Source organism: Tachypleus tridentatus, chromosome 6, assembly GCF_004210375.1.
Source record: "Tachypleus tridentatus isolate NWPU-2018 chromosome 6, ASM421037v1, whole genome shotgun sequence".
NCBI lineage: Eukaryota > Metazoa > Arthropoda > Merostomata > Xiphosura > Limulidae > Tachypleus > Tachypleus tridentatus.
This window is the reverse complement of record NC_134830.1, coordinates 114,119,917-114,239,936: the sequence shown is the minus strand read 5'-3', so window position 1 is coordinate 114,239,936 and position 120,020 is coordinate 114,119,917. Positions and strand designations below refer to the sequence as shown.

The following is a 120,020-nucleotide window of genomic DNA, read 5'->3' as shown; positions in this document are numbered from 1 at the left end:
TAAACATAAAACTAAACAGTGGACTATCTGTATTGTGCCAACCATGGAAATCAAAACCCAACTCTCATTATTATAAGCAGTTAAACTTACTGCTTAACAACTGGTTCATGAGTACATAAGAGTACGACTTCTATACTTGAGAGTTTTATTTGTTTGTTTCTTTATGAATTTCGCGCAAAGCTACTCGAGGGCTATCTGCGCTAGCCGCCCTTAATTTAGCAGTGTAATACTAGAGGGAAGGCAGCTAGTCATCACCACCCACCGCCAACTCTTGGGCTACTCTTTTACCAACCGATAGGGGGATTGACCATTACTATTTTAACGCCCCCACGGCTGAAAGGGCGAGCATGTTTGGTGCAACATAATTGAGAGACATACACGTCTGTTACTTATGGGCATATTAAATCAGTGTTTTACACGTATCATAAAACAAACTGCAATTGAATTTCATTAAAATCTCAAGTTTGTATGTTTAATAACATAGGTTATTAATATTAAATGACCATACAAACTTTCATGTACGATATTACTGAGTAAAATTTCAAGTTAATATCCTTAAGGTACAAAGTTAAGATAAAACAAAACAACTTAATTTTCACACATTTAGATGTACAAAGTGTCACATGTTTTTTAGGAATGAGCATATATGAAACCATTCTTTCACACACATAATTTACATAACCCTAAAATTATGTGGTAAAATTTCAAATAGATCATTATTTGTACAATATGGTATTTTGTGTACCAAAATGTAGAAAAATAGAAATATTGAGGTTTTCAATTAAATGTGAATTTAAGGATTTGATTGATTTTTATCATTCCAAATGTCTTTCTTTACAGGAAACATTTTTAAAACCTACTACTACCCTCAAAATTCGACAATACTCCTAATACTGAAACGACAGGTCCTGTGTAGGACAAGGACATGGGGGAGTAGCACTGCTGGTTGATCAACATGTGTCCACCCAGTTCTTTTCATTGAATATGCACTTGGAGGCTGTAGCCATACCTATCTCCTTGGGTCGTACCATCACTGTTTGCTCTCTGTACCATACCCCTGGGAAAAAATATCATTCCTCAGACCTTGATGCTTTCATTGAGCAACTGTCAACCCCCTTTTTATACTGAGAGATCTTAATGGGCATAATCCCCTCTTGGGGTGGTTCTTGTATTTATGTGAGGGACATGCTATAGAGCATATGCTCCTGAATCACAATCTGTCTCCCTTCAATACTGGCTCTTACACTTATTTTTATGCACCCAGTCAGTCATTTACTGCTAGAGCTGCTCAGTGCATCCCCCAACCCTTGACATCTTTCCAACAGCATCTCTGTCCTTGGTAAAATTCAGCTTGTTCTATTACACGAATGGCTCAGAAACGTGCTTGGAATAAATTTCGTAGATATGCCATGTTACAAACCGCATTGTAATTCAGTAAGCCCCTGCACAGGCTCGGCGAGTTAAACGTCAAAACTAGAAGGAATCTTGGATTAAATTTGCCTCCAGCATTTCTTCAACCACCAATTAAAATTCATATGGGGCAAGATCTAGAAGGTGAGTGGACGGTATACTTTTGCCCCCTCTCTATCTTAACATTCAATGGCCATGAAGTTGCTGATGCTCAGAGCACTGCAAATACTTTTGGTGAATGTTTCTCTCATATATCTATCTCTTGAAACTCCTCCCCTTCCTTCTTAGCTGTTAAAACACGAGTTGAACATCTGTCTCTTTCCTTTTTGACTGATAATTCCTATGACTACAATCGCCCTCTTACATTGGTAGAACTCAAACTTGTGCTTCATCAATCTGGCAATACATCAGTTGGACCTTATGATATGCATTATGAGATGCTACACCACCTTTCTCCTGCCTCTCTTACTATTCTTCTGGCTATCTTTAATTGGATATTGCAGAAGAATGGTTCCTTGAATCAAACAACCTCCTTTCACCCACTCATTGTGGGTTCCGAAGACAATGCTCCCTGATAGACCACTTAATTTGCCTTGAAATGTCAGTTAGAGAAGCCTTTTTGAAGCAACAACATCTTGTTTCTATTTTTTTATTGAGATAAAGCTTATGATACAACATGGAGATATGGCATTTTGTGAGACTTTCATTCATAACGATTGCATGGCAATTTGTCACTTTCTATTAAGCGTTTTTAATGAACCGCCGATACCAGGTCCGTGTGGGATCAACACTTTCCTGTTTTTTCCCACAGGAACTTGGAGTCCATCAGGGCTGTGTTATGAGTGTAACACTTTTTATTATAAAGATTAATGCCATCAGTGAACAGCTACCCCCTACAATTGCAAATGGTCTTTTCGTTGGTGACTTTGACATCTCATGTCAGTCATCAAACATGAGGTTTACTGAGTGGCAGCTATAAACTGCAATCAGTCATATGCTTAAGTGGATCACGGCAAATGGTTTTCAACTTTCTCTCTCTGAAACTGTTTGTGTACATTTCTGGTGCCAATGGGATATTCATCCAGATCAAGAACTTCATATTGATGATACTGTACCCTCTGTCGTCCCTGAGACAAAGTACTCAGATCCTATATTTGACTGTAAATTAAACTTTATTTCCCATATCAAGCAACTTCGTGTCAAATGTGTAAGAGCACTGAACATCCTCCATGTTCTCTTTTCCACCCCTTGAAAAGTGGATCGATACCTTATGCTTAAAATTTATCGTACCCTTATCCGATCTAAACTTAACTATGGATCTATAGTTTATGGTTTTGCCAGAACCTCAGCACTGAAAATGGTGGATCCTATCCACCATCAGGTGCTTCAGCTTTGCACTGGAGCCTTTCGTACTTCTCCAGTCCAAAGTTTGTATTTTGAGTCTCATGAACCCCATCTGTATATTCGCCATTTGCAACTGTCTCTTATGTATACTTCCAAACTTCGCTCTTTACCACAGCATCCTACTACTTTGGGTTGTGTTTTCCATCGTAATTTTACATATTTTGCGTATTTTTATCGTCATTTCCACATACCATTTTTGTGTGCTACATCTTGTTTGGCACAAATAGCCTCGTAGCTTTGTGTCAATAAACATGAAATACCTACTTACCCAATTCTTCATAAATAATATTTGACTTATTTTATGTAATAAATACATGACAGCATAGTCGTTATAAGAATGCCCTATAACAGTGAATATTCTTTTTTATATTGAAAGAAAATATCACTCACAGTTATCCCATTATAACTTAACTGTGCGATAGTGTCTTTATGTTTGTAATAAGAAATTCTTTCACTTCTTGTAAATACTAAAAGCATTGTCTTAATGTGTTTGTTATGATCATGAGAACTGGCCATTACTTCTTATTAAATAATTTATCAAAGGTTTCTAGTTGGTTTTTTTAAAGTGAACAAATTTTCTGTCAATAAGTGTTATACAAATCAGTACCCAAGTTAGAATACCTTGTGCTCACTTTACAAATCCCTTCCAGTGGCACAACAGTTCATACGTAGACTAACAGTGCTGAATACTGAGTTTCAATACCAATGGTGGGCAGAGTACAGATAGCTCTTTGTGTAACTTCAAACAATCAAACTCTTCATATGATGCATAATTATGGCACATGTGGAATGTTCCAACGTAAGTAGATGATCATTATATTAATCAATGCTGAAATAAAGAAAGTTGAAAATGTCGTACTAAAAATGTTTTAATTTTTAACATATTTCTTTCAAACATTTATCCACAGGTAAAACTTCAGAAATATAATTTCTAATATTTATCATTATAAAATATCTCCACACAAAGTCTCATTTTGGATGTAGAGAATTGTCTCTCATATCTATTTTGATTAATAATTTTGGATTGCACTGAATAGAAAATATAAATACTGTGGTATGAAAGATAATAAATTTATGGAAATTTTGTGATTTTTAATATGTTTCACTTTCTCAGGTTTATGATGTTGTTTGTTGTTTTTGAATTAAGCACAAAGCTACTCAATGGGCAATCTGTGCTCTGCTCAGTATTGAAACCTGGTGTTTAAAGTTGGTAGTCTGCAGACATACCGCTGAGTCACTGGGGTACGAGGTTTACGAACTTATAGATATTAATTTCTATGCACATTTTTTTCAGACAGAATGGTATAAAAGTTGTTCTATTTATTAACAATAAAGAGTTTAAAACTTACCAACATCACCCTAGATAGCAGGTAAATTTTTTTGCAGTGAATAAACAATTCTAAAATCAATGACTGAAAATCCTTGATGTAAAGGAAAAATAACGCAATTTGAAGACAAGGTATAGTAGATGCTAAATCATTTAATGTATTAGTATCCTCTGGAATGTTATGTTGTACAATATACACAGAACTGTAGATTTGTTATTATTGTGATAAAATATTTCCCTCTTCTCATAAGATTAGATTTTCCTATTTTTGCTGCCCTCCATTTTTTATAGTGTAAAAGAAACCTTCCACACTCCACATTTGGAATTAAATATTCCAACATGTCTATCATGCAAATTATCATGCATCATCTCTCCACCAATAGGAGGTCACTACTATCACATAGCACATGTCACTCCCTGAATGAGCCTCTACTGAATCATCACTTCTCGTTTGGCAATATTTGAGTTAATCCATCTTTCATTTTGTCCCTCACTTCTAAAAGTGGTTGAATTTAATTCAATTTATTTCAAGGATATTTTTAACTTTATTTTCAAAAGTGTTTGATTTAACTGTATTCGAATATGGGTTTAGCTTCACTATAGTTTGATTTATCTGTGTTTTTCACGAAACATTTCACTTCTTTGTTTAGTATAAAGCAAAAATTCTGAAGTTAATGTTCCCAATATGGGTACACTTCAAATGTCTAATACCATAATTCTGGTCACAGATGCAAGTGACCTGGTGGAGAATTTATTGGACTTTATTAATAGGGAGATTGAGCATAATATAGAAAAACCTTTGTCTCCTGCTGTTTGTTGCCCCTCTTCCTCCTGTTCGTTTTGAGTATTTTGTGACCTGTTTAATAAAAGCAGATATGAGGAATTCATCTCTATGCATGGGGCCTTGATGTTATTTGCATGTTTTTCTATGATGAAATAGATCTCGTATTTATTTCCACATTCACATGGGATACTATATATGCCCTGTTTTTGTTTTAATGGGGATTGGGTGGGTTAAGTAGTAAGGTGTCAATTTTATGCGAAGGTTTCAATATTTTTTTACATTAGTGCTCAAGTTATTAAATATCTACTAATTGCATTAGCAATTTCTGGCACAATAGGGAATGAAATAAATTTATTATGTTTTCTGTTATCGTTAGGTGAAAGGTTAGAATTAACCTGATATATTTCACTGTTCTGATACAAGCTTTATCTATGGTATCAGGACACCTCTAGATAAATAAGTCTTCCATGTATATGCAAAAACGGTTCGTTTGGGTTGAGAAAATATTTTACATAGAAGAGCGAACAACGTTTCGACCTTCTTCGGTCATCGTCAGGTTCACAAAGCCGTTTTTGCATATATATGTCTCTACAAGTGGGTTTTCTCGACATCACTGAAGTCTTCCATGTGGATCACAGTTGTATGTCACAATTTATGTAGGTGAAGTTGGAAGATATTTTTTTTCTCTGACAAGTGGTGATTAGTTCTTGTGTGCAGCAGCATGATGGTGAAATGCGGTTTCCTGTACACACTGGTAATAACTTTGTTATTTTCTCATTTTACGTTCACATTGTATTTCACGTATAAAAACTATGTTTAGGAGTTCAGTGAAATTGAGTAGTGTCTATTTCTCATTTTACAACTGCGACCAGAGATAAACAGTGACAAAGGATGGCGCCTGTAATTTTAATTATTTTATTTTAACACATAGAAATATCCCATTCATCGAAATGAAGGCCTGCCTAGAAAACTTAGCCAGAAGACTGGTGATCAACTCTACACAAACTGAAAACACCAACAAAACAACGAAAAACAACCACGAGAAAGAAGACAACTTCGACAACAATTCCACCGACAACCAACTACCTGTCTTTCCAGGTAGAACTGAAAACATCTATTTCTCTGAAACTCTTCAAAACAGTATCTTAAACAACTTTTTCAAAGAATTTTTTACATAAAACTATTAACATAATATCACACAATTCTAAAAAATAACATCACACTAAAAAGATATTAATTCTATAAACAACTTAACACAAGACAACAACATCAAAATTCTAAAAGCAGATAAAGACAATGCTGTAGTTAGAATGAACACAAATGAATGCATTCAAAAAATGAACATCCTGTCAGATACAAATTTAAACTACTAAACACTACAACAAAAACACATGAAAACCAGTTAAACAAAATACTTCTACAAATGCAAAAAGAAACCAACTCAATCTCAGAAAACCTTTATTCTTACCTATGAAAGACTGACTCGCACACCACAGATATACGGCACCCCCAAACCTCACAAACCTGATTGTCCACTATGACCCATAATGTCGACCTCGGTAAATATATATAGTGGGCATCTTGTAGATATGTAACATCAGCCAGTTCATTTTTCAAATGTTTTTTTCAACTTTAAATATATTCTTAACTAAATCATAAACCTTAATGGCCAATTTTGATGTAATCTCCATCTTCACAGCAGTCCTAACAACTAAAGCCTGCAAGGTAGCTTTTAGAATTTTAATCCAAGACCCCAACCTATTGATACACATCACAAGCAACCAATTAGCAACCCTTATAGAATTCACAACCACCAAATACTAACTCTTATTTTTGCAGTTTCTAGGGTACGAACTAGTAAAATGCCCAGATCGTATCACAAACAACCAAATTTAAGATAAGGAAAACATGAGCCTTGAAATACGTGATATGAAGAAAGGCCGTTTAACAATTGCTGGTTCTGTAATATTACAAATGTCAGAAGGATAACGCTTTGAAACATTTTAAACATTTTAGATATGAAAACGTTAGGAAACCAGATCTATTCTCTTTCAAGAAAAAGCTACTTACGTTATTGGTAAACATACTAACTAAGGCTTTAGTTTGGATGAGGATAGTATATGTGTCATTATTCAAAAATATTTCAGTGTCATGGTGCAGAGGTCTATCATTGAAATAACAAGCTTAGAATTGATTGGGTCAGGAAATTTGAAATAAAGTGGTAAAGTCAAGTGGGACATCTGTAGGTAGTCCCCACTAGCAAATAGGGTTTATGCATGAAAAATGATGTGGATTATCTCTTTACTAATTTTACCAAGTAAGCTACATTTTTAACTGCGGTAAGAATGGATTTCAAAATGACTTTGGTTTCCATATAATATTACGCAGCAGAGGAATGAATAATATCACAAAACAGTTGCTATATCAAGTAAGACAGTGTACTCTGTTAGAACTTTTTGTTCAGAGATGGCACAGTTACTTCCGTTATATGGTGCATACAAATGAGTACACCTGAAAAAGATCACGATGCTATGACATGTCTGCTTAGACATGTTATAACTGCTCGCCATCTGGGAGGTTGGAAGGGGCTTATTTTCTTGAATGGTTTGGAAATGCTTCGTTCTGGCTGAAACAATATACTTAGGAGAAGTAAGGTTACTAATTTGTGATGGACATATTTGTAACAGATTTATTATTATTTCATTATGTATTTTAATATCTACGTTTGTTTCGGTTCAATATACACTTGGAAATGTATGTGACTTATATTGTTAAATGTGTATTGCAGAAGCCCTGTCTATTCTTTAAATTTATAGACAGTTCTCGAAATAAAATTTCGAGAACTCTCGTCTTAAAGCTTATAAAAGGTAAATAACGCAACACAAAGAGACAGTTTAATATTGTTGTCTTGTTATAGTTGGTATACAATAAGCCTCAGAAGTTATAATGTTGATTGACGCATATTATTTGGAAAAGTGCTGACACTTGACCAGGAAACTTTATAGACTTCAAACATTACAAACAGTTTAATTAATTTAATTAATTAAAACAAATTAATTTTGAATTTTAATATATATACGAGGACATTAGATATCTTCGTCGAAGAAACGTCAGCTTATATACGGCGTAAGGCTAACCATTATTTGAGTGTAAGAGTATCAACTCAGAATTAATTTGCTCATTGTAAACCATCGATGTAATACTTAGTTCCAAACCTAGCACTGTTTGTAAACTTTATATTCAAACCATTATTAGTGAGAACCATTATAATAAATTATAGGCCCGGCATAGCCAAGCGTGTTAAGGCGTGCGACTCGTAATCTGAGGGTCGCGGGTTCGCATCCACGTCATGCTCGCCCTTTCAGCTGTGGGGGCGTAAAAATCTGACGGTCACTCCCACTATTCGTTGGTAAAAGTGTAGCCCAAGAGTTGACGGTGGGTGGTGATGACTAGCTGCCTTCCCTCTAGTCTTACACTGCTAAATTAGGGACGGCGAGCACAGATAGCCCTCGAGTAGCTTTGTGTGAAAGTAAAAAAAACAAACAAACTTATCTATTAATAAAACTTTACTTACACTCTAAACTTTTCCTATGTTTCATTTGTTCCAAGACTTTGTTGGTTACTCTTACACTGCTTTCTGTTAATTAATATAAATGTAATATTTATTGTTGTAATATCTTGTTTAACTTTAAATAGTTGTTTAATGATATTTTTCAAGCTTTATTATTCTTTAGACATTTGGACTAATTTTTAAGTAATGTTATTACTTCACGGTGCCGACTCAGTAAATTGATTACATGTGTGAAGGAAGGTTTAAATTAGAATAATTTTGTTAGACGCTGCTCATAGTATGGTAGGTAAATTCAATTTATTTTTATTTGTTTTACATTGAACTTGAATGTTTTAAATGGAGCATTGGTATCAAGTGCATATTTAACAGTCAGCTAAAGCTCTTTAGGCCCTTTTTTTATCCCGGTCCCTTATTTGCTGTCAATCTTAAAATGTAATTTATAGAAGTTACTGACCAACACTTTTAAGACATAGTTCAAGTGTAAAGAACTACCTGGCTATACCTTATAATATTTAGTATCGGATTTTGTAAATATCCATAAAAATCACACAATACAGCCTAAAGCTCTAAATACTCCTATAACCACACAATAGAACCTAATAAGTATATACAGTCGTAAAATTACACATTAGAGCTCAAATACTGTAAACACCTGTAAAAACAAATCTTAGAATCTAGTAATTGTATACATGCTCGTAAAACCACACATTAGAACCTAAAAGAGGCAAACAGTTGCAAAACTCTACCTCAGAAATTAAAAGCTTTAAATACTTACAAAACCTCACCTTAGAACCTCAAAGCTGTGAATACATTGTACAACAACATTTGGTAAATTAAAAGCTGTAAATAACTTGATTAACATTTTAATCCTGGACGCTGAGGCTAAAAATATTTCCTAAACCATTTTAACTTATGTTTTTTTAAAACTTGTTAATCCATCTGAAACTGTACGTTGTAAATATTTATTACACCGTTTGAGCCTCAGAGTTGTAAATATTTGTTAAATCATTCGAACCTGGTTGATTTAACATTCTTTTATAAGCTGTTTATTGTAGCTACTTGTAATCCAGCAGTTCAAAATAACCCATGTAATGTACTTTCCTGTAATCCGGCAGTTCAGAAGAACCTGGATCCTGTAGCCTGGATTATGCAGTTATACTGTATCCATATAGTATCCTTTTAAAATCTCAAAACTGTTTCTTAATATTCTTGTTATCCAATAATTAAAACTTCTTCATGTATAAGGCGTATTTGTTCGAAGCTAAACAAGGACTATCTAGGCCGGTTATTGATCAAGTACTTTAGAAATGTACTTACGAACAAGTACTATTATTTTATTCATTTTATATGTACAGTCAGTATTTCGCTAAAGGTAATCTCTTCGTGTAGCTTGAACTTCGGTTGTTTTCAGTATTTCTTGTTTTTAATAACAAAACGGAACTCGGTCCGGTATGGCCAGATGTTTGAGGCAATCGACTCAAAATCCGAGGATCGCGAGTTCAAATCCCCCGTCACATAAAACATGCTCGCTTTTTCAGCCGTTGGGGCGTTATAATCTTACGATCAATCTCACTATTCATTGGCCAAAGAATAGCCCAAGAGTTGGCTATGGGTGATGATGACCAGCTGCCTTCCCTCTTGTCTTACACTACTAAATTAGTGACAGCTAACGCGTTGAGCAAAATTCAAACCAAACCAAAACATACCTTGAGCTTATTTTTTGATGTTAAGTGTACTTTCAGCCATAAAATCGCATTTTAGCAGTCGGCATAATATGATATAATGAACCCGGTGGCGTATTTAGGTAGGGATAGAGGGGTGCAGCCCCAATGCCTATGATCATATGATAATTCTATTTTGTGTAAAATTACATGGAATGTAGGGCCCACAAAAATTATTAGCCCCTTGGGCCACACAACGATTCAATCCGCCATTGAATGTACCAAATACTGTACAAATATAATAAATCTCATCACTATATCTCAGGGACATTTTATTTATGTATGCAAATTGAAGAAAAGAGTAAGATGTAAAAGCAAATATCCAATGTAATACGTTTATTTATTTCATGATTGCACAAACGATTAATGAGCATAATTTCATGAGACATATTGCTACAATATGGCTTTGCCTGTGTGTTACACAGTGAAAATCTGTTGCACATTGACATCAACCAATCCATGCTCCATACTCAGTGATGCAATGTTCCATTGTAGTTGCAGTATTTTCTGTTGGTCCATAGTGAGAAGTGCTGCTCAACACAATTTATCTATTTTGTATCACACAATATTTCAAGCGTCTTCAACGCCAAACGATAATTTGTATTAGTTAGAAGTTATTTGTGTCTTTCCTCAAAAAGGAAGCTAATATTGCTTGCAACCCAATCACACCTCTTCTTCTCTCTCGCATTTCTGGAGCCAAAGAGGACAATCCAACTAAACCAACGTAGAGCAAGAACGCTAATGTGCTCGTTACAGACATGTCAAAAGTTCCAAAGACGTGTATGCATCTTCTGTTAGAGGAACAATCACACCCTACATGACTGTCAGATCTTCATTAATAAAACTCCTTCTGAGCAAAGACATTACCTGCCGAAGAATGGGCTTTGCTTTGGCTGCCTCACTCGTGGGCACCTATCCAAGAACTGCACTAACAAGAGCCATTGTTCCAAATGCAAGGGATGGCATCCAACCTGCTTACATGGCGATTACGAAAGTCTGAATGGACAGACCGCATGATCAAATGGAGCCACCCCAATAAACACCACTGCAATGTAAGGTGCTATGACACTGAAAGCGTCAAACGATAATGGTGAGAGAATGACTTCTATGATTTTGCCAGTCTATCTGTCAATGAAGGAGGACCGTGAAAGCAAGGTCATGGTGTACACATTGCTGGACATGCAGAGCAACACAACTTTCATCCTGGCAGTCACAGCTGATAAACTTTTAACTGAACTGGAATCTGCCAGACTCAATCTGTACACTTTGACATCTACTTCCACAGTTAACTGATTAAAGTTCAAAGGACTGAAGATTTGAGGAGTCAGTTCAAGCAAAATAATTAATAATTCAAACATAACATCATCCAGATGAAGTCCAGTTAATTTGCAACATTAGTTCAAAAGAGGAGCAGATTTTGCCTCAAGTAGTTGAGCTCTTGGAATCAGACTTCTCGAAGAACAAGATCAAGCAGGACCACTGCATGTCTCAAGAAGATATCAAGTTCATGACAACAATGGAGACAAACACATACAAAGACAAAGAAAGTATCTACACCGTGACCTTTTCCTTCTAAAATGTACAGTCATACCTATCTGACAACAAACAATTGGCAGAGAAAGAGACTAGAACAATTCAGGCATCGATTCCTGAATAATCACTCCACAGTATTTAGAAGATTACAAGTCTTTTATGTCTGAAATAATAGAGCAAGGGAAGGCAGAAGAAGTGTCATTGTCTATAAATGATCCCCAGACTTCCTGGTACATTCCACACCATGGCATTTATCATCCTCAGAAGCTGGGAAAGATCACAGTTTTCTTCTATTGTAGCGTTCGTTATCAAGGAGACTGCCTGAATGACGAACTTTTCCAAGGTGCAGATGTGATGAATTCCCTGATCAGCGTTCTATGTAGGTTTTGAGAGGAATCTGTAGCTTTTCCGGGGGCATTGGGAAGATGTTTCATTTGTTTCGTGTGTATCCTGAACACAGAGACTATTTGAGTTTTCTCTGGTGAACAAACGGTGATCTGTTAACAGATGATTGCACTTTCAAAATTAAAGTGCACTTGTTCGGTGGCACGTCATTACCAGGTTGTGCAAATTTTGGTTTGAAGAGGATTGCAGCAGATAAACGAGGAACGTTTAGAAGCCTGTGACTTCCTTGAGCGAGAATTCTATTTGTCAATGGCTTGACGATAAGTGGTGTTGAGAAAACTCACTTGTAGAGAAAAATATAAATATTAAAACGGATCGTTTGGTTTGAGAAATTTTTTTACGTATAGGAGCGAACAACGTTTCGACCTTCTTCGGTCATCGTAAAAAATTTTCTCAACCCAAACGAGCCGTTTTTACATACATAATGTCTTGACGAGTTGTAACTTATCTCATGAAGCCATTAAGCTGATAAAAGATGTCCAAGTCTTACGCTTGTCAGGAAATCTTCGACTTCACAAATTCGTTTACAACAGTTGTGAGGTTATGATGACAGTCCCTGAGTCGGAAAAAGCTAAAGAACTGAAGAACCTAGATCTACAGTTTGACCAGCTTCCCATTGAATAAGTGCTTGACACTCAGTGGTGTATCGAATCAGACAAATTCAATTTCTGCCTCTGTCTACCAATATGACCACTATCTCGTAGGGGTGTCCTTTCAACTGTTGCATCACTGTATGATCCACTAATAAGTATTTCTCCCTTTATGTTACTTGGAAAGCAGATCTTGCAGCAGCTCTGCAGAGAAAACGCTGGCTGGGATGAGCCCATGTCATCAGATCTACAATCAAAATGGGAACAATGGCTGGTGGAATTCCCCCAAATTAATGTTTCCAAAGTCTCTTGGGTTGAAGCACCTTGAAAGTCTCAGGCTATTGGCAATGCACATTCATCCATCTAGTAAACAGTAAGGGCAGGTACGCTGTTCTCTGGTACTGGGTAAATCCAGAGTTGCTTCACTGAAGGTTGTAACTCTACCAGGCTTCTCAAATAGACATCCACTTGTTTCAGTGGCCCTTCTTTCCTTTGGGATTCACAGCTGCCTTTGGGCAATGATGTGGACACAACACTGAAAGGAGATTACCTTGAAGTCAGGAAGGTGTTGGCGACCAGTGCAGAGAAAGGTCAAAGTGGATCGTTACTCCTGGTACTACAGCATTTTTCTGATTGGCTCTTGGCGGTCAAGTTTCTTGCTACAATCCAATGGTATATAGCAAAGAAAATGGAGAAAGAAAATATCAGCCTAGTACAAGCGATGAAAACTGCAGAAAACACCATTATTTGCATGCTTCAGAGTACCTTCTTCCATGAGGAAATCTAGGTCATCAGTCAAAAGAAAAGACCAGCTATAGGACCAATGAAGAAACTGGATCCTTTCACGGACCATGACAGGATTCTCAGAGTTAGCAGAAGGTTGCAATAAATCCCGGCAAACTGCGATATGAAACATCCCATCATAATTCCCAGAAAAAATCATTTTGTCAATTTGGTCATCAAGCATTTTCATAAGAAAATAAGTCACCAAGGACGCAGTTTCACGTTACATGAAATCCGGTCACAAGGTTACTGGATCGTTGAAAAAACCAGAGCAGATTCCTCTCACCTCTAGAAATATGTAACATGCAGGATACTAAGAGGCAAGTTACATACCCAAAAGAATGGCTGATCTTCCAAAGGAGCAAACAGAATCTTCACCACCTTTCACTCACATTGACATGAATTGTTTTGGACCCTTTGTGACGAAAACTGGTGGAAAGGAATGCAAGAAATATGGAATTTTCATAACTTCTCTGACATACAGAGCTGCCCATATACAGCTACTTGATGACATGTCAACAGATGCCTTTCTTAATACTCTGCACTTCTTTCTATCCATTGTAGGTCCTGTTCGAACCATTAGGTGTGATCAAGGATCAAATTTCATTGGAGCATCATATGAATTGTGAAAGGCAGCGTCAGAAATAGGGATGTTAATGATTAAGGATTTCCTTGTTGCATCCCAGGCTGAGTTATTCATGAATCCACCCTCTTCAAGCCACACAGGAGGAGTATGTGAGAGACAAATATGCACCGTGAGAAGTATTCTGACGACATTACTGAGACAACACGACTCCAGACTTGACCCCGCCACTCTCAGAACGTTTTTCTATGAGGTAATGACCATTGTCGGCAGTCGGGCTCGGACTCTAGAAAACATCCATGAACGTAGTGCACCAAAATCATTGACATCTAATAATCTTCTCACAATGAAGTCAAAAATTCTGATGCCCCCACTGAGAAATTTGGTCGAGGGGATTTGTATACCACCAAGCAATAGAGGAAAGTACAGTTCCTGGCTAATTGGAGAAGATAGAAGAAAGAATATCTACAAAACCTCCAGCAGAGACAAAAATTAACTAATAAATGCAAGAACTAGGCAAATGGCGATATCGTCCTGTTGAAAGACGATGATTTGGTAAGAAGTCATCACAGACTTGGAAAGGTTGTAGAAGCTATATCTGACAAAGACAATCTGGTTAGAAAGGTAAAGCTCCTCACTTGGGATCCGAGTCTGTTTGGGGAAGGAAAGTGACTATCTCTGCCAACTGTCTTAGAATGCATTATTCACAAACTGGTTGTGCTATTGGAGAGAGAACAGTATTGAATTACTGAATGATTTAATATTGTATATCGATAATGTATGATGAATTGATAATATATTAGACATGTTGGTGAGCATTTGTGATTATCATAGCTCTCAGTATTATGTCTAAATGTTAATCTCAGTATTCTCAGTGATCCTCAGAAAATCAAAGTGATTTTGATGAGGAGTGTAAAGTTTTGATGAAAGTTTTTCTCAGCACTATTTATCTATTTTGTATTACGCAGTGTTTTAAGCGCCTTCAGTGCCAATCGATAACTTGTATTAGTTGAAAGTGACCCGAGCCAAATCATCTTTATGGAAAGAGAATCATGTGCATTTAAAAATAGTACTAGTTGTAACTTCGGATTTATTTCAGATTCCGTTAAATGCAGTTTCATTCGAAAAAATCACAATGTTCTATGGGTTTCTGTTTAATTGATGATATAATCCTTTCAGTGTATTGTAAACCGATCCAAATATTCTACACATAGTGATACAGTGTTGTATAAAGAAGTTGAGCGTCCATACCGAATCAGATCCACGTGAGATTGAGACCGTTACACGAAACATTGTCTTTATCACGAAGTAGACACGAAAAACTTTCAAAATTTGGATTGTCCCTGTTTTTTCTATTAAAACTACAACTGTATTCTCTCCAAAGTCGGTAAGCAACTGTTTAACTTTTGTCAATCATAAACAAAAATATTGATTTTTGTGGGAATTTCCCCGCTTCACCACGTGGGTTTAGATGTAATAATAGAATTTGCCTTTTTGTTCGTAAACGATACTTTTGTGTTCAATGAACTGTAATCTGAGAAAGTATGTGTCGATGCTATTCTGAATTCTTCATAATTGAGATGTTTTTAATTCAATTCTGCATTTTCGTTTATTACATTTTGATACGTTTTATGTGGCCTTTATGTGTTTTATACACGAGCTAAAGGAAGATATGTTGTTTTTGCTAACAAGATCAAGTCGTGTATCATGCTATTAAAACGTTTTGTCGTATTGTATACATTCAATTGTTATTTTTCTTTGTTATAGTTGACGGTCGCTTATTACGTAACACTTGCTATTTAATAAAAAGATCAGTAATACAACACTTCGGTTAATTTATCGGATCAGAATACATCAAACAAGACAGTGGGCATCTAATTACTCATAGATCCGTTGAAACACATACTCAATCTGCTGCTTCTAGGCAACACTTGGCATCATTATGAATTGAATTACTTCCATTATAGAGAAGCACTGAATACATGTTTCATGTCAGGCATCTGAAAGCGAGGTTTCAGGCCCGAAAAAAACTACTTGAAGTGTGGGCTATCTACAACAGAAAAGTGTATGGTATCACCAGTTATAAATGATGCGAGGTTGTTGGGAACTATTTAAGTTGTACGAAACACTTTCAAATTTGTCTGAGTCTGTGGCCATGACTGTATTGAAGAGTTATTCATCTCAGCATCAGAGTAGATCAACTGGAAATAAAAAATTGTCGATATTAGTAGCTCAAACAATATTTGATATTAACATTGACATATTCATATTAAATACAGATGCAGTAAAAATACGATATCTTTAATTTCAGTATGAATTATTTAATTGTGGAAATTTCCATTGTTGCAAATGCAGTTCACGTTTAACACAAATTGCAAACTTCCATCGCAAACATGACAAAAAGATATTTCAGTTTAATTTCTATGTATAAATATTAATCTCGCATAAATACATCATACAACAGAATATCAATTACAGAACTGAATACATAGAAATAGCAGTTTGTATAATCTCTCACAGTGTAATATACCAGACGTTGTATATTAAAAATAATTACGTAATTTAACATAGTTATGGCTAATAATGATTACTTGGTGACGGTAAATATAAATATAATCAATGTATAATTATATTTTAGTATCCATAAGACATATTAAATGAAATATCCTATTTTCTATTAATTGCGGTACTGATTAACATTAACTTCACATTAAGTCTAGCTGCACAGATCAGAACTAAAACAGTAGATTTAATATACCGCTCTTACTAAGTGTATGCAAAATCATAAAAAAACACAAAAATTTATAATGATTAAAATCCATTTATTCACCAGTTGGGCAAGTTTCTTGTTTACTTTATGCCATAATGCAAATAATATTTAAAAAGTTTAGGCCATAAAAAATATTTTTGTTTGTTATTAAATACAAAGCGCAACATCACTATGCCACTGGCGGAAAACAAATATAACATATCATGTGATATTATTTGTTTGATACAAAACAAGTTATCTGTACTCTGCTCATCAAGGGGAAGCAAAACTACATTTGTTTTGCAATATACGGCCTCAGACTTATCACTGAAATGTACAAATTAAATAAATATGTTTCTTTGTTTTGGAGAAAAGCTACATTGGATAATCGGTTGTGTCCACCACAAGGAAACAAAACTTCAGATTTTAATTTTGTAAATCCCTTGAGTTACAGCTATGCAGCTGGGGAGCAATTATATAAAGAAACAACGTTGTGTAATATATGTAAGAATAGTCAGCTAAAAAGTAAAATTAAAAATGGGGCCCCGTGGGCTCTACTCGTTCTATTACCTCTCCATGCAATTTTTCTAGTCCACTTAGCATGCAAGGGCGATGATTTTCTAGCCAGTTTCCAAAGGCAATATGTTAACAACTTATTGGTAACTATTTGTATGATATAGTACGAATAGACGTTTCGCTCTTTAGGTGCTTGAAGTATTTGACGGCTAGAAGTCTCATCATGGAGAATCCACACTATATTGGCAATTTTTTTTCCAAAAATAGATTATTATTCTATGTGTTTTTGTCTAAAGCATGTGTATGGCTTTTGCAACTGACTTTTGTATTGGTTTATTCTAACCTGTTACAAAACTCAGTATTTCGTCTGGAGACAAGTCGTCGCTAGTTGATCCAGATTGATGTAGTTTGCAATGCCACTAAGTGCAAATTATTTATCCACTTTTGAGTTCTAATTCCTCAATATAAATACATATTGATGCTCTGAGTGTATGGATGTAGACATATATTGTACTTGGATTAAAACAAACAACAACATTACAGGTCCTTCCCAAATCAATTAATTTTTGATAGCATAACACTACATACGCATACTAAATGTCCCCCGCTGGTACAGCGGTAAGTCTACAGATTTACCACGTTAAAATCGGGGATTCAATTACTCGCCATGGACTCAGCAGATATCCAGAAGTGGCTGTACTATTAGAAAAAACACACGCGCATTTTAAAATATGTCAAAATGTAATTATGATAGACCCGTTCTAACGTGACTTTATATTGGCTGTGATTATCAAAAGAACTTATGATTTGCATATTCAATTTATCTCAATCGAACACGCTGAGCCCTTTTTATCTTGCCATTGACTTTTACTTCTGAGGTAGATAAAATATAATTTTCTTCATTTGTTCATGACATTTAGATATGTAAATATAAGCTGGTTGCTGCAGTAAATTGTTTTTTGAAATTCGTTTCTCTGAATGTCAGTTAACATATTTCTGTTTTGTATCATTATGTTAATACAATGTTGTCATTCTCGTAACAGAATAACAAAATGTAAAATGTAGATTGCACCTTTCAACGCAAACTCATAAAACTCGTATAAAGTTTATGAAATAAAAGCGCATGCGTAAATATTCAAGTGCCTGGCTATGATTGACACGACTTAATCGATTGATAGAGTAACTACAGAGATAAATTCCTTTTTTGCCTTTATAAAAGTATTGGATTGTTGTCTCCTTTATTAAACCAGCCATGATTTCGTACAAAACACTTTCGCAACTAGTTGCTCCTATTCTCCAATTACTATTTGTGGTAGGTTGTGTGGCTGGATTTATATTTCAGGTTGTCGAGTTTGTTCAATTCTACTATGAATATTCAACAACTGTAGAGATCAAGATCGAACCTGTGAAAGAGATAACTTTCCCAACCGTTGCATTCTGTTCTAATAGTAGGTAAGTACAGACAGAAAAAAATATATATGTAATGAAACATCAAGTTAAAGTGATTGTTGTGATCATGTTAGAATACACATCCGCCACGAACCATATATTTCTAAATTTGTATATAATATTAAGATAATCCCGGTCATTAATATGGCTGTTTTTCAAGTACATTTAATAAATCTAGATTTCTAGAGTTACCCTCAATGAGGAGCAAAGTCCTACAGCTCAAACACTAAAGAGAGGATAAACATGATGTTCCTCATTTGTGTTAACTATTCATTGGTAAATATAGAATACAAGTTACAGATCTATCTCTAGTAATCATAGTTTGATTTTAATGAGTTTCAATTATGTTATTTGTTTTCATGTGTAAATTATAAATCCATATTTTGATTCCACTAAATGTAATTTTTGGAAAGAGTATGGAAACAAAATAGGGATTTGTAACTTGAGTTCATGATATGTGCAGCCTATTACTTGTTTACCATTTCTATTTGCAGGTTTTTAAATTTCTAATTTTTTATTTATCTTATTGTTAATATACATGGTGGCCCGTAAGTCCCTTTACATCAATAAATGTATCATGCATCCAGTGTATCTGTGTGTTGTCCTTCATTCTCGCTGCATAATATTATGCGACGCCATTTGTGAGACATTTTCCTCAACATAGCAGGGGTTATTGTCCCAAACGCCGCGGTAACATCTGCCTTCAACTCATAATTAGTATTACTGAATATGACATAATAACATATGGATTGGTAGGGACTTACGGGCCACCCTGTATATCTCTAGCGCAAGATGTCGCTCTAACTTAAACTACAAACTTCACTCTGCATTTTTCTTTTGCATGTCACAGTTGTTGTTACCTGGAGTTGATATTTTATGATTTATTTTACAATCTTAACTTTTTCATATATCTCTTCCAAGTCAACCAACTGATTTAGCAAGCTCACTCGTAACAACCAAAAACTTTGAGTTAATTAGGTTCTATTATAGTTTTATCTTCGTTTATATTATGTTTTTATCATAGTTTGTATTCTTAGGTTTGTTTCTCATTTATCTTTTTTGTTTTTTACTCTCTCTCCTCAGCTTGATTAACTTTGCGATTTCCGATTGAGGTGGTTCAGTCAGCTCGGGCCCGGCATGTCCAGGTGGTTAGAGCGCTGGACTCGCAATCTGAGGGTTGTAGGTTCAACTGCATGTTACACCAAACATGTTCACCATTTCAACTGTGGGGGCCTTATACTGTGACTGTCAATCCCGCTATTCGTTGGTAAAAGAGTAGCCCAAGAGCTGGCAAAAGGTGGTGAAGACTAGCTGACTTATTTCTTGTCTTACACTGCTAAATTAGGGACAGCTAGCGCAGATAGCCCTTGTGCAGCTTTGCGCGAAATTTAAAAACAAAGAATCAGCTATTTAGAATATTCTTTATTTCATCCATTTCCATGTAATACTTTCCTGTATATTTTAGAATACTGACATTTGCTATGACAGAATGCTCATAATCCCTGGAACCAACCTTTTAAGTTTCAATCGTCGATAGGAATTTATAGAAATCGAACTGGGTCGAAATAAAAAAAAAAGAAAAAAATCCGACGAGCTCAACTGCCTTAGTTGAATTTTGTTTAACTGAGTAGGTCGAAATTTCTATTTAAAATTTCAACTGTACTATTACTTTGCGAAATAATAGGTACAAATTAATAAAAATAACCATGAAACATCACTATTGGCATCTTCCAGAACCATGGCCGTGCCATTAGGTTTAACAGTTAAAGAACTTTACACTTGTCTTGAAAGTACATCAATTGCTGCTTACACTTGACTTATTTGTTGTCACACAATCGAATAAGCATAGCAGAATTTTTGCAGATCTGATTTTAGGCACCACTTTTTGGATTGTGAGTTTATGATTGGTTCAGAAACTAAATAACCATGTGCTGAGTGTTCTAGACAATGGGAATTAGAATACACAAAATTGTCAATTTAAAGAACTAGAAAGTCAGTGTAATACGTTTTTATTAGAGATTAGGCAAGCCTAAATCTGCTTCTCGAGGTATTTTCAAGGCTGAGTGCTGGAGATGTTTTGGATAACTTTATTAAAAGTTTTGATTTGTTTTGAATTTTGTGCAAAGCTACTAGAGCTCTGTCTGCATTAGCCGTTCCTAATTTAGCAGTGTACGACTAGAAGGAAGGCAGCTAGCCATTACCACCCACCGCCAACTCTTGGACTACTCTTACCAATGAATAGTGATATTGACCGTCACTTTATAACAACCCCATGGTTGAAAGGGCAAGCATGTTTGGTGTGACAGAGTTTCAAACCCGTGACCCTCGGATTACAAGTCGAGCACCTTAACCATGCTTTAACGAAGCATGTTGCCATGATTCATTAAAGGAATGCAGAAGTATAAGTGCCAGTATAGGCAGATATTGCAACTAGATTTGCGCTGACGAGGCCGAGTAATATCACCAGTACTTACAGTATGTTTACAGAGTTTACTGTGATGTGTGCTTCAAAAGCGCAAAGCAGTGTGGTGAAGATAGCTTGTTTGTTCGGTTTAAATTTCGCGCAAAGCTGCACGAGGGATTTCTGCGCTAGCCGTCCCTAAATATCAGTATAAGGCAAGAGGAACGCAGCTAGTAATAATCACTCCCGACAACTCTTAGACTACTCTTTTATCAATGAATAGTGTGATTGACCGTATCGTTATAACCCCACCACGGCTGAAAGGGCGAGTATGTTTGGTGTAACGGGGATTCGAGCCCGTAATCCTCGGATAGCGAATCGAGCGCCGTATCCATCTGACCATGACGGGCGGTGATAAAGACAGTGGTCGCAGCAATGTTTCATTTCATCTGAGCGATTTTCAGTGATATTCATTACCAAAACTAGCATCTACTTTAAATGCCCGTTTGAAAAAAAAGTAAAATGTTTTTAACCTAAAGAGCATTTCTAGCGTTCTGAGAATTAATATAAGTATGATTAAACCTGATGTTAAAGTTTAAAAGGTTTTTTACTACTTCTATATAGTATATATTAATACAGACAAATTAAGTTTAACTGAAGCGCATGTTGGTTTACCGGCCCTAACGCAGAATTTTTGAAAGGGGGTCCTAATTTGTCAGATCGAAAGCAAACATATGCAGTGGGAACATGTGACTATTTCAAGCTGAAAAAAAAAAAGCTAATTCTTCATTAGAAGAAGGTAGACTATGTGAAGAACATCAGAAACCATAAACAAATGCGCTGTAACTATATAAAAACATATTACATCAACAAATAGGGAGTTCCACTAAACTATCAAACTATCTCGGACCTCCTTCTTTCGTGCGTAGCCTAATTACTCATGGATACAAAAAACATAATTTAGGCAATTGCTCTGTAACATGTATGCCATATATTTAACAAGTTAGTCATGGTTTAACGTTAGGACTGCAACTGATACTAAATAGGCAAGCCGAAAAATGATAGGCACATGTTTGAATGTTGTATCTTGTTTTAACGGTTTATTAGTGTCAATGTTACTTTAGTTTAATTTGTTGTTTTCAATACGTGCGTGATAAATTATCTTGTATTAATGTGTTTTTCAAATTAGTAGTACCGCACTATTAGGTAAGGTTACAAACATTTATAAACAATCATATAAAAATAAATAAACCTACTATGCAAATTAACTTTGCTGTGTGACACACAAGTTGCTGCTGTACCAATAGTCTGCCTAAATAGACGAAAAATTAACATAAGACTAAAACAATTCAATTTAATTTTCACTTAGAACTTACTTACTTGTCTTATACATCCTCTCCGGAAAAAAAAAAGTTATATATATATATATATTTATATGTGTAGTAATTTCATACTTGTAGATGCTGTAAGGCGAATCTTATCATAGTAGGTGTTGTCTTATGTATGAGTTGAGATCGCAATTTTCAGTAACTGTTTAAAGGTTAAAAGCAACATATAATCCATGGCATTGAGAAATGTAATTAAACTTCTTTTCATTAATGACAACAAAAAACTGTGTTTTTTAATGTGAAGTAAAAAATATTTTCTGAAAACGATCATCATTTTTGTTCGTGAGTAACTGAGAAGTATAACTAGTGTAAGGATTGGATATTTTAACTTCTTACTGATTAACAGTGAAATGAAAACCTTTTGATGTTGCTTGGTATTTGATTATGTTAGTTATTAGTTTCGGATGTGTGAATTTTACCTAGTGCATCTCAATAGTTCCTGAAAACGTAACGACAGCTTGGACTCCAAGTCATGTATAATGCAGAAATAAAACCATCTTTTTCAAATTGGCACGTACACATCTACTTCAGTAACAACCACTCCTCATTTCTTGATGGTTTTATCCCATCATAAGTCTGTTTTAAGGATAATATTTATATTTCTTCATTAGTACTCCTATTGCCTCTCCATTATTGACTGCTTTTTATTCCTGAGAATAGAAATAATTTATTTTTATGCCATATCCTGCTCAGCAAGCAAAGGGTAACATATATGTCGAAAATTCTATGGTAAAAAATTAATTCGGTTGGAGCTATTAGAATTCAGTTAGTTTAATAAGTCATATGAAATTCAGTGCAGTTCTTCGGAACTAGATTTGTGATTAATTCCGAGAATTAAGAGCAAGGACACTGGTCAATATAGTTTTGAAATTATGATTTTTGTGTATTAAAATTATGAAGAAATTCGCTACTCACAATTCAAATACATACTCAAAACAATGTAAAAACTGTTTATCCCTTCTGATCTTTATATTTGATAGTATTATAAATATCTGTTGATACTAAATATTGGTATTTTGAATGATAGGAATGATTAATGCTTGGTAGACTATATAAGGAAACGTTTTGGATCTTGGTAAGGTTAGGATCAGCAGAACATTATACACAAATCTTTTCCTCACTTATAACTCGTTTTAATAAGTGTATGTTGCTTAGAGATGTGCTAGTATTTGAATGTCATTACCAAAAATTTACATTACATGGAAATCATTTATTCATTAAAAGCTCAAAAATATGTTATTTAAAGAAAGTAGAAACACGTATTATTAACAAACAAGAAGGTATTACTGAATTCCGTTTTATTATAAAATGTTTGTTTCTGAAAAATCGTTATTCTTCATTATTTCTCAACAAAATATTTGATTAAAGATATGTTTATTATTTAAAGACTTAACTATTTGTCTTCAAGTTTCATTGGTTAAAAACTGTGATCAAATTGTGTTTCACATTTTTTAGTATTTCTCGTCTTATATGCTTTTCTTGTCTTTTTGTTTATTTATAGAATGAATTTTTCGCACTGGTGTGTAATTAGGCCCAATGACTGCGTTACAAATGTAAGTTTATTCACGATTAACATACTGTTTTATCATTTATATACATAAAAGTTTACTATATTGTTTGTATATTTCTAACCGTAGATAACAACAGTTTCAGTTATGTACAGTTTTCTACGTTAATATATCTCTCTCCCTTAATTCATACTACCTATGTAACACTGCATCTTCTGTGTGTCGAGATATCTCTCATCTGTATCGATACACCAGTATGTGGTTCTTATGTATATCAGCTCGTCTTGTCTATATAAGTAGTTCTTCGTGTTGTATTAATACATGTTTCGTTTTGTAACAGCGTATGATTTGTTTGCTTGTTTAGAATTTCGCGCAAACCAACACGAAGGCTATCTTCGCTAGCCGTCCCTAATTTAGCAGTGTAAGACTAGAGGAAGGCAGCTAGTGATCGTCACCTACCTCCGACTCTCGGCTACTCTTTTAAAAACGAATAGTAGGAGTGACCGTTACAATATATTGCCCTCACAGCTGAAAGAGCGAGCATGATTGGTGTGACAGGGATTCGAATCCGTGACTCTCATACTATCAGTCGAGCGCCCTAATCACCTGGCCTCTCTGGCAGAAGGGTATGATAGCAGATTTCTCGTATATCGCTTCTTTATTAGCAAATATCTGTTCTATGTCGGTACGTTAGTACCTGCCTTTTCAGTGCTCGTACGTCAATACGTTCTTTCTGTACCATCACGTGTCTTCTTTATTTGTGCATTAATACACACACCTTTTATATTGTTGTGTCAACATCACTCCTCTGTATTAGCAAATGCTTCTTCTGTATTATCATATCCAGTACGCATCCCTTTCTACTAATATAGCAGTAAGTCTTTTCTGCAGCAGTACATATTCGTATGAGTATAAACCCTTCCTGTATTGGTGCATCTGCAATATTAGAATACCATCACGCCACTTGCGTAATGGTTCATATTCTTACTGAATCACTAGGTATGTATTCTCTATCGATGCGTATCATTCGCTTTAATACATTGTTGTGTATTAACAGATGGTACTTATCTTCTCTGTTAGTGAAAATGATTTTATAGATAATTACTGAATTCATAGTTATAAGATCTTAAAATGTACACATATGTCTGGTCTACATGACTGTATTATCTCATAATAATGACGTGAAATTAGTGTTAACCGATAATTATATTTTACAAAATTTCTTAGATAAATCCAAAGGTTTCCAAAGATATGGTGCTGTACACCTTGCAATTATTATTTGGAATTATACATGAAAATAAATAATTTAGAATTGTCAATTAGTTTTCGTATTACGTCAGGAGATGTCGAGGTTTTAAGGACTAGGATCCTCTTTCATGGATCTTAATTTAACATCGTAATTTTCAGGAATCCAAGAAAAACTAAATACATTTCTTGCTAAGACGATACACATATACAAAGGAAGTGAAAAACCTCTCGGAAAGCTATTTCAGGGTTGTCTGCCATACTAAAGCCCGGAATACTCTTGTGTTTTGAGCCCTCAACTCGCGAACTGAGTGTCGGAGGCTCCAATTCCTGTTAGCGAACATCCTCGCCCTTTCAGCTGTGGAGCGATAAGTCCCACTATTTGTTGGTAAAACGGTATCCCCACAGTTGGCAGTGAGTGATGCTGACTAACTGTGTTTTCTCTAGACTATCACGACTAAAATACGGACGGCTAGCGCAAATAACCCTCAAATAGTTTTGCTCGAAATTCAAACGAAACCAAACTTTGCTCGCTATCCCTTACAAGCATTCACACTAAGCAGAAGATGTAAAACGTTGTAAGCTGGAAGTTAAATTAGCAGCCATCAAACGACTGAGCTAAAGGCGTTGTCCTCGTTAGAGGGGCAGAGGCTGCAGACTTCAATACACTTCAAGAACAATGGCCAAGGGACGCATTTAAAACAGGAAACATCACAGTACCAATATCGAAATAAACCTAACACTCGATCCTTTGTAATTAAAGTTGTGCACCCTACCATGGAAACAAAACAAATACAACACAAAAACATCACATACACAATTTAAAGCGCAACAAAAACACAAACAAACATGATCAAACTTTGTACACATCAATAACAGAACAACGAACGTATAATATCTGAAGGTATTATATCATGAAATCACAGATTACAATTGAAGAAGCAAAAGTATCCACCTTGGTTGTAATCCAGTTACAACTGTCAACGATATGGATATGTTGCAGCCGCCTGTAAACCTCTCCTCCGGCGTATAGGAGAACACCATAATTCAAAATGACCAGGCCCGGCATGGCCAGGTGGTTAAGACGCTCAAACTGTAAACTGAGAGTCGTAGGTTCGAATTCCTCTTGCACTAAACATGCTCGTTCTTTCAGCTGTGGAGGCGTTATAATGTTTCGGTCAATCCCACTATTCGTTGGTAAAAGAGTAGCCCAAGAGTTGACAGCAGGTGGTTATGACTAGCTGCCTTTTTCTAGTCGTACACTGCTAAATTAGGGACAGCTAGCGCAGATAGCCTTCGTGTAGCTTTGCGCGAAATTCAGAATACAAACAAACGATCAGAATGATCAAAATGCACAGTAATTCACAATGCTGTAAGTGCCAAAAGCAAAACATATAGATAGCTATAAAGAATAATCTACAAAATACACCAAAAGTAACAAATTATAGAAACAAACACATATCACTCAGAAATAAACTCTAATAAAAAGCAGAAAAACACCACTTTTGCAAACACCATTAACAAAGATCACACCTGTACAAACTACAACATGCAGCACAGTCACAACGACAGAAACCAACTTATATTTGAGATGAACAACAAAACAAAAGTGCAGTAACAGGAAACTAACAATCAAATACATTAGTAACTAAAACAAACAATCAAGAAACAAATCCTATCATTCAAGCCACTAGAATACATTCATAGATTTTATAGAACGGAACAGAATCCCCCAAAACAGCAAGACAATTTTACACTCTTGATAGAAATAGCCAAACACTCTTTTATACCTGTAATACCACACATCATTTGTCTATTCATACCATACAAATAAGTAAACAAATATCTAGAGTCACCCCATTCCAGAGCTTAATTTACATCGGCCATAAGATAAGATTCATGGACGTGACCCTGAAAAGAATAAATGTAATCAAACGAAACGAAGAACCGCTACAAACCTCTATTAAAAACAATAGTCAAGTAGGGAGGACGGGATCAGAATTACAGCTCACACTCAAAGGTCTAAACAAGACCAAAATATTGATGATCGATCAATAGCCGTCCATATTTTAAGCAAACTTTTGAACAGAGATTTCGATTCTGTGACCCGAAGATTACTTGTCGAGGATTGTCACCACCAGACCATGCCATGCCATAGTATACAAGCGAGATATTGACCAAACTAATGTTGGTAACATGTGGTTGTAGGTTCAGCATGAATACCAGATTATTAAGTTCCTGTATAAAGTTTAATTAAGGTTATAAATAACTGAAAGAAAGTGAATGCATAGCTGGACATACAATAATTTGGGTGTAGAGTTTTATTGTGTGGAAGAAGTAGCCCTTCTTCATAACTACTTCGTTAAACTTTGTAAGAAAGAATAACTCTCGTTGATTTTAAACTATTAACTGTGATGAAGAATATCAGATACAGCACTCCTCCTCACAAAGGATTAAAACAGTTGTTTGAGCCTCATAACTTGATTAAATATCATTTTGTAATGTGTCCACAGCTAAAATAATGAGCGCCATCATCATGAATTATGCCTCATCCTGTTTGTTCAGCAATTCGACACATTTATATATCTGACCCTATAGATGTGGAGTGCGTTGAATAATTCATAGCTTATGTCAAAGACTAAGACAATACCGTGCGAGTTTCACACAATTTATATACTTGGTAAGCAAAGAGTGACTTCGAATTTATTTGAATGAAGGAACAGTTTGAGAATATTGTTTTACAAACCAAATTTCATATCGTCTTCTGCAATCATTGATAAATCGCCATACTTAATCGATTTCTGCTCACATTTTAAAGTGAGGTATGAGAACAAATCTACATTAGTAAAACGAATAATCAGTAACTACTAAAAGAAAGTTTTAGTAAAGGGCAAAAAAACTTTTTTTACATTTAATAGGGAAAATGTAAACACTATGATATTAGCATAAATAATAGCTGGTCAAAAGTTTAAGACCACGCTGAAACAAAGCGTTAATCGGTAAACAAGTAATGAAATTTAGTCATTTGTGTTCAAGCATTAGCACTGTCAACATCTCCCATTGACATCTCTTGCATTACATTGGGAAAGAATATGGCAAAGTTGAAATGTTGACAGAGTTTGAAAGTGGCAGAATTGTCGAGCTGTAAAAGTAAGGTCTCTCTCAACGTGCCATCGGTGAGATTGGGCGTAGTAAAACTGCTGTTGCAAATTTCTTAAAAGACCCTGAGGCATACGGAACGAGAATTTCAAGTGGTTGGCCCAAAAAATTTCGCCGGCATTGAGCAGGATGATTCGACGGGTTATCCGGCAAGACATCAGCCGCCCGTCGAACCAGATTAAGGCCCTTGCAGATACAGAATGCAACTCAATAACAATAAAACGGCATCTATGAGAGAAAGGCTTTTAAAACCATAAACGTCTTGAAAGGCCACTCCTCCTTCCACACCACGAAACAGGTCGGTTAAACTTTGCTGAGAAGCACTAAATATGGAATGTAGAAAAGTGGACAAAGATTTTGTTCTCTGATGATAAAATAATTAACATGGGTGATCCAGATAGGTTCCAACGTTACTGGCACAATAAGGATATCCCATCAGAGACATTTTCTACACGACACAGTGGAAGAGGTTCCATCATGAGCTGAAGTGCCTTTTCCTTCCATGAGACAATTGAGCTTCAGGTTATACATGGGCTTCAAACAGCGGCTGGCTACACTGGCATGTTGAAGAGAGCATTCTTACTGACTGAAAGCCTTCGCTTGTGTGGAAATGGATGGATTTTTCAGCAGGACAACGCTGCATTCCACAATGCCCGCAGGACAAAGGACTGTTTCATGGTGAATAACGTGATTCTTTTGGACCAACCAGCATTTTCGCCCAAACTGAACCTCATTAAAAATGTTTGGGGGTGGATGGCAAGGGAAGTCTATAGAAATGCACGTCAATTGCAAACAGTGGATAATCTTCGTGAAGCCATCTTCACCACTTGTAGTAACATTCGAGCCATCCTTCTGCAAATGCTTATATCGACCATGCGAAAGCGAATGTTTGCAGTTATTCGCGATGACGGCCATGCAACTCAGTACTGAGACCTCTGTTGGGCATTTCGTACCCTGTTTAGGATTTCTTTTTGGTATGGTCTTAATATTTTGACCAATTAGTATTTAGGCTAATTTCCCAGTGTTCACATTTTCCATATTAAATGCTAAAAACGTTTTATTTTATTTCTCGTTTCTTATTTTCATATTACTCTACTCGAATAAGTGGTTGAGTCTAACAACGCAAAATGCAATATGTTTCCTTTATGTTCATTGGCCTTATGATTTTGGCCAGAGGTGTATATAGTCATCTTTCCGCAGTTCCAGAAATTTTAAACTCATTTGTTACTGGAATATGAATGCTTTTGTTTATTTGTTTGTTTGTTTTGAAATTTCGCACAAAGCTACTTGAGGGCTATCTGTGCTAGCCATCCCTAATTTAGCAGTGTAAGACTAGAGGGAAGGCAGCTAGTCATCACCACCCACCTCCAACTCTTGGGATAATCTTTTACCAACGAATAGTGGGATTGACAGTATCATTGTAACTTCCCCACGGCTGGGAGGGCGAGCATGTTTGGCGCGACGGGGATGCGAAGCCGCTACCCTCAGATTACGAGTCGCACGCCTTAACACGCTTGGCCATGCCGGGCCGTAAATATGAATGCAATCAAACACATGCTTGAAAATATTCCATATTTCTGCATACCTCTGTGAACTTTTTCAAAATCAGGTCTCTAATATATTATAGAGCAATAGTTCTCGACCTTTTCTCTTGTTGTGTCAAACTTGTTTCAGGGACCAAAGCATTCATTACAAAAGAAACACTACTGTTATTTTGTATCAGTATATATACGTGCTTCCAAAGCATGAAAAATATCTCGAAACAATTATTCCCCACTTTAAACCAATTCAGTGATTTGTGTCATAATGATATCTGATATACTAATAAAGAAATATGGGGTTGTTTGATTATGTTCCTTAAAGCAAATGCATGTTTGTCGAGGAATTCCAACTGAGAACCACTGCTCCAGAACACTCAGAGTATGTATGTATACATATGGATAACGTTTTTCATAATTAAGTATTTTCTCTTCGCATTTCATTTTATTGGTCGCCGTGACTAAATATATTCATACAGTATTTCAGGTTATGAGTTGTTACTTGTATAAGAAGATAACACATTATGTTGTGGAGGATGTTATTCTTAGACCCAACCTAAAATTATTGATCAACTACTTGATCTCATGTCAGAATTTAAAATTTAATACTATTATCATTTGTAATTTCTCATTGGTTATTACATTAAATTTTCAATTCCGATAAAATTTAGCATGTTTGTCAGCAGCTTTACTTTAAATTTTGTTTATAGAACACATACCCTGTGGCTAAATATTGACAAACGTCGTTTCCGTGACGGTTTATTGGATATTGAAGATGTCAGTTCTCACCAAGATTATCTAAAAAGGCAGACGCCGACAACATTTTAGCAACAATATTTCATTGCCTAATCAATTTTTGGAAGACAGTTTCATATATATATATCAAAATATAAAACTAATGTCTTTTGTGATTTTGTGTGATGGGATTTGATTTTCAATGTGATGGCATGATTAACAGAAAGAGATTTCAATAAACTGTGATCTTTACCTTTTTATTTTATTTTTTAAATTCATACGTAATAGCTACTATGAAAACTTTTTCATCAGTGAGTTTAAGAGATAATTAATGAGCTTTATGAAGGCGTCATCAAGATATCCAAATTTCTGGTATCAAATATGTATTTTGTGTTTCTATTTTTCACCCTCAGAATTTTCTATGATGATAAATTGCTTAATTTGTGTTATAAGTTAGACATGGTGGTATGCTTGTCTCAACAAAGTCACTTTAGGCTAACTGTTGTGTTTACAGTGGGGAATTAAACCTTGGATTTTTGTGTAGTAAGTTTGTAAGCTTACTACTGTTACAACAAGGGGGTAGGCTTGTGTGTTTGTAAATGGGAGTATGTTGTTGGATGAATTAAGTAAAGGAAGATTGAACAATCAAAATTTACATCATTGTAATTGTCCTCCGTCAGTGCTTAAATCTCCTATTAAATAAAATGTGTTTTAATACGTTGTGAGTATACACAAGTGTACATCTTTGTGGTAAATATCTTTTAAGTTCAAACTGGTTGAAGTGCATAACTTGATTCATATGGAAAGCTATATGTGAGAAAGATATAAAGATTACATAAGAACTAGGAATTAAAATTTAAATTGAATTTTGTTGCTTGACTGAAGTGGCTATTATTTTTATCCGTATTTATTCACTCAGAGCAAACACTAATTTAAATACATGGGCAAAAATTCATGATAAAACTATATAAACATTATTGAGAACATTTTACTTTAAATACACTATTTTTGATTAACCCTTAAAGAAATTGTTGGTGCTAACTGTATTGAGTGTCAAATCAAGCAGGCCATGCTTGCTCTTTCAGCCATGGGGGCGTTATAATGTGATGGTCAACCCCACTGTTTGTTGGTAAAAGAGTAGCCCAAGAGTTGTAGGTGGGTGATGATGACTAGCTACCTTTCGTCTAGTCTTACACTGCTATATTAGGAATGGCTTGCGCAGATAGCCCTTGTGCAGCTTTGCGCGAATTAAAACAAACAAACAAGTCAACCAGAATAAATTAACATAATTTTATTAAATTCCACAGAATAAGTACCCTGCTGGGGCAGTGTTTTGTCTCAGGAAGGACTTGCACAGCAGATAGCCCAGTTTGTATTTTTTTAAAAAATAAACACCCTTAGTACTTATTTTCATTATTAATATCAGTGGAAATTATCAGATAAATATATTAAATAATTAAATGTTGTAATATTATTTGTTTACTAATGTTGCATTTAGATTTAGACATTGTAAAAAACAACAACGAAGCTATTAAACATTATCAAACAAAATATTAATTTTCTTCTTTCCACTCAGCTCACCAGTGTCAGAGATGTGATAAAATGGAATCACTACATAAACTCGCTAACAGTAGCAGAGATGAAAGAGGCTGGATTTCAACTTGATAAAAGTTTAGTTTATTGCAGTGTTATGGGGTATTATGGATGTGAGTAAGTAACTTGAAAAATGTTTCATAGTCTCATAATACATATGTTGGTTAAGGTTACATAAGTTAATGGAGCTTGTCCTAAGAGAAATGGAATGGGAGAAAATTATAACTGATGTAGATGACATAATGCAATTTTATGATAAGCATTTCAGCCTACTGTCAAAAATCCTTGATTGGTGTTTCTGTAGGTAAAAAAATGATAGCAGGCTTGGAATCAATATACTTATTCTGACATACGGAAAATTTGCCTCGTATATAAGGAAGGAACAGAATATCCATTGGTCATACAAGTAACACAATAGATATGGATTAGCCACAGCCAGTGAATAAAAAAAGAAGGCTGTAGTTTTGATGAATTTTCATCTTAATATTGTCATATTAAGGTCCACTTCTAGGTTTTGCACTATTGTCTGGTGTAACTAAGACTGACATGCAACTTAAACCTCTTGAAAACTATAATCAAGTATTCATTCACAAATACATATTGTAGTTGAAGCTTCAATATCAGCTTTATTCCCAACATAATTTTCCATTCATTCTGCACACTAATGTCAGTTATAGTGAAATCAAAGTAATGTTGTTACAGATGTATCAGAAAGTGTAGAGCACTTTATCGTATATGCAAATCAAACATTAGTGAATTCTGAATGCTGATATTGCACAACAAAGAATTAACTGCCTTCAGTTGTATTGTTTCATAAGCAATACAAACACAAATGTGCAGTAAGGAGTTTGTTTGTGATATATGTAAATTTTATACATAGAACAAGAACAGATTATAAAAATACTAATACCTTTTAATATAACCTTAACTATAGCATGTAAATAATAGATACATAGTAAACTTAAATGTCTCTAGAGTGATCACTCTTAATCAGATACTTTGTACATGTATGATGGTGGACTCTGGTTAGATAAGCTTAATACCACGTAGTGACTGACAGCTTTCTAGTTTTTATTTCACTTATCAAAGATAAAATGGTGCGTTTGCTTACCACAAAATCATATCTATTACATAACAGAGTTCATCATTCAAGTGCACTATTTGTCACTGAAATGGCATATGTATTTTAAAACCCAAAATATATGATAAGAATTACAACTTTATTGTATGACATAGTCAGTTGTATTGTAATAAAATCCCTTGAGCCAACATGTCACACTTAACAATTTCCTACCTGAGGAATATATATACACCTGTAGGTTGTATTACAGGGATTTAATTAGTTTATAATTAAGTGCTACATATCAGTTATGTCTACATAACCAATGGGTATATTTAAATTATTTAGAGACAATTGCTATAATATCTGAACTTACATATACATTGTGTGTGTGTTTGTTTCTTTTTATTATAGCAAATCTACATCAGGCTATCTGCTTAGCCCACTGAGGGGAATCGAACCCCTGATTTTAGCATTGTAAATCTATAGACTTGTCGTTGTGCTTGTGGGGGTCGTACATACATTGCAGTTCCATATTATAGTACTATTTATGATCATTTTAAGCATACAATAATTTTAATAGTTTCAAATACGGCATTCTAACTGCACAAATTTAAGCTTTACTATACCCACAAGTTATATTTATTTAACAATTACGTGCTCTTAAATTAGACAAAAAAAAGTAGAGCAGTGGTATTTTAAAGCCCACTGGCCCCACTACATCAATGGACAGCATCCAAAGTAGAACCAGATAATGCAAATAAATTAACTGACCAGATGATCAGAGATAGTCTGTTTGTTAATAGTCTAAATTTTGGATACTTTGTGGTGATAGAAATTGCTGTAGCACCAGTGACAACAAATTATGCAGATACTGTTGTTTTACTGTTGGATGGGGCCCCTAAACATCAGTTAGGAGCTTTAGAAGGAGTAGTACATCCATTGCAACCAGACAAAGTAAGAATTTTGTGTGGTGCCAAGAGGATGAACTATTCACAACAAGGAAACTTTGTAAAACATATACTTGGATAAAACTGGGTTTCTTGGGGAACCTTGTTGTGGAAATCAATAAATTATAATTCTCATCAATTACTTTTCCAAATAAGCTGAAACATGTAATGTATCTCTGCTCTGTGTGATAGTAAAAAATTGGCACAAATAAACATTATATTGTATTACTCAAACTACTGTAAAGTACCCCGAAATCCACTAACGTACTATTCCATGAAAAGTGCATGAATTTCATAACGAGAGCCTGATGCAAAAAGTATTTTTTGTTATCAAATATAATGCTGTGAAAATGGCTATTTGTGCACAGGAATTACTACAATAACACAGAGTCATAGCTTTCACTTTAGTATAAAAGAACTTGTAGCCCTAGGGCATCACCTGACTTATCAATAGAAAATGTTACTGTTTGTGCATGCTCTAAATTACTACCATTTTTCCCATGAAAATGTTTACATGATGCTATACCTGTATGACAGAAAAACATGAGAGGAACTTGTGCTTTCTTAAACAATATTTTGTATTGTCCCTTATTTGCAAGTTTGGTTTATAACATTACAAATCATGTTTGTTTGCCTCTTGTTTAGCTTTGTACTTATTAATAAAAAAGAACCAAATATTCAAAATTTAAATACATTTCAAACAAGGTGTTATTTAAAAGTTAACTAACCTTTTTTTTCATTCTTACACAGTCCACTTTACAAGTCTTATACTTCTGTGTATGGAAACTGCTTGACCATAAATAATGACTGGTTACCACATGCTGTTATCGGAAATCGTTATGGTATGTGTGCTTATCTACTTTTTAACAAATGGTTCTTTGTTTTAAATACTCCAAAATTGAAGCACATTGGTTTTATATTGATATTTCCAGTTTTGTGAAAAGCTAAGATAAGTTATTTTTAATTGTTCCCCAACCCCCACCAAAGTTTAATTACTTCATTTCAAACATATTATAATTTTATCTCATCATCTAAGTATTTATCTCTGGCAGTACTCAACTTGCAATGGGTTCTTATTGTGTTGTGAAACATACTTGCCATTTAAGCTGCAGAGATGTTACAATACCACAGTCAAACATAATGTTTTTTGATAAACAAGTACTTCAGGAGTTGGAAGTGAGTGGTGTTGACTAGTTGTCTTTCTCTTAGTCTATTATCACTTCAATATTAGAGATGCCAAATGCAAATAGCACTTGCTAGCTGTGAGCAGAGTTCACAATAAAAAATTAAACATAATATAAGATGGTTGGAATTTCAAGTAACTTCACTATAAAAAAAAGCATTTTTTACGCTATATATTTAATGCCATAATTTGCTAGTTCAAACAGTACCTCTCAACCCTTTTTTTATTGTACGCCCTACCCAAACTTCAAGAAATTTTCTACAGTCCATTTCAGAAACTTCTAGAAGTATGATGCATATGGCAGTGTTGTCTTGTAGTTTCCATGCTGGACTCATGATCATGAAAATGGGTGATGTGTTATGCAGTAAACACTGCAGGAAGTGTTATCATTTCTGCCACTTTCACAGTAAATCAACTGATACTAATCTTCCTCCCGACCATTTTCAATAGAAAATATACTATACTTTCAGCACTACATTCAGTGCAAGTTCTATGGGAATTTATTAAGATTTTTCATTAATACATAGATAGAATTTTATGAGGTATTATTTTGTTTGCATCATACTTTTACTTTTTTGCAACATCTTCCAAAAATAATAAATCTCAAACACATTTGAGACCCAACTCAAATTGCTTTGCAGCTTACCAGTTGGCCATAACCCATCAATCAAGATGTATTGAGTTGTAAAACATGATACAAACTTTTAACAGAATAATTTTTTTCAAGTGTAATGGAGCTAGATTATGAACACAATATAGCTGTGATGTATGATTGATTTTAAAGATTAGTTGAATTGTGTAGTATGTATGCTTCATAGAAGTAAGTTGATTTGCATTATATTAGTAGGCCCACAGACAATTATGGAAATGGTCAGGTATTTAAAATTTTAAGTTTGTAGAAACATAAATGAAGGAAAATGTAGTTTCAGCTGGTATGGGTATCAGCACTTCAATGAAAATAAAGTACCGAATAATATTTCAACCTCCTAAGGCTATCCTCAGGTTAACAAAGTATTAATACCCATACCAGCCATCTCGAGAATACAAGTGGGTTTCTTGTCATTATGAATAAATGAAAGACAGAAGTGGATGAACCATTAAAATATTTTCAACAAATAATTTAGAAAAAAAACCTACCAGTTAAAGAACAGTTATACTGTGAAAACTGTATTTATTGTGGAAATAATTATTAGTGTATAACACACACACACACACACACACACATATATGTGTGTGTGTGTGTATAGGTTAACTTCATTGAAAGATTTAGTGATTATTTCTGTTAATAAAACTAATGTATTGTCTACTGTAATCAGTGGTTTCTTTTCTCACCAGCTGATGAATCTTTCATTCGAATGCAATTCTACTTATATGTGGAAACAAATGTCACTTTTCCTCTGAATAATGGAGTAGTTGTTGCATTTAGTTCACCAGGTTCAGTTCCAGATATTGTCAATGAAGTGTATTCTTTAGAATTTGGAAAAATGCATGTATTTTCTCTATCTCAGGTGAGTAATAATGGGAGTGTAATTTTAATCTTTTGATGTAAAAAAACTTTAAATTCCTTTATAGCTTTCATTGTATATCCAAGTTTATTATACATCAGAGTTGTTTGTTATCTAACATAAAGTAACTCAATAGTTTATTTGTTTTGTGCCAATCAGTGGTATCAAAACTTGGGTTTTAGTGCTGATTCACTGTGGGACAGGTGTATGAACATTAATATTTCTTCATTATACTATATTTTGAACACCACAGGTCATTACTGGTTGTATTTCTAGCATGCTAAAATCAAATGCTTACACTCATAACAGTATTTTTGCTGCTACACCATATGAAAAGAAATTAATTCCATTATATTGTATTGGCTTTATTACATTAAAGAAAATACACTTTTTTCATATTATTCCTGTCATTTCTTTTCAGAGTAAATAAGAACATTCTCTGCTACTAAAAAAAAAATTCAAATGTTTGTGAGTAATTTAATGATGCTCATTCTAAAAAAATCATGTTGATAATTACTGATACCTTCAGTTTCTGAGTTATGACAGGCTTATTTAAAATATTCTTATGTATCATAAAAATGTTTTCCTTAATAAATTTATCTGTTTATTGAGAGTTGCATTTGATAATGTATAATCTGCATACTTTGAAAAACTTCTTTCATGTTGAAATCATGAGTATCAGAAATTGATGACTCAATGTTCACATTGTGCAAAAGTATAGCTTTTCGAGTAAGTCAATAAGATGTCTCCAGTCTTTAGGATGATGTTCAGTACCTACTTCTTCAATTGATGTATTAATATTCGTATAGACATACAAAGTATCTTGTATGTTGTCGTGAGAAACAACACTTTCATGGTGACTTTTGTAAATCAAACCTCTTGTTCGTGAAGTTAATAAATTCTGCTGCTGTAAAAGAGGGACAAGAAGTTCCTCATTCTTATTTGGAAAAGACAGGTCTTGAATCAGATCATCTAGATCATTTTGTGTGATCAGATTAAACAGCGTAAGTTGAGGTACTACAGGAATAGAATCTCTAAGTGAAGAGGTGGAAGATGATTTGTTGTCTTCTTTTCAGGATAATTCTTCTGCTTTCAAATTAACTGGTAAATGTGGAATTGGAAAACTATCTCTCTCTTAGGTACTAATTTCATCACAAATGCAGAATGTGGATTTTTTTATCCTTTCCATACAAGTGAAAGTTCAAGGGCTATGTTATCACATTTCTTGACTTGCATACAAAATATTTTGGAACTACTATTTCATGACAACATTAAGTTTGATATTAAACTAAACTATATATCATAATTCAACTTTTCATAGTATCCATTCTTTAATTTCATAATTTAAAAGTAAATATTAAAAAAGAAAAACGCACCTAAACATCAGTTTTTGTGTGTCATGTGATATTCTGAATATAGCACTAGTTCAGTTCTTATGTTTGTAATGTCAAAACACAAGTTTATAGTTTTGTATGAATTAGAAACTTAAATTACAAATATTGAAAGGTAGAATGTAAAATAAGAACCTTCTGGTTTTTTTTTTTCATATTCTGAGATATCCCTAACATACTGAATCAAATATGGTGACTCAGTTGCCTCTTTTGATTTTGTAATGACATGTCAATAAGCAACCAAAAGGTCAGAATGTAGTCCAAGTAGAATTATCAGTCCTTTTTTAATATAATGATGTCATCTATTTCATATATTTTAGATCCAGATTGAGTTTAGCTACTAAACTTGGTAAATGAAACTGGAATTATATGGTGTTGATATAGTAATTTATGATTTTTGGGTTATTTAAATATATATATATATATTTCTGAAACTTTAAAAGAATTATTTCACTTCACATTCTCTATCAAATACAAAGGTTATAACTGGAAGAAATAATTGTTTGCTTTACTTATTAATTTACTGTTCCATGTTTTACGAAAAATGTGTTTAAAAACTTTTTTGTAAATGTTAATAATACATATATATACATAATGTATTAAAACTGAAATGTGACTATTTTTACAAAATACTAGTCCACTAAAACACAGCAAGACAGGTCACTTTGGATAGGTCAATTTTAAATTCATGGATATCATAACATGACTACATATGCACTGTATCATTGTAACATCTGTGATGTTAGCCAGCAATGGCTGAAAGGTCAATATAAGAAAAATAATAAATATATATATAAATGTATAATCTCACAACTTTTAAGTTATTTAAATTAAATATGTTCTTGAGTTATAATATGTAGTCATTCTCAAAAGAAAAAAACACAATTCATATTGATTTCCTTATGTTTTTATGGTGGTTATGAGATCAGTCAGATCTAACAAACACATATAGATGTTCCAATTAAATACTGAAAATGACAGAAAAATATAAAGTATTTCTGGGGGTTGGAAAAATTTCACATGTGAAATTAGAAATTTTTGAGATGCATAAAAATACTTTTAATTTTAAAATGAAAATTACTCTTCATGTTGGACAGTCAAAAACCTGATATTCTGTGATCAAAAGACTTGTAATGTTTACCAATAATCTTCAAAAGTTTGTACGCATGTGTATACATTATAAAAATCATAATTATGCTCAGATATACTTTCATGGGTTCCACCCAACCTGTAACAAAGGGGTTAATGTATTGTTTAGTTTGGCCTGTATATCTAGATATATTTTTTCTTGCCTAAATAATGGTCCATTATGTTATCTTTGGGATAATACTATAACATGAGAGACAAATGGCATATTTGCTTTTCTTATTTTGTCAATGTAACAAGCAAGCTAATGAAACTGTAATACGTTGTCCACAGATGTAGCAGAAATCATTAGTGTAATTTTTGCAGTTTCAGACTTTATTTGAACTAGAGGTAATTAGCATTCCAAATTGTTTTTGCCTCCCAGTGGTACAGCGTTATGTCTGTAGACTTACAATACTGAAAACTGGCTTTTGATACCCATGGCGAGCAGAGCACAGATAGCACATTTTGTAGCTTTGTGCTAAATTCAAAACAATATCTAATTTTTTTTTTAAATCTTCTGTCCTGTAAACACAAATTATTTTATATTTTTTTAGAAAATTTTGTTAAAGTTATCCAAAATTTGATTGTATTATGGTTATGATGTGAGGAAAAAGACTGAACTTTGTTCTGACTGTGTGTGGATAGAGGTGAAGTGACCAAGAGAATGAGTGAAGGGCAATTGAGAGATACCTCAAATTCTGTCCCTTATACTAAACTGAGGTACTTGAATGTTATAGCAAATTGACATCATGATTTTCCAGATGAGCAATTGAGCATGGGAATGAAACAAAGGTAGTTCAATTTGCTACAATTATTTTGAGAACAAAAAGCACAACTGAACAATATATTTGAAATTTTACATCAATACACTCAATGTTTCAAATTATCAAAAATGCATGTGTTTTACACTAAACTGTCAAAGTAAATTTAATAAATCTATTGCACTAAGTTGATTGCATGGTATTTCACATAGCGCTAATAAAATATTAACTTCTCAGCTGTGGAACTGACATGCTATTGTGGTGCATTTTAATTTCGTTTGAAAAACAGCTTGCAGAACCACTTAATTGATTACTAAAAATTGAGTACTCAGCTGATAATTTATTTCTGTTGATATGATTGGCTGACTCATTATCTCAAAGCATGCTGAATTACTCTTTAAAAATTACATCCAATTTTCTTTTATATATATTCTGAAATATCATATAATGCAAACAAAATATATACAAAATTATAAAATTTTGTTACACAAATCTCACAATGAATTGTTATTTTCAAGGAAAACCTCCACAAGTAAGGGATTAACATATTACAATACTCAATCAGTAGGTAGTGAGCATATTCTGATTACATTTTGTTGGAATCAGCACCATCAAATTATTGCAAATTGCTTGAGTCTTCTCCAGTTTCATGTTGTTTTTTATGCAGTGGAATTTGAATTAGATGTATAAAATATAGGAATGTTTATCAAAATTAAATTAATACACATTAGCATGCCCACTTTATCATATTTCAGTAGCTATAAATAATTACAGTATGTGATCTTTTCTTATTGAACTATAAATTTTTATGTGTGTGAGTAAATCAGTAATTCCAAATTAATTTCCACACTTCACACTGACCACGAAGCTAAAGGCAGTGCTTGGTGCTATTGGAGAATAAATCAATATCCAATTCCAATTCTGCTTGATTTTGCAAAATCTGATCATACTATTGGATACTGATGCCAAATACTTGTGGTACAGGATGTTTTTCCTCCCTTAATGACATGACTGTGGGGCCTAGCCCATGAGGAAAATTATAATATCCATATTATTATTTTGCTTCCTAGTAATAAAGTGACCCACTGATAGTTTACTTCTTTCTTTATATATTAATTAATTCAGTGTTGCAGGCAAATTTTAAAACAATCTGTCATGTACTGATGTGGTTCAGAATTACACGGTCAAGATGCAACCCATACTTAGATTTCATCTGGAAAATTAAGAGTTGATGCCTATAGTGTGGGCTACAAGTCCAGGCTTTTGAGTGCCTGATGTTGCCCAAAGGCTTTTGTTGAACACTATTGGTATATTTAGTTACAAGTTAATTAAATGAATGTATACAGTTGAATAATAACAGTAGTCTTTTATGCAGCAATATGTAGATAAATGTTAAATAAAATAAAGAAGCACACCTGTTTAAAGATTAAAATATAATTCACTGAATAAATCCATAATTTTAAACTTGTACCTCATATAATCAAAGTATTTGTGTTTCACAGAGTATCTCACACCTGTTACCACCCCCCTATGCTACTAACTGTACTGACTATGAAAAGATGGGAAAGGCATCTTTTCGGGGTGGCTTATTAACAAAACAGGTAAGACATAATTTATAAGATTTTATGTAAAGATCTTGTTTTAAGTTCACAAATAAAATTGAAAGGAATTTTAGTGCAAAGCATCTGTTTAACAAAGTTATTGCATCCATAATCCATATGAAAGTGGGGTACATATGATACAAATGCTAACAAAGAGATATAGTGTAACACTATATCATTAGACTTTTAATTTCACCAAGATTTGAATATTATTTTAAAGTTTATTTTATTGTCTCAGTTGATATATTTTGGTTATCCTTCAGAACTTTGGTAATTGCGTATAACATAATATTTCATGAACCTACTTCCAACAATCCAGTAACATGTAATTTGCCCACTGTAGGACTAACTCCTTTTTTTTCTTCATTTGAAAATGCACATAATGAACATCCATGAGAAAGAGAAATAGTTGCTAAATCTCATATCATCAAAGTGTACATTGTGAGAATAAGATGAAGACTGTTGAATTATATTGAATATATAACCTTACCTTCTGAGACTTTAAATACTGTGCGCTCTGTATTAAACTCTACAACTGGAGTCCACATAAAAGATTCATTATTGACAGGAGCATTAGATGGATATTAATTAGACCTAAAACTGTCAAAGGTATTTCGGTTACACGTATTAGAACAACTATTGTTTCACGTGGTATTGCAAAATCTTCCCACACTGATTTCGTCATGCTACTACCATACTGAGATCCAGAATTTAGCTAACCAGTTCAAAAATATTGCCCAATTGACAAATCAATGGACTATACTGGAATGAGTGAAGCAATGAATAAAAAAGCTATTCATTGTGCTTCCTATTTAAAAGTTCTAGGTTTAGCAACATTGCATAACCTTCTATCCAAGCAGTAACAGCTGTTAAATATTGGTAGCTGTTTCATCCAACTTATTTAGAATTACACACTAGAAGAAAGTTTTCAGTGCAAAGTTTTAAATAGGCTTTGGGCAAATAAAGAAATCTAAGGCAAACGTTTGGAAGATGTAAAGACATGCATGGATGCTCCATGTGAAGTGATGTATTCATTGGCACATGAAAAATTCATAGAAGTCACAGCAGATAAGGTTATAAAAATTAGATAGAAGTGTAGTAGGTGTACAACTTTAAAGAAAGCTGTCTAGTTAGTAGTGTAATTTGAATTCATTAATGTTACACATAAACAACTAAAGTCACTATCATAAAGATACAAGATCATACAACTAAGTGTAATTTGAATTCATTAATGTTACACATAAACAACTAAAGTCACTATCATAAAGATACAAGATCATACAACTGAGTTGTGTTAAAAATTCAACTCCTCTGCTGGCAGTCTGAAAGAACTAGAAGTATTTCTTTGAGAGTCTGTGTCAAAAAATGGAGGAAATAAATCTCAAAACAATAGATATTTCAAAGGCAACTTGAAAAGACATATTCTTTAAGATAAATGCCTCTAGCTGCTACACTACTATTTATAAACTATAGTAATGAAGCCTTGTCACTGTTTAATCGTGTAATCAAGTAATGTTCTAATTCTTAGAAACTCTTAAATAAATATCAACATTTTTTTAAAGTAACATTACATATTTTATTTGTAAATTTCTTTATACAAACAATATACTTATTTCCAGGGTCATCAAAGACATCATCTAAGAATAATCAAAGGAATGGTTGAAAAATATTAAATAATTTGGCTAACCTAGTTCTTTCTTTTTATGTATTGAGTATAAAGTTACATTTTACTTGAAGTTGGAATTTAAAATCTAAATGCCATTAAAAACGTTTCCTTTTATGTTTTATTTTGTCTTATGAAAGCCATTCAATTATACAATTGTATTTGTTATCTAATACTATTGCAATAGTTAAAAGTTGTTTCAGTAATCACACTTAAACACAACAATCGTTTGGACAGATATCATCTAACATTGGATGATCAGTTATCAGCCAGTCAGCAGTCTCTTTTGTTATGTAGGTGCATTTACTTTGTTGTTTGCATTACAGAACCAATTTGCATGAAGAAACTATTGCTCTTTTTATTACTAAGGTTAAAATGAAACATAGTTAAAAATAACACAATTTCCAATTACCATACTTTGTCATTCTGTAAGAGAAGTAAAACATTTAGACAGCTTCTTTTACTAAAGATATCACTTGACTGATACCACTTAAAACTGAGTGTCATATTTTGAAGTTGACCTACAATAAACTTACATACTTGACTTCAATGTTCAAGATGTCCTTATCAAAACAGATATTGCTGAGAAGTTTATTTACATCCACATTAGAGGCTTCTAAAGTTGCTTTAGTTGATAATTCTGAACTGGATTAGGTAACTGAAATTGTCATAATAAAAACAAATTCCTCTATTTTTAGTCATTACTTTCTCTCTGTGTTTCCTTTTTCTCTTTTTGGGCTTTTGTTTCATGATCATGTTCTACTTTCAATCTTTCTTTTTTCTTCCACTTCTTTCTCTTCTGTTGATTTTCTTCTTTCTTTAGGTATTGTTTAAAAAATTGTTGTTGATGGTCATTTTGATCCCAAAACATTCTCCCCCTTTTTATCAACTTATCAAGGTCAGTTATTATACCTATACGAAATTTTCACCATCACTACAGCTGTGTGTATATAGGCTTCTTTGCCACTGTTGTTTAGATCTCCTAACATTATTTACCACTGTTGATTCTGGCTGGTTTCCAGGTGTCAGACTGGATTTCTTTATATAAGGTGTTTGTGACATTTTGGTGATAAATTGGAACTGAACTATAAACAAGCAGCAACATAGTCCATTTGAAAATGATTTATTATTAACAAATCAAATACATATACAACTGTTCATTACATTGTTGGTAACTACCAGTCCTTATTTTGTAAGCAAAAAAAGATGGCAGTACTCATACATCAAAAATTACAAGAAGAAAACATTCTGAAATACATTTCTGTATAAAATTACAAGTTTTCATCTTGTTCTCATTTGATGCAATATCCTGACTCTGTTCATTGCTTTTGATCTTTCGGTGAGTGATATTTTCAGAGCAATTATGAATCTATACATTTTTCTTGGTCAAAGCATGGAAGGGGATGTGCCAAAAATAGAATCATATGTCTTTCTCTCTTTCTTCAAAGATTTGTACAAGACCCTTTATCTTTTGGGCCACCTTGTCCTGATTTAATCATGCTCTTGTACTTACAAATTAATTCTTGGAGAGTGTCACACATTCAATCCTTGATCCAGTAGAAATTCTGTGCTCGTAATTTTTCACCATGAACCTTCGTATACACATTACTCTTTTTTGTTTCTTGTTAAATCATACTTTGCTTTTTCAAACTGTTCCACTAATGCTTTATAGTTTCCCAAAAAAGTTGAAAATGATCAGAAATTAGTTTCCACCAATCAAATGCTTAAAATTTGTCCAATTTTTAAAAGTTGAATTTCCAGCAAGTTTGAGCACACTTTTATTTTTCTGCTATTTTTAGGTGACACATGATACAAGATATAAAATTCTTCAATATAGGCTTTAAATCTGTTGATTCCCGAGACTGATTTTACAGTGTCACACAGCTGACAGTTCTAATCTGTGATTAGCACAATACTACACAATAACAGAAAGAAATTTGTTTATTTTCATATTCTTAACTCCACTTTTACTGCTCCTCGATGTGGATTCCTGTATGTGGTGAGGGGACCTCCCAGAGAAGGTTCTGTTCTTACAGTTTACCTCCTCTGGGATGTAACCATCCACCTGTGTGTTTCCCATGTGTGGTGACCTGTGAAGGGGAGGAGAGAATCCTGGTGGTTGAGGGGTCCAACTCTAACTCACCACTTTGGCCTTGAATTTCTGTAAACAGGCAGTCTTGGGGTGGCCCCCAGGATCAATCAGTTAGTCCATTTGGGCCAGGGTCAACTGAATACCAGAATAGGATGTCCACAATGGATGTTGTGGACATTGTGTCAGACACTGGTGTTCGTGTATAGTGCTTACGAAACCCTGGCATCACTGCAGTGCTCTTAAGGCACTGTAGTGCATCCCCTTATAGGGCTCCATGGTAGGTGGGGTCAGTGGGCACCGAAAATTTTTCTATTTATTATTGATAGTCCTAAAACAAAAATTAACACAACTTGAAACCATCGAGAAAACCCAACTACTGGAAAACGACCATGCATTGATGAATCTGTACAGCCTAACTCACCACGACTCTGTCCTGCAATTCTCAATTTTGCTTTCCTTTAGTGATAAACCTCTAGGGCAGATGTCCCCACTTTTTATTCAGAAATGCTTGCTGGCTCCCCATAATTAGTTAAAAGCTACGTTTGGGAGACATCTTTGTGGAAACATCTTCATCACAGCATTCCAAACTCCTCCTGACATCAAAGGTCTTGGGGTTATACCCATTGAGGCTCCTACTCATTCCACTTTGAATACTTCCTGAGAGGTCGTAGTTGAAAGAGATTTAAGGATTGTCCCCGAATTGTAGATCCTTGCATGTCTCACCAGCCAAGGTGTCACCACAGTATGCTAAATCTTCACTTGAAAATTTGGAATTCTGGAACTAACAAATGTTCTAATACTAACATTTACAGTACCACGTCCTTCCATCCCCCAAAAAGCAGGATATCTGAATTGTAAGGTGCGACCTTATATTCAAAATCCTGTACGATGTTTCAATTGTCAATGATTTGGTCATTCAGAACAATCTTGCCATGGTTCCTTGACCTGTGCCCGTTGTGGTGGTAAAGTCCATAATGCCACTGACTGCCAACTCGAAACACATTGTATAAACTGTAATGGTGTGCATCCTTCTTATTTTACCTCTTGCCCTAAATGGGTAGAAGAAAAAGAAGTACAACATCCCAAGACAGTTAACAATGTCACTTACACAGAGGCTCGAAAATTATTGTTACCTATTCCATCCAAAACTTATGCTGCTGTAACCCTTTCTACTATTACAGCAAGAGTCCAAACAGACCATACCCTATCCTCGACACAGTCTTCACCAACAAATCTTTATGAAACATTTCCCAAAATCAACACAGTTCACGAATCAGTGTCTCCTTCCATCTCTGTCCTGACCACACCTTCCAGTCATTGCCGAACTTCACCTTCTTCAAGTCAAGATGTGTCCATGGGGTTTCCCTCTCTTGATACTCTAAAAACTAAACAACTCATCTGCACCCTAAATCATTAGTACGTGTACCGACAAATTCAGACCCGACCATTCGTGCTAGAGCAGCATCCATAGAGGCAGATAGACCCACATCCAATGAAGAAAAAAACTTTGTTGTAGGCAGAAGGACTCTTTAATGTCTTCTCCTCTTAAATAATTACACATAGCCACACTAATTCAATGGAACTGTCGATAATCAAATGTGACTGACATCAAAGATTTGATTGACTTTTATCACCCATGTTTTTCTTTGCAGGAAACATTTCTACAGTCACTATCCAACCCTATTCGTTCTACTGGAACGACAGGCTACGTGTAGGACAGGGACATGGGGGAGTTCCATTGCTGGTTGATAAGCATGTGCCCACCTCATCCCTGTCATTGACTACGCCATAGGAAGCTGTAGCCATCCGTGTTTCCTTGGGTTGTACCATCACTATTTGCTCTCTATACCTCACACCTGAAACGCATTATAATCAATCAGACCTCAATACCCTCATTCAGCAACTGCTAACCCCTTTTTATCTTGGGAGATTTCAATGGGCATAATCCCCTCTGCAGTGGCTCCCATATTGATATGAGAGGGCGTGTTTGGAATATATTTTAAAGATACCCCATACTCTCAAACCGCATTGCATTTCAGCAAACCCATGCACACGCTCGACAAGTTAGACATCAAAGCCAGAAGGTATCTTGGATTAAATGCACCTCCAGCATTCCTTCAACCACCAGCACAAAAGTTATAGGGGATAAGATCTGGAGGGTGAGTGGAAGGTATACTTCTGCCCCACTCTCTATCTTAATATCTGATGGCCACAAAGTTGCAGATGCACAGAGCATTACCAATACTCTTGGGGACTGTGTATCTAGCTCTTCAAACTTATCCCCTTCCTTTTTAGCAATTAAAACACAAGCAGAACATCTGCCTCTTTCCTTTTCAATTGACCATTCCTATGACTACAATTGCCCTCTTACACTGATGGAACTCAAACTTGCAATTCATTGGTCTGGCAGTACATCAGTCGGACCTGATTATATACATTATAAGATGTTATGCCACCTTTCCCGAACTCTCTTACTATTCTCCTAGCTGTCTTTAATCAGATATGGCAGGAAAATGTCTATCCAGATGCTTGGCAACAAGCTCTCATATTCCCTATTCTGAAACCTGGGATAGGATCCAATGATTCTTTTGAATTACCATCCAATTGCTTTGACAAGTTGTCTCAGTAAGATCTTAGAGAGGATAATCAATGCTCACCTTGTTTGGTTTCTTGAATCAAACAACTTCCTCTCACCTACTCAGTGTGGGTTCCAAAGACAAAGCTCTACGATAGATCACTTAATTCGCCTTGAAACATCAATCAGAGAAGCCTTTTTAAGGCGACAACATCTTGTTTCTGTTTTTTTCGATTTATAAAAAGCTTATGATACAACATGGAAATATGGCATCTTACGAGACCTTCACTCATTTGGATTGTGTGGTAACTTACCACTTTTCATGAAGGAATTCTTAATGAAGCACCAATTCTAAAACTGTGTGGGCTCAACATTTTCTCATTTTTCCCACAGGAACTTGAAGTCCCTCAGGGCTGTATTCTGAGTATCACACTTTTCATTATAAAGATTAATGCCATCAGTGAACAGCTACCCCCTACAGTTGCAAACAGTCTTTTCGATGATGACTTTGACATCTCATGTCAGTCATCAAACATGAGGTTTATTGAATGGAGCTACAAACTGCAATCAATCGGATACTGAAGTGGACCATGGCAAATGGTTTTAAACTTCCACTCTCTAAAATCATTTGTATACACTTCTGCCACAAATGGGGAATCCACCCAGATCCAGAACTCCATCTTGATGATGTTGTACTTCCTGTTGTCTCTGAGGCAAAGTTGTTAGGTCTTATATTTGATTGTAAATTAAATTTTATATGGCATATCAAGCAACTTCGTATCAAATGTCTAAAAGCATTGAATATTCTCCATGTCCTCTCTTCTATTTCTTGGGGAGCAGATCGATACTCCATACTTAAAATTTATTGTGCCCTCTTTCGATTCAAACTTGACAATGGGTCTGTGGTTTATGGTTCTTCCAGACCCTCAGCACTGAAAATGTTTGATCCTGTCCATCACCAGGATCTTTGGCTTTGCATTGGAGCTTTTCATACTTTTCCCGTGCAAAGTCTGTATGTGAAATCTCCTGAACCCCCTCTATATATTCACTGTTTGCAACTGTCTCTAATGTATGCTTCCAAACTTTGATCCGTACCATAGCATCCTACCTGGAGTTGTATTTTTCCAACCACAATGGACCACACTTTTTTATAACAGAAAATATCCCATTGTTCCTTTTAGTCTCCTTATCCAGGCACAATTAGAAGAATTGGATTTATGCTTGAATAACATTGCAGTTTTTTCAAATCAGCCTATTCCAACCATGGAAAATTACGGCCCCCAATGTAACTTATCTTTTAGTCATCTGAGGAAAGCAGATACACCCAATTGGAAATATTGCTCTTTTATTGCTGAACATCTTTCATATGATCCATCCATTCCTATATATACAGATGGCTACGAATTGGGTGACTCAGTGTGCTCTGCCATGGTTTGTGACAGTTTGATTTTAGCACACGGACTCCTCTCAAAAGTTTCTGTTTTTGCTGCTGAATTGTATGCCATCTCTCTTGCTCTAAATCATATTGAAATAATGCAATATACAAATTATACAATATATATACGGACTCACTCAGCTGTCTATTGGCTCTAGAATCATTCCATGATAGTCACTACCCTCTTCTCATCGCAATCGAAAACAAACTAGCCCATCTTTCTCTCTCATCTATCTCTGTCCAATTCTTTTGGATAACAAGTTATGTTGGTATTTGTGGGAATGAACTGGCCAACAGAGCAGCAAAGTCTTTCTGTTCTGTATCTCTCATCCCAGTACCCATTCCATACATGGACTATGGTCCAGTTATCAACTCCAGACTGTACACCAGATGGCAGGTAACCTGGAATGAGCAACACAATAACAAGCTTTATCAAATCAAAACTTCTCTGGGTCTTTGGCCCTCTTGCTTCTCTAAGGATCGAAGAGATGAGGTTGTTTTGGCAAGGCTATGCATTGGTCACAATTATTAACCCACCACTTCCTTTTATCTGGTACTGCTACACCAATGTGTTGTCTATGTGGCACTCAGATCACAATCATCCACATTTTATTATCATGCCTTCGTTACAATCTATAACGACAACACCATATTAAAGATATTTGTAAGATAGGTTTGCCCTTGACTGTGGCCCATGTTTTTGTGATACTACCCATCTCACTCATATTTTTTACATTTTTAAGAGCCATTGGTCTTTTACACTTAATTTAAGGTTTTTTTATCAGACTATATAGTGTTTTAGCATGATTTCTTTTACACATTTCAATTTTTATTTTGACTTGAACCTAGGACTGGAAAGGCTAACTTCAGGTGACTGACTGCAAATACGATCTTTATGCTTCAGTCTTCCTGGCATGTCTTAATTTTACACATTTTAGTTTTAATTTTTCTTTTGAACTGAACTCAAGCCTGGAAAGGCCAACTTCAGATGATTGACAGCAAGGGTGTACTTCTTGTTTCAGTCTTCCTGGCAGTTCCTAATCTTACATATTTTACATTTTACCTTAATTGCCCTATACCTCTACTTTACCACATCATGTCTGGCACAGATAGCCTTGTAGCTTTGTGCTAATAAACACTGAATACCTACCAACCTATCACTTTTACTGCTCAATGTTATGGCTGCACCATCACATGACATATAAAGGGAATTATTTTTCAGGGTGTCTTCACTTATTCCACAAGTCTGACAACAATTCAGTAAAGAATCGAAAATTCCTTTTTAGTAACATTTTCAAGTTCAATCAAATCCAAAAACATATTTACTGGTAAGTTCATTCCATTACCAAGGATACAGATTCAAACATATGCTATTAAGGTAGATTTTTTTACTCAAAGAAGTTGTTGACTTGTCACTTATCAATGAAATTCTACTTTTTCATTTAGTAATTATGTCTTTGTTGAGTGAAGAGTATGACCAATGTCAATTCGATTTAGTTCTAGTTAAGCTATTTCAGATTTAAAATTATGGAATGATTGGTTTTCTTTTGGTACCTTATATGCCATATAAAAGATTCTTGTGGTAATCACTTTTTTGCTAGATAATGCTTTCAAACAAACATTTTCAATGGTCTCTTTCTCAGCTTCAAACAACAATTGTATTGCAGTTTTATATCCAATGGTTTCCTTATTATTGAAAAGTTCTTTCTACAGAAACTACTGCTGTCAGTGTTGGCCCATTCTTAAGAAATTTTCAATGCTGCCTTCATTTCTACTCCAAACATTCCAAATTTTGGCAAAGTGTACACCTAATTTTTTGTATTTCTAATATTCAGCCAATTGCACTTCCTTTTTTATTGGCAGTTCTTGTCAGATAGCTTAGAAACATCAGATGAACCAGAAACAGAAACTGTCACTGACACCATTAATTCCAGTTTTAGGTCACTTTCTCACTTATTCAAGTTTTCTCATTCATGAAGGTCAAATGAAACTTGTAATTCATTTCATTTTTGAGTTTGAATGTTTTCTCAAGGTAAATAAACATTATGTGTACTCCTGGTCACAACAAAATCAAAGCACAGCAGAGGAGAAATGCACGCATGCTCAAATTGGCATAAATGCCTTGATTGACCATCAGACGAAATTGACTTATTCCCTGCGACTCACTTCCATGTGTTAATTTTTATCTTGCATGAGAAAAGCTGTACAATTAATGAAGTCAGTCATCTTTGTCCACTTTGTGATTTATTTTATCTGAATGAATGTACAGGCCAAACCAACATACTGTGCAGCTCAACTTGTGGTCACCAGGTTCCCAGTCCCAAGCATCTTTTCAAACTCAGTATTGCTTCCATCCAGACTGGCTCTCACCTGCCTCTGTCCAGTTGAAATCTGTTAGTCAATGTGAGGCCACTTCTGTACATCAACTAATAGAAACCATGTCTTGTGAGTGTTAAAACCATGTCACCATTGATGTTCATTATTAATAGCATGCTAATCCTACCTAATTCCTCACACCTCATGTTACACTTATAATCAAACAAACAATATGTTTTCACACTTCTTTACACTTTATTATTTGTGACACTCCTTGGTGTCTCTTCTCTACCCTGTTATTGTAGTAGTTTGTGAAAATTTCACTTTAAAAATTGCCACAATACACACTTTATCACTAAACTCATGATCATATAGATGAGGAATACTGTACTTTAGTTAATATTCTTGGGAATTAGCTTTAATGCTTTTTACATTGAAACTTGTTTTACAAGTTTTAACTTACATAGAAAACTGAAATTTTCCATTACAAAAATTGTGAAAAAATTTATATACACCATTCTGTATCTCTGATATGTTGGTTATCCACCTATTGAAAACAATGATCTCGTCTGTATGTGTTATGGCAAGTGCTTCAAGGTTATGTTTTTCTTTGGTGACAGCACATGTATAGAAAAAAACCAAATGGCCATTTACAGTTAAATGATTATTTTGAAACCAATCCACAACCATTAACTTGTTAAAAGTCATTAAGTAATTAGTAAACAACATGAACTGATATAGTCAGATTTTATGGAAACAGGTTTCTGGTCATGGTCATATGTATCTTACTTATGATTGCTGTATGTATTGAGACTTATTATATTGTAATTGGCTCTTGCAAGTCATTTACATAGTGCTGTTCCTCATGAATGTGTTAATGAATAAATAATAAGGGGTTGTATATATTGATATGGGTTTCATTTATCGTTATCACACATGAAGAAGGCTTTTTATTTCATTGAAACTGTTGTGCATAGTAGCATACATACCATAAAAATTGCGCTAGTTAATTCCACGCAAATAATAAGTAATTTATAGTAAAATAAAATAATGATTTTTTTGACAGATAGTTATCTCCTAACAGAAGAATAAAACATTTCCTGCAATACCAGGTATTTTGATGTAATGGTACTTAGTTGAACCAAAGAGAAACTCAGAAAGTTTTAGCAACATGTGCAATAATATTACTATTGTAAACAGTTGCTAATTCATAACATTCCCAGTAGTTGATCTTTGAGTACTACTTATTCTGATGATTCCATTACTTTTAGATGGTGCTTTTAGTAGTTTATCTGTGATTTTATTAAGTTTACACCACCAATTGATAAGTTTTCTTTGCAAATGTTTACCCACTTTTCTAAAATTCACATGTACTCACGTGTTATGACATCTATCAATTGGTCACATATCACTGAATCCATCATTACACATGGCACATCCATGTAAGTTAATTAGGCAAAATTCAAAATCTTCTGAAAATTTTTTTAAAGTCCAATTACCCTTTTCCAGAAATTTGTTCTGGGTATTTCCTTGATGAGTAACTCTGTTATGTCTCAACTGAAAAGTTATGAATGTTATTACAGCTAGTACATTTAAATATGCAATAAGATGAATAGTGTATTGTCCATCATTTCAGCCATTTCTTTGGGAACTATGAGCATGGTATACTTCCTACACTATCTGCTGGTAATAGTCTGTTGTATCCTCCTTTAGAAAATGTTGTTAAACTTACTGACTAAATTCTGCTACTGGATTTTGTAGTGAAAAAAATTGTAGTAGTTAAGGAAATTCTTGGATTGCAAAGTGGTAGTGGTAACAAGTAGAGACTATCTGATTTTATAAGGCCACAGTTTTTTTACAGTAGGTGTCTTCTACTTGTTTGCAGAACATTTCAAAAATAACTAGACAGCACACAATCTACTAGTTTTAAAATAATATATTTGAAACAAATCAAACCAAAATTTGCTACAGTATTGGTTATCACAGTTGTATCTGAAGTGTTAAGTAACTGGCTTTTCTTTTTCATCAGATTACACAGGTAGGATCAATTACTTTAAGATACCCTTTGACAAGACAACAGTATTTTCCATTACTCTAATTGCAATGCAAGGCTGTGATATTAACTGTTGGTTACTACAGTTATATCCAAAGCTTAGAATAATTGTCTCCTTTTTTATCAAAGTATTTGAAACAAATACAGAGGAAAGTATTCATGAATATCATGATAAGTAATACTCAACAATGATTAAACAGCAGACAATAAGATTTCAGTACTTTTATTTTTTTAAAACAACCTTTTTAGATACTGAGTCAAAATGTTACAAATACTAATATTTTAATACTTTTATTTTTTAAAATGAAGTAACTGTTTTGAATCAGAAATGTACTTTTAAAGGAAGCTTAAAGATATTATAACTGTCTGTTGTTCTTTTTGAACATTAGTCTCTCAAATATCTCACTGAGATAGCAGTGATCAGGTCTGAGATTTTTTCTCTAATGCTAAGTAAATACTTAGAGAGCATAGAATGCTGAAACACTCAGGTAGCATTTGGCAGTAGAGATAGGAAAGTGTTTCTCTTGGATCTTCCAATTATTAAGAGTTATTTTCTTCAGGAATGCAAGGACCATCAAGGTAGGTGTTGTTCTCTGTACCCTTTGAAGATAAAATGGATTGTTTCTTGGATGCAGCAAAGAAACTAAAAGGCAAAGATTATTTGTTAAGGAAAACTCTTACCTGCTTACTGCAGAATAATTTGATTGGATTCATAGCCTATAGGTATAATGACATACCAGTTATAATTAAATCTGAGATCCAAAGCTGCAGCTGAGCAGAAGACACTTTTTGCTTATACTGAGTCATCCAGATATGAACAGATTTCTTATGTGCATAGACAAAATTGAAATCATACCTCAACTGCATGCTGTAACTCTTGGTCATGAGCCCATAAACACATGGCACTGCATTACTGGAGTTCACAATATTCTGACTTTGGGTGAAATAATTTGCTTCTTCCGTAAGTGTCATTATTGTCATGAAATCTATGAGCATAATTTAATCATCTTATTTTGTGAGTTCCATCATGTTGGTGTTACCAACTGAATTTACTATGCTCCCTCAAATAGATCAGTTGCATGCACTGATTTTCAAATATAGAACACACAATGCCTGATGCTTTTAGAAATTACTTTCAGCAGTGATCCAGCTTTTTTCATGTTATCCCTGACTACAAGCTGTTGCATGTCGACTAAGCAGGTGTCATATTCAGGAAGCTATTCAGACAAATTGATTGCTGACTTAGATTCATCCAAAAGTTCATCTTCTGAGTCACTGTCTGTAAATGAGCTATCACCATTTCTAATATTAGGAAGTATTTGTAATTCAAATCGTGCCAAGCAGAAATCCATGATCATATTTGATGCATTATCATATGTTACCAATGATGTTTTATTTCATCATTTTTATTTGCATGTTGAAATGCTGACATGCCAGCATCACTGTTTGCATTTTACAGCCAACTATAAAATGACCAGTGACCCCAAGAAAGCTGCACATTTGTCTGCTACTCCAAGTTTACACAGTGACATTGATGTTGGGCAGCACAAGATGTAGTAAGGAGATTAATATTTTTAGACATCAACAAACATGTTCTCAGTAAACATTGTGGTGAAAGCCTTTCCACCTTTAAAATTATACAACATCTAGACACTTTCATGAATGTTTAGGCCCCTCTAGAATCCATAAGAATAATGAACCAAAGGTGAAACTAGACTGTCTATAAATATGAGACTGAGTTAATTAATCATTATACTAGACAGTGATTTAGAGATTGTGTTTGCTATTGATCAGTTAGTAAGTGAATATTGCTAGAAATTAAACATAAATTAGTGAAGAGGTACTTTAAGTATATTAATCTGTGAGTTAGGCATACCATTAGTTTAAGAATTAGTTAGAAACCTATCAATTAACATGCTTGTCTTTTCAGCTGTGTGTGTGTGTATGTATGTGGTTAAGGGGTTATAATTCCAAAGGTGACTATACGATAACTAGAAACAATATTAAAATAATGGGTTAAAAGCATATATTAGAAGAATGAAAATAAAAATAGCATTCTCCATCTACTTAAATCATACCGTTATTGATTAGTAAGGAGTAATCCAAGGGTTGACAGTAAAATGTGATGACTAGCTGCACTTCCTCTAATTTGTCATGTCAAAATGGATCTTAATGAGTTTGCACAAAATTCCATGGATTAACCTTGTAGAAATTTTAATATTCTAAACCTTCTGCCCTAAATAACATTTCAGTATACACTAGACAATGGAAACAGAGGAAAATAATAAACTTCCATTTCTTAACATGATAGTAATTAAGACCATGTTTCATATATCACAGGGGTTTACAGAAAACCAAGATATGCTGTTATATATCTTAAACATCTATAAGATCACCCCATCATGTAAAAACAAAGCTCACATGTTGAATAGACTCCAAAAGGACCAAAACGTAGCACAGAAAATACTAATAAGAAAGAGAAAAAAAAAAACACCACTACAACCACACTAGTGGAGCCCCAGAACACTTGATAAAATAATCAGGAAGAAAATTACAGACACACAGTTACATTCTTGTATACCATGGATTTCTCTGAGAGCATACAGAGGATATGCAAACAGCTTAAAATCAGAGCAGTGTTCAGAAATAATATCTGCAGTAAATTCATTTTAAATATTAAAACTCTCAATAAACAACCAATGGAGAAGTAAATGATCCTACTAAACATCCCTTTCAAATGTAGATTTTAATACAACGAAGGAACAAAATACAAGTATTAATTAGAATTCTGTAGCAGGCATACAAGTGTTATAAGTTGTTATATCAGTAATAGACTATCATGCCAGAGAAGCCTCTACAATAATTTGAAACAATACTGAAATAATGGGTTAAACCCATGTGTAAGAAATAATAAGATAAAAGGGGTTTTCTGAACTCATTTAAATAAAAATAGTCAGTTAAAATTAAAATGGGGCAGACTGGCCTGTGTAACAAGGCAACCCAGAACTATATCATGGCACGACCAGTATACTTGGTCCTATTCTGAAGACTGTTGTAGATCAGCAACCAAAATGTGGAATATGAACTAGTTAGTAAGTGTGAAGTGATAAAACATTTAACTAATTAGTAATATTTGTATTTATTTATATTTTATCACCACAAATTTACAATAAGTACTTAATGAATAATAGGAACTTAAATATTATTACTGTTGCTGTAAATGTTTAGATATTAATTTTATCTTACATTTTAAAATGCCTGAATTCCATCTGGATATTACTGTAAAAATAATGTGCAATGTAGAAGTAATATTTCACTATAACTCAATCAAATACTTTTAGACCTGGTGGTTAGTGTGCCTGACTTGCAATTTGAGAGTCAGATTCTTAAATCGCCATCATCATAAATGCTTCACCTTCTAGCCATAGGTTATCATAATGTGATGACCAGTTTTAGTATTTGTCAGTAATAAAAAATAGCTCACAGTTGGCAGTGGGTGTTGCGAACTAAGCTACTCTCTTTTTGACCTGTCACTGTTAAATTAGGGACAGCTAGTGTAGATAGCTCCCATGTAGATTTACACACAATTCTAATTTAACCTTAATACTTACATGAGAAGATGAAAGTTACTATAATGAGCTACTTTAAAAATCATCATTTCATTATAACTATTTTTTGCAGTCTGCCATGTGTTTGTGTGCAATTTCCTGTCTGTCATAACTTTTTTATGTTCAAGACCTGTTTCCAGGAGTGTTTAGCCAACTTAACTTTGAAAACGTGTGGTTGTATGTATGAAGATTATCCTTATTTATACGAGTTTCCTGGACCAGTTCGTCGCTGCCAACAGTCTAGGGAAGGAGGAGGTAGTTCTGTAGTTATGATCACTTTACATTTTTATTAAACAATTATTTGTGAATGTTGGTTTATCTTTATATATTGTACATCCATTATGTATAGGGACAACAGGGTAATACAGTTGTATTAATAACTAAGTTAATTGGTAATTGTTTAATTTTAATAAGTCTTCAGAAAAGTATTTTATACTTTAGAAAAAAAAGTTAGCTCATTTTCTTCATATCAATACCAAACATACTTCAAATAATTATCTATACTCATAAAAATTGGAAATATTAATATCCTAAAACATTAACATTGTGTTTTTGATTTAACACACATCACAGTCAAAAACAGGTAATTGAGTACTATTAATTATGAATATTTAGAATACATTGTTTAATAATCTTCAGTTATAAATTAAATTAATGCAAAATAAAATATATATATATGTAAAGCTGTGTATTTAATGGCATATAGAGAATTTATCTTAATAGTTGAATACTTATAACTTAGCTAATTCTTGATACTGTATTTAAATAAAGAGTTGCCAAAGAGTTGAGAATGTTTACCAGCTGCTCTTTCAAAAAGATTGAAGATAACCAAGCCATTAAAATAATTGAGTTTATCAAACAAAAAACTAGGTTAGCCAATTCAATCCATAATGTCTTACAAAATAATTTGTATAATTCACTATGTATTTTGAGTATAGACTAATTATAACACTCTTGACAAACTTGCTTGAACAACTTTGTCATTCTTTTGAGATCAGAGGGGAAGTGTAAACTCAGAACATTACATACAGTATAATGAATGTTCATCAAATGCAAAACAACAAAGAATAATGAATAAGATGTAAATTACATAACAAAATAACATATTTCAAAGTTGTCACATAAAAGACAAATGTTAAATTCTACTATGACATGAAACTTTGATAATTTCAAGTTGACCTAATGTACCTTAGAGCAACCAAATGGGTTCACATAGTAAGGAGAGATCCTAAAAGATATGTATTACATGCTAATTTTATGTTCTTGATTATGGAGTTCACGAGAAGAAAATAAGTGTGTGCATGTGCTTTCTTGATGTGACAGATGGTCACTTTCTCTGAAGACTGACTAACTTGCATTGATTAGTAGTGTTTGATTTGTCAAGAGCAACAAGCATTATCCATGTAAGTGGTAATTCTTATTCAAACATAAAAGAGGCTATAACCTCAGGATATCTCTCATTGGAATGCATACATAAATATCACAGCCATACCTCTTACGGACAGACCTGATGTTTTCTTAAGGGAGTAAAAAAAGGAAAAATTGTAGCTAAGGTAAAAGTAATTTGTTATGTGAAAATTTCACTAACCTGAAATAGCTGACTTTTTCTAAAATTTCAGAATTAAATCAGACTACAAGAAATGCATGGTATATTTGTATATCACACTTTTACCCCTTCTTTACTTCTGTCATGTTCTCAAGCCAGCACATAAAGTTAGACTATGAAATCAGTAACATCTCTATACATGTGCTAGTCAATGAATGCAAAAATTTTTTCTCACTCTGAGAACAGTAATATGCAACACAGACACTATAACATTTAACAAAGAATATGATTGGTTTACAAGTGATAAATGCCAGTAAGAAATAGTATACCACACAACAATAAAATTGAAATACCATTGAACATATATTTTGACAATGTTCAATTTTACTATATAACAGATTATTAAAATTTTCAACAAAGTTACTTTCACAATACATAATAAAAACCGTCTGATAAGAATCACAATAAAAATGTGCTAAATCCAGAAATCCTTTAACAAAAACATTCTGACCAAAATTCAAAACAACAGTAAAAATAAAAATTTTAATTAGAACAAACAAAAACTCTTGGATAACGAAAACACCAAACATTTAATAGAGTATTAATGATGGAATATTTATAATTTTTCTAAAACTAAATTGAAGTGCAAACATCAACTAAATAAAATAGGGCCTCAGAATAATAGAAGATTCACACAAAGAAAGAAATGAAAAAGCTATATACAGTTCTACAAAAATAAAATAAAAATTGGTTATTATTCACACCACAAATGCAGTGTGTATATCAGAATGCTGATATGGGTATTAAAATTTTTATTGATAACACTGCACAACAATTTTTTTGAAAAGTTTTTGCTGATTGTGACAGGTATCTGGTGGGTATACATAGTTTTGGTTTTGCTTCATCATGTAGGAACTCTGAGAAATAGACAGTTAACTGTTTATTGGCAATAGCGTATTTAATTGTGTTTATGTTTCTAATACGCTACTAAGTTTAACATAATTAAAAGTGTTTTGTTCCTGATTTTCATTTGTATTCAATGTCCAGTGCATCACATTGCAGTGTCCAACACTAGTCAGCAAGCATTGATGGATTCCAGTTGCTGTGATATTGTTTTTCCATTGTAGCAATGTCCTGGTGAAACCTATCACCGTGTTTGTCACTGACAGCACCGAGATTTGCGAGGAAGAGGTCCAAGTGTGAGTGGAGGAAATGAATCTTGAGTGACATGTTGCACTTCATTGTTTTGTATGCTTTGAGAAGTTTGTCTCCCAGCTGAATATAATGTGGGGCTCTGTAATTGACAAGAAAATTGTCAACAACGTCTTTGAAGGCTTTCCAGGCAATCTTTTCTGGCCCAACTAACAGATCTTTGAACCACTTGTCACTCATAACATGTCTGATCTGAGGGCAAACAAAAATGCCCTCTTTGATCTTGGCGTCAGTTATTCTTAAAAACATCTGTCTTAAATAATAAAAACCTTCACTTTCTTTGTTCATTGCTTTCACGAAATTCTTCATAAGTCCCAATTTTTTGTGAAGAGGAAGCAAAAAAATCTTTGCTGGGTCGACAAGTGGTTCATGCATCACATTTCTCTGTTCTGGAACTAACTTTTTATTGAGTGGCCAGCTCTGTCTAGAATAAAGTGACTCTTTGGCATGACTGTCTCATTCACAGATGAAACAACAGTACTTTGTATAGCCGAGCTGCAGTTCCAGTAACAGAGCAACAACTTTCAGATTTCCACAGATATTCGAGTTCTACTTGCTGTACTGAATGTGATTCAGCAACATTTCCATGTTCTCGTAGGTTTCTTTCATGTGTGCTGCATAGCCAACAGGTATTAAAGGGTGAATATTGCCATTGTATAACAGAACAGCTTTGAGGCTTAACATTGATGAACCAATAAAAAGATGCCACTCTTGCAGGTTGTGATCACAACCCAAAGCGGAGAACAATCCTTCAATGTCAACACAGAAACAGAGACTGTTAACTTGTGCAAAGAATTTGGTTATATCAACTTGGCAGCTTTGAAAAACAGAAATTTTCAACACAACAACTGTGATGAAACAGTATGTGATGGGCAAATTTGTGTGTGATTTTCGTGGTCAGCAACCAAAAATCTATAAGGAACACCCAACAGTGTTCAAAAAGCAAACTCTTTGTTGTGCAGTGTCAGCAAAGTTCAGTGTTTCGACCTTCCCAGGTCATCTTCAAGTTAACAAGGGGAATTTGAAAATGACCCTTGCAAGATACATGCCTTAGGTGCAAGAATATAAACGAGTATGGGATTGTAAGGGACATTGCAGTTGAATATTAGGTTATTAATTAGTATAGGTATAAAGGTATTCCTTTGTATTAGTTTAATTTTGGTTCTAGTTGCTGTATAAGTACTCGTTTATACTCTTGTGTCGGGCATTTATTGGTGAAAGAGTAGTCCAAGAGTTGGCAGTGGGTGGTGATGACTAGCTGTCTTCCCTCTAGTCTTACACTGCTAAATTAGGAACGACTAGTGCATATAGCGCTGCGTAGCTTTGCGTGAAATTCAAAACCAACCAAACCATTTAAACATAAGAGGTTTAATTTAAATTAAAGTTTAAATTATCATGAATAATTTGAAGAAATTCTGTACTGAAACAAGTAAGTGGAACATATGCCTATGTAACGTAAATTAACACATATATATTGTAAATATACATTGTCAACCACATTATAATAGCTCTTTGAATACAAATTCAAAACAAACCAAACCATTCAAACATAAGAGGTTGTAACCTGAATAAATTCAAGAAATTCTGTACTGAAACAAGTAAGTGAGACATATATTATGCCTACGCAACATAAATTAACACATATATATTGTAAATATACATTATCAACTACATTATAATAGCTCTTTAAAGACGATGGCTACCAAATGGTAAAGCAAAAAACATCTACTTTTTTACTATACATTAATTACCAATGTAATTATATCTGATCTCTATAAATATAATTTTGCTTTTCAGTCTGCAGAACAAAACCTCTTAAGTCAGAGACAGTTGACGCACGACACTATTGTGAAGGCTTATGTCGTATTCCCTGCAGGTTAGTGTTACCTACATATAACAACATTTGTGTTTTGGTGTTTGAATTAAAAAAGCTGCTTTTGCAAGCAAAAAATGAAATTTATGCTACATATATATATATAAACTTATTAAATTATTTTAAGAGTTATAAAGTATTAGAAAGTGGTTTATTACCACATGGAGGACAAGATACAATTTAGAAGTTGTTCAGAAAGTGATTTTTGGCTTTAAAATTTCAATAGATGTTTGATAGATTTCAATGATTATCAATTATGATCACTAATAGAGAACATTTAGGAAGGTGTTTGAAATATTGATAAATAGTCTTCTTTTGTGTATGATTCTTTTAGTATATAATTATAATTAAACCAGTAGTGTAGCTGGTGCATTTATAATGTTTATTGTGTTCTGTTTCAGATTGGTTCATTTGGAGTATCTAGTAAAATACTACCAAGCACAGTTCACATAACAATATTAATTTTGTTAATTTTATAACTTTGGCTACAGACATACTTTCTTAAAACTTCAAATATAAAAATTTTGAGCAGAAAGCCCCAAAACTACTGTATATAATATAAATTATAAAACAAATGCCCAAGTTAGCTTCATTGATGAACACACTACTCGCAGAGAAGCTTAATAGCAGAATAAATGTTATAACACTCAATACAAACACAACTGAATCAGTTACTTATGAATTTATTGAATTTTGATTTATAATGAACTTATTAAATTTTCATTCATTATTCAGTAACTTCTTATTCATCACTCACTACTTATTACTGAAAATGTATTCATGTTTCTGAATATTTCACACAGTTTCTCAATTTCTGAAATTCATTAAAATTCTAGTTATTGTCAAATACTCATTTTGATGGGTTGCTTTTCTGAAATTTATGGTATGCAGATGTCATGGCCTCTTACCCCTTTTCCTCTCTTACTGCATTATTTCTGGTAGATTTTTTATCAGGTAAGTAGTTTAGTCCGTTTTTTGAAGGCTCTATCCTTGGTGATCCTCTAAAAGTGGTCTCAACAGGAACCTTTGGCATCCTGCTATCCTCATCAGATTAACTGTTCCAGTTGCAGTTTATCTTGGTAGTTGCTCACAAATGTACTTCCAAAGATAAACATAAAGATAATTTTTTTGCATCATGTAAACTTCATCATTGAAACATTTGGAACAATATATATGTGCTTTTCAAACACCTGCTTAGTTTTTCTTTCTTGTGACAGAGGTTTTATGGGCATGTTATATCCTCTTGATGGAAACTTGTCTTCCTGATATCATTGTGAAATTTCATTTTATTACCATTTAATTTAAGTCTGTCTCTGGTAAATTTGTATATGACGTTTTTATTCTTGAAATCCATGTGAGCTCATCCTACTGTGAATTCCTCAGAATATTCTATAATGTTTGGTTCTACTCATTCCAGTCATTAAGTGAAGATTTACTCCTAAAAAGCCTTAGTTTTAACCTTTTACTTCTTGGTAATACAGTGACAACCCTTCTTTTTATCACATGAACTTCATTTGCTAGTGTAATAATTGTTTTGTAGTGTACAAAGACTTCCTATTCATAGACTGTGAAACTGTTTGAAGCTAGACTAAGTTTTCTTTCAATGTCTCTTCACAAAGTTAGTTCCAAGTGTGTGTTCTTCAGTGACAGTTATTCACATATCATGAGTTATAGAGAATCTTCTTACAGTAAGGATAACTTGTTACATTACTGTTTCTTGAACTATTTGTCCATCTACTGCTTGCATCACTCTGTCCTCTTGTTTTTATTACCAGAGCAATTTATCACCTTTCACTATAAAATGAGGTCAAACTGTTGTGGCTCGAGAACCACTGATGATTAACATCCTACAAAACTTTCAATGAACTTGTGGATTTGTGAAGTGGTTTGTTTAAATAATAAATATCTTGTCTTATTTGAGACAGATATAGTATTTTCAACTGTACTTCACTCTGTAAGTCAACCTAAATCCTATTTGCCAATGTTTTTCCTTTGATATGATTTAGCTTAGAGACTTATCCTTAAAATATTGTCAAACATTGCCACTTTGTTATAGTAAAAGCTGTTGAGTCTTTATAGTCTTAGTTATAATAACCATATTTTGCATATGTATAACATTTCTCACCTTCTGATATCCTATGGGAAGAGTTCTTATTCCGTATGTGATTTTGTCTGCACTTCGTAGCAGTATGTCTTTTGAAGTTACACATGAAATACCTATTTCTTGTTTTATTTTATTTATTAAATGTTGCTGGTTGTCTAACTGATTCTTTCTGTGCTTCTAGACCATCATCATGGAGAGATGATGTTTGAAATCTGTTTGATTATATTACCTTATAAATTTGAGATTATTTTCTATCTGTGTATTTGTGACATTAATGGATTTACGTTCATTGTAAACTGCAGATCTTCATTTAAAGATGCACATCGACTTTGTTTAAATCTTCATATTCTCATCTGTTTGGTATCTGAAATTTGTTAACATGCTAACTAATATTTCACAAGTTTGTCTGAAGTCTATTCCTTCCTTTCTTTACTGTTCCAAAATTTTGCTCTGTATACTTCCTTTTCCTGTGTCATTCAAAACATGTTGATATAGCTACCATTGCTTAATATTAGTTATGGCTTTTGTATGTACTGAGGAATTTATCATTGCAATGGCGACAGTGGATCTAAAGAATAAAGATGCCACACATGACTTTACCAAATAAAATTTTAAATCGATTTGTAATGAACTGAGAAGTCACTATTATGTTAGTGCTTTTGATACTGAATTCCATCATCATTTGGCTGAAGAAGTTTTGTTGCAAAACAGTGGGATTCCCAAGGTATAGCACGTGTTGAGAATAGCTGTATGTTTTATATAAAATGGAATCAGTGTGGATCCAAGCCTTCCATGGTGATGGTCTTTTAAAGTATATTAGTGAGTGAAAGAACAGCCTGCTGGGAAACTGATGATAGGTGAATCTGCTGATGTGCACAGTGCTCCTGTTTAGACTATTTCCAGATAATCACCAAAGACAGAGCCACAATTTGATCACTTGACTATCTACATAAGGAGAAATTCGCCAGTGACAGAACAGCAATACACAAGGGGCCATCCTTCCCCTATACTGTGTCTTGGAGAAGAGAATCACTTTATGAAATGTAAGTTTAGTGTTGTTTTTAACAAGAACTGGATTGTTGAAGTTATTTCACAATAAAGGAGCAGAAATTATGGTAAGGTATTTTTTAAATTTATTATATAGATGTTTGATAGAGGGTGCAATTTAGATTTAATAAATTTGATTAAGATTTGAGTGTGACATTAGTTATAAATATGACTAATTACTAGTAATAAGAAGTGAAGTATTTATTGAGAATTCAGAGATGTATTTGGTGTGTAAAATAAGGAGTATTTGTTTATCAAATAATATAGATCAATAAGTTAGTTTTTTTTAATAGTTTGCATTCATTTTATGCCAAACCATCCTTGTACATTAGGTCTACGGTAGTTTTAAGTCAAAAGTTTCTTTTTGATCTTCTTTGGTGTGGATGCCTGTTGTGGTGAAAAGGCAGAGAAGGTTCTGTCTTTTCTGTTTACCTCCTGTGAGATCTGAACATCCACACACATGAAGGGAAGGAGAAGATCCTGGTAGTTGAGAGTCCAGCCCTAACACACCTATTGGCCTTCAATTCCTCTAAATGGGTGGCCTCAGGTGGTCATCCCCAGGGTCATTAAGCTATTTGTGTTGGGCTAAGGCAACTGGGAACCAGTTTTAGGTATTGTAGACATTATTTATGATGCCAGTGTTTGGCTATAGTATTCTTGAAACACTGGAATTGTTGCATAAAAAAACTACAGATCATAAGTAAAACACTATATTTCAACTCCTTGTACAGTTGTGCCTCACTTTCTCATACGGCATTCTGTGTCAGGCAAAACCTTCGGACTAATGTTTTCTTTTCCTTTGCAGAAAGGATTAGAGGGGCTTGCTGGCTCTCCCAAGAAGCTACATTCTGGGGACATGTTGGAAGAAACATCTATTCTAAAATACAGTGAATTTCTCTTGAATTTGAAGTCATTGAGATATACCCATTGAGGGTACTCCCTATGCTACTTTGAATACTTCATGAGGAATTATTGTTGAGAGGGATTTGAAGAACATCCCCATGTCATATATCATTACTGATTTCTCCATCCAAGGAGTTTCTGCAGTGAGGCTTATCTCCACTCATATGGATGAAATTATGCTCTCCAATTTTGACATTTACATCACCACATCTACCTGCTGTTGTCATGGTTGTTTATCTGAATTGTAAGGTATGGCCATGTATTCCAAACCCTCTCAAAAGTTCCCAATGTCAGGAGTTTTGTCACTTGCAGGCATCATGTCATGGTTCTTTGATGTGTGCTCATTGCAGTGGCAAAGACCTTGATGCCTACAAACACAAACTGAACCTTTGCTTTTTGCTGTAGTGGCTTTTACTCCTTTTACTTTTGTTCTTGACCAAGGTGGATGGAGGAGAAAGAAGTACAGCATTTAAAAACGATTAACAACATTTCTTACTTCAAGCTCCAAAAGCTATTGTCTCCAGCTCCATCTCAGACATATGCTGCTGCACTACATTCCATTTCTACCACAGGAGTACTGACAGATTCTCCTCTGCCTTTGACAGAATCATTCTCAAATGAGTTTAGTCTTTTGCCCTCTATGAATAAGCAAACTGACAAATCTTTGTCCCCACCGTCCCTTCCAGTGACTGCCCAGCTCCACTTCTTTTGACACTGGCTTCTGACATTTGCTTGGATCTACTCTTTCATCCCTAACATGTATAACAATTATTCATTCCCCCACCTCAGTCACAATAATATCCATCTACTGAGAAAGATCTCTCCACTCAATCCAGAGCAGAATCCATGGAGTTTGACAGACCTCCTACTCATAAACACAAATGGTGGTTGTCAACCAAAAGGTTCTCCATCCAGTTCTTCTCCACATAAATAAAGAGGTCCACTTGATGCTATGGAACTGTCGATGTTTCCATTCTAATCTGAATAATATTTAGGCCTTCAATGAATCCTATCATCCTGTGTTTCTTTCCTTACAGGAAATATTTCCAAAGCCTGCCAATACAGTCACTTTTTGGCAGTTTTCTTTATACCGGAATGAAAGGTTGTGTAATGGGGAGTGCATGGAGGGATGGCACTGCTGATCGACAAGCATGTGCCCATCCTGTCTTTGCAGCTCAATATACCCACAGAGGCTGTCTCAATCTGTCATTTCTTGGGTCTTAACATCACTCTTTGTTCTCTCTACCTGTCTCTTATTCCTTGTAGACTTTAATGGACACAGTCCCCTTTGGAATGGTGCTGATATTGACAGAAGAAGTTTGGATTGAGAAAAGGTTTATGTAGAAGGGAGAACAATGTTTCGACCTTCTTTGGTCATCATGAGGTTCTTTCTTTGTGAACCTGATTATGATCAAAGAAGGTCAAAACGTTGTTCACTCCTCCACATGAAAATTTTCTCAACCCAAACCAGCCATTTTTACATATATATTTTACTCTACAAGTGGGTTTTCTCGTCACCACTGATGGAAAAAGTCATTATGTAGAACACATTTTCTCAGAACACAACTTTTCTTTTTTCAATACTAGTTTTTATCCTTATCTTCTTGCACCTAGTCAGTATTTTACTGCCAATGATCTCTCTCTTTGCTCCCCTTCACTTTTCTCTTGCTTTTCTTGGAAGGTTGACAGTGACGTCATTCCTATTGTTTGAATGAGATTTTTTGTGGTTGATGCGACCATACAGGCATGACTTGGTAGAAGTTGGACCAAGCTAACTGGCCCTCTTTCACTGCTCTCTAAGAACTTGATCCTACTGTTGTCTGTCTGCCATATTTAGAAGACCATGTGGTAGCTGCAACTGACTGTATTGTCTATGCAGCTGCTCATTCTATTCCTAAGACCTTGACACTTTTCCATGGTATTCCCATCCTTGGTGGAGTCCTTCCTGCCAAGAGGCATTAAAGGTAAACTGATTCTGGGATACATTTGCAGGTATCCCAACCTTTTGAACTGCATTGCTTTCTAGCAGGCTCATGCCATTGCAATGCAGGTGAGTTATCAAAACAAAAAGAATCTTGGATTCAGCTCACAACTAGCATCTCTTCTACCACCATTTTCAAAATCCTGTGTAACAAGATTCAGGAAGCCAGTGGGAAAAGTATACTTCCCATCCCCCTTCCATCTTGTCCTTCAATGGTCAGGAAGTTGCTGATGCCCAGAGCATTGCTGATACTCATGGGAAGAGTTTTTTTCTCTTGCATCTAGCACTTCTATTGTTTTTCCTTCTCTCTTAGTCATCAATTGTCCGGCAGAGCATTACCTCTTTTCTTTCAACTGGTCATTTTTATGACTGTAACTGCTCTCTTATGCTGGTGGATCTCAAGCTTGCTCTTTATCAGTCTGGTAGTACATTGGTCAGACCTGATGATGTTCACTATGAGAAACTGTGTCATCTCTCTGCTGCAACTCTTGTTATGCCTCTGGTGATTTTTAACATGATCTGGCAAGAGAATGTTTTTCTTTTCCATTTCTGCTGGGCTATTGTCCTTCCTTCTTTTAACCTGATAAGGGTCCCAAGATTCCTTTTAACTATCATCCAATTGCTTTGACTAGCTCTCATTTTAAGGTATTCAAGAGAATGCATAATACTTATCTTGTCAAACAATCTCCTCTTGCTCACCCAGTGTAAGTTCCATTGACAGAGCTCGACCATGAACCACCTTATTCAACGTGAAATATCAATCAGGAAAGCCTTCCTCAGGAGGGAAATCATGTTTCTGTGTTATTTGACCTTGAGAAAGTTTATGACACTACTTGTAGGCACAGCATTTTGTGAAACTTCCACTCCTATGTCTTACATCACCATTTTCTTATTTTTGTCAACTTTTTACTGGAGAGGCAATTCCAAGTACTTGTGGGTACGACACTTTCCCATTCTTTTCCACAGGTACTTGGAATCTCTCAGGGCTGTCTTGAGTGTCATACTTTTTAGTATCAAGATTAATTCTATACTACACAACTTCCTCCAACTGTTTCGAATGAGCTTTATGTTGACAACTTCTACATCTCATGTTGGTTGTCAAACATGATGTTTCTTGGGTGGCAGCTTCAAACCGCCCTCAGTTGCTTGTTAAAGTGGACCAAACACAATGGTTTACCTTTTATTTCCTTAAAATCATTTGCTTGCACTTTTGCTGCCAATGGGGTATACACCCTGATCCTGAGCCCCATCTCAATGATGATGTTTTTCCTATTGTCTCTGAGGTAGGGTCATGGGGCATATCTTTGACAGGAAACTAACTTTCATTCCTCACATCAAGTAACAATGTGACAAATGTACAAAAACACTGAACATCCTCCATGTCCTCTCTTCTACCTCTTGGGGAGTTAATCAATGTTCCATGCTTCGGATCTATTGTGTCCTCATATGCTTCAAACTGAACTATGGGCCTCTGGTCTATGGTTCTGATAGGGTGTGTGTTTCTTTATAGCATAGTTACATCTGGCTATCTGCTGAGCTCACCATGGGGAATTGAACCCCAGATTTTACCATTGTAAATCCCTAGACTTATTGCAGCACCAGCAGGGGGCAAGTTCTGAGATGAAAAAATTATTTAAAAGCTGTGCAGTACACAGATTATACTATTCACACCAACTTGTTTAGCTCTCTACTGGTCCTGGAATCATTTAGCATTAGTTCTCACCCTGTTCTCCTTGATACTCAAAAACAACTGGCCTATTTTAACTTATCTTCTATCATATCCAGCTTTTCTGGACAACTGGACATGTTGGTATTTGCAGGAATGAGCTCACTAACTCCATGGCTAAATCCATCTGCTCTGGTGCCATTAAAGTATTGCCTGTCTTGTGTGAGGATTATGGTCCCGTATTGAAGGCTTGGCTTTGTGCCAGGTGGTAGTCAACTTGGAGTGAGCAACATTCTAATGAGCTTTACCAGGTCAAATCATTATGACTATGAGAGATGAAACAATTTTAGAAGTTTTCCCCACAGGTTTACTCCATGACAATGAACAGTGACCTAAGTGATGGTGACACTGTACAACTTGTTTGTATTTTTTACTTTTTACAAGCAATTGACCTCTTTAATTCAATTTAATCATTCTATTTAAATTTTTGTTACTTTATCATTTTAACTTTTGTTTTTTTTTACAATAAGTATACATTTATGTTGTTGTTTTTTTTACTGACTGTTTGGTGAAGATACCCAAATTGCTTTGCACCAACAACCTAGATACAAACTTTTTCAACTATTATTTGTAATCTACAGTAAATTAAATGCAGGCTGTAGTTTATGTTATTGAAGAAATCGATTAATTCATTGTTTCATAGACTGAACCATATTTTCAACAAAATATTTAAAGAACCTGCCTAAACCATCAAACAGATTACAGTTTTGGGCTGATAGTCTCCCTACATATATACATAATTATACAATTCAATTCAATACTTATTTTTAGGTGTATTTATGTATTAACTATGTTAGACTGATCTATGTCTTTTAGATCATTTAAAATATAATATTTTACTAGCCATACTTTTATTGTGAGTAAGCCATTCTGTTATTGTGAATAAATATTTTCATCTAATGTATGTGTTGCTTTTCTTATCAGAGAGATTATTTATGAAGTTTCACATTTTGAAGCAGTAGATCTAGGTTCAGATGAAAGAGAAACAGTAAGTACTTTAAAAAATAATTGGAAGTCTGTCAGTTTCTGTCATATCAGTCTGTATTTTCAAAGGTTTTCCCAAAGTAATTTGTAGACAAATGTGTTAATGATTTTATTACAACATTATAAATATTTTGAATTTTTAGAATCTTTCGATGTAAAATTAAACTTGCAGAGTGGCATAAGACATATTTTCAAAATGATATAAAACATGTTTGCAAAGTGAAAGAAAACATGCAAGTGTAAAACTGTTCTTATAACCAAATTAATCAATATAATATTAAATGAATGGTCTTTAAACTAATATCTTTTAAGAATGTAATTGCCAGGTATGATTTTGTGTAAAACTCATATTATTCTTGATATGTCATGAACATCTTTTAACTTATTTAGTTTTAATCATATTGTTTATTTTGCTATTAAGTTTTACTTATCAATTTGTATCTAAAATAAAAATATATGTATGTATGTTATATCTTTTACATAATTCCTGTTTGTTTCTTTGTAAATGTGTTAAGACTTGTAAGCCTTTATGTGTGTATTCTATCGTAAAAACGTATTGTGTTACATACTTCTCATAAAATGTCTAATACATCTGTCACTATACTCCTACAACTCCAAAATGATGAATGTTTTATAACTTGTCTCATGTTGTGTGGGTGAACAAAATTATAAATTGTAGAAGAAAACAAGCAAGATGAAACACTTGCAAAATTATGATCATTACCTCGGAAAATACTATGACAATGTTTCAGGCAATAACTCGATATTAGATTTTCAGTGAAAAGAAAACAGCTTTTAGAGGAGATAGGGTATAAGAAAAAGTAAAGATGTGTGTGGCTCAAGAACATAATATTAAACTAAAAAAAACAAAAACAAAGAAAAGTTTCAGAACTAATACACAAACACAAAAGTACTTTTAAGTTTGACATTATACCAGTTGTATAGTGATGAAAAAGCTGATAGTAAGTAGCTGTATACACCATAACTTAGCTAATTTAGTGGCATGAAATGGGTGGTATCATTAATATTTGATTAAAAGAACAATCAAGAACGATTTTGATCATCTCTACAAAGTAATGTTTTGTGATATCTAGACTTAAATACAGTTGTTGAAACAGATGATGCTCAGTTTGGATAGTCTAGTGTTAGTGTTTGATAGGAACTAATTGGTGACTGGTATTTGGTTAGGAATGGATTATAGTGCATCAATGGAATACAGTCAGAGTATGCTGGAAATACTGTTTCATCTCCAGAAGCTGTAGTGGAGTCCTATTACTTCAAGACATATTTTTTTTTTATAATATATATATTTAGTTTATACTCAAAATTAAGTCCCTTTCAAACCAAAATTTTCAGATTATCAGATAACAATTTGACTGTTTCACATCCCCATATCATCTGGAGCTCTCTCAGACTTCCCAGCACATATACTGTCATTTGTAGCTCAACAGCACACATCAGAGCATTAAAAGAATAAAATGCTTCATCATTATTCAAACCCACGATCACTTAGGTATAACATTTAGTAAAATACAATTGTATAATGTGTTTAAAATGTACAGACTCTTTAAAGGCTTATTATTTACACGTTGTGCAGACAAGAGGTCTGCAAAACATTATAAAAGTCAAAGATCTTAATATTCTTTACAAACGGTCATTACTGATGTAACTGAAGTTGAAGGAGACTAAAGGTATTTTATACTCACTTGTTGTTTTTGCTTTTTGTTGCTGCTTAATTTGAATGAAGTTGTCTTGTATGTTTTATCTTGGTGCATATTACATTTGTTAGTAATGTAAGTAGTTTCAAATAATAGAAATTAGGTTTGATAATTATGTCTAACAAATAAACGGAAGGACTATAGTACAATAAGATTTAGTACTATAACCATGTACAGCACTGTCTGTATTGACTGATGCTGGTGCACTCTGGTTTGTGAAGCATTCTTATTTTTGTTATAACTATCCATTTTTCCTAGATAAATATAGTAGTGATAGAGACACTCTTTTTGCCACAGGTACATGATGATATAAAGTGTGTAATTGCATATGTGAGTCATACACTAAATGCTCCCCAGTGATGATACTTTAGAATTTGTCAAACTTTACTACTACTACTTTTAAAGAGCTTGCAACTGAAATAGCTATTTAATATTAAAAAAAACACTTGAATAAGGTATAAATGCCCATCAGATTAATATGATACAAGAGTAAAGTTTAATTATGTATTACTACTTGTGTCAGTAGCATAAATTTATGAACTATCTCATAGGCTAAAAGATATAGCCATTTTTTGAGTGCTAAATCCTGAACACTATGGAGCAGCTAAAGCTATTGAAACAACAGTAATAACAAACCATACAAGAAGAGACTACACTGCATTAACATGGACATAACTAGGGTACTACTGCTTTACAGCAAGATGATGCATCACAAACTTTCGAACATGGTCCTTACATACATGGTTTCTTATTAGTGCAAAATGACTCATTGTACCATTGCTAGAAATCAACAATATATGGTAGTCAATCTGTTTTGTGACTAGTTGTCTCCAGATCTGTGTGGAGTTTGAATGATGTTATAAATGCTGTACCACATGTACTCTCTAGAAGAAAAGTTAGCTATGTTAAAGATATCTCCAACAGATGGTAATGGATTCTCCTTTTGAAAGAATATGCTTATATACAGTTGTTTTCTGCACAAAAGCAAGAAGGGTAATTAGTGTGTGTTGTATTGTTATTAATTACTTCTCAAAGTGGTTCAGAATGTGTCCGTTGGCCAAGACATTATCACAGGTTGAACACTGAGCAAATATTTAAAGCATATTGAGATAACGACATGAAACAAACAGCCAGTTTCAGTAAAAAATTGTTTTAAGAACTTTATTAAGAATTAGGTACTGTTCACCATGTCATTCTTAGTTTCATAGTTCAGGTGAATGAGTGATGCAGAGTGTTATGAGTATGCTTGTTAAGTTTGTAAACCCTGACCAAACTGATTGAAGTGACTACCTCTTACATGTCATCTTTGAATATTGTGCAACTAAAACATATTCAAATGGCTAATTTCTAAATCTTTTTTTTAGATGAGAAGTAAACCTTTCAGTGGCTATGATGTGTGGCCCTTCACATAGTGCAGGCATGGAACAGTATGCACATGCATTTTCATGTCAGTAATTGGGTAGTAACCAGGATTGACTTGGGCTGTGTCAGTTTTCTTGAGCTGCAGGGGCAGAATTTACCACCTACCTTTGCTTTTATTGGATTTGGTAAGCCATTGGTGAAAACTGATAGCCTTGCCTACCCTGCTCCACAACAAAGTATACATGAGAGTTCCTGGCTCTCTGTCATCTGCTGATCCATTGTTCAGAATTGACAACCTTGTACTGACAACACTTAGCACTGACCCAACATACCACAAACAATGCATGTTGTAGACTTCTTTCTCTCCTGCAACTGACTTTAAGTTACCACTTCATACAGAGTTACTTTCAAAACTACTGTAATGAAGGAGAAGATATTCTTCAAAACCATGGTATGCATCATTTTTGTCTTGTGTGTAAATCTTATGAAACTTTTGTATCTGTAGAAGTATTTTCAAAGTATGCTTGAATCAGTCGCATAATTTGGACATTCTATGTCCCAGTGTCCTAGTTGCTTCTCTTTCAAAAGCTTAACAGGCTAGTTTTGTTGACCATCGTATGCCCAGAATCATTTGTTGAGTTGGTGGTTCCTTGCACCATTTGTTCCAAGTACTTAACTGCTTGAACCACTTCAAGAAAAAGTCCAGATCTTAATTGATCACACTTTTAATTACTGGGTGGATGTTTGGAAGAGGTGTGGGTACTCAGCATCACTCATTAAGACTTGTGTTGGAAGCTAAACCTCTCTCTACCTGTTTGCTAGGCCATTTTTGGCTAAGATACCACCATTAGTAACTAATCAGTTCCTGGTTCAGGATGACACAATGATGAGTTGCTCTCAGCAACTCATCCATGTACATGTTTTAATCCCAGATTTCTTCTCAGTTCTTAAGACTACTTTGTTCTAATTGCTTTGTTCTCTGTAGTACATAACCTTTCATCTGTAGCAGAAAATTTGCAGTATTGAAAATAATCTAAGGTTAAAAGTACCATCACTGGAATATTCTTTGCTTGACTACCTGATGATGTTGATTGGAAGTGTGAACATAAAAGTCACACCAGGTGGTGTTGGTAATTGAGTATATCTGTTGATTTCTACTGGGTTTTCATCATAATGAACAGAAAGGTGATGAGCTAGTTATTGATCCAGTATAAGATTTGTTCCACTTGTTTACAAACACTGTTTTTCTTTATTGTGTCCAAATACAGTTTTTTTTCTCTATCTTTGAAGATGTTCAACCTGTTCATTTCTCACACAAATGAGAACATTTAATTTTCTCATTAAAATTTAATCAAGTTATCAGCTACAAAACACTCCATGTATTTCTTGCACAAATCTTCTGTGATTGTAGATTTACCAATCAGAAATTCAGGTTTGCCTGAATATACCAGAATGGCATTAGCATTTCTCCTCTCTATCTACTTAGTGGTACTTTCAGGTTAACCTGATATTCTCAAAAAATAATAGGTTGTTTTGCTGCATAATGAGAAAATTAGAAAGATATATCACAAAGTAATACTGAATTTAGCTCAAACTGATTGCTTGCTTCTGTTTCTTTGTCACTGAAAACAACACATGGGGAAAACTAACACTACAGAAAGGTGTTTCATTAGGTGTTTTAATGTTCATAATGTTTCATGCAGGTATGCCCTTTTTCTGGATATTTAAACTTGGATACAACAAAACGAAATGTCTTAGTGGATCAGAAAAGCAAGTTCCACTTCTTAAAAATTTCCAGTTTAAACACTGTATAATTTGTGTTCTTTAATCTGTCAGTCATTTTAAACTAATATTAATGTACCTGCATAAAATAAGAAAGAAATGTGGTTGTAATTAAATATTTTACATTTCAGAAAACATTAATGATGTTATACAAACATGTTTTAAAGAAAGCAGTTTCTTTGGAACAGTTAAGGTAACTGTGTTTGTTTTCTACACTACTATAAAATTTCCCATTACTTCAAAAGTAAAGTTTGATTTATTTTATGTAACAATACATGACAGTACAGTTATAAAAATGTCATATGACTGCTCATTTTCTTTATAAACCTGATATTATTCACAGTTGTTATATTATAACTCAGCTGTGTAAGTGTCTTTTTGTGTTTGTGATTAAATTTCTATACTGTGTAAATTCAGGTATAATGCTAAAGACTTTGCCTTGATGTGTTTATGTTATGATCATTACAACTCAATATTATTTGGTGCAAAGTACCTTACAGTACCTTACAAAATTATTTGCATGCCACAAGCCTTTTTTTTTCTACACACACCTAAACTGACATGGTTTATGTGATTTTAAGAAACAAACTATCATACAACAAACTTTCACCAAGGAAAGAGTCATACATCCACCTGATTCTTGTGACCTTCTTTGTAGAGGAAGTGTACTGTTCTACCTAACTTACACTTTTTGATTTGCAGTGATGATGTCTGGATGTTTAGTTTATGCTCTCTTCAAGTTTTTTTATTATTTTCTTTTTGATTTATTTATATCAAGTTTAGTATTTATAATCCAGTGATACTAATTTGTAAGTTATTCTGAAGTTTTACCCTGAAACTTTTACCCACACACTGAACTTATTCATTAATTACATACTCTTTCATACTTTTATTTATTTTTTAATAAAACAGTTGTTTTTGGTTATTCATTTTGGAGGTTATACCTTCTACTAATACATTTACAAAGGTTTGGATAGGAAATACTCATCTATGGAATTATCAGCAGTTATTTTATGAGATTAACAGTTATTTGAACCAACCTCCTTCCTGATGTTTGTCATTTTTCTCAAATTATTGTATTTATTTATCCCATGTCCAATTTTTTCTTGCCTTCATCTTACCCTCACTTCTTTTTTGAGACACCCCACCAAGACACTGAGGGGTTTTCATGGGATACATTTGCTCTAATTACATCTACATTGGCATGTTTGTCATCTTTGGCTCTTTCTTTACACATGTGGTTCCTCTGTTGTTGGGATATTTTGAGGAGAGATGCTGTATTGTCCCAAAATCCTTTGTCACCTACTTAACTTAATAACTAACACTTGTCCCATTTGCCCCATAGGTTGGTATTTGAAGATATTCCAGCAACTTTGGAATCCATATGTAATCAGTGAGACAGCAAATGGCTCTTTCATCTTCAGTTGATTATCTTGCTCTGAGCCTCAATCATCCCCTATTTCCATTTCCCTTCTTAATTCTGTCCTTCTTCCAGGGGATCAACGTTTCATTTGATAATTCTTGTTACACTGCTGACAGTATTGGTTACTGCCCTCTGGGTTCAGGTGCACTGAGGGCTTGTTTATCTGAGTTTGTTCCTTTTTGGTAAGATTTCATTAGGGATCTCTTGGTTCTTCAGATTTTATTTCAGGGGCTTGTCCTCAACTTCCTCTCCCATCTCTCATTATCTCAGCAATTTTACAGCAATGCTTGTTCTTTTTTGGATTCATGTGTACAGTATTTATCTACTTCTTTGTCATACACCAGCTACTTTCAACCTTATTATGAATATTCTTTTGCCTTACTTTACCTCTGTTGGAACCTTTGTCATCTTGTTCCTGTCTCATTTAACATTAAGGCACAGTTCCTTCTTTTCTTGGTCCGTAGACATCTTCAGTCAGATTTGTTTGCCCTCAGTATTTCACGAAATCTATGACATTCCACTTATACTCTCCTTTAACCAGATTAATATTTTCTTTTTAAACCTTCAACAGCACAGGGGAGTAATTCCATTTCCCTACTAATTTCCCTTTTTTCTATTTCCTTTTAGCCATTCTGATCCAGACAGACATCTATGTCTCATTCATGCTCTTTTTTGTTATACTGCCTGCTTAGGTTCCTTCAGTAATTATTGTCCTTACCTTTTCATTCCTTTGCATTTCTCCTCTATTTATGATCTCACTCCTTTCACACTTAGAAATTGTTTTCAGCTTTTAATTTAGTTGACGTATTCTTCCTTTGCTTCTTCCCACAGGTTATTTCAGGTGACTTACTATCAGATTAGACATCTTACTTATCCATACATCACTCTTTGGAAGCAATCTTTCTATTTACCGTACTTGCATTTCTCACTATCTGTATAATACTGGTTTCTTCTTTGTCAGGTTATCATCTTCCATCTGTTGCTATTCTTCAGACTTCAGTGTAATTGTAACTGGGTAAGTTTTCTTTCTTTTGTTATATATATTATTTCAGGATCTGTCCCATGTTTAAATTAGAATCCTGCTCTGTGGCAAATGTTGCCTATTCAAGTATACTTTACTCTCTTAAAATTGTACATACTGTAAGGCCATGTTGACTTTCAAACTTTTCATGGCTACAAAATGCACATTGCTCATTACAGCCACATAAACTAGAGATGTGATGTTCCAAAACATTGCTTATTGATTACATCTCACAATATATTTGCTTATTAAATATGCCTTTTCTGAACTCTACTAACTCATGGAATTTTCAGGTAAAGCTGAAGGGGATCACTGCCATTCCTTAGATTTACTAAACCAAGTTTGATCTGCTTTTCAGAATAGGGTTTCTTGGTCATTCCTTGCAATGTGTCTAGAGTGACATTCTTCTGAACTGCATATTTCTCACCCTACAAACTTCTTCTTGTGGAATAAGAGTTCTTACAAAATTCCCACTTCCATGATACTGTGGTGATGGATATTGAAGATGGTACGATTCTTTTTCCTGCTCCTGCAACTTCAGCATGAATGTTGCTTCCCAGTGGTTTAGTTTTGGAGTGTAGTTGACTTATCAACAGTATAATACAAGTCCTACCTTTGCATGGATGTCAGTTCACAGCACTTGATTTTTGAATACTGTTGGATTGCCATGTGAGGTCCATCATACCATTATTAGGATGTTTTGGGGGTTTGAAAAATACTTCTAATTTTTCCTTGCTCTAGCCATTTCATCTGTTCATTGTAGAATTCTAACTATGTATGTGAGTAGCAGTAAAGTACTTTGTCAGAGGTTATACTCTTCCTGTACTAAAAATTTATTATTGATAAGTACTAACTCTGCTATTTCTTTCCATACTTACTCCCAACTCTAAATGTGTTTTTCAGGTTCTGTCTAAAAATCAAAGTGATAATTAGGTAGAATAGCATAGAAGGAGTTACGTGGGTATGTGGTGCTTCTACTGTGAATCAAGGAATGTGTAAATGTAAGGCTTTTGGCATGTGTGGAAATATTTGGAAATAAAGAGTAGCACTGAACAAGAATAGCTATGTATATAATCAGAAGTATGTACGTGTCAGGAATACATCTTCAATATAGGAAAAATCATAACTTCTAATTTAGTTATTTATGGAAGGATTTTCATTGCTTATTTAAATTGATTAAATTATCTTCATATAAATATTACTCAAATCAGCATCAAAGGAGGAACATCTTGTGTACATTTGTCAAACAACATCTGTCAACTGAAGTTTTAAGTACTCTTATTACTGCATCTATAAAAATAAACTAACTAGATCATTTTGAATTTCTTACTGAATGATTTTCTATTGAAACATTTACTCACTGATGAAAGTTCAGAAATGTAATTGTTAAATTTTATTCTCACCAGAATGAGTGTTATTTTGAATGCAGAAATTTCCAAAAAATGTCTTTTATTTAGCTTACTGATTACTTATATGTCGAGTTTCTTCAAACTGAAAAATAATTAACTAAAATACTTATTACGTGTGAGAGAATAAATTTATGTAGATTTTGTGATTATAAACATTACTATCTTTCACAGATTTCTAAAAATGTAGATGTTAATTTATATGTACATTTTGTTCCAGAGAATATGCTGTAAAGGTTTCGCTTATTATTCACAACAAAGAGGTTACGACTTACCAACACCATCCAAAATATCAGGTAAACATTTTACATTGAATAAACAATCACAGAATATGTTACACCTGGAAATACTGTTTAACTCCAGTAAAACATATAATGACTTAGCAAATGATACTTTTCAATTATAAAATGTTTTACAGGTGCTAAGGACATCATGAAGTTATATAAAATGTTTTCATTATGGTTTAAATAATTAATAAATTTGTTGAATGGTTAGAAATAACTGACTCACTATAAAAATAATCATCTGATAAGTTTACATTTTTCTCAAACCTGATAAAGAAGCATTAATCATGTGTCTTGAATATTAATTTTACTTACACTTAATCATTTCTGCTTTATATAGGATTTAGAGCTGTTCAGTTACATTGGTGGATATCTTGGAATATGGCTTGGTATCTCATTGGCAAACATATTGGATGTGATCATTAATTTAAGCGTTAAAGTGAAAAACTGGTTCTTATATCTAAAGGGGCTATCATCAAATACCATATTGCCATTTCAACAAGCTGTAGTTACTACTTATGTGAAGGAAAAATAACATAATTTGAAGACAAGATGTACTGGATGCTAAATCATTTACTGTATTAGCCTATTAATTTGTATAATGTATGCAGCACCATAGATTTTGAAAGTATATATTGATCCTAATACTGTATGATTATTTTAAAGTGCACCATATATTAGTGTTCTGATTTGGTGTCAACTTGATGTCAGATTGTCAACATCTAGTTTACACTTACACTTGCACCTGTTGTGTCCTTGTAGTATCTTATGCAACTTTTCCCATTTATAACCTTCTTTATTAAGAAGTTTAATGGGATCAAATGTAGATTCTTTTTTATGAAACAAAAAACTTTTTCTCAGTGGGTAAGAATTTTCAGCAATTAGTGCATTCATTTACAAATATATGAATCTTTCCCTTCTTTATTTTTTATTTGATTGACTTATAACGTTGTTGTATTTTATGACAATTAGCAATGTTTTATATTACTTCACATTATATTAAGATTTCCTTAAGCCACTTTTTATATTTATTTTTACAAAGAACATCTAACTGCATTTAATATATTGTCATAAATTTCTCTCTTTTACATTTGTAAGGATTGTATACTTAGCCTGGTATTAAAATTAGGCTAAAGAGCAGTTTGTTTCTGTTTCTAATATTGTTTTTATGGATATACCAAGAATAAGATACTATAAAACAATATTAACTTGTTAGTAGTGGAACTGAATTTATCTAATATACTTGGTAATAGGCATATCAGAAGTAAGATTATTATTTTGATGAAAGAGTGTGATTCAAGATGGCAACACCCTATACTCACAGACAAGTGGTCTAATTGAGGAGTATATCCAACTTGCATTGCAAAAGCATTGTTATTTACTCCTTTATTTCTCACAAAGTCTTTGCATACTTAGGTAATTAACTGACCTACTTGAACAAAGTTTGAAACTTGTTCAGTTGTATCAAGTTTTATTTTAATTTTACCTGTACAACCTGTCATCCCATGACACATCTCCAAATATACTTCACCACACTAGCCTAAGACTAAAGTTAAACATTTATTTGATACCTTGTGATAACAATGTTATATGTATTTGGAGTATTAAACTAAAGGGAAGGTATCTAGACAACACCACTTACCTACAACTCTTGAGTTACTCATTTACTTATGAACAGTGAGATTAATCGTCACCTTATAATGTTCCATGACTCAAAAGGTGAGCATCTTCGAATATTCGAATCTAATTCTTGCAGATGACGAGTCAATCACCAGACCTCTTTGTTTTAACTTTACTTTTTTTCTTGTGCATCATGTACAGAAGAAATAATGTGATGATGATTTTACACCAGTTAGTGAGTTTATAAGTTAAATTGAAATATTTTGACTACATAAATCTTGTCACATTTGTTTCACTTGTACAGAAAAATCTACCATGTATATCACAGTGTTGGCCCAGGAAGAAAATACACGGTCGTATATCCATCATTTCAACTCTATTTCTTGTAAATTTCCACATTTTTTGATCCACATCAGTATAAACTTGTCACAGTGATACAGGTTAACATGAGGAAGGACATGGAGGTGGGCTAGACTCCTCATCTAATTTGATATTAATAGGATTATTGGAAACAGTACATCTTTCTTTTCAGTACTAGTGTATTTATGTATTTTTATTGCACTTTTTATTTTTATTACATTAAGAAAAGAAAAACTAGAGGCATAATTCCCTATAGTTTGTTACAAATGAGTTTAGCCCCAGCACTCTACTTGTGATCAGAGTGTCGCAGGTTCGAATCGCGGTCACACCAAATATGCTCGTCCTTTCAGCCGTGGGGGCGTTATAATGTGACAGTCAATCCCACTATTTGTTGGTAAAAGAGTAGCTCAAGAGTTGGCGGTGGGTGGTTCTGACTATCTACATTCCCTCATGTCTTACCCAACTAAATTAGGGGCAGCTAGTTCTGACAGCCCTCGAGTACCTTTGTGCAAAATTCAAAAAACAAAACAAACAAACTTTCCTGATGAGGTCAATAGCCTCCTAACAAAGAGTTGATGCTCGGAATTATTGAGTAGACGTAATTAAAATGTCTTTCTTGCTCTTTTGATAAACATAATACAAGCTCGACGTATTGAGTATACGTAATTAAAATGTCTTTCTTGCTCTTTTGATAAACATAATACAAGCTCGACGTATTGAAACCTCAAAATCAAAGCTAAAAAGTAATAAACAGAAAAAAGAATTTTTAAAATGCTCTCTCAGTGTATAACAAATCCGTAAAGTCTATATGCATCAGTAAATCTGATTAAAAGTGTTTATATGTAGTAAAACCATTAATATTAAATTCTAAAAATGACGTTTAAAAACGAAACGCTATCATTACATACATGTATTTAGACCTTGATATGTTTATAAATGTGTTTAAAATCTACACGTAGTTCTTTTACATATTAAATATTCATATGATGCATTCATAAAACGCGTTTGGAATTTAAACACAGAGTAAGGCGACGTATAATATCTAGACAAAAAGTACAACTAATAGGTGGTCAAACCAGGTAGATTCTGTAATCATTTATTTGTTTCTTCTTGGACAGGCATAATGTTACGCAAAGTAGAGGGTAAAAAACTTCAGTAGCTGTTGTTTTACTTATTGTACTATTATATAAAATAGTAACATCTCCACATTAAATGCGTGCAATTTACAAGTATACTCTACGAAAATCTCGATTTGCAGTTCCCAATTTGAAGTTTCAGAAATGTGTCGGTTGTTTGGTGATTTTATTGTATGCTCTCCTTAAAGAACGTTTCGTATTACACGATATTAGTGTAAGCAATTAGCGTTAGTAATGATATTTGATATGACTGTATGAATGCATGCGGGTGATGTAAAGAAACTGTTAATCTAGTTTTCATGTTGTTACTATGAAGGAAGTTATTAACATTGTTTCAGAAAGGAACTACGGCAATTTTAATCTTCTTATTTATGTCAAGTGTAAGCCTGACCTGAATAACAGGATTGTGATACTAAAGTTAATGTTGGTTACCGTCGTATGTCCCTTTCTTGCTGCGGTTTATTGGTGTGTAGACAAAAAGCGATGATAACTAATCAATAACATCTGAGGTGTGACCAAAAAAGTATTGAGCATGTGACTTGTCGGCAACACCGGTAAGCTATACTTATAGCATTTATAAGACATTTACAGCAAATACTCATCCACCAGTTAACTTGGCAGCGTATTCTGTTTTACCCGCCATCATAGCTTAAGTTGAACAACAAGTACGGCCTGACTAATTTATGAATGAATATTTGCTTTAATTTTTTTTTTCCAATGCCATAAGCGTAGTTACTGGTTTTCCACGAATTTTAATTCCATTCCTTTAAAATACATGCCAAATCTGCTGCTCCTTTTTATCACATGCAAGGTGTTTTTGCCATAATCATAAAATATAGGCACAACACAATTGACGAAATTGTGATAGGCCTCCAGTTGTTGACAATGTGCAGATTACTCTTTCCTTCCAGAATGAGCACCGACCTGTTGACTTCATGCAATCGGGAATGCGACCTGAATATTGCCAGAGACTAAACACATTCGTCAAGGAAACACCTATACCATATTTTGACACATTTGAGTACGAACAGAAGAGTGATATTATCAGGATCTGCATACCTTGAAGTGCCACCCTCACATTTCTTGGGGCCTGGCCTGGCCAGGTAGTTAAGGCACTCGAATCGTAATCCGATGGTCGCGGGTTCGAATCCTTGTAACACCAAACATGATCACCCTTTTAGCCGTATGGGCGTTATAATGTGACGGTTAATTCCATTGTTCATTGGTAAAACAGTGGCCCAAGAGCTGATGATGGGTGATGATGATTAGACATTTTCCTCCTAGTCTTACATTGCTAAATTATGGATGGCTAGTACAGATTGTTATTGTGTAACTTTGCACGAAATTCAAACCAAACCACTTCATCTGGTGTTATCAATTCCATAATATTGGCGTTGTTTTCCATGGGTAGTAGTTGGCATCCGTCAAAATTGACGTTATCATTAGCAATATTATAGGCTTGATTGTAGTGGTCTTTCACCTGATCTTTACTGAGGCTACATTGGACAGTATCAGGCCATCCTATATCTCCGCAACTGGGCGTTCACATTAAAACAATTTAAAGCATACCACTTGGTGGAGACGTCTCTTGTATGATCTTCTGGCAATTTTTTTTTTTTTAATTACCTGCTTCGAAGTTCTCTCATTGTTCCAAGACTCCTGTGAATGGGAAAGCTTGTCAACCCATTGTTTGGTTACAATTAATACCTCCTGTCACCTTGCTTCATTGAATCCCTTCCGATCTCTCAGTTGATTGAGATAAGAACAGAATTGAGAACGTTGTTCAGGGAGAAGTATCTCTTCCCAGTTTGGTATTATCCGAATCTCCACGACTCATGATATTATTTGAATCAACCTGGACAGATGGTTTTACTTTATGGAAATCGTGGCGCTTATCCGAGACTTGCATAGGAGCCTTTCCACGAAGATGTCTCGCACAGAGAACATTGATATTCTTACGACACGAGTATACTACTTCCACATACCAAAGGATTTGTATTTCTTCCTCGAACCACATTATCCGACAAATGTGCATTGACGGCGACCTGACTCCTTGAGATAATATTAGTTCAGCATTTCTGATGGTAGGATACTAATATCTCTCAAACTAAGTCTCACCTGGTCTTAAATTTCGTTTTGCAGATCTCGCAGCTGAAGCTGTTAGAATTTGCTGCGAACGTGAAAGTTCACCGATAGGGACATTTTGGAACATGACAACTGATAGCGTGATTGTTACCATCATCTTTTCCATAGTATTTTCATCGTGCTTGTGCCAACAAGTTATGCTTATTTGCCAAATGGGCTGTAAACTTGTAAGAAGGCATAAACTCGTGTAGACACAGGCCACATACCATTTTTCTTACGGGTAGTCAACAAACACTGTTGTGCCTATCCATTCCATATTGAAGCCTGTTTCTTTTTTAGATTCATAATGGTCATTCACCGCAGTGATATGGCTGTCATTTTACTCGCTAGGCCGAGAGTATATAACTTCAGGTGTCCAGCTGAGTGGTTCAGCGACTGTCGCTAATTGGGTAGGTACCATCTACCGAAGTGGTACGGCTAACAGTCTCCTCGCAATGCGAGGTAATATTACTTATCTCGTTCACCGGAGTGATTCGGCTACTTCCTCCAGTCGTAGCATGGTCAGTTGCACGGGTTTCACTTTGGGTATGTAAGCCGGTGGCGGAATAGGTATCTCTCAATGCCTCTACTCCTGATGTTAGGTTGTCCTTTCCCTCATCTCTGAGGGATCACTCCCAAAGCTGTATTGGTGGTAAATTATCGCTAGAAACAGAATTATTCCATATTTCTAAAAAAAAATAATACTGTTTTAATCACCAACTCTACTATATTGTTAAATGTTTGTCAATTAGTTTTAAATAAATGCATAACGTGCAACTATATAGACTGCATATATAGTGCAGTCATGCTTTATATATTACTTTCGTATATCATATAAGGCTAGGTGTATGTAATGTATACACGCTCGGTAATTTTTACTGATATTCTAACCACCACATAAATACAAAATAAATTCATATTACAATGTTTTCTTTCTAGAACGGCTGCAGATAACATAAAATTACAATAACGTATTAGTAATGTGGCTTCAGAAATTTTTTATTGAATTCTGAATGCGAAATAATTTCCCAAACATAAAATAGAATGCCCTGAACCTTACACAGTTATCTAGTTTTCTAACTAACACATCCCCCACCTCCCAGTGGCACAGCAGCTTGTTGTTTGTGGACTTTTACCACTAGAAATCAGGTTTTTATATCCGTGGTGAGCAGAGCACAGAAAGTCCATTGTGTCGCTTTGTATCGAACTAAAAACGAACGAACAACTAACATAGAAATGGCATAAAATTATTCTCATAGATGGTCAAGCAGAGCCCCAAGTGCAAGATTGAAGAAAACGACGCTCTGAAGTCCAAACTATTATTCCACTCTCACAGACATTTAGACCATATAGCTGTCAGTTCCGTCAAACCTCTGCCTTTTTATTGGTTACAGGTCACACAACAGCAAACGCCAACGAAAATTTATGACAAGATCTGAAATCTGCATGCTCATTGTAAGGCATGGTATTTAACCAGTAATTTAAGTAATTTATTACTTATATCTCCTTAAAGCAAAAGTTGTATTTGTAGTAAAATTCTCTTTAGAAAAAGAGTTTAGCTTGGAGATATATATATATATATATATATATATAAAGTAAATACGAAATTCCAAAGGAATTTACAACGCCTTACAAGATAGCAGAAAATGCTGAAATAGGTTTAGACTAAACAAAAATCATGCTATATACAATAAGAGAAGTTCAGCATTTATATATACTTTTAAAAAATACAAAACTGAAACTTTTCTGTTATTAAAATTCGGTCGTTAAATTATGTTTAATAGCTACTCTATTAATAAGCATTGACAATAAAGTAGTTTAATTAAATTTTGAATAGAACCAAAATGCTGTAATATGCGCACTTTTACTTATTCGAAGAGAAAGGGTTATTAAATAAAATTGTAGTTCAGTAAAATACTCTGTCACAACACGAAGGTTGTGGCTTCTACCAGAAATACGAGTACAACACCTGACGACTTTCAAAGCCTTATCAATGTAGGTAATTCATTAGTAAGCTATATTTCACTCTATAATGTGACAAATTTATTTGCTAGTAGTAATTAACTTGCTCTTATAATGTTAATGGTCAAGTAAAAAAAATTAACAAGCATTTATCAAAATCTATCCATTCAAATGGACAGTTAATGACCCGACCCTGTTCATAAGTATGTTCAATATTATAATAGTTTCCGGTTTCCCGCCAACATAAAATTGTGTTCACATGAAAAAGTGCACTTGACAAACGTGAATGATTTTCCTGATACTGTTTGCACACAATTAATCTTTTATATGTAGGATTTCCTCACAAAGGGTTACTTTGTAGTAAAGCACATACTTACACAGCCTGGTTTTTAGTGTTGTGAGTCTGCAGACATACCGCTGAAATACTGAGGAGCTTCCTAAGGGAAAATGACACAGTGAAATGTATATACCCAGTTGTTTCAAATTTGTATGAGGTTTATTTTCTTATATGTTAGAAAATACAGAAATGATGGAAATATGATGCATAATGAGAGCACTTTGTATCGAAAAGAACGGGATTCTAACTCCAGAGTCACACTCCTGTAGCCACATGATCAAAGACATGACGTAATTCAGATGTGCAGCTCATATTTCGTCATTTTCGTGTCACGTGCAGTTATAGTCCTTCAATAAAATTCCATTTAAAAGGCCATCTCAAATTTTGTATATGTTTCAATAACATTTTATCGGTAATAAACATTCACATACCACAGATGACTAGGGAAGCAAATGTTTTTCTTCGGGGAAGTTACCTTTTTCTCAGCTTCATCAAATATCTTGTTGTAATTTTCCTCTGTTCAGAATACCTGAAATTACTCAACTGTCATTGCAGATGCTTCATTCACGTCAGATACTGTCGCTGATTTTGCTTGTTATGCACGGTTTAGTTCCTCTAATGTAGCTAATGAATGCTGAGCCATCAACAATCTTAAAACTCTCTTTCCTTTGTCAAATCTGTCCAGCAGACCTTGTTCTTTCACTGCTACATCTGATTTTTCATTTGCTAATTCAGACAAAGAATCAACAATGTCACTATAGTGATAATTAGCACATATAATTGCAGATAGGTGGCACAACCAGGGTTTTGGACGCAGTGGGCGGATGTATTTAACTGGACCATTGTGGCTATCTTACGATACAATATTTTCAAAAATAGTCTTGTTTTTGCCTGACCTCTGAAGCAAGACACCAAGTTCATGTACCCACTGGATAGAATCTTGAACACATTCACAAGCTTCAACTGCATGCTGCATTATTAAATTAGCCTTGTGTGCTCTGCAGTGAAAAAGCACAGCTGATGGTTGCTTCTCTTTTATTTTTGCCTGGCATCCACTTTATCCACCACTCATGTTAGCGGCTCCATCATAAGTTTGTGCTCTTAATCCTGACAGTGGTAAATTGAATCTAGTCAGTACATCAAGTATAGTCGAGGATATTGTTTCACCAGTTGTATTGGAAACACTGGACAAACCAAGAACTATCTCATGGACGTCAAGATTCTCATCTACGTATCATACACATATTGCTCCCTATTTGGCACCTGTAACATCTTGAGTGCCATCAACCATTAATGCAAAGATTTTACTTTGCTGCACTTCGTGTGCTATGTTCCTCAGTATTTGATAGCTGAACATCTCCATTATTTCATTCTGAGCCTGGGGTGATGTGAATGTGGTTTTCTTTGACAAGTAGGACGTCAACTGAGGATATTCCTCTTCCAGGAGCTTCATTAACTGCAGGAACCTTCTGGATATATTGCGAATCTGTGCTGAGAGGAGGATTGGTGTTCATGGAATTTCTGTTTTGCCTTTTTCCAGTTGCAAAAACCAGTGGATATGAAGGTATACTCCACTGGCCTCTCCAATTTCTTTGTAAAAAAGACCTCTATTTTCCGCCTTGGCACAATGAAGGCATACGAGTTTTTGAGTCTGATTGTTGTAGTGCAGCCATGGAAACTCATCAAACCACTTGCCCTGCACATTGCCATGGTATTAATTGTGCATCTGGATGATATGGCTTTCCATGCTGTGTCTGTGGAGTGTCAGATTTTTCATTACAGCACAAACTTGTTTCACAATTATCTGGTGGTTCATGATGTGCAATAGTTGCACAAGCATTTTCAGACTGGTCCTCTGATGAACATTGTATTTCCTCTGTATGGCAAGTTTCTATTCCTTTGCTTGAGGTTGTTGGATCAACTGCATCTGCATTGTCACTTGTAGTACTATTAATTGGCTTGCAGAACTGTCTAATATCGGAAAGTTTCAGACGCTTGCTTGTCATAATTGGAATGTTTCCCAGATGACTCAACAGGCTAAAATACAGTCTTTATTGAAAAATTCTAACGTACAACGAACGAAGATAGAACAGAATGGAAATAGGACTGAATTGTACAATGTATTTAAGTCAAACACGCGAACCTCACAGTGACTACTGAGCCGACTCATCGCCTGGGCATCACTGGGACAATAATGTATGCTAGTTACAACACAAGTAATTGCAAGTTTTTCGAAAAATACTTAAACAATCACAAATATATTATATTCCTGTTAAAGATCATCAAAAGGCAAACACATTGTGATATAATGTCTATAAACACGTCTATTAAAAAAAACACCTAAACAAAAACTAGCAATAAAATTCGAGTAGAGGCTTCAGGCCATTGAAATCGCTCCTTTTGTGTTCTAATTATACAAGAAAATACAATATTTTACTATCAATGATAAGAGAACATATTGTTCTTTTACCATAAAAGCACCAGCTCTTTATTAGAGGGCAGTAATAATCTGAAATTTCATGGATTAATGAGGGCCACAAACACATGTCTAATGAGCCCAGTTGTAAAATCCAGGCTCATACTAAAGGGAGCAGAGGGGGGTGATGTATGGCGCATCTGGATCCGAGCACCCCGAACCTGTCATTAACTGTACATTAAACATACACTATGGTCAGCGGATTCGGCAGCTAAGGAGAGTAAGGCATTCGACAATAAAACCAGCTAGACATGTATAAGAACAAATGGCGTAGGAAAACTGCACAAAATAGCATTAAAATTGATGAAGCTACAAGCTGCAAATGGCCTGCCAGATCTAGATCACAGGAGTTTACGCTTGGGAGTAATATTTTCGAATTTCATGTGTTCAATCTGTTGTGATGAAAATTTTACTTAATCTTGCACTATGTACAAGACATAGATATATTCTGTGATAGTGCTTGCAAGCCTTGCATGTACACTTAGGCCTACTGACTGATACTTACGAACTATCGCTTAGATCGAAAAACTTAGAAGCACGCCTATATTAAAGATATTGATTTCAGCTACTGAAAAATCCTACATCTAGGCCTAATTATGTAATTAATGAGAATCACAAAAACAAACAAATAATTTGTAGGCCTGTGATGCAATAAAACAATACAACAGACCAAACTGTAGGGGGGATGATTGTATGCACCATACTCCTCACCTAAAATTAAAGAGGTGATGTATATCCCCCATCCCCTCCACGATCTACGCCCCTGTTTCCAAACAATGCCAAAAGTTTTATAAGGCAAGATTATTCTTGATTAATGATGCTATCAATCCAATAAAATTGACTTCTCACTGCTTCTTTAAACAGATTTTTTCAAAACTTTTCCCACAACTGATGTTAGACTAATGAGTTTGGCCCGGCATGGTCAAGCGTGTTAAGGCGTGCGACTCGTAATCTGAGGGTCGCGGGTTCGCATCCCCGTCGCGCCAAACATGCTCGCCCTCCCAGTCGTGGGGGCATTATAATGTGATGGTCAATCCCACTATTCGTTGTTGGTAAAAGAGTAACCCAAGAGTTGGCGGTGGGTGGTGATGACTAGCTGCCTTCCCTCTAGTCTTACACTACTAAATTAGGGACGGCTAGCACAGATAGCCCTCGAGTAGCTTTGTGCGAAATTCAAAAACAAACAAAAACAAACTAATGAGTTTATAATTACTGGGATAATTTTCATCACTTTCCTAAAATAGAGAAAATTGCACAATTTCTTTCAAGAATACAATTGGATAGTTAAAAGTTCTAAGTAACAGAATTAAAAAGGCCAATGGTCCTTGAAAAATTAAAAACGTTTGTAAGGTGAACAGTGTCACCATATCCAATGATTCTGGCCAACACAAACGGTAAAATTGTGGTCGAAAAATGGTGCCATTGCTCATGGTCATAATGACAGCATGACAGTCAAGTGTTGGCTATCATGACTTGAGTGTCACACAGACCAAACATTGGTGCATCAGTACCAGATAAAAGAAAACGATAAGTTAAAAAACTATGACCAGTTTCTCCTTCTGATTCTTACGGAAAGAAGACGGCCAAAATCTAATAGATGGTTTCATCTGGAAAAGCTTGTTATCAAGTTGCTCACTGTAAATCGACTTCCAAATGGTGCAGAGGTCACCCTTTATTACAGGGCAATAGTCCACGTATGAAATATGCACAACAGTGATTTCACTAGAGCAGATATAGTTAACTTTAGTATCAACAGGCTCATTCTTGCAAATCCCAATGTGGCCTGGCATCCAGAAAAGCTGGATAAAAGTAGATGATAAAGAGAAATGGATCAATCTGTTTCGAATATTGACACAAACAAGTCTTGATGGCTTAGAAGGTGGGGAATGAAGTAGAAGTGCAAGATACATAAGAAAAGCTTTTTGCTGAGAGTTTCAGTAACGCTTTTGAAATCTACTGCAATGATGTCAAAAGTCACAAAAATTTCCATAAATTTATTTTCTTGTATACAAGAGGAGTATTTTATTTATTTTCTTTAATTCACTGCAAACTAAATTAATACTTGGAAAGTTAAAAGAAAAAACATGTTTTTTTTCTGGAAATATCTGCATCCAAAAATGAAGATTTCCATTTTAGAGGAAATAAATTTGAAAAAAAAAAAAAAATCAATATTGTGAGTGAATGCTTTAAAACTAGCTTGCAACTGTTAAAAATTTCACATGAAAGCACTTTAATATTTTTTTTGACAGATGTCCTTTGAGTAAAAAAATGGTTTTGTTGAAAACTACTTGAGGTTTATCTGCACTTGCCATTCCTAATTTAGAAGTGATAATAGGAAGATAACTAGTCAACTTAAATCACAGCCAACTTTTATCAACAAGACAAGAAATGGGCTGTTGCAAATTTTATGCTTGGTGATGGAATTACAAATCATAACCCACAACTTACGAGTTTAGTGCCCAAATCATCCAGCCATGTCACATGGAAAAATGTATGCAGTATTTCATGTCAATTTTAACAATGTTTTGTTGAGAAGAAATTCATTTAGTTTAAATAAATAGGAAATTTTAGTTACAATAGTCGTGACATAAAGGAATCAAGTCAGTGTTCTTAGTATGTCTTTAGTATCACATGTATCCGTGTTTACAAGTAGTATAACAATTTCTTAATCTCAAACATGAAGACACTTACACAGTTGAAATATATCAACACTGAGTGGTATCTAGTTTGAAATAAAAATATTTACTGTTAATGAAGATTACAGAAATTATACAATCATGGATTTGTTGTTTAAAATATGGCAAGCACTGCTTTTAAAGTAACAGAAAATTTTGTAAATGTTAAAACAAACACATTTTCTTTCATTTGAACTCTTACATTCAGGATGTTTTTAGACGTTTTTATTGGTGGGGAAAAATGTCTTATATGCTGTAAAACATGATAGTCTATTTTAAACACAACTACTGTTCATTACAGGAATTAAAATCCAAATGTTTAGCATTACATGTCGTGAATCATACAAAATTATTGGGGTTGGGGCAAACATTGAGTGATAAAACAACATATAATGAATAATAATAATTGGGATAATAATTAACACACAACAATACAGTTTCAAAATAAGAAGCAACAAATTACTCCAGAATATACACTTATATGTTCATTCTGTAACTGGAGAATTTGTGATAGTAATGATCTATAAATTGTTTTTTACTGTTCTCAGTGTGAATTAAAAACAAATGTTGTCAGACCAGGTATAGCTTCTTAAGATAAATCATATAGATTTAGATAGTACAACTGGCAAGTAGTTCTTAACAGACATACAACCACTAGCCACACATTACACCTTAAATAAGATATTATCTGAAAAATACAGCTATTGACTGAAGTTTAGTTGTCAAATGTCTATTATGTGTTACTTTAGCAATTAATACCATTAAGCTTACATAAAATCATTTTTTTTTTGGTACAGGTTGTGAACCAACGTGATTGAATTCCAGGGCTAGTAGAAACTAAGCGAGTCTGTATAAATCATGTAGTTGTTTACAGAATATCATCTAACAGGTACTAAAATGGTGCATTTGATGATGTGTAAACAGAATTTTGCTTTTAAAGTAATTAGGAACATCACACTTAACAATTTTGTAACTTCGTTAATGTTGTCAGAGCAAGATCCAAGAAACACATGATTTGTTGTAAGGTACAAGCAACTTCTTTCAAGATAAACTGAATGATTCAATATATAAAACACAATATGAACAGTTCTAAAAGAACATAAAAAGCATCAAAGTATATGGTTTCAAAACATGAATCAACTTTTACACCCCTTGCATGAAAACCTCAACATGCTTCGATCCTTGAATATCTTATGCAGTTTGGAGACCCTGTTGCAGTGTGGGTAGCTATATAGAATAGTTTAGGTCTATGATGTTATGTCACTGAAAGGTAAAGTGATACAAAATGGTTATTTAAAATATGTTATAATCATTTTATTCCAAAATAAAGCTTGTATGTTTCAGAAGGACAGTGTACCAGTTCATACTTCTGAAATTGTTAGAATCATTCAAAGAACAGGTGGAACAGTTTGGGTATTTAATGCAACAATCACATTCCTCAAATTTACATATTAGAGTGTCTATCGTCTGTTCCTGAAAATGAATCTTGATGCACATTTTCAGAATCTGTGTCTCTTCAACAATTATAATAAATAGTAAAAAATTATCATGGCCTGATGTAAAACAGCTTTATTCACTAATTCTACATCTTTTTAATGCTGTATTGTCTGTTCATAAAGGACCAACTCCACTTAAGAAGTGAAATGCTGAAATTAACAGGTGTTTTCAATATTTTGTAAAACCCATGAATTGTAAATAGTTTATTCAACTGTATATTAATTGAAATTGTACAGATCCAAGAAATCCATTAATTTGAGTAAAATTTTGTATGAACATGGAAGATATACTACATATAGAATAGATTTTTATTAATCACATCCAGCCTGAAATTGCCTCATACAAAAGTATTTCATTTATTATAAATATCAATGCAAAGTAACAGTGTGCTGTTTTTAGATTTTTCAGTTTCAGGCATGTAATCATTTCTTTTATCAGTTGTTTGAAAGTTTGGTTTCTCAATTATGGATTAAAAACATTATATTAGAAGTGTAATGAAAAATAAGTCATATTTGAAAATATTTACATATTTTAGAAAAAATTAGTTTAAATGTGATATTTGCAGCTTATAAAATATTTACAACTGAACCAATGATAAACAGACTATGATCAGTTATATTTGTGTATACACTTGAGGAAACATTCAGTATTACTGGTATAAATCCAAGTACAAGATTTCTGAACAACTTTCAAATTCTGTTTCACACAGCATGTGGTAATGAAAACCATAATTATATAACACACACACTTACTTACTTTATAAATATAGTAAACATTTGTCTTTTTGGTTTTGTAAACAGCTTTTTAATTCAAACATAATACATTACTGAAATTACTTAGAAGAAATACTAACTGGCATGGGGCACGGAATTTGCCATTACAATAATGTTCTGCATTTACTGTTTCTAATTATAGTTGCTGTGAATTGCAGACTGAAATGAGAGACAAAATTAATCTTATTTAAAATTCCTATATATGCACAATAGTATTTATCTCTAGGAAAATATATATTCTTACCTAAATGATGGCCCTGTACAGCTAGGTGGGTTAAGGCCTTCGACTCGTAATCTAAGGGTCAAGGGTTTGAATCTCCATTGCACCAACATGCTCACCCTTTCAGCCGTGGGGGTATTATAATGTGACGGTCAATCCCACTATTCATTGGTAAAAGAGTAGTCCAAGAGTTGGCAGTGGGTGGTGATGACTAGCTGCCTTCCCTGTAGTCTTACATTGCTAAATTAGGGACAGCTAGCCCAGATAGCCCTCAAGTAGCTTTGTGCAAAATTCAAAAAACAAACAAACATATCTAAATGTCTGGCAACTATTGTACTGAAAGACGTATTTGAATGACATTGAGTAAGCATATTAACAGTATATTTGCATGTATTGTATGAATGCATACTGTGCATTTTCTACCTTTTTGTTTTCATACAGAACTTTTCGAAACTATCACAGTTTCAACCTCCCTCACATTTTGATGGGAGTGTCCAGTCATGAGGTTACTGCCAGTTGCTCTGGATAAATTTGACTTTAACATTATTTCAGAAATGCAAGGTTTTGTCAGTTTGAAACATGATGTAACCAAGGAAGTTAAGTTTAAAGAGCATGTAGTTTTATGCACCACTAAAAATGATCATATGTGATATAAAGCATGCACAAACACTTGTATTTGTTTTATGAATAAAAATTGTTGACTGTATTTAAACTAATTTTATTTCAGACATTTTATTTTCTTTAGTTACTCAGAGAACACAGAATTACTTTGTAATAAATATCTTTTTTGTATCTTCTGCCATTATGAGAATCTATCATGTAACTCTTAAGGAAATTAATTTAACCTGAAAATACTAAAACATGGACAGGAAGAAGAACACTCTTCTCCAGTGACCGCAGAATATCTTGTAGAGATGTTTTCTAATGAGGTGTGTGTGGCTTGCTCTTTAACCCTACCTTTATCCCTCCCACCACTGGCTCAATGGTAAGTGTAAAAAATAGGGTTTTCATATCTGTGATGGGCATAGCAGATTTATATCCATTATACAGTTTGTGATTTAAATTTGAAAAGGCTTTATTATAGCTGCAGTATATCTATTGTAAATCTATTTTGAATGTAGCAAAATGATAAATTCCAATATGATACATACCTCCACTCATATAAAAGCTCAAATTCCACACTGAGTAGGTGGAAGGAACAGTGTAATATATATAAAAACGAGAGATCCCTGTAGAAAGCATCCATGGAGAATTGAGCATTGGTACTTGCAACAGATGGGAAGAACATTTGTTTGTGAACAAAATAATATGTTGAACATGTACATTCTTCACTGTCAAAGAAGTGAAGTGTTGTCAAATTGTTGGCATCAAGGATGGGTCTATTAAACGAAAAGGCCACAGGAAACTATATAATGGCATATTCCCAATACCAAGTTTACAGGTGAAGATTCATGTCCCATCATTGGTATTATGAGGCAGAGCACTATTCAAAACAACAAGAGTAGACCTGTTGTCAGGGCAAGCAGATAATGGATAATATACACAACAACCCCAACATTAAAGTAAACTGAGTGCTATATTTCAAGTAACTGGAATTATGAGGAAGAAGAAAGGAAAGAGAAAACTTGGACAAATTTCTAAATCAAACACAGAGACAGAAAGAACAACATACCACATTCAGAGTTATGAGCTAGTGTCATTTGTTTGTTTTTTGAATTAAGCACAAAGCTACTCAATGGGCTATCTGTGCTCTGCCCACCATGGGTATTGAAACCTGGTTTTTAGCGTTGTAAGTCCACAGACATACCTGTGAGCCACGGGGGGGCAAGCTAATGTCTAAGCTGCAATCGAACTGTAAGAATAGGGAGATATCCTTAGCCTGATATTATAAGCAGAAACGTAATTTAGCAGGAAAGAAAACCCTTACATCCATCCTTACAAAATGAACAAAGTCCTTTTTGCCCAACTAGGTGAATGAAAACATCCTGCAACCAGAATTACCAAGCCCATACATCCACTGGCCTCAACCACAGAAACAAGCAGCTATCTACCTGAATTCAGTATTTCAAAGATAATCCAGCAATGGCTTGTTCAGTTCCCACCTGCCTCAGCACTTCTGGGAACAAAACTCCAGAAGGGCAGGAGATTTCTTTTCAACCAAGTGTAGTAACAACTAATGTTATGGCATGTGGTCAACATACATAAAAAAATCGTTATGGTCCACCACCTCAACAACTAACAACTGAGAAGTAGCAAGGACTTCCAAGCTTTACTTGATGAAGGAAGGGATAACAGGCAGTGGAGGGTTTAGAGAAATGTCACACCTGACAAAGTACCATTGGTGACTGCAAAACCTTATTTGGACAAGCAAAGTGCTCCTGATTTATTAAATCAAAGGAGGGGAAGCACTTCTCTGCTCTTTTACTTATGGTAGTCCATAAGTGATGGTTCACCAAGTATTTAACATAATATTACACACACACAGAAACACAACAGACAACATTGATACCCATGCTTGGGTAATGAAATGGTATCTTCAGAAACATCACAGTAAACTGCACATTCATCATTCACAAAAAGGGTAGAAAATTACACAACTTGACTTTAAAAAATTTGTTTCAATTGCATATTTCAGAATAACACACATATATATATATAGCAATGCTCAATTTTACCCTGTATGCAAGAATTATTCAGGCAAACTTAAAATTAATAAGGTAGTAGTGAAAGACAAATAACACGAAATGTTCAAAATCAAAAGCAAAGGATAAACACATCACAGCGTGCCAAAAAAGAAAGTGAGATACCTGTAGAAATATATAGAGGGAGCAAGCTACTTTAGGAGGGCATGTTGTACTTCTATTGGTGGAGGATTGTCACATGCTCTATGAATACTAAATAAGCAGTTTGAGCTTTTGAAGTGAAATGTCTAGTGCATCAAAAAAGAAGGATTTCTTTTCATTAGCAGACAGCAGAAGATTGGGAAAAGCTGTTGTGTGAAAGTAGATATGTATTGTATCAGAAATTTCACTATTGAAATAATAGCCTACAAAAGCACATTTTTCTATAAAAAAAATTTTGAGCCACTACTGATACCCCTTTACTAATATATGCATATAGGTTTTGTGCAAAAGGTAATTCATAAAATGATAAAAACTGATTTACCATAAACTAAAAAAAAGCCAGTTAAGATTGTACAAAAATGAAGTACATAAACATAATTCAATAAGAATTTTAAATGGCCAACACACTCCCACAATATTAATATATATTTTGAATTACAACCAATGATACTATTAATAACAAATTTATTTGACTAAAATCAAACTAAAATTTCAAAAGCAAAAAACAGCTTATTTTCACTAATCACTGTTCACAATCCTGTGTGCACAGAAAGACATGGACACATAATCTCTTGAAGTTAGTTTTTTATTACTTCCTCACTTTCTCCAAGGGCACAGATAACCTAGTTGTTTTGCACTGTAAAGCACTAAACCAATCGACCAACCAACTTTCTGCAAAAATTGTATCTCATACTAATTATATCAACAATTATTTGTATGCTACTAATACTTAATACTTTCTGTCAATAATTTAAATTACCACCTGAACACACCATAAATAAATTAACATTTTCCTTAACATAAAATGTATTTCTGACAGATACTTAACTCCATTTCATTTGTGCCTGAGATTTTGTGTATGCCACTATCCTTCAACTATTTTACACCCAACTCGCATCTTGAACTGAGTGAGTACATGATGTACTCATCATACAGCAATGACTCTCAAGAAATAGGAGGATGATATATCCTCCACATGCACTAGTATATCACCAAAAGTACTTGTACTTGATTTTTAGAACAGGCAAGAATATGGACCAGAAGCTAGTAGAAATAATAAGAAGGTTTACAGAGAGGTAAATATCTATTTGAAATAAAGTTCAGGTAAAAAATATGTTAACTTCTAAAACAATCCACTTACCTCACTGCATATCATACACATAATCTAATATTCATGTGGTAGGAAGGCCAAAGCAGAAGAATAAACCAAGATACACTTTGTTCAGAGAAAGTATCATAATAAGAAACTCCATGGAAAGTGACACTCAAAAGCAGGGGTTTATTAGAGGAACAACACTTGTGGAGAACCATATCCTTCTCAGGTATTCTTTACGTGAATGGAAATATGGAATGAGGAATGCAAAAATGAGCCCATGCTTTATATAGATGGGCAGAATATATATATAAACATGAATTTGCACACAATAAGTCAGATGAGTGTAAGATGTAGCATGTGTATCACAAAACAAGACTATATTGTTTCGTATGTACTCCTCTGTACAGTTTATTTATCATATATACAAGAATGGGGACTAATGTCCTTTCCAACACTTTGCCCCATACAGATGGTCAACTGTAATAGGATTAACCTGCAATTCATTGACATGGACACCCCTGCCATTCTTTCCAGTAAAAGAACTTTATGACCATTAGGTCTGTGTAGGTCTTCTGAGTCTGAATATCCCTGGTATTTGAGTGGCCAGTGTGCTACATGGAATGGTCAACATAGTTACTTGCCATTGTACAAGCTTTCTAGAAAAAATGCAATGGCTTACCATAAAACTGAGAGTGAAATGCAATATACACAGCTTTAGAAATGAGTAAGGACTCCTATAGTGCTGGATGTTTCCATGATAGTCAATGGAAGTTACAATCTGGAATAGGCAAAGCAACAAATAGATAGATATGCCATTACAGTAGCCTTGCAGAAAATCTCATCTCAACAGTGGACACTGAAACCAGATTGAGGTGGGTTTAATATTTACTGTTATCCTCCCAACACAATGTATATTTATGGAAGTGCATCCTGCGAGGCAACACTAACCACTGAGTGGATTCCAAGAGGGAGAAGATATTATCACTAAACTTGATAGTACAGTAATAAATTAGATAAATGATACTTGAAGAAATACCATAATTACAGAATTGATGTAATTGAACACCTCACAAATACATAATTTATTACAATCATAATTATCAAATAATTATCATAATTATAATCATAATATCAAAAGTGATATAGGTATTCACATATGGGCAAGTGTGGAAAGAATTGGGTAGGAGGTTCAGTTGCTTTGGCTGTATAGAATTTTTTCTGGATTTGCTTTCAAACTTCCACTTATTTCTCAAATTCCCAGACTATCAAGTTTTTATCTTTTTCACAGATATGTAAAACTTTGCCATTTCTTTCTAGATCAAATTGGTGTTTAATTTCATTAAGATGAGATGCAAAGGTTTATTCCATGTTTCTTAATTTACAGATTCTAGATTCTTCTTTAATTCTCGTTTCTATGCAATTTTATCTATTCTATTTTATCTATATGTACAAACACATACATTATTGTAGAGTTTTGACATGTTAACTGGCAAACAACAGTGTTGCCGCACTTCTCATTTCTGTCTTGTTGCATAACATCTTTGATAGGTTGATTTTACAGGAGAAGTATAGTCTTCAGATTTATTTGTTCAGTGTATTATATATTTTGTGAGAAGGATTTCTGATGTAGCTTATCTTAAATCATTTCTTTTTTATTGTCATTTTGTACAGGATATAATGACTAAATTTATATGTATTAATATTTTAAACAATGTATTAGTTAATTTTGTTATATAACAACTGTTAACAGCAATACTTTCACAGTTTTTAATTCATATTCATGATTTTCAAATGTACAGTGATAAGTTTGTATAACACACTATGAATGACAAGCTTGTGTAATGTTGGATGTTTTGAAGAAGCATATATGATGGAATTATTATAAATTCGTTTTCTGAATATTTTCAAGGGATGTATACCATTAGTTATGTCAATATTTAAATCCAAAAATTAATGATTGTGTTTTATCTAAATTCCAAATTAAGTTTAATGAATTTGTTTTGTTAATTTAGAAAATTACAAAATTGTTGAGTTGATGTTTGGATCCTTTCCATCGACAAATTACATCATCAACATATCTCTACTTATACTTACTACATATTATTTTCATTAATACACAATTTATTCTCTATATTATCCATGAAAACTTCTGCAACCAAAGGAGACAGGGGGAACCCATAGCTCAACCATCATTCTCTTTATATATTTGGTCATTAAAGTTGAAGGAGTTATTGTTTTTTTAATTCCTGGGCTTGAACAAAGTTTACTTTTCTATATCAGTTACTTTACATTTCTAACAGGTATACTGGTGAACAAACTATGAACATCAAAATAAAAAATGTTGACATTATTCAATATCTTTACATTTTGTATTTTTTTCTACAAGTTCCAGGGAGTTTCTTATACCAAATTAAGTTTAAAACCAGTTAAATTTTTGAAAATAAATACGTTTTTCTGTGCTAATTTGCAAACATGAACATCCGTATAGAAACCACGTCTCATAAGAATATTTGCTCAGTGAAGTCTTGGAAGACCATACAGATGCAGCAGGTAAGGATTCATGAGTCTTATCGACTTACTTTGGTGTTCATTAAGTACACTTTTGCTGTTCTTCATAAAAGATTTAACATTATCGTTGAAGGTAATGGTAGCGTCTACGTTTATGAGCATGAAACTATTAGGTTCAAGAAATGAGTTTATTTTACCATTATAATTTTATTTTTCAAATATAATACTCATGATACCTTTGTCTGTTTTTGTTATTACTATAATTTTTAATTTTACATTTTATAGATACTATCTACTTGAACTTTTTATCTCCATTTCTGGTGTAGTTCTTGGAAGAAATTTGAATGATTTTGGAGCATATATTCTTTGTTAGAAAGTCAGATACAACATTAAGTGATATGTCTGTATCTATTGCGAGATTTTCAAAGTCTTTTACATTTAACCTGGATTTGTGATAATACTTAAACCTTTACTAAGTAGGTGAGACTCAGTTTGTGTGAACTCAGATATCAAAAGGTTTATTAAGTAGGATGACATTTTAAATGGTAATCTTTTTCTAGATTTGAACTATTTTCATGTTTAGTCACATTATCCACTTGTTTTTTCTGCTTCACATTAAAATCGGGTTTCAGCTCACTTAAGTTTTCACATGTTACTATGTGACAAATCAAATTATACTAGTGATTATTAAAGCACAGTTCACTGCATATTATCTTAAGCCATACACTTGTGTAGTCTCTAACACTGTATCACTTCTTGATCTTTTCTTTTAGTCAGGTCTTGGCTGAACTTGAAGTGTTTTTGGTCTTCAGTGAGATTCCACCTTACATGCATGTACTTGTCATTAAACCAAAGGAGTTGAGTTACTAAGCACTGTATTGTTTTCAGTCTATTGTATAAGAGATATCATATAGCAGGGTTAAGCCAAGATGTGTGGAGGAAAGTAAATAGCAGAAAACATATACAAGAAAAGAAGAAGCTAGTACAAGCAGATATTATCCACAGAGCCACAGCAGTTGTTTGTGATCTTGAAGATCAAAAGATCTGAGGTAGCCAAACACTCCATGACTTGCAGACAAATGAAGATGGATGAACTTGAATGATGGGAAAAGAGAAAAAGGACTCCAAGATGGATCAAATACAGGCTTGGAGAGAAAGGCAGTAAAGAATATATGGCTACAGAAAATTGCTATAGCTTATCTAAATATACTGGAATAATTTGAATTCATTTTACCTTTAATAACTTTCTTTTCACTGTCTAAAAGATCTTCTGTAAATTTGCAATATTCTGGTGTTTCCCTTATGCTGTAAAGAATTGGCATCATTAGGAGTGAATGCAGGTGATTATTCAACATTATATCTTCAAGCTCAGTCGCAATATTGAAAACAAATCTAATATTAACATTACAATGAGCTATAGGACTGACCCCTAAAAATGCATGTTTTGTGGGCCTAGGTGTATCCCTTAAAAGCAAAAAATGTGACCCCTGAGAAGCCTCACAAATTTGAAAAATTTAAATTAACTGGTTTTATGGGAGATTTAAAATATTATAGAAGATCAGGAAAGCTGGTGAAACAGGTAATTATGACACCAAAAAAGAATGTATTTGAAAAACATGTTTGCATTAAATATATAAATAAACAGTAAGGGTAAACAAAATGTAAGAATGGGTGCAGGACCCTTTAGACTTGTCTCTGATATTGATGAGGTTTCTGGGTTATTAAAGTCTACTCTCTCTGCAGTTTTTGATGATGGATATTTAAGTAGCATTTCTCATGTTGAACAGTTGACAGATGGAAACAAGGTTGAACAATATTATTGCATTAATTCTGAGCTTGATAAAAAAAACCAAAAAAACTGGAATGTTTAAAGAAAAGTAAGTCTCCTGGTCTAAGTAATATTTAAACAAGGGTTTTAAAGGAGGTTAATGATTGGATATGTGAACCTCTTGTTATTTCTTGCAAGACCTTGAAATCTTTTTAAGAGAGGTAAATTAAAATTGTCCCAGTAATTATGCAGCTATTAATCTCATATCATTCATAAAATAAGTTTGAAGTATATTTACACTTATGTAACTTTTATGTATCTGAATTTTCAGAAATCATTTAACAATGTGCCACATATAATGAATATAAAAACAAACTTATTTTTATAGGTGTGGGAGATATGTTAGCTAATTTGAAAGAAGAGTGGCTGAATGGAAGATTGTTTTGTTGTGTAAATTATGCACAAAGTATTATCTGTGCTCTACCCACCTCTGGTATCAAAAAACAGATGGTTGTTATAAAGTTCAGTCAAACTGAATGAATTTCATAAGTGGGTTAGATCAGGGTTCAGTTCTGTGACCTTTGCTCTCTTTAATTTACATAAATGACAAAGATAAAGAAATGTTCAATAAATTGCTGAAATTTGCTGTTTGTAAAGGATTGGGTGTTGCTAGCTGTGAAGAGGAAGCTGCTGTTTTACAAAAGGAATTAGATCATTTAATGAATGAGACAAATTAATAGCAGACAAGATTTGTTAATTATAATAAATGTAATAGAAGTCTAAAGAAGTTATAATTTTAAAGGTCAGTGATGAGTACATACCAAGTACTGTGTCAAGGTTTGGGCTTCTAACCCTAGGAATAATGTTGAATTGTTGGAAATGGTTCAAAGTAAGGTTACTAAAATAGTACTAGGGATGGAGGAGTTATATGAGAATATCTTTAGATTTCCAGAACTGTCTTCTCTTGAAAAAAGAACAGTCAGAAGGGATCTGATTGAAGCGTTTAAGATTGTAAAGTGAATGGACAGTGTTGATGCATCATCTTTTTTTCACACTTATTGTTAATAATAATAAAGTTGGAAAACAAATAGTAATTCTGCCAAGGAAGAAGACATCTTCAGTTAAGACAGTTATGTTTTTCTAACAAGAGGGTAGGCTTTGGATGTTGTGTAGGCAATAAATTTAATTCATTTTAAGAAAAAGCTTAATAACTGTATGAATGATAAGAGCTGGCTTTACAGTTTTTAAAACAATTTACTTATTTAATAGTTTTATTTAGTTTATAGGATAGAACAGCTGAGATGGACCAATATGCCCCATCTGGTACCTAATTATAGATATATATCACAATACATCTGCACTCAAACAAAAGATAATTCTATCACTGCATATTGTGAAGTTCACCCAAAAGCAAAAACATTAGAAGATGACAAGACACTTAATGTTTTGCCTTAGAGAAAATGAATCAGCAAGTGAGATAGCAAGGGTCACAAAGACTTTTTTAATGTATTTTGTTGGCTCCTAACTACCAACTCCAGATGTAGAAGCTGTTGTTGCATTAGGCATTATAAATACTGACAAAAACCATGTCAAACTTTGTTCACTGAGCAACTACAGTGTGATAGATACCCTGTGTCAATAAACAATGAATGATTGCAAAACCAATTCAGTCCTGTTAATTATGTGATTAAAAGAAAACTTTCTCTTAAATTTATAGTATGCAAGTGTGTGTGTGTGTTTATACACATCACTTGATAATTCAGACAAGGAAACAGCACTTTTTCAACTATCTCACTATCCTAGCTGTTACATGACTAAAGACTACACAATGTAACACATATATGATGCCTCATGTTGCCACCCTGCAGCCCAGAAAGAGAGGGTCATGACAACCTTTCTTTTAGAAATTTATCAATTATTTGTAAACATCTATCTGTACATATTTACATATGGATTTAGAATTTATAGTTAACTCATACAAAAAGAGAATTACTTTTAAACAAATATGCCGTACTTTGTGAGAAATTACATGCAACTTCTATTACCTAATTTATACTGTTGTGATGTATTCACCTGTTGAGCTGGTTTATTTCAGTTGTTTGATAAAATAATGCCATGTTCAGTTTACATAATAAGTTACTTTATTACTTCATTAATTAGAGCTACCATTGCATTCACTTTAACACAAACTGTAGGTCTAATTTTACAAACACACTTTTCAACATAAAGCCTGAAAATGCTGTAGACCTAATGTGGTAATAACATTTAATAGAAATCTCCTTGGTTGATAATAAATGGTACAAAAAATAAAAAAGGACTAGATAACTTTACCTGATCACCAACTGTTAGATCATTAATATACTGAATATTTCACCTTATTAACTTTTAATTCACTATCTAATAACCTCTCATTAAATATTTCATGAATAACTTAACTGCTTACTTGCATTCATAACTAATATACCATGTCTATATGTTACTGTTACCCAAAGTTCATTGATGTTATTCATGTGCACTCTACCTAACGCATAATTAAACATTAAAAACATAATTTACAGTTTAAATAGATTTTAATTAATTCTACTTATTTTAGAATTGGATATCTGCTTTTCAAACTTGTCAATCCTTTTAACAGATAGCTATTGATAAATCTAAAAAATGAAATATCTCTACTTCCAATGCCATCATACAAAAGTATACAAAATACAATGTTCGATGAGTTTTGATTAGCATTCATGACTGATATTTTTGCTGTACTTCAAGTCAAATAAAAACTTTCTTATCTTTTGTTGTCTTTGTTGGTTAATACTTGAGTTTCAATCATCCGTATATATATTCTACCAGTATACAGTGTCACCTCGGTTCTCGAGAGGCTCCCTTCTCGAACAATTCAGTTTTCGAACATATTGTTTGAGAAAAAAAGTCTCGGTTGTTCAACATAAACTCGGTTCCCGAACCAAGCTGCCTTGGCCCGAACCCCCGAAATAACCCGACTAATGACACGAACGACCCTTCGACTATTTTCGGCCCACGCCAAACTTGCCTAAAACATTTTACCTGCACCTGTCGCTCAGTCACACCCCCGCTAAAATCTGCTGTGAACGTTCTCGTTTTTCTTTTCTTTCTAAATATTCTGATTAAATAAGCCACCATGGAGTCAAAAAAGGATAATGAAAGCAGCAAACCAAAAAGAAAAGTTGTTGGAGCCACAATAGAAGTGAAAAAATATCTCATCGCGAAGTATGAAAGTGGTGTTCTGACCTGCTACACAGTTTGGTATGGCGAAGTCAACAGTCTGCACCATACTGAAATATAAAGAGGTCATCAAAGGAGCTGATGTTGTAAAAGGCGTGACAGTGCTTACGAAACAAAGATAAAAAACAATGTAAGAGGTAGAAAACCTGTTGTTGATTTGGGTAAACGAAAAACAGTTAGCTGGTGATAGCATTTCTGAGACCATCATTTGTGAGAAAGCAAAGCAGTTGCATGCTGACCACCTGAAAAACACCCCTAGAACAAGAGCTGATACAAGTGATGCTTTTAAAGCTAGTAGGGGTGGTTTGAAAAATTTAGGAAGAGAAGGGGCATACATAGTGTGGTGAGACATGAGGAGGGTGCCAGGCAGAAACAAACCTCATTAGACAAGTTTTTAGTGAGAAATAGGTCCAGTGAGTCTCAAGCAGGTTGTAGTGGTGCAAAGAGACAGAAAAGAGAAAGAGCCCCAGAAGGAGAGTTACCTGACGTTTTTATGGAGGGTGACTCCCCTTCCAAACAATACTAACCATCCTACTCTCCACGTTCCTCACCACCTTTCACTTACGCCATCAGCTCTCCTCAGCACAGGTAAAGTGCAGTTAAATTTTCATTTATTGTTTTTTATTGTGTTTATAGTTTTTGTGGTTGACTTTATGCATGTAAGTATTATTATGCAGGTATAAATAAGCAATATTTTTACTTAAACTTCTTCATAATGCGTAATATTTGAAGGTCTGTAACAGATTGATTTAATTTACAGTATTTCTTATGGGAAAAATTGATTCGGTTTTCGAACAGCCTTCTGGAACGAATTAAGTTCGAGAACCAAGGTACCACTATACTTAAATATTACTACATTTTTTTGCTTCTTTCACAACATTATCTTTGCTCATTTTTCTACAAACAAGGCACATGGATGCATATATACAAAAAAAACAAAAAACTAACTGGGCACAGCAAAACGCACCAATGAGTGAAAACTGGAATTTAGCACGTCCTGGCCCACAGTCAAAAGCTCTGGAGACAACCTCATGTTACATATATTTGAGATGAAATAAACAGATTTCTTGTTTGCTTGCTTGTTTCTTTTTAACAACGAATCCACAAAATGGGTATTTTTAGTATTAGAAGCATTCAGATTCGTCTGCGCCACTATGGGGGGAGACAGACAAATTAAGTTCTCATAAACAAAAGACAGAAATATCTATACAATAAGGAAAATTAACAAATATATATGTATTTTTTTCTTCCTAACTGTTCAATTTAACATTTTTTCTTACAGTAAGTATTACATGCAACTATAAAAAACAAATTAAAGCACATTTCTTAGATGAAAATTATATTTTTACAGATTTCTAGATCATACAAAGCATTCATTTAGTGTTAATATCAACGGAAGAATTCACGCTATTCATGTTTGTGTCCAACTTATTTAGCAGTAAGAAGGCACACTGTTAAATTGTCGATTTTGAAAAGTATGCCTTTCTTTGCTAGACATTTATACATTTCAATAAAATGTATTCTCAAAAATAGCTTTTAGTAATGGCTCTTAAGATCAAATCTTCAAAAATAATGTTAAATGACCACAGAAATTAGAGAAAAAAAGGTATTTTCGGCAGTCTAAAAGGTATTTTAAAATACTGGTTTAACAAAAGCGTAATGGCATTCTTCGTATTTCAATCTATCCAGAATTTTATACAGTATGATCTACCTATATAATGAAAAATCCCTTCAACATTTATCCTAATTTTTCTTTTCACAATATAATCATGGGCAAGTGGAATATCAACAACAGGAACTGAAATGAATTTTCAGAGACTCTCAGCATGTCTTCATTCTCTTTAATCTCCTAGGAAAGATAAAAGTTTAAAAATGGTATTAGGCAAGCTGGGAGGATGAAAGCACCTGGAACGTGACCTGCCAGGAGATGTATGTTAAATACGTGGGCTCAAAAAGGGAGATCCAGTGCCTGCCACAAAGAGAACATGAAAAAGTGCCTTATTGGCAGGTAAAATGAACCACCATAATCAAATAATTGGAATGAAACATCAGAAAAATCTGAACAAGAGGAAGAAAGTGAACTAAAGTGTGTTGGACTACTGGAAGTGCCAGTGTGTTAACATGGTGAGACGATTCACCAACAGGCCACTATCTTGAAGCCTCTTTGCTGTCTGACTCACACCTATCAGCTTTGGAGATGAGCATAAGGAAAGAAACAAATCTGGACAAGTTAAAGGAATCAGTAAATTTAAGAGCATGGTAGATATGATCAACCAATATTGCATATAGGTGAAGAGGGAAGGAGGAAAATTATGAGGAAGATTCAAATGAACCCTAGCAAAAAGGTCATGCAGAATTTCCTGAAAAGATTGCAAATGTGTCACATCCAGAGGAAGAAGTTCTTCCATAGAAGCCACATCTCCAAACGTACTTCAACCTTGCCAGAAGTAAACTAGTGAATCACAATGGCATAAATAACATAAAGCTCTATTGAATATATTCAAGGAGTAGAATATATAGTCCCAATGGAGATGAGAATATTAGGAAGGTAACAGGAAAACTTTATCCAAGTGGAAAATCAAACCACCTAAGCTGTTAACAAGAAAATGCAACCACATAAACTGTTTGTGTAAGAAGCAGATGAGTATTGTATAACCACCCCTGTTTGGAAGGAGCTAACCAAAGCCAGGGTATCTAAGCAGTGGTGTTAATAAAGTCCCAAAAATAATGAAGTCGGGTAAAAACACAGAACACCTGATAAAAGTCATATGAAGCCAAAACAAGTCTGAAGGGCAAGGCACTAAAATGGTTCCAATTTCCATGATGAAAAGACCTAAGATATTGTTGCACGAAGTTAAAAACAAGAGTGTGTGCTATGAGCATTCTCAGTCCTAGAGAAATTGTCAATGCAATTGTTTTCAAAGAAAACATATTCAAAATGGGGAAGAAATATGAAGTGATTGAGGTAAAACTAATCAATCCAGAAATCCAGTCAGCAATGAGCATGCATGAAGGCTGGACAAACCTATAGGTAGGACATGTGAGGAACAGAGAAGGTGCTGGATATACAACGTGAATAAAGATAAACTGATGGAGAAAATTAACTGACTATAATTCCTTGTTAGAAGTTGGTGGTATAAAATGATACAAGACAGTGTTCCATCACAGAAGATCTCCCAAAATGCCACATACGGAGAGAAAGAACTGAAGATGGCAAACACCCAATATGGAAGGAAGCAAAAAGCAGTATCCCACAAAAATCTCTTAGATATAGGTGGAATACTTGAGAATGGAGGTTTTATGTAGACATTTCCTAGTTGAGAGTCGATAAGGTAATATGAAGCTGGAAAACCAGGTGGATGATAAAATGGATAGGATTAACAAAGGCTGCTCCTCATACAAGTGGCAGAGATTCTAAGTACATAGAATCAAAAGGAGAATTTGCGTAAGCTAATAAAAATCAAACCAAAGCCAACAGAGAGCAAGATATCCAAGTACCCTGTCCAAAAAGACAAAAATTCTCATCATAAAACAATGTCTGGAGAAGGAGGAGGAGAACTATCTAATAAGAGGCTGTGGTGAACCTATCAGATTCCACAGCAGATCCTGGGAAGGCAAGCTGTATTCACGTGGAGGAAAACTGACAAAATATAAGTCATCCTAAGATAGTTCAGAAGTTGTAGAAGGAAAGCATGCTATCCTGGAAGAAGATATGGCAAATCACAAACTAATATAATTGTAAGAAATACAAATTATTAAGAATCACAAAAATGAAAAAGTCAATTGTAAATTTGAGTATGTGTTTAATGGAACAAACAAACATATAAGATTTTATGTGTTGTCAAAAAAAAAAGAATATTTAACCCAATTAGCAACTTACTCATAAGATGAACTACATGTAAACCAAAAATGCGAACTTGGGCTACTCTTTTACCAACAAATAGTAGGATTGACCGTCATGTTATAACGCCCCCACGGCTGAAAGGGCAAGCATGTTTGGTGCGACTGGGATTCAAACCCGCGACACTCATAATACGAGTCGAATGCCTTAACCTACCTGACCATGCCGAGCCTCTTCAGAACTATAATTTCAAATACCTATCTTTCTAAAATGATAAATATCTCCATAAAGTGTCTCATTTTGGATGCAGAGGTTTGTCTTTCATTTAGATTTCGATTAATAATTTTGGATTGTACTGAATTAAAAAAAATAGTGTGATATGAAAGATGATAAATTTATGGAAATTTTATTATTTTTAATATATTTGACTTTCTCAGGTTTATGAACTTATAGATATTAATTTCTATGCACATTTTGTTTCAGACTCTATTCTTTAACAATAAATAGTTTAAAATTTATCAACACTTCCTTAGACATCAGGTAAATTGTTTACAGTGAATAAACAATTCTAAAAGCAATGATACTGAAAATCCTGTCTAACTTCACAAATAGGTATTATGGTTTTGTGTATGATATTTGTGAAGGAAAAAGATTTTCTTGAGGTAAAAAAAGAGGAAGTAAGATAGTATTTGAAATTATAGAAATTCAGTCATATATTTATTGTTTTACCTGTGTATGATTTATTTATTATTACTAAAGCAACTAAAATGTAAAATTAGAAACTTTTTAGGCTAGATTGTTTGGTTTGTTTAGAATTTCGCGCAAAGCTACTCGAGGGCTATCAGCGCTAGCCGTCCCTAATTTAGCAGTGTAAGATTAGAGGGAAGGCAGCTAGTCATCACCACCCAGCGCCAACCCTGGGCTACTTTTTTTACCAACAAATAGTTGGATTGACCATCACATTATAACTTCACCACGGCTGAAAGGGCGAGCATGTTTGGTGTGACACGGTGATTCGAACCCGCGATCCTTGGATTACAAGTCAACACTTCTCGTTTGGCAATATTTGAGTTAATCTGTCTATCATTTTGTTCCTTACTTCTTCAAGTGATTTAATTTAATTTACTTTACTTCACTAATTCTAACTTTATTTTTAAAAGTGTTTAGTGTATTTGTATTTTAATGTGGGTTTCTATTCTCCATAGTTTGATTCACCTGTGTTTTTCCATGAAACATTTCACTTCAAATGTCTGATATCATAATTCAGGCTATAGGTGCGGATGACCTGGTGGGGAATTTATTGGACTTTATTTGTAGGGAGATTGAGCATAATATAGAACAACTTGTTTCTCCTAATGTTTGTTTCTCTTCTTCCTCCTGTGCCTTTTGAGTCTGGCCAGGCTGACAACGATTTTCTCCAGGTCTTTGGATGACCATGCTGAACGTCTCCAATGTTTATCTGCATACTTCCATGAAGGACAAACTGAAAATAAGGACGAGAATACTCCGATATTCTATTTTCTGCCCTTCTATTCAGGTTGACTTTGGCAACATATGTTTTCTGTTGGGAGGTATGAACCTTTCATCTACATCTTCATATCCTGGGGTTGCACTTTCACATTTACATAGAAAGAAGACAATTTCAACAATTTTATTGACATCCAAGAGCCAAACTTTCCATAAAAAATTAAAAACTCATATTTTCCAGAATCACCTAAAAACAACAATTAAACGATTTTTTCAAATAATTTTCTCACAAAACCATCAACATAATTTCACAAAACAGAAAGCTAAAAAACAATCTTACAAATAGAGACATTAATTCCATTAAAAACCTAAAACAACAAAAAACATTAAAATTCTAAAACCAGATAAAGGAAACGCTATAGTCTAAATGAACACGAATGAATACATCCAAAAAATGAAGAACATCCTATCAGACACAAACAAATTTAAACCAATACACACAAATCCAACAAAGACACACGAAACGCAACTAAACAAAATACTACTGAAAATGAAAAGCCAATACAATTTCAAAAACACTTTATTTCCACCTACGCAAGACCGACTCACGCACACCACAAATATACTGCATCCCCAAACCTCATAAACCAGATTGTCCATTACAACCAATAATGTCCCAGTATGAATCGTTTAATTACATACAAATAAATAGTCTAAACATGGGCAACTCAGTATCGCCAGTTCTATCCAATATTTTTTATGACACAAGTTGAAACACAAGCAATTAACATAGCATTACATCCAACACTATACTTGTACAGATATGTAGACGACACAATTGCGGGATTCACATCTACAGAAAACACACCTAATTTTTCAATCACATTAACTCTGCACATCCCAACATTAACTTCACATGTAAACAGGAAGAAAGCAGTCAAATATAATTTCCTGATCTCAAAATTACAAGAACCGATACACAATTTAAAACAGAAATCCACCGAAAATTCACCCACACTTAGGGCCCAGCACATGAAAAAAACAAAAACTCAACATACTAAGAAACCAAATATTTGTTTGTTTGTTTGTTTTTTTGGAACTTCGCACAAAGCTAATCGAGTGCTATCTGTGCTAGCCGTCCCTAATTTAGCAGTGTAAGACTAGAGGGAAGGCAGCTAGTCATCACCACCCACCGCCAACTCTTGGGCTACTCTTTTACCAACGAATAGTGGGATTGACCGTCACATTATAACGCCCCCACGGCTGGGCGGGCGAGCATGTTTGGCGCGACGGGGATGCGAACCCGCGACCCTCAGATTACGAGTCGCACGCCTTAACACGCTTGGCCAAGAAACCAAATAAACACAGCCATAAAACTATGCTCACCAGATAAAATTAACGACGAATTAGACAAAATAAAACAATACTTCATCAGCACCTATAAGTTTCCTCCACAAACCGTAGAAAACATCATACGCACACACCTAGACAAAAAAAAATCAACCAACAAAAGGAAATATATCTCACGAATCAAAAAATCACGAAACCATATACTGCTGCGTGCCATATATTCCCAACATCAGCAGAAAAATAACCAACATTTGGTAAAAACTAGTAACAAAATGTGACATTCCAGTTAATACCAAATTTATTCAAAAACCAGGCACAAAACTAATATTTATACTATGTAAAAACCACTGACAAACACCACACCAACATTATTCATAAAATACAATGTGATAACTGCCACGACTTCTATTTTGGAGAAACAAGTAGAAAAATGGAAACCATATTCAAAGAACACAAAAAGTCACCTTCACACGTTTTCGAACACTGCAAATCAGATCAACACAACATAACCATGGAAAACACCAAAATACTAAATAAAGAAACAAGCATAAACAAACGCAAAATTAATGAAACCTTACGTATACAACAACTCAAGCCCAAAATAAACCAATACAAAAGAACACCTTTATACCTATATTAATAGATGTAATCGAACATCTAAGCACGCCCTCTACATTCTTACACTCAGTTTCACAACCCCTTCAAACATGTGGTCAGCTATCGTTCAGTTACCTCTTTCTTTGTGAACCTGACGATGACCGAAAAAGGTACAAACGTTGTTCGCTCCTCTACATTAAAATTTTCTCAACCCAAACCAGCCATTTTTACACATGAATGTATCTAATATACTTAGTAATGGACACATCAGAAGTAAGATTATAATATTAACTGAGGAATGAGTGGTATTCATGATGGCAGCACCCTCTACTGACAAACAAGTGATCCATTTGAACAAATTAAAAATGTATCTGACAGTTGCTTCCACTTGCACCACAAAGTATTGAGGAAAGAACTATGTCTTTTACTCCTTTACACACAGAGAGACGCAGTCTTTGTATATCTAAATAATGAACTTACCAATCTGAACAATTTTGAAAGTCATTTTGTTAAATCTAGATTTATTGAAACTTCTCTTCTTAAAACTAATTTTTTGGACTATTTAGCTAGGTTAATGCCATTAGTAGATAACCCAAGAGCAGCTTAAAAATATGAGCCATTAGCATTATATCAGTAACCAAGTTCTCTATCAAATGGTACCATTGTTCCTCTTCTATCAGTTAGTATGAAGAATGTAGGTCCATCATTTCTACAAAAGTTAAAAACTAATTATGGGTCAGTAAAGTCACCATGAACTGAACTGTATAGAACATTACTTTCCCGCTTCAGAGCACAAATATCACAGTTTTAATAGAAGTCATACAGGTTGCTGACTCACTGACTTTTATAGAAGCTCGAGAGGACGTACTGTAAAGCTATTAAGATGTAGTGAAGCCAAAATATCTTTGGTAGAAATTCAGGAATTAAATCTTGATAATGATGATAATGACAAATATCTTCATGAAAATGAAGACGATTGTGGTAGCTCAGATTCTGATGGTTCAGATGATCTGTATAATGATGGCACACATTATGATTGAAGAATTAGGAGTTGAAGATTATGTAGCAGTATAGTACAAAAAGTTCTCTTTGTTGTGTATAATGTTGTGATATAATACGAAGAAGATCTATTTCTTGGATATGTGAAATCCTTTGAACAACCAAGTTATGCCACTGTTAATGCAATGACAAGTGGTTTGTACTGGAAGTACAGAAGTAAGGAATATTTGCTTAATTTTTTTTTTTTACATCAGAAAGAAAATGAAACATGCATTTCTATATCCTTACACAGAGGTCTCATGAGGTTTCCTAAACTCACGTACATTTATTAGTCTACCAACGACGTTACTAACTATTTTAACATCCTTTGTAACAATAAATTATAATTCACACTGAAAAAATCAAAACCTTTGGCGGTGTTAACGTTACCCCTCTTGTAATATTTGATTGACAGAGGACTTATTTAAATGTTTTGACAATGTTACACTATGAGCGAAGAAAATACTGAGATTATTTCTTTTTGGAATTTATACAAGGCTACACGAGGGCTATCTGCGCCAACCGTCCCTAATTTAGCAGTGTAAAAACAAGAGTTATCACCACTCACTGCCAACTGTTGGGCTACTTTTTTGTCAACAAATAATGAGATTGACGGTGACATTATAATGCCGACACAGCTAACAGGGCGATCTTTCTTGATATGATTGATAGACAAGTAGTACCACTGTTATTCCAATTTATTCTATATAAATATTTATTGTTTGATACCCTCCCGAAATAATACGTTTTTTTTACATGAACAAAAAATTCATTAAATTAAGTAAAAGTAATCATGTAAAAAAGTTTAGGATGAAATGAATAATTTGCTTATAAATTACTGCATCTGAGCACAGAATATACTCTAACTTTTCAAATATGTTTGCCACAAATTTTAAGGCAAGGTCATATGTTAATTCTAAGTATTTGAATAATTTTTTATTCAAAATATTTTTGTAATTGGTACTTGTCATATTCTGAAACATATTTAGGTCAATTATAAAAAGAAGTTAATAATTTTATTTTTGCACAGCTAAAGATTCCCAAGTAAAACAGCAGTAGCTTTATATATTTACAACGCTAAAATCCAGGTCTCGATTCCTCTCGAAGAACGTAATAGATAATCCAATTTACCTTTGCATTAAAAGAAACAAAGCACAGCTGCATATTGCACCTGTAAACCAAAAAATAGTCTATCTCTATTATTATTATGTCCATCCCAAAGAATAACTTATTTTTACCAAAATTATCACTCTTGAGAATGTATTGGTCGAGATAAGAACAATGTCTCATCAGGTTTGGAAAAAAGGGAAATGTCTCACCCAAATATTTGTTATATAAACTACATTCTTATTTATTATTTATTAATTTTTAAGACATACTGAAACTTTTGTTTGTTTCAAAGTGGTAACTTAATTATCTCAGGAAAATTTCCTCAAAAGAATGTTTGTTTCCAACTGTAAATCTAATTTAATAATTATAGCTCGTATTTTTCAAGATGAGAAATTACACATTGTTGAAAAACACCAACACTTTGTTGCATAAAATTGGCGTCTCCTGATTCGATTTGAATAAAACAATTGTCAAACACATCTTTCAAGCGAATATAAGAGCCCAAAAATTTTCAAACAATGACTGGAAAATACAAAAGACATACAAAAAAAATTGTCTCAACACAAAACAATGACGATTCAATTCATGTTGAGAAAAAATAGGAGCAGTCGACCACAACTGAAACATTGTTGAAAACTTCTTAAATATTTATAAAAATTTAAAAAAAATTTGATGGCCAAATTCATGTTATTACCACATTCAAATCTTATAATTTTTCACAACGTATGCGTCATATACTTTATCATAGTAACGCAAATTTTTTGCAAAACTGTATTTATGAATAGGAATGCAACATCAAAAGTTAGTTTTTATTTCTCTAAATTTTTCTGGTGAGACATTTCCCTGGATCCGTATTGTCCATTTTTTTATTTTGAATCGCTTCCCTTAGTTTTTTTGACCTTATTATGGTATTACATCAAGCTGTTCAATAATTGTAACATGTTATAATTCATTTAGAACGAGTCTCCGATTTATTACATTTACTACTTCGAATAAATGGAATTTTAACTGATCTTAGTAGTTAATCAAATGTTAATATGTATTAAAGTTATGATATTTGCCATCAAGATTGATACACACAACTTCCTTTTTAACACAAATATGTTTTAATATGAAAGCATAATAGCAATACAATTTATAATAACGGTTATTACTAATATTTATTGGAAATGATGGTTGATATATATACAAGAGTTTTACGAACTTACAGACAACATTGACACTTTTATCCACTCTGAACTGAATATTTCATCTATGGTCCAGTTCCACGCCAAGTAAATTAATTCTGAGTTGACATTGTTGCACTTCACTTAAACTAACGACGCCTTTCTTGGATAGTCTCACACTAGGTACAAATTCACATGTTACCGAAGAGGGTATTTAATGTCCTCATATAAACAATAACGTCTAAAGTAATACACTAAAGTTGAATTTGTAATGTTCAAAATCTATAACTTTCCTGATCAAATTATTTAATTTTTCTATTATTAGACATTAATCACGATTATAGTTTCTTAGACCTACACTGTACTGACTGTAGCTGTCTTATAATTTTATATTATGTTTCTCGGCTAGCCACTCTTTATAAGATCACGCAAGTTTGTACAAATTTCTCGCGCGCTTTTGTTAAACAAGTATTGTTAATTTTTACACATACGTACGTTATATAATTTTTACACATACGTACGTTATATAATTTTCCAGGAGAGTCGGGACTTGCGCAAAACACAGTTAAGAATACACACGACAGGCAAACAAGATAACTATACAAATACGAACGTTGGCACTAAAATAAATGTACAATATTAAATCTGTTATAAATCCCTCCTTGGAGAATTGAAAATTGGTATTAGACATTTTTTAACCAAGATATATATATACACACATATACTTGCAACCAATACATTAAATACAATACACTGTCAAAACATGATACAACATCAAAAATCATAACCTTATGATAATAAAATTACACAGCACGTGAATGTGCTTAACACAAGTGTAATCTTTTTTTCCGAAACACAATCAATTATTATATGACTGAAATGTTCTTTAAACATTGCGATAAGTTTTAAATGAGTAACAGAAATTTTCTTATTGGGATTCCTAGCCAATTGACATATATGACAAATTTTACAGAAGTGAAAAATATCTTGCCTAAATTTTGGCCAAAAGTAATGGCCAAATTACTCATAATTTTGTCATGTCTTGTTCACAAATTAAATGACCACCAAGAGAAGTTGACGAGCAATTTTCAATATTTCCAAATGATATGCTTTTGGAACAAAGATTTTATAAACAAAAGCCCCGTTCTCTAAAGCTGTTACATTTGGTGGTTTTCATTTTTAAACGAGCACACAATAGTTTGCAAAAGCAACCATCTGGAACTTTCTCCAGCTGATTTCTTGGGGATATATATTTAAACAGTGATCAAATCTGTGGATCCTTCTCTTGCTCATAGATTAGTTTGCTTCTAGCAAATGGTACTTCACCATTTGAGATAGATACTCCACACACATCATTGTTACTCACTGATGATTTGTCAGTTGGAGAATTATATTAAAGATCCATGTCAGACCCAAAAGATGTCTCTGATGAATCTAAAATGTCATCCTCTTAGAAAATGTTTATCATCTCATTTTGGCTTAACTTCTTAGGCGGAGTTTGAGTCACAGCATACGAAAGAAACACTTTTGGATTCTCCTCAACAACATCATCATCCTTAGATGAAACAGAGATCAGCTCACTACCTATTTTAGGTTCTGCAACAACTTTTTTTTCTGGCCAAATCGTCTTCTAGCAATAATGATACGTCTTTAAAAGATCTTACTCCAACCACAAGTTATCCTGAAACTAGGTCTGATGCGAAACAAATGCTATACAGAGAAACATATTTAAAATCATCCTCTGTACCCTGAGCTTCAATAAATTCCTCAATGACAGAACTCAAACCTAATAGCAATACACCTTCTAAATACAATGATTGAGATGCTCCAGCATCACGTAAAATAGTTCTTGGTATGGGATTAGCAGTGTCATTTGTCAAAGACACAGAACCAACAGACATAAAAGGTCTAAATTCCTACCTATTTGTGTCAGCCTTTTCATCAGTGGCAAAATAAACTATATTGGACAACTTGGTGAAATTACACGCATATGTGGACGTAAATACACTGGGTATTGCCTCCTTTTTTCTCAAACTCGAACAATCGGATATCACATGACCAAGGTTTTCTCGTCCGTTAGGATAGGCTTTGATAAAACTTTATTCTGGCTGTCAGAATATTTCAAACTAAAGGAACTGGATATTTTTTATAAAAATTCTCAATATCAGTGAATTGAACAGATATTGGATTTTAGTGGAATGGCAAGATTTATTTTTAGGAAAAGTGGTTTTATGAGTTAATGGGTAATTATTGGAAAGAGAAAATACTTTCTATAGTGTTTCAACTTTCTCTTCATCGAAGCAAATTTTGAGGTCTTCACTTGTACAGCATTTAAATTCTTCAAATAGACGTACCTGACCTAATTTATAGAAACTGTTGCTAATATGTACAGAATTACAGCAACGATCCAAATAAACCTCATTTTTGTGGACGATTTCCATATAAGTTTAACTATCTTGCTTGCGATAACCTCGAAACTTCTGGAGAAAAGCACACAGTTCTAACTCGTATGCATTTAGAACAGCTGCTTTAACCTCATCATAATTGGTGTAATCTTCTGGACAAAGTATCATAAGCTTTTTGTGCCTCACCAGTCAAAACACTTTGTGTTTGTGTGTGTTTTCTTATAGCAAAGCCATATCAGGCTATCTGCTGAGCCCACCCCACCCCTAAAATCGAACCCCTGATTTTAGCATTGTAAATCCGTAGATATACC

The 120,020-nt window shown here is 34.0% G+C and overlaps 1 protein-coding gene and 1 long non-coding RNA gene across 5 annotated transcripts; one reads left to right on the top strand and one right to left on the bottom strand.

Annotated features, from left to right (window-relative positions):
- Positions 1-15,921: 15,921 nt before the first annotated feature.
- LOC143253354 (uncharacterized) lies at positions 15,922-106,202 on the bottom strand. The gene is made up of 3 exons (XR_013029519.1): positions 105,812-106,202; positions 102,947-103,017; positions 15,922-16,312 (listed from the first exon to the last, which is right to left on the bottom strand). It is a non-coding gene; the product is annotated as an uncharacterized LOC143253354 (long non-coding RNA).
- On the top strand, positions 18,604-81,215 carry LOC143253352 (bile acid-sensitive ion channel-like). Of its 4 annotated transcripts, XM_076507105.1 has the most exons (12): positions 18,604-18,828; positions 24,116-24,167; positions 32,376-32,509; positions 35,153-35,244; positions 36,921-37,093; positions 41,873-41,971; positions 57,842-57,968; positions 62,269-62,347; positions 71,030-71,093; positions 76,083-76,144; positions 80,022-80,097; positions 80,426-81,215. In XM_076507105.1, the coding sequence occupies exons 1-12, from the start codon at positions 18,629-18,631 to the stop codon at positions 80,618-80,620; spliced, it is 1,353 nt and encodes a 450-aa protein (XP_076363220.1). In that variant the 5' UTR covers positions 18,604-18,628; the 3' UTR covers positions 80,621-81,215. The 4 variants fall into 4 exon arrangements, with proteins under 4 accessions (XP_076363220.1, XP_076363223.1, XP_076363224.1 ...); XM_076507108.1 differs by lacking the exon at positions 76,083-76,144; XM_076507109.1 differs by lacking the exons at positions 57,842-57,968; positions 71,030-71,093.
- Positions 106,203-120,020: the final 13,818 nt, after the last annotated feature.

What these genes read in the sequence shown, in the direction of transcription:
- LOC143253352 (XM_076507105.1), top strand. Translation starts at nt 18,629, where the DNA reads ATGATTTCGTACAAAACACTTTCGCAACTAGTTGCTCCTATTCTCCAA. An exon ending in CCAATGACTGCGTTACAAAT is followed by an intron (nt 24,168 to 32,375) that starts GTAAGTTTATTC and finishes CTTTCCACTCAG; the next exon opens with CTCACCAGTGTCAGAGATGT. An exon ending in ACAGTCTAGGGAAGGAGGAG is followed by an intron (nt 57,969 to 62,268) that starts GTAGTTCTGTAG and finishes TTTGCTTTTCAG; the next exon opens with TCTGCAGAACAAAACCTCTT.